This window comes from Camelus ferus, chromosome 8 (genome assembly GCF_009834535.1).
Source record: "Camelus ferus isolate YT-003-E chromosome 8, BCGSAC_Cfer_1.0, whole genome shotgun sequence".
In the NCBI taxonomy this organism is placed as follows: domain Eukaryota; kingdom Metazoa; phylum Chordata; class Mammalia; order Artiodactyla; family Camelidae; genus Camelus; species Camelus ferus.
In genome coordinates, this window is record NC_045703.1 from 25,835,858 (window position 1) to 25,980,036 (window position 144,179).

Genomic DNA, 144,179 nt, shown 5'->3' on the forward strand with positions numbered 1-144,179 from the left:
AGACATCTGCCAGGAGGGGAGTCAGGAGTGAGAGCGACCACGATTCTCTTCTCAAATCACACCTTCCTCATGGGTGTCTCAGAAGACTGTGGTCACCCACAATGAGAACTCTGGACACAGAGGGCACTGGCTTTCTTGCCCTGTGTTATAGGATCTTCTGATTCTCCTGAGAGGACTCCATGATTTGCTGAAGTGAAAAGGATCATCCACTGGATACAAGCAATACTGGGTCATTTACATACATGGTACCATTTAACCCCCCCAAGCAATCCTGAGAGACAGATGTACAACCCCATCGCAGAAGGAAGCTGAAGCTAGGAGAGGTTAAGTCACGCCCTCAAGGCCACATATCTCTTCCAAAGTAGAGTCTGCCTATTTCTAAAGCCCCAGACTAATTGTACAAGTTCAGAACTGTCAACTTTTGATAATAATAGTAATATAAAACAAATTAGCTTTTATGGAGTTCTTAATCTTTATAAAGGCTTAACTGTTGCATCTGGTCCTCACAAAAGCACTGAGTTGATTCTACCTACTCTTTAAAAAGGAAACTGAAGCTTAGTGAGGTTTAGTAATTTGTCCAGAATTACTAGTTCTAGAAAGCTGTGGAAATGTGATGTCTGACCCAAAGCTGGAAATTGTAACCTTTACCTCCTTCTCCAAGTCAGTCCAGCTGTGCCGACAGGGAAGTGCGGAAGCAGGACCCAAACAGCAGCATTCTGAACTCTGGAGGCTTTCTCCCATGCCTGAAGATGCCTGGACGGGGATGGGTCATGATAAGCAGAATTAGTTTGTCAGGTTAGCCAAAGGCAGGGCAGAGCTAATTCCTGCTCAGAGTCTATGTGAATCTCTAAACTTGTTTTCTTGCTGTGAAATGGAGGGGCTGGATGAAACACACTCCAAGACCTAGGATGGCAAGACTAGCCTTATCTCTAACTTCTATAGTTCTGTCAGATGGAGAGTGGATGTTTTTGTGTGGGGAAGGGACAGGTCTGAGAACAAAGATATTCCCACCCTTTAACACGGATCGACTCTGCCCCTAGCCTGGAGGACACCCCCAACCACACACACACACACACACACACGCACACACAACTGTGTTCTCCAACTTCTAAGCACAGGCCATTTGTTTTTTGAATTGAACTGTTATGTAAAAAAAAAAAAATCAATAAATCAATCCTTCGTTTAATTCCTGAATTTCAGGGAAGTATTCTTTGTTTCTGGAGATGCCTTGATTTCAGAACATGGGGTTGTTCCCTTGAATCAGCTACCTTACGAGTATCAAGCAGTGCTCACCTGGCCTTGTCCTCTGTGGGCATTCTCTCCTTGACTTGGCAACAATTCAACCGGAGTTTTACCCCACAATGTGCCGGGTCCCTGAGAGACAAAATTTGGGAGGTGTGTTTAACTGATAGGCTCAGAATCCTTCCTAAGTAAGTTACTAGTCTGTAAACATACTTCTAGCTAATACAGTAAACTTATCAAGTGTATTGTGTTCGTAGGGAATGTTAATAGATAGGTAACAATCTAAGCCTGTTTATACATCCCCATGATGGTTTGCTGCCTCTAAACTGCAGCACAGGGCAGCGAATTCTCACCGGTCCCCTAGACTGTACCTGCCTGAGGGTCTGGGGCCACATCTCATATGTCTTATTTTCCTACCTCCCTGGTTCAGTGCTCTCCTTGTTTGTTGAACTGAATGGATTTTTGGTAAAGAGGAGTTCACAGATTTGCTTAGCCTGTCACTGGACAGTTCTAATAGAATGTTATTCCCCAGCGGAGCTGAGGCATATTTCTGTGTAATGTGTTCCTCACAGGTGGGCAGAAGTGAGAGGAGCTCACCAAACCCTCACTGACGGGCAGCAGGGGAAAAGAGCAAGACTACTGAGCGCCTCTGCAGGCAAAGTGTTCTGGAAACTAGTCCTGCTCACTTGCTGGCGTTTTAGCAGATGCTCACGCCACACCAGCAACATGCGGTAGGAACTGGCTCTGCATGAACATTTAACTCGGCTTCCTTGGCCTGAACTCCATTCGCATCCTCCACCTTAAAAGCAAAGATTTATCTGTCCCTAATCTCTCGGAGCCTGTGTCTTCCATGTGGCTGGATATAGAGGGTCATTACTAGGTCCCACATACTCCCTGTCTTTCCCACTCCATTTACTATCATATGAATTAGAGGTTCCACCTTTAGATTTTATTTTATATAAAGCTCTAGTAATGAAAGAGGCTTAAGACATCATCTACCTTCTTTGTCCAACACTGCAGCCACTAGCCACATGTGATGATCTAAATTAAAATTAAAATTAAATAAGAAATTAATTAAAATTCAATAAGAAAAAAAATTTTAATGGAGGTACTGGGGATTGAACCCAGGGCCTCGTGCATGCTAAGCACCTGCTCTACCCCTGAAATTAAATAGGGAATTTTAAAAAATGGTTTCTCACTTGCACTAGCCATATTTCAAGGCCTTAATGGCCACATGCGGCTAGTGGCTACCACATTTAAAGTGCAGAAGTAGAATGTTTCTATTATCCCATAAATTTCTGTTGGACAGTCCTGGTGACAAAAACACTGATTTTAAAAACAAAGAAGAGATTAAATGCTGCACTCAAAGTCCATGGCGGAAGAGAAATGAAACCCAGTTTTCCACACTTGAAAGCTCCCCTTTACTACACTGGAGGAGGTGTCATTTAAAATTCCCAGGGGAGAGGTTTCTCAATGGCATGCTAATATATGTCACCACGAGTTAACAGGACCATCTAATCCTTCCTGGAAGAAGGGGGTCAGGCAGTGTGGGGAGCCGCGAAGGATGAGTCACGGGACACGAGGGTCCAAGACTCAGGGCACGGGTCAGGCAAGCCCAGAGGCAGGGCAGACAGGGCGTGTGTCATCTGTCTGTATTTCCAGGCCTGGACTGGAGCTGGGACTCCGTTGTGCCAAAGGAGACAAGAGGAGCCAGGGGTTGCACGGATGGCCGGGCGTCCAGCAACAGGACATCTGAGGAAGACTGGGGAACTCTAACCAAGATCTTCAACAAGTGGTGTCCCTGTGCCAGCTTTCCACTCTGTCTTGTCTTGGCCCTCCACATTTATGCTCTGCTTACTGGGAGGTGCAGCACCATTCTGGAGCTGTTGAACTGTGTCTTAGTTCATATCATATGAACTTTGGTAATGAATTTCAACCTACTGTGAAAACACACAAGGCATAGGTTAAAGGTTTAGTTTAGGTTTGTTTTCGTAGCTCTACAGCTGAGCCATAGAAGGAGTGTAGGACGGGAACACACAAGACCCGGGTCTAACACTCTGATCCTGGGCGCCTCATTTAACATCAGTTCCCTCATCTGTGAAATGGGACAACAGGAAGGATTCCTTCTCCGGATTGTTGAGGAGATTAGGTGAGGTAATATTTAACACAATTACGTGCAAAGCAGAGAGCACTGCATGGGTGTTGATTAGTTGTTATCTGTATTGTTGTCCCCTCACGTGGCTTCTCTTTCGCAGCTGTTATGGTACTGAGTTCTGGGTGGCCCCGTTACCTTAGGTTTACCAGGTGTACGTGTTTCCCCACACCAGGATTATGATGTTTAAACAATTGATGGATCTATCTAATATCCTTATTTGAAGATGATGGAGTCACAGCCTATGTGGTTTTGTAAGCCCAGCAAAGAATAGTTTAATGGTTCAGTTAGCTCCTTGAGGAGATACACGGTGCTTGAGACATGCCAAATAAGCAGCATGCAACCTCTGTGGGGAGAGAAGTCAGCCGGCTTCTTGTGAAGACACAGCTTCCTGCAGAGCCAGATGTAGCTCGCATCTTCCTCTTGCTTTTCCCTAACAGCAGTGCTCAGGGGGGATAAACTTTACTTAACCTAATTAATTTTAATCACAGCTTTCAAATCTCATACTGTGAAAAGAATTACAAATTGGAATACATTAATAGAAGCCATAGTTTATGCTGTAAGCTAATCATGAAATGTGCATTTACATTTTCTGCATGAGTTTGCAATTACCATTAAAATAAAATTCCGTGATGTCCTTTTAAATGACTAAAATGTGAAGAGCAGATTGAGTCAGGCCCATTTTTGTGCTAAATTACTAGAAGAATGTCTAAATTTCTAAGAATTAGACGGCTGCCTCCATTTGAATTGCAGCAAGGAATTATTTCCCGTCATCTGCTCTAAGCTATTTCCATTTTTAAATAATAATCTTTTAAACTAATTGTGCAAACGTCTCACCTGCTTTAACAAGTAGTCTTTAGAGTTTAGTACAGAGGAGAAACCATACATATGTCTGTGTGTATCTGTATATGTATACACACTGATACATATAACTGTATACATACATATATATGTCTACATACTTATTAGGTGTATTTAGATCTATACATGCAATTTTGATTTTAGGTTTCATGAAGACTTTTATTTTATAGATGTATGTAAATAAATGCTACCTGGTTCCTCAAAGGATCTAAGGCATTTTAGAGGAACCAAAGAGGATATAATAACAATATTTTAATTAAGAGGGAGGAGGGTAATAGCTAAGTGGTTGAGCACATGCTTAACCATGTTTAGCATGCACAAGGTTCTGGGTTCAATTCCCCAGTACCTCCATTAAAATTTTCTTTTTTTTAAATAGAGAATTCATTCTCAAATTGGAATAGAATGGCAAGACATCCCAGGGTAATATCACGGCTTTTCTGTGTGTAGGACTCGGCACTTTTTACCTCCTTGCACTCACTCCATCTCTCTCGGTCCTGCAGTGAGCAGCACAGGTGTGATGGTGTCCATGTCACCGGCGAGGAGGCTGAGAGATTACCAGTAAGCAGCAGAGTGGATCTTTCAATTCCAGTCTGAGGCTCTTTTTATTGGAAGGCTCCTGGCATCTAGAAACACAATTTTTGAACTATGATAGACCAATGAGGAAGAAGCAGGGGGCATAAGCAGTGACAGCCTGCAAACAGCATCCTGATATCTGAACATTAGTGACTGCAGAATGCTGTGGGGTGAATGCTCCTCTGGAACACAGTTTGAAGCTTCAGCTGGTTTGTTTAGTGACCTGGCTGGACTCATTCAGACTTTGGTTTCCTGGGAAGATTTCATATCTAATTACACCTGAGAATGGTCCTAGTATATTGCTGGCTGGTTCTATAGCAATGCACACAAACAATGTCCCACAACAATAACAGTAGGAGCAGCTACCAATTATTGATTGCTCGCTATGTTCAGGACACTGTCAGATGAGTCCTTTCCATTTAGTGCTCTGTCTTCTTTTTTCTCGGGTCCATATTCCATTTCTGCCAACATTTCTATCCAAATTGGCTTTAAGATGCCCACTAACCAGTTTGTCTCCCTCTGCATATACCAAGACCACAAGGGCCGTGCTGAACCCCTGGCTGGTCTACATGGAGGCATCACCCAAGGACTAGGAAGAAGAGGCCACTTCACCCAAGTGTGGTCCAGTTCCAGATACCAGGTCTTCTTCAGATGCCAACTTCTCTTGACATGCCTCCTCCCAGCCTGGCACCATGGCTGACATCTCTTGCTATTGGATTCAGATATCGAAAGGCTCTACCCAAGAGCACCTGAGGGCCAGGCATAGAGCCTGGCTCTCATCCATCATTAACGGGATAGCAGATGGTGTGTGGTCCTCGAAAGACCAGGGCTTTCAGAGCCTGAAGACCTGGGTGTGAACAGTGGTTCCAAGTATGTCCACTGGGAGGTTGGGTGATTTACTGAACTGCTCTGCACGTCAAGTTCCTCATCTGTTAGCAGAGATTTACAGTCTGCTTTACAAGGGCGTTGGGTGAAGATGACTGTGGCATCTGGGTAAAGCATGAAGACAGTCCCTGACATCCAGTCAGTGTTCGGTGCTGAGGCTCTGCCGGGCCCTTCCCTGAGCTCCTGCTTCCTTTCCCTGTGTCCCTTAGTGTCCAACTTAACTCGTGCCACAGGAGCTATCTGGGGCTATTTTCTGAGGACGTGCCAGCCCCATCCCACCGTTTCTGCCTTCTTCCTCCCCGCTTCCACTTTGGACGGGGCCCTGTGCCCGGGTGCAGGAAGGATCTGAACGTGGTCCTCTGGAGGCCTCTGCACTGAGTGGAGGGCAGTGAGTCCCCAGTGGTCGGCCTCGGTTGGCAGGCCATCCAGACTGGGCAACAGGCGCATTCATTCTTGCTACGTAAAGTGTGCTCCGCGGCCCAGCAGTGTTGGCAGCATCTGGCAGCTGGTTGTAAATGCAGAGTCCTGGGCCACTGAGTCAGAATCTGCATCTTGACAAGATCTCCAGGGATTCACATAAACATCAGGACTTGAGAAGCCCTGGACTGGGCCCTCAGATCACCTCTACAGGAGAATTTGGGTTTTTCTTCCCAGGGGTCAGTGCTGGTGTCAGCAGAGCCTCCAACAGGTGTGTGTTCAAAACATCTGCTAAAGTCAGATTTACCCATGTAAGAGGTTTTTTTTTTTTTTTTTTTTTTTTATTCTCTCTAGGTTGTCTAAAGCAAACTTAATGAATCTCTGTCCCCAAGACCCACAGATGTAATAGGATGCTGCCAGCTTGCTTCAGGTTAACTTGCCTGGGACTCCCCAGGCCATTCAGTAAAGTCTCCCAGACCATACCTGTACCTACGCTAGCCCTTCCCTATTATGGAAACAAAGTTACAAACACATACTCAGATGCATACATATACATATACATGGACATACCTCACACATGCACCTGCACACACACCAGAGGCCATGCCATTTCCCACCCCTAGACCTGGGCTTCTGTTGTTTCTTCTGCCTGGAATGTCCTTCTTGCCCTCATTTGGCTAAACTTTAGCCATCCTTTAAGTTTCGTTTACAGTGCCAGCTCAGCCAGGGCTGCCATTTTGTTCACACGTGGGCCTCAGGAAGATGATTGGGTGATGGCGTTTCTATGGTCACCACGTTGCATTACAGTATTTTGTTTGTGGCTTGATCATGTCCTGGGAACACTGAACCCAGCGAGGGCAAGGGCCGAGTTGTATGTATTCTTTTTTGTATCTCCAACACTCAGCACAAAGTCAGGCATGTTGTAGATGCCCCGAAAATGCGAACTGAATAAATAAAGTGGAAAAAAGCTTAGCTTGTTTCTGGTGGCTTGGTGTTTTATCCTTTGAAGTTTAATCAGAATGAAATAAAATTACTGCAGACTCAAAGCGTTTGGGGAAAATTCTGTAAAACCTTGCAGCCCAAGTGGAAAAAAACGGATCAAAGGGAAATTAGATGGCAATTTGTTATAAAAAAAAGTTTCTGTGGCGGCATTTTAATTAGAGAATATTCTTCTCACTGAAATTAGGGACTCCCAGGGAAATATTTGGGGCGTTAGAGTATCCGTCCTCATGTTTTTTCACCAGCTATTAAAGTACCCGCTGAGCAGCCTTTGTGAGGGAAGCTCCCAGGACCAGCGCAGTGAGACACTCGGCACTTACACAGCAATCTGCACTTCCAACAATTAAGCCTTTCACCCCCTCCTCACTCTGCAGGGGAGCAGGCTAGCGTTATTAACTGGATTCGATGGCTGAAGAGGCTCTGAGCATAAATGACATGCTTAATGCCACCAAACTGGACCATCACATGCAGAATCCAGACTTTTGCATCCTCTTCTCGTGTCAAGCAGTTATTTTTTTTTCCACCTCAGAAGGTAATCTCTTTTGACAAATACGATACATCAAACCCAAAGGCTCTTCATAAGGAGACTGGACTGGTGGATTGGACCAGAGTTTCCCAGACTTTGGGATGTCACAGATCAGTCAAATGATTGAAACTCATTTTCAAATAGCCAGCTTTTTACTCTGCTAATTAGGAATGCTAAGCAAATCTCTGATCAGACTTATGTTAGAAAATGAATATTGACATTTAAGAAAAAGGAATGATCTCAGAATAAAGCCCAGCTTAAAAAAATGGAATCCATTTAGCTTTATGAAAAACTCACCCACTTGTCGTTATCTTTCTCATTTCATAGCAGGCCAGTGAAAACTAGTGACAGTTTGAAGTAGTGTTTGGGAGATGTGGGTTTTGCTGAACTTTGTGAGATCCATGTACTCTGTTGGAATTCCAAAACGAAGCTTTTGTAGCAAAAAACTGAGTGAACAGTCACAAGCTGGGTCTTCCACATCAGGGTGGGTTGCCTGCTTGTCCCTGATGCAAGTGTGGCAGAAGGGTTGGCTCACTCATGACTTTCCTCTTCCAGAATCCGTGTTAATGTAACATCTCTGCTGTATGCCCCTCAGAGAAAGAAGAGGGACGGCTTGAAAGCCTTGATGTGATTTTTCCTAGCGGTTGTCAGTAGGACCGGGCTGAGCAAAATCCTACCTGAGGACTTTATCCCATGGTGTACACCACTCTTATTTTTGCTTTGTCCACATAAGAAAAATAAAGAAGGTAACTTGGTGCTGAGACGTGAATTTGAGGGGCTTATATATTAAGGGGAAATTAAAAAAAAAACTTAATAAAACTCTGTATATTATGAAGAAATTATGGAATAAAACGTCTAAAAAGAATTACTGTGATTGGTTGAAGGAGGGGCGTTTTGGATAGATTTTTCTTTCATGTTTTCCAAATTTTATTACTGTACTTCTATTACTTTTGGAATTGAAAGTAATTATAAAGAAATGAGAAAGATGGAAGAATTGCATCTTTACTGACTTTTAGGGATGTCAATGAAATACTGCAAAAGCAAGCAGCAAACTCGTCAGTGTGTTATGGCAGGTGGTACTTTCCACAGAGAGCTACAGCGACACGGCACCTCCCTCCCCAACTGAGAACAGCAAAGGACGCCATGTAACTTCTGAGGCTGCACTGTAAACATGCCACACACTCTGCTCTGCTCTCTTGGAATGCAGCCCTTTGAATGCAGCTGCCATGCTACGAGGAAGTGCAAAGGCGCAGCCCAAGTGGAGAGCCCACGGGTAGGCAGATATTCTAGTCAGCAGCCCAAGCGAGGATCTAAACAGTTAAGTGAAGAAGCATCCAGATGATTCCAGCTCCAGCCTTGGAGTCTTCCCAGAGGAGGCTCAGACCCTATGGAGAAGAGACAGCTGTCCTTTCTCTGCTGAGGTCAAATTCCTGATCCACAGATTCCCTGATTCTAAGCATAATTAAATGGTCTCTTTACTCCATTAAGGTTTAGAATTTGCTACATAAGGAATATGTGTGCAGTATAATTCTTTTAGTAAAAGCAAGCAATCAAGAGCAAAAATAAAATCCCATACAAATGGTCCTGTACATATACATAAATATATATTTAACTAAAATCCTTTGTTGTTAAGATATACATAGATTTACCACTTTAATGCGTACAGCTTTGTGGTATTAAGTGTGTTCACGTGGTTGTACAGTCGTCACCACCATCCATTTCTGGAACTTTCTCCTCTTCCCAAACTGAAACTCTGTACCCATTTACCACTAACTTCTCACTTCCACCTCCCCTCAGCCCCTGGCAACCACCCTTCTACTCTCTCTCTATGAATCTGACCCCTCTAGGTACCTCATGTAAGTGGAATCATAATAGTTTCATGGCTGGCTTGATCACTTGGCATAATGTCTTATATGCTCAACAATAGTGTAGCATGTGTTAGAATTTCCTTCCTTTTTAAGGCTGGATAATATTCCATTGTATGTATAGACCACATTTTGTTCATCCATTCACCCATTAATGGACATTTGGTTTACTTCCACCTTCTACTGATTGTAAGTACTGTTGCTATGAACATGGGTGTGCAAACATCTGTTCACTTTTCAATTCTTTTGGGTATATAATCAGATGTGGGATTGCTGGATCATGTGGTAATTCTGTTTCATTTTTTAAGGAAGTACCATACCATTTTCCATAGTGGCTGCTCCATCACTGTGTGAAGATTCCAATTACTCCACATCTTCAACTTCTTTTCCTTTTTCTCTTTTTCTTTCTTTTTTTTTTTTTTTAATAATAGCTATTCTAGTGGGTGTGAAGTGGCATCTCATTGTGATATCTCACTTTTGATTTGCATTTCCCTAATGATGAGTGATGCTGAGCATTGTTTCATGTGCTTTTGGTTATTTGTGTATTTTCTGTGGAGAAATAGCTATTTAAATCCTTTGCCCATTTTTTAAATTAGGTTTCTTGTTTGTATATATTCTTTTAAATGTACATATTCTTTTAAATTATATATATAAACAGGCAGAGACAGAGAAAAGCAGCCAACGGAATGTTACCTCAGAGGCTACGTATTGGTGATGGATGACCAGGAAAAGCGAGTCCTCTTTGCCTTTTATGTCAGGTACTGGAGGCTTTCACACATCACCAGCATGTGTCACTAATTAAATAAAGAAAAGAAATTTAAAGAAACTATCAGTAAGGTGTCATTTTGCTTACATGTCTCAAAGTATCTGACTTGAGGGCTTTTTCCACAGTACAGCCAAGAAAATAAAATTGTCTTGAACTGACCCTTCAAGCTTATTTCACGGGGAAGATTTTAATGAGAAGAAAACTTGCCTTCATTGTTCTGGATGCAGACACCCGGCCTGCTTTTTTCCACCTCCCCCCTCCTCCCTTCTGGAACAAGCTCAGACTAGGAGGGGAGCCTGTCTCTCTTTAAGGAGACTATTTGTTTCCATGGTAACTTGCCTTCTTCATCTTCAGAGTTGTAAACTGGGAAATTCTATCAGAGGCTTATCCAAGGCAGTTGCTTTTGAAATGGTGTCTGATATTAGCTGTTTGCTTCATTCACCTTTGCTGCCCAGTAATGTTTTGAATCTGGTGATTCTGTTTCTAGCAAATGGAGGAAGTAAAGTGAAACAATCTGAAGCTGATTATAATCGGTCTGACGGGGCCTGCTGTGCACCCTCATCAGGTGCTGTGCTGGGCTGTGAGAGTGGCGCCCGTAGGTGTCTGCGATCTGTGTGGCCCAGGCCACCTCTACACTGGTCTCTGGCAGTAGAGCCCCGCATGCATGCAGAGCTGCTAGGAGAGGCCCCATGAGGTCAGCTGGAGAAGAAATAGAAACTAGTTCTGTTGTCAAAAATGACTTTGATTGTTAATGGATTTCAAGTCTTATCTATGAGATCCTCATATGGGCACCGGGAGTTGATTATAGCCCTGCTTCGAAAACAACTGTAGTTCAAATAGGTGCAAATAAAGCAAGTAACTAAATTACCTGAGGCTGATGATTTAAATTTTTTTCCAGTAGCATCTATGCTTGTAAAGCTTCATTTATTGACTCTGGGAATAGAAGTTTTGGGGGGGTTTTGTTGACCGGTCTGATTGATATGCATTAAATCGATATGTTTTTTAATCGCTCTGGATACTCAACTAAATGATATTTAAATCAGTTTATAAACAGAAAATACCTGGAAAGCATTTTTCCTATTCAGGAAATTCAGCGATTTTATCCCTTTTGAAACAACTTCATTTGATTATATTGAAAAATAAAATAACATTCTATTGGTTTTCCAGTTTTTTTTTTTTTAAAGCTAGTTGCTGATTAACAGCTTACCTCCAACTTTTGAACAAATTTGTTAGGTAAAATATTAATATTTAAAAATAATATTTAGATTGGGATAATGAAAGAGTTCTAGAGCTGGATAATGGTGAGACTGTATAACAACATGAAGGTACTTATTGCCACTGGACTTAAAAACGGTTAAAATGGTAAACTTGGTGTTATATGTATTTTACCACAATAAAAATAATATTTAAACATTTCCAGCTGGAAAACATGGACGTTTCTGCAATTGCTGAAGAAAAACACATTAAGCAAAACATTATACGAGAGTCCCAGGCTCCTAGATTTTTTCCCCTCCAGCTGCTTTAAGGTATAATTAAAAAATTAAAATTATATATATTTCAGGTATACAACTTTATGTTTTACTATATGTATAGATTGTGAAACGATCATTACAATAGAGCTCATTAACATATCCATCACCTCACATAGTTACCATTTTCTTTCCCTCTTCTTTTTTTTTTTTGTAGTAAGAACTCTTCAGATCTACCCTCTTAGTGAATTTCAAGTACATAATACAATACTACTTAGTCACCATGCTGTACGTTAGGTCTCCAGAACTTACTCATCTCTTACTTGTAAGTTTGCACCCTTTGACCAACATCTTCCCAACCCCCTCCCGCAGCCCACCCCAAAGCCCTGGCAACCACCATCCTGCTTTCTGCTTCTGAGTTTGAGTATTTTGAATTTCACATATAAGAATATCTGCATTGCAGTATTTGTCTGTGTCTGGCTTATTTCACTCAGCATAATGTCCTTCAAGTTCATCCATGTTTTTGCAAGTGGCAGGAGTTCCTTCTCTTTCAAGGCTGAATAATATTCCAACACACACACTTCTATCTATCCATTCATCTGTGGACAGACACTTAGATCATTTCCATGTTTTTGGTACTGTGAATAATGCTGCAATAAACATGGGAATGCAATTACCTCTTTGAGATTCAGACTTCTAGCGTTCTACGGTTTCCTTCATCTTTAAACTTATACTCCTGAGAAAACCCCAAATTTCACTTTCATCTTCTCTAGTTTTGAGGCATTTTGAATGCTTCCCTTTTCCCATGGGAAACAACAAAAGTACAATGTTTGGTAGCTTTTATCTCTAGAGATTTTAAAAAATTTCTTCATTCCTAATTTTTGCCCTGAAGGAATCTGCTGTCTCACAAAGGTGATCAAAGAACACAAAGCACCCCAGAATTGTGAGGGATCCCTGCAGTCAACATGTCTACTGTCCAGGGCAGACTTTCCTCTCCAGCATCTCTGGCAGGTGGACATTCAGTGTTTGCCAGATCATATCTAGTGATGAGTAGCCTTTGACCTCACCGGCTGGCTGCTCCACCTCTGTCAGCTTCGCTCACTACAACAGTGGGTCCTGGCCCTGTGTCGGACACTGGTGATACCAAAGGGAACAACATGGACATGGTCTTGCTCTCTCACAAAGCTTACGTTAGAACATTCTTCTGTCTTTTAGGCTGAATCTTTTCTCCTTATCTTGGGCACATTTGTTCTAATTGTGTCTGCAGAGTCGTAAAGAGTGCATGGCACCATTTAGTGAGTGATTGCCACTGGCAGCCCAGTGCCAAATGAAGCCCTGGCAGCTTCATTTCTTTTACCCACAACACAAATCCTGTGAGACAGGGGCCACTGCTGTCTCCATTTTACCACTGAAGGAATGAAGACTTACAAGGTTAAGTATCTTGCCCAAGATCATATAGCTACTACCTGTTTCTGCATTCATAGCCACTCATTCATATTCATTTGTTCATTCATTCATTCATCAAACATTGGTTGAGTATCTACTGTGCAACCGGCAATATGAAAAAAACCTGGTAGCTGTACTCACAGAACACATAGCCAAGTGGGGGGATGAAGATAAGCAAATAGGTACAAGGCAGCCACTGAGCTGTGTGGGAGACTTGGCTCCTGGGGTGGTGCCAGCATGCAGGAAATTCTCTCACCTGGTCCAGGGGTCCAGTCAGGGTCTCGAGCAACACAGTAGCCCCTGCTAGTCTCTGCCACACATCGGGCCTCTCTCATCCATCCATTACCTGCATCTAGAGTGGTCTGTTAAACTATGAATCAGTTTTGTCACACTCAGTCATTTCTTTGTTCAGCTAACTGCCTACTTTGTTAGTCTTTGGGGACACAGCAGTGAATAAATCAGACGTGGCCAGGACAATTACAGAGCTTGCAAGGTAGATAAGAAATAGAAACAGGGAGATGCACAGTATAAACTGAAAAAAAAAAAAAAAAAAAAGCATACGGCCACTGTAGAAAACAGCTCATGGTTCCTGAAAAAGTTAAGCATAGAATTACCATATGACCCAGAAATTCCACTTCTAGGTATATACCCCAAAAAGCTGAAAAGAGGGACTCAAATAGTTGTACATGAATGTTCATAGCTGCATTGTTTACAACAGCCAAAAGATAGAAACAACTCAAATGCCTATCAATGGATGAATGGAGAAAAAAAAAAACATGGTGTATCTATACCACAGAATATTAGTCATGTAAAGGAATGAAGTACTGATACACCCTACAATGTGGGTGACCCTCAGAAACATTATGCTAAGTGAAAGAAGGTAGATGAAAAAGATCACATACTGTATGATTCTTGCCTGGCCAACTACTCTGCAATGTTCAGCATTCAGCTAAGGCATCATTTCTTTCCAGATATTGTGCAGTCCCCAGGCTACCCACAGGGGCCTCCCCTTTGGAGCTCCCTCTAGCATCCTGACCTAAAACCATTATGGCACACATCACAATGGGTGGTCTTTGTCTGTTTTATTACCTTGGTTTTTTCCATTAACCTATGAATGCCTTGAGGCCAGCACTCATTTGTCCTCAAGTCCCTAGTGCCATGCCCAGGGTAGATGAAGAAATTCTTTCAAGAACAGTGAGTCAGAGTTTAAGGTGGCTCTCCTTGATCTATCCCTAGAATTCTCAGCTAACATTTCCTTTTTGGCTGAAGATGTTCATTCCCACCTGCCCACAGATATGGTCCCTTGTCAAAATGCTTGCCTCTTCCCTCTTTTCAAAATACCTCCATCCTTATAAAATACTAATCACATTTCAGTGCTCCAGACTCCTCAGTGGTGCAAAAGCCTCTCACCATTGCTTTTGCTCATAAAGAGCACAAGCTGGAAAATGTTAACACATTTTTTAAGGATATTTTTCTTCCTTTTTAAATGACATTTCTAGTCCCCTAACCTGAAACTATCAGTTCAGAACTGATTTTTTAGCAACGACATTACAGTTCTCACAGATATCTAATGCTCACGTTGCAAGTGCTTGTCCGTTTATTCTCTTGAGGATCTGAGTTTTAAAATATTTCATTCCAGTGTTCCTTGGGACCTTACGTTTTTCAAAACATTCACCTCTATCTCCCTGAGTGGTAGTTAGACATCAGTCTCTAGGGGATGCAGAGAGTACACAATGAGGTGCACCTGGGGGAGAAACACAGGCGCCACTGGGCACTTTAAGGCATATAGTGAATCAAAAAGCTTACCTCGCTGGTGCCCTTTCTGAAGAAGCTATTGAATAATATACTTCAGCAAAATGAGGGAGTAAACCATGAGACATATGAAGTCCAGGAAACAGGGGTCCAGCCCAGGAAGCAGCAAAGGGAGACTACAGGATGACAGCTCCACCCTGGCCTGGTGAACACCAAGTCTGCACGGGAGCTGGAGGAGCTGTAGTGGGCAGTGGAGAATGATGCGTCCAAGGGGAAATGGATCTGTAACTGTGTTTGAGAACATGAAAAACTATTGATTGGTGTGGGTGATACATCTGTGAAGCATTTATTTAAAAAGGTGATAAATCTATAGGGGAAAGAAAAAAGTACTAGGAGAAAGATGGTTTTCAGAGGAAGGCAATATAATTATAGTCATACATTACTTGGCTCAGCAGTGATCACAATTATATAGTCACATAATGTAATATTGGCTGATTTAATCTAAAATTGTGATCTACTATTTTGGGACGAAAGAGTAGGGGAAATGAGAGACGAGATGCGTGTAAACTAGCTTAAATTCTGTGCTACCATAATATGAAGTCAGAATTCTGGTATGCAAATTTGATAAGTCAAGAAATAGCAGTATAACATATTATTTATAAATATGGGGCAAAGAGAATGGGTTGAGACCAGGGGGTGGGGCAGCAACCACTCGGTTTGTAGAAGATAAATTTGAGTTAAAACTATGTGCACGCATTACCTTAAAAAATTAAAAGTCATCTTTAGAATGCATTTTAAAATTCAGGCAGATTGTTGACTTACTGAGGTGCAGTCCGCTTCTTGGCTCTCAGGAGTCCTGCCTTCTCTGACCCATGGCCGGACCACTGTGGATGGGCTCTACAATCAGGACTCTTAATGAGCTGACCCAGCAGGCAGCTGCGGAGCAGGTGTCAGCCTTTCAGGGCTCGTTTTGCCTTCTTGTCAAACAGACCAAGTTCTGAGGAGTTTTAATGAAGCTCAAATTGGGAATGAAGTGGGAAGGATTGGGAGGAGAGATGAAAACCTTGTTACAGCATGCCTGGTCATACATTACTGCCCTGCTCAGCTACCGCGGGGGTGGGGGAAATTACCATATGTAAATATGACACTCGGATTACAAAAGGTCCTTGAAGCCTCCAAGTGATTAGTGTTCAACTTAGTCTTTGGGGATTAGTATTTATGCCAAGTTAATAACTGAAAAGATGTTCTGCAAATGACTCATTTAGTCATAGTGTACATTTATGGTTTTACACAAATAATCACTACAATTTATGGTGATTAGAGTATTAAGTTCAATTTCCACTTACATTTGGAGGCAGTTGTTTCTCTCAGCATCCCTCAGGTTTAACACAGCAACACTTACAATGAGTCATACATTGTACCTGGGAACACTCCCCTGCCATTTTATCTGAGACTCTTTCAATGGTGCTGATCTTACAGACGCATCCCTTGAGCTGAGCAGCAGTAATTTGGCCCCAACCCAGGACTCTTCTTACAGTCTGAGAGATCTTCCATGGGGAGTTTGAGTATTACCTTTGTTCCTAGGATGTTTACTGATTTCTAAACCAAGGTAACAGTTTTTAAGGAACTGTGAAGAATTTATGTTAACATTGGTGTTACTGTAAATGAGAGGATTTAGAATCTTTTCTGAAAGGAGGAATCAACAAATACATTCAATTCTGTGCTCCCCCCCCAACATTCTGAATCATTCTTCTCCTATCATCAACACCTGAGGTTTATGTGACAGAAGAAATGAATTAGCCCTTGCAGAGAATGGGTCAGGTAACATTAACATTACCGAGATTATAGGCATTTAGAATTGGATTTAGACCCTTCTTGTGTTTACCAATGAGAAAACTGACATCGATCTTCCAAAGACAGTCTACCAACAGCAAGGTGGTATCCAGCCAGGAGAGCCGGTCTGCCTCCCACGTCTTTGCTGCTCCCTCACAGTCAGCTATAAGCCTCCCATTTTTAGGCTCCAGAGGAAAGCTCATTAAATGCTTGTGGTGCCTTCTCTGCATCCAGGAGCAACCTGATGAGTGCTGATGTAAGAGAAAGCAGAAATGTGCTTGTTACTAGTACATCTATAGTTGGCATGCTTACCTTGGAATTACAAATAATACAAACTGGAGACTGTCCTGTCAGTGAACATTACTATGACTCTTCTTTACATTAAAAAAAAAAATCACTTAAAAAAATAGATGGCTATTCACCAAGGAAAAGTTAAGGGAGCATATCCATGTGTTCTTGAAGTCAGTTTGTAGAGGACAGTCCTGTGGGATGAAATGTCATATTTTAATGGATAATAAAATGTCCCATTCCTAACAACTAGCAGAATAAGAGAATTTGGGACAAAAGTGATAAAGGAAACCTTTTAAGTAACAAATATTTAATGCTTTTAAGTCCCATTTGGCTAAAATAAGGCACCCTCCCCCCCGAAGAGCCAAGGCACTGTCTGTGGGCACATCTGACTGTTCCATTTGAGTGACCACGCCTCCTGATCATGCATGGAACAGTCTGCTGAAACACAGCCTGCTTTCAAGTCACAGGCTACCCGCCTCCACATCTCTCACAGTGACAGGTTGTTATTTAAGGGGAATGGCAGATTGTCTGGATCCTAAATGAAGTTCTAAGGAACAATCAGAGCAATGCTTAAACATTTCAGGCAGCAAAACTGGCCCAGGTACTCAATTGTTTAGGCTAGGAAGGAAAACAAATGCAGATTCCCTGTACATTTGATTTACCGACCTGCCCAAAGTCTACAGCTTTCCGTCCTTATCTGAAGTCTTGCTTTCCATGGTTTCAGCTCCCGGAAGGCAAACACAGCCCCAAAATATTAAACAGAAATTTCAGAAATAAACAATTCATGTTTTAAACTTCGAGCCACTTTGAGTAGTGTGATAAAATTTTGTGCTGTCCTACCAGGGACTTGAATCATCTCTTCGTTCAGTGTCCCCACTGTGATGTTAATCATCACTTAGTAGACATTTCTGTTGCTGGATCGACGGTTGTTGTACTGGAGTGCTTGTGTTCAAGTAACCCTTATTTTACTGAAAAATGGCCCCAAAGTGCAAGAGCAGTGATGCTGGCAATTCGGATAGGCCAAACAGAAGCCATAAAGTGCTTTCTTTAAGAGAAAGGGTGAAAATTCTTGACAATCAGGGAAGAGAAACTTGTATGCTGAGGTTGGAAAGATGTATAGTAGGAACAAATCTACCTGTGAAATTGTAAACAAGGAAAAAGAAATTCGTGCTCATTTTGCTGTCACACCTCAAACTGCAGAAGTTATGATCTCGGTGCAGGGTAAGTGCATAGTTAAGATGGAAAAGGCATTAAATTTGTAAAATAAGATATTATGAGAAAGAGACCACATTTGCAAACTTTTATTACAGTACATTGTTATTACTGCTTTATTTTATTATTAATTATTGCTAATCTCTTACTGTACATAATTTATACATTAAACTTTATCAGAGGTATATATGTATAAGAAAAAAGTGTATAGGGTTCGGTACTATCTGCAGTTTCAGGCATCCCCTGTGGATAAGGGGGGACTGCTGTATGTGATTTCTGTTGATTTTAAGATAGCCATATAAGTCAATATCACATAGTTTTAACTGTGATAGTTGGCATGGCTAATATTAGAAAAAGTAGACTCATCTGACACCTCATAAATGTGAGATTAAGCTAACGTAGTTTTAAAACTAAGGTATCTCTCTAGTATTTTCTCTGGTCTTTCGTCATGTCTCCAAGTGGTTGACAACTATCTTCTGTTGGCAAGGTCTGAATAGAAGCACAGCAGGAAACGCTCCTTTTTCTACTTGAAGGACTGAGTAAGCAAAACAAAGGCCATTTCATTGCTTGTAAAGATGTGTCAGCCTGGGAAGGACCCGGCAACCTTGGTCCTTTGGTTTCAGCGTCTGATCACTTAGGCACAAGAGAGCTTGTGCCTGCACAGCTCTTCTGTCCACGAGTGTCTTCTACTGATGAGTCTACTCATAGGTTTATTATAAACTGAGTGTTGAGGCAGGTAGAGACTGGGATTTGTTCCCCATTTATAATTTTGCCTCCATTTCTCTCCCTCAAGGGGGACAATACGACTCCCGGAAGTTTTCCTTGTGTGATTCAGGTCAAAAACCTTACTGGGGTACAGAGAGATTGCTAACTCACATACACGTGGCTGTAGAAGTGTTCGGAAAAACTGCAGTTATATCATGTCCTCTTCTAGATGGATGGAGGATGATTTGTGACACTGTGCTATTGTGTTTTCCCTCCCTCCCCACATCCCTCCTCAAATATTAGTCAATCTTTGACACACTATTTATAGACTATGGTAATCACAGGAGATCAATTAAAAAGAAAAGAATATTCTTGATTAAAAACAATTATCTTTGCAAGCCTACACCAGGTTGGTTACATTATGCTATATAAATGCCTATACACATATTTTATAAAACCCTATTCACCTAACTACTTTTTAAAGTATTATTTTTAAATCAAGAAATTCACACATTCTTGTTGCAGAATCTTCTAGAAAATAAAGTACAAATCACCTGTAGTCCCCACCCTCCAACAGTCACTTGTGCCCCCATAGACCAATGTGCCTCTTAATGCATGATGTCCCAGCGCCCCTTCTCCACCTCTGCCTACTCCTTCTTTAAGCTTAGATTCTAAATTACAAAGCTATCCATTCTCATTAAAACATACCAAACAATTCAGAAATACATAAAAAAGAAAATAACCTCCCCATCACAATTTACCCTTTCTGGGATAACCACTGTTAAAGAGTATCCTTCCCCACTGTTAAGAGTATCCTTCCCCACTGTTTTCCATATTCCTATACATGTCATATTATATATATAGTTTTTTTTGTTTTGTTTTGTTTTGCTTAAGAACTTTTTTGGACCAAAATTACACCATATATTTGCCCTTCAGTGTCCTATTTTCATGGAGCAATTGCTTACATACATTGATACAGATTATTTTATAGACCTAATCCGTTCCCTTGAAAATGACATAATTTACCATGATTAATTCAATCTTTTCCTATTTATAGGCATTTTGTTGCTTAGGGTATTTTTTGAAAGTGAAAAAAAAAAATGTTTTTGGCCACTACTGCGTCAAAGAAATGCATTTGGCCACACTAGTGTTTCAAGTAACTTCCTGGATTTATGCCTTTATATACAGGTGCTCTTTATCCTACAGATTCCTAAGTAGGAATGCTGTGTCCAAGGGTATGATTTAAAAAAATTTTTTTTGTTTTATTTTGGGGGGGGAGGTAATTAAGTTTATTTATTTTTAAACGGAGGTGCTGGGGATTGAACCTAGGACCTTGTGTATGCTAAGCATGTGCTCTACCACTGAGCTATACCCACCCCCACTGATTTTACTTTTAATAGAAGCTGCTAGATAACTTGGGAATAACTATTAACAAAACATCCCTAAGATCTCTACACTAAAAACTATAAACCATTGCCAAGAGGAATCAGAAAAGACCTGGATGGAGAGAATCAAATTGTTCTTGAATTGGAAAATTCAATCCTGAATTTAAGATGTCAATTCTTTCCAATTTGGTCTATGGATTAGAGGCAATCCCAATCAAAATCTGCATCAGGAAGAAACTCAGTCTCCCCTCTGAGTGTTTCCTTTATGATTCACACAAGATACCATTCACTTCTGATACTTCTGGTCACCAAATGTGTGGGGTTTTTTCCCAACACCAAGCTATTCCACAAGCTAGGTGTCCTATCATTCAACTCAGTTCTGACACTATCTACCTGGAGACAGCAGCAGATTCCTTAAGTTAAAGGCTCAGTACTACATGACTGCACTCCCCTAAGTCAATTTCAGCCACCAATCACAAGTCCAGGCTGTCACCTGTGCTGCTTACTCACCAGCTATAGATCGGAGGTGTACCAACAACCCCTCCTTGGGTTTAATTTGCTAGAGCAGCTCACAGAACTCAGAGAAACATTTCATTTACTAGATTGCTGGTTTATTATAAAAGGACATCACTCAAAACAACCAGGTGGAAGAGGTGCACAGGGCAAGGTACAGGGAAAAGGCACTGAGCTTCCATGCCCTCTCCAGGTGTGCGGCTCTCCCCAGATCTCCACATGTTCACCAACCCACAAACTCTCCAAACCCCTCCTTCTGAATTTTTATGGAGGCCTCATTATGTAGGTACAATTGATTAAATCCTTGGCCTTTGATGATTGAGCTCAGTCTCAAGTCCCTCTGCCTTCCCCAGGGGATCAGGAATGGGATTGAAAGTTCCAACCTTCCATTCACGGTTGCTTCGCTAGAAACCAGCTTTAGGTCACTGGGAGGTGCTTTCCAAAAGTCATCTCATTAATATAACAAGAGATACCTTTATCTTCTAATTCCATGAGTTTTAGGAGCTCTGTGCCAAGAATACAACAGTTGATGAAGACCAAATATGTTTTTCTCATAAATTACAGTATCACGCTCATCCTCTTTCACAATACTAGATGCTCTAGGATCTGGAAAATTTACAACTGCAATACCCCTTCTATCTGCTCTGTAACATAGGTAATGCTCAAATCTGTCTGTGCAACAGAATTACTTGGGGAGCTGGAAACAAAGGATTTATAACCCTGGATCATATTCTGTTCTTCTGAAGCAGAATCTCAAAGGCTGGGGCCCGCAGAATGTGCATTCAAAACAAAATAAACCTTTTAAAGCCATTTAAGTTCTGATTTATCTTTTCACTCCTCTTGTTGGGACTATACTTCATCCTCAACAAATCCATGGGAGAACCTTGGGAATCCCTTCCTCTCAGGTCAACCCCTACCTTTAGGGATCCAAGTTGGGGCCAGGAGAAGGAGGAGAAGTTCTTACTACCCTTGTACCATTCATGCAAGGGCTCCATTTGTTGTGCCCATGGCAAAGGGCCCTGGGTTCCTGCCAGAGAAACATAGTTAGACTGACACGTAAGGAGGTTTCTCCCCCACTGCACAAAAAACAGCAAAAAGGGAAAGAATTTGTAAAAGGGACAAATCGCCACAATGTCAACACCTGAAGACATCAACCATTTCATTTCTCTGTTTTCTCTTATGGTCCTTATTGGAATTGTTCCATTTGTTAATAAAACTCAACTGAGTAAATCTGAAGATCCAACTGGCTTTATTCAACGATTCATGAATTGGGCAGCATCCCATCTAGCAGATAGAAACGCACTCCAAAGAGCTGCAGAAAATGATAGGTTTTAAAGGCAGAAAGAGGGCAGGAAAAGGAAGCTTACTAGCAGAGTGGATTGTTTCAGGCAAGGTCACCTTCCCATGGGGATGAAAGGGGAAAGGGTCAGGGGAATTTCATCACTTAGTGCTGACCAGGTAATTACAGATTGACTGGTTAAAGTTTACATTTCTGGGAAAGGCTGAAACTGCATTTTAGTTAGGTTATTAAGTCTTGGTTTGCTGAGCTGGGGCCTAGCACAAGTGACTCCATTTTGGGCCTGTTGCTTTTTTAACACATTCAATGGCATTATTATTTCTTTTCCTTTAAAGATCAATAGACTTTTGTGAGTGGACTTCTAAACTAGCTCTCCTTCTCTTTATTAAGTCTACAAGAAAATGCATTGCAAGTTCTAAATTAATTTAAAGTGAGATTTTTGTAGGTCTTGAAACTTAGAAGATCTAGGTTTGAACCGGAGACTGTCATTTATTAGCTGGGCAAGTTTTCAAACATTTCTGGGCTTCTGTTTATCTCTAACCAAGGGTATCATTTAAGAAATGCCTGAGACATAGTGTACACTTTGCAAATGTTAGTTCTTTTGTTTCTTTCAACTATATTTTTTAAAATGCCATTGCTAAGTTTGTTAAACAATTTTTCCTCTCATGGCTAATTTTTCTTTGTTTTCTCATCATAATGGATTGTTCTACCAAGACTTATATCCCCTCATTCATTTGAGTTATAATTGAAAGCTTCTTTTCTAAGGTGGATTGTCTGTTATTGAATATCTAAATTACTTTCAGTCTAGTTCCCAGTCAGTGTTCCAACTAAAGCATCCCAACTTCACATTTTTAAGTTTTATTTTTCTAAGCTGCATCAAATTATAAATACAGGAAAATCTAAAAAGTATTCTACAACATATTGGTCAGATTTTGACATTAATGAAAATGCAAATTACCTGTGCATTCTTGTGAGAGACCAGCTCTTCTTATTCCCACTTTTACAATGGAGAGTGGAGACAGAAGATCTGAAGGAGCCAGTGGCCTAGTTTCTTTCCCAGTGAGTAGCAATGGCTATTTATTGTCTTCTAAATCTTTTTGATCATCACTTGTAACTGAATTCCCATCTCTTAGTTAGGCATATGGCTGCCCATTTTATAGACATTTCCTAGCATCCCTGCTGGATTAGGGTGGCCACGTGACTAAGTTCTGGTAAATGGATGTGAGTGTAAGTGACATGCACCTTCGCTGCTCTTGCCCTTCCCCTCTACTCTTTGGCTGGGATGCAGATGAGCAAACTATACCATTTTGGACTTTTTCTAAGACAAAGAAAGAACTGCTGTCTTGTTTAAGCCCATTCTTTTTGGCAGCAGCCCCACTTATGTCCTAATGAATATGGGGAGAGAGTGTATATGATCTGGAGTGTAGAGACTAAGGAATTTTCTGATATGGATGAAAAAGTGAAAGAGGAAGAACTGCTCAGCTTAGGCCAAGGCAATTTATACTACTTCCTCAAAACTATACATAAATTATGGACTATACATGTATATACATTTACATGTAATCATGAATAGGTAGACAGAATTATGTAGTCAGACATGAGTTTTACAATGAACTTTTAAGTAAGACTATTGTACAGTAATGTTCTAATAGTATAACGGCCCTATTGTACAGAAATAGATGTTTTGCACATGCAGCTTAGAGAATAAAGACATATTTCCAATTCTCAAAGAAATAACATGTTAAAGGACTCTCATGGTATGTGCAAAAGGAGTAAGAGTGGTATCAATTTTTGTAAGTAACTTGCTTATCACATTTTAGATGGATATTTAGTTAAGTATCTTTATAGGAAACTGATTAAAAGTCAGAGTGTGTGATGAGGAAATATCACCATTTTTCCTTCAACCATAAAAAAAGTTACATCAATTTTCAGGTTTCTTCAGTTTCTAATTTGAATTTAGTAAATGTATCAATCAATGATTAATGTAGTCATTCTTGTAATAACTAAGTAAGAGGTATCCATAAAGAGAAACAAGCAGTAAGTTTGCTAAAAGCAGTGAAAGGAAACTGTATTTTGTGAATTATTTCTGCTTTTCTGAAAATAAATATTCAGCATCCTGGTGCTTTCAGAGCAATTATCCTGCTGCCATATGGCATCTGTAAGATATCACTGTCCATTACATTACAGGATAAAGAATGCATTTCACTACTTGTAAATGTAAAAACACCATGAAACTCAGATGAAGATAAATAACCATTTGTTTCTCAGAAAAGCTTCACTGAAAACACTGACATGAAGAGCAGGTCATTTAAACAGAAACCCAGTTTTAGTGGGACCTCATGGCACGGGCATAAGAAACTCTGAGAGCAGTGATTAGTCACTGATGGAAAAGGAGTACACATCCTGCCAATGCAATCTTACTTACTCCTGTGGGCATCACTGTACCAGGCAGGACCGCTGAAAGCGTCTATATGAGATACCACATCAAATATTTTTTTAAAAAAGATTGTTTTCATTGTTATTTAAAATACCGCTTTGCATATTGTTCTGTGGTGTAATCAACCCAATCTTTCCCTTTTTGAGCAAGCTATAACCTTAAAAAAAAAAGGCAGAAAACTTAAAAAAAAAGTACACTTATCAATCATATTTGCTGAAAACTACCAAGGACTTACCAATTTGTTACTTGCCATCTCCACTCACATTTCTAACACCTAAAGCAATACAGATATAAGATTACTTACTTTAACAAACAGATGCAAGGAATTTTGTGAGCAAAGTATTAAGGTTCTGTAAAAACATAAAAATAAAGTGATCTTAAGTGTTTCAGAAGATGATAACATTGCACAATAAAGCTGGCCACACTGGACATATCCATAGCCTCCTAAAACCTACATTTTCCCTCAAAGACTGAGACTGAAAGGTTTTCAGGGATCACTAAACATGATTTAATTAAAATTCCTCTCAATGGAATTAAAACTCTTCAACAGGAGAAAAAAGCTTAAAAACTAAAGAGTACATATGTATGGTTTCATTTATGTGAAATTCTAGAAAATGCAAACTATATTATATTGTTAGAAAGCAGATCATGTCTGGGGCTTGGAGTGCAGGGAGGGATAGACTGCAAGAATCATGAGAGAACTGTGGGGGGGTGATGGAAATGTTTAGGATCTTGGTTGTTGGGTGGTTTTACAAGTGTATACATATGTCAAAACTCAATAAATTACACACTTTAAATAAATGCAGTTTATTGTATAAAAATTATACCTCAATTAAAAAACAAAGAATAGGACCAAAAAGAAAAATAAATAAAAGGGCAAAAAAAAAAAAAAAAACAAAAAAAACCACCACAAACAAAAAATGAAAAAAATCTCATTTTCCTGTAGAGGGAAGAACAAGTCTAAAAACCAAGCCACATTAACAGCATTTCCACCATTTCTGTTTTTAGCACATCTTTCAGGTGTGGGGGTGGGGAGTGGGGGCAGAAGAGTGAAGATACCCCACCCATCAAAGAAGTGAATGAAAAAGCTGAAGCACCTCAGAACTCAGTGAGCATTTTAAATTACAGCACAGCAATTTAAAGCACAAACTTCAGTTTAAAAGACACATGTTTGGGTCTCAGTGCTGGCTTTGTTGCTATTTATAGAGTGGTACATAGTCCCTGTGCCTGCAAGTTCAAAGTTACCTTACGTTCCGCTTCCTTTGCCATTCAATTTTCCTTCACATAAACTGACAGTGGCCACAGAGTCTCCAGGCATGTGATTCTGCTTAAAACAGATGATGATGCAAAAGCAGACTTAGGAATAAGTCTTAAACTTTAGGAGTCTATTTTCCCATCTGTGAAATGGGAACACTATCGAATTATCATGTGACTGTAATGGACATGTAACTTGGCATTAGCCACAGCAGCTTGGCTTATCATAGGTGCCCAATAAGTATTTGTTACAAACTGAGTGAACAAATGGATATATTTACTGAAATGAAGGCAGAGTTTATAAGAATGTGTGTATGCACATATATGTAGGTTAGATGGCTCATAGGTTGACAGAAAAATGAAATACTTAATGTAACTTAGAAATACTACTAGAAACCAGGCTTCTAATGAGAAGTGTAGTGATGTATGCCAAGTTATATTTCATACAAATCAAGATTCATTGAAATTGTGAAGAGAATCTATTCAATGAAAAATCTGAATTGGAGGAAATGATGTGTTAACTGGCCAATCACTCAGCCTCTCAAAGTTCATGATTATGTTACAACCGCACTGAGTATTATAAGAATATTGACTTTTCAGTTTTTATTTGATTTTGTATAAGGTAAACATGCTGCTGGAGCAGAACATCTCACAGCTCATTTGCTGATAAATCATTCACCATTTTTAATACCAAGTTTAGAATAACAATCTGAATTTTATTACAAACAAAAATAAATCTAAAAAGCGTCCTTCAATTATACAGTATGCACAAGGATTTCTGCATTACATCATTTTACATAAAATGTTCTGAATGACAGAAGTAGAACTTCCTACCATTTGAAGAGAGGAGCTGACTGCTGAAAACCACACACACTTACAGAAAGAAACAGAAGTTTCACAGGGAAGGCCTGTGATCTCTGGCTACAGGCAGGAGCTGAAACTAGAAACATAAAAGAAACTTGGCGAAAAAAAGACATTCAATACTCTAAAATACTTCAGCAAAAATAGTCAAACATTTGTAAACAACTTTTAAACAGATCTCTTCAATATGCTATGTTGCTATAAGGTAAATACTTTTAACTGATTTGACTCAAAAAAGCTATTTTTACTGCTGAGGAATATTTTCCTCTAGGTTAGATAAAAGCTTTGTTTTCTTTCCCTGGAGGCAAAAGTAAAACATAATTAGGGCTTTTTCAACGACTGTGAATTTGTTAGACACTTGCTTGTCTGTTTTCTATTTCCACCCCCCAAAACGAGAGTTAGAATAAATGGTAAAACCAGAATTAATAACAAATTTGGCTCCTTGTTAACATCTCTGTTAGAAGGGTTGATGGGTGAGGACACTGATGAAACGGGCTGAGGATTTTAATTATCCCTGCAATCCTTTTCTCCCATCAGCAAGGATAATCAGGATTTAAAAAATATAAGCTGGGCAACACAAGTACTTAAAACAAAGTAAGGCTGAACTGCACTCGGTGTCCAGGACAACTACAGGACTTAAGACCCCTAGGAACATACTGTAAACAAACAAGCAAGTGTTCAACAGCCTTTTTTTTTTTGGCACCATGATTTAAAACCACTATTTTCTTCCATTTACCTATTTGGGATATTTTTATGAAGTGATTGCATGTAATAATAATAATAATAATAAAAAAAAATTTTTCCTTTATGTATGTAATATATAGCAAAAACACATTAATGACTAGAAATAAAAATTGAGATCTATAATGCTAAATTCTAATGGAAAAGTTAAGGCTTAGCATCCACGCTTGGCTATCTCATGCTCAGAGATAATCAGAACAATCTCTAAACACTGGCTAGGTCCCTTTTGGTGGAGTGACAGATGTCAATACAAGCAGCCGTACTATGGAAGAGTGAAGCTTTTCCTAAGAGTTATTTTATGTGCCAATTTTATTTTACTATTAATACGCTGAGCCTAATATCACTTTCAGCCAGGTAATTATCTGGAAATGAAAACCCTCCTTGTATTTAAGTGAAGTGATGGTAGATATTTATTTACCAGAAACTTTCTAATAATAGATTCTGAAGAAGCTAAAGTGACACAGTTTAGTACAAACTGTCCTTTACCTTTATTGCTTGTATACACAAGAAATACATTATAAAACTCAGTGGGAAGAGGGAAAAATAATGGAAGAAAAAGTTATCTGCTTTAGCATTTTAAGAATAGTTTTGATAACTTCTTAGATCAACTTGCTTATCTGAAACAGAGCAAAACTACGGTACAATCACGATATATTTCTAATAATCACAACAATTATGCTTTCATTTTTAATTTTCTCTCCATAAAATATTAATGCTATAAAAATGAGGTTGATGACATCCCTATTTAAAAGACATCTTGTACTGGTATCAAAATGTAATTTATTTTAATACCAACTGAAAAAATAGAGCTTATATAGTCTATTATTTCACTGAAGTTTTATTATTACTTTTATTTTCAAAGTTGATAGCAAAGCTATTGTTAACAATATAAATTTTCTCTTTATAAGTGAAATTCTTTCAAAAATGTTGAAAGGCAGCAGGCATTCTAGGATGGGCTTGCAAGGAAAATCAATTACTCCAATTCTAATAAATAATTTGGATGCTGGAATAATTTAGATATACTCCTTTAACTCCCTCACTAACCTGTCCTCATTTGCCAGGTTTTTCACTCATTTGGTATTGTAAAAGAAATCTAAGCCCAAGCTTGTTAGCTGGAGCAATTATTTCTATTTTCCATTATTTCTCTTTAGCTTTTCAAATATACAGTAAAACAAGCCAATAATCATTGCAGGATGGAATGATCATTTAAACTGGATCATGTTCATTTACCTTTAAATTTCATTTAAGGGATATTAATATTAGAATCTTAAAAGCTTTACAGTTTCAACACACATACACGCAATCACAGAATTAAAAATCTTTTATACTTAAAAAAAAAAAGAGTTCCATTTTGTTCAATGTATTACAGTCAAATTTTAGTCTACTGAAATATGTTTTTCTTAAATATGGCAGCCGCCACTTACCTTTAAATATTTTATGGATGGAACTAAGTTCAGTACTGATCCAAGGATGCTGGCATCAAAACCCTCACTCTCAACTATCCCTAAGGATTCTGCATTTCTATAAGGTACCACCAATTATTCTAGATTTATAATACCCTGTCTTTAACTTGGTATATACCATCTTTTGGAAAAAAAAATTCTTGGTTTTTTTGAGATGAGATACAAGAACAAAATCATTCTTGAGGTTCCACCTCGAAAAAAAAGATGATGTTTGCACACAGCAGCTAGTTTGATACCTCTGTTTTTGTTAGGCTAGCCTTCACACAACAAGCATGCATACACAGCCACGGTTCACTGCATCTGTTCTGAAGTTGAGAACTGCTGCTTATTCAAGTAGAGATGCCCCCATGTTATGGAAGGAGACAGTTGAATTGCATGTCCACCATGAGAAAAGGAAAATAAACGATGAAACAAATGCAGCAAATTAGGCAGCTGGCATTCAGAACACGCCAAAAAGCTAACACTCATCAATTGTCATTATAAGGGTTTTTCTTTCCTTAAAAAAGAAGTCTTTCTTTGCATATTTTAAAATTTAACAGTCCCAAAGAATCATGAAGTGCCTTGTCGTTTTTGCTGCTGACTTCTGATGACATCTAGTTGTTTTTTGCATTGCTGATAGTAAGTAGAAAGGCTTTTGTTTTCATCTAAAAGCTTTTTATGTTCCTGTACCAGACGAGATGTATTTTGCTGGTCCTTTTCATCCTGGTCCAGTTCTGCAACTAGTTCTTGCCTAAAAACAAATACCACATATTACATATGATGGAAAAATTCATACCGTAATAGCTGATGATGGAAGCTCAATTAATTAGTAGAACTTTAATTCTGTGTTTATCATTATGCATCTTAGATACAAAACTCAAATACAACTATGGGCTGGAATGGAAACTATTATCCACTCCTCTGGTGTAATCAAATATCATAATCCTTTTAATAAGCAACTCTACTTAGAACAGATAAAATGGTATAATAAAAGTTGGAGAAAGTTTCATTTGGTATCCCTTTTGTGTAGAAAGGAATAAAAAAGGCTGGGAAGGGCTTTATCTGGCTACAGGACAATAAAGGACAATAGCACTTGAAGTTTTTATCATTCACATGTATTCATATTCATATTCTGAAGTCACAATCCTATTTAACTATAGTGAAAAGTGGTAGCTAATTGAACATTTGCAGGCTAATTAAAATATGTGCTATTCAACTTAAAAATCTCTATCCTATTTTAAAATAGTGTAAAGAATACAAAGTACCACTTTTTAACCACTCACTTTGCAACCATTTCCAGGAAAGAACCTCAGAGTCTTTAACATCCTGATAAACTTCCAGTGCCTTTTATTTGGGGAATATTATGTGTTGGCTCCTAAAGTGAGGCCACTGGGTATAACTGAATAATTAATGAAAAGTTCTCCAACAAAAACTTACTAGTAATACTTCTTATTTAAAGTAAGAATTTAAAATCAATTAAAACTGTCCGTTTTCACAGTGCCTCCCAATTTACCACCTGTTTCTTCCCAGCATGGAACTCCTCTTTCAAATGATTAAAGTATGAAAAAAGTACAGGTTAAATATATGACATAAGAAATACAGATTTTTTTTTTCTTAACATAAAATGTCAGCAGTTCCATATTAGTTCTACAGTTTGCAGACTCTAGTATTTAATCTCGTATCTAGCTTTACTTTTAAAATATTACATTGAATTCATCTAAATCATTGTATTAGTAAATTGTGAAAAAACTATTGCCTACTCCCACCTTTGGGAAGTACCAGCATAAACCAGCTTCACAGGTATACAACTTCATGAAGGTCATGCTCAAGAAAACTGAAATATTGTTTTTAAGATCTCAAATAGAGAAGAATGGAAACGGGACTATATTTCTTTAAAAGGGGAAGAAGGCAGATCTCTACATCTCCTAGAAAAACCGGTGTGAGCATAAAACTCCCCAGAAAAACACTCACAGGTATAAAAGAAAGCCCTCTAATAAGTAATTTTACTCTCTTAAACATACACCTGGAAAGAATACATCTATAAAAATGTTTCTAAGATAAAGCACAACTGAACATTAGTAAATAAGATTATTTTATCTCTGTCCAAGGAAACAATAAATTTTTTAACAATAAATCTAAACAGCTTCTAACTTTAAAATTCTGAGAACATAAAACACATGGTTATGAGCATCAGTTTATTTTCCTTAGTTATAGTTTCCTAATATAATAAGATGTCGCCAAGAGTTGAATTTTACATGAAAAATTAGCCAAAGGGTGCTTAAAACAAACATAAACACACAGAAAATTTACAAGTTAGAAAAATGCTTAATGATTAATTCTAAAAATTACAGTTTTCAGGTCTTTAAATAATATTGTACCCTAACATATTTTAAACTCAAAATATTTATGTTTTATTTTTATTCATAAATGATAACTTACTTTCTCTGTAGTAACAATGCAATTTCTGTTTGGACTTTCATATATTCTTGTGCCATTTTACAATGCTGTTCAAATACTGCCATGGATTCTTTGGAGTTTGGGCATGGTGCTAGAGGCTGAAAATAAATCAGGAATGTTAAAACATAATTAAATCAAATCTCAGTATCTATCTGAGAGTTAAGACAGAGACTGTGATATATTTTTATAGCACTTAAAGCAATAATCTTTTAAAAATAAGTGTTAAACCACGCCTAGAAAATCTGTGTCCTTTTGTCAGCGTTAACTCAGATCTTAAATTTACACTTGCTGTTTTAACACTTTTGTTGTTACAAAGAATTGTAACTAGAGTACTCTCCACCTCTGGTTTTACATTTCAGGTTGCCAAACTTTATTTTACTGAAAGATGTTTACAACTCTCATACTCATGAGGAGACACTGAAGTATATTACTTACATTTTCAGTCACCATAAACACGTAGAAATGAGTTTATATGAGTTGTATATTTTAATGCACTAAAAATTAAGAAAAATGCTATTCTTGGCAGTCTTGAACAAAGATATGAGTATTTTAAGATGATTATTAGAATGGGATCACATGATTTTAAATTTGATTAACTTAACTGAGAATCAGTTATTTTAGCTTGATTTTAAAAAGTTTAAGGAGGTCAACAAAAAGCATAAATAAATGAATATACAATGAGAGATAGGAAAACAGCTGTCCCCTTTCAAGATAAACTTCTCTGAAAAGGAAAAAGTAAACTTCACTGAGAACAGTACTGCTTTACCTGTAGTTGGTGATCCAGTGTAAGATAAGCCATTGGGATGGAATTATCTGATCCATTGGTATCTGGAATTAAACCATGTATTTTATTTATTTTCTGTCATAAATAATTACAAACAAAAAGCAAGAGAGCATGCATGAGATACTGGTATTGTTTTTCCTAAAGGAAAATAAAAGTTATTGATACTGGTAATTTTTGAATTCTAAAGGTTGACAGAGTACATCCAATTACAGATAATTAGAATGCCACCATACTCATACCTACAATTTAAGTTGGCTATAAGTTGAATAGAACACAATATATTAAAGCATGTAAGCCCTTGTTTAATTAAAAACAAAAATAGTGATATGACACCTTTATATTTTAAATTCAGTCTTAACTGACTCTACTTAATCAAACCTCATATTTCTTTCTTTCCTTGATTATGCTAAGTTTACTAAAAGGCTGTGTCAATTCCAGCAACATCAGTTGTCCTTAACAGGGAAAGGGAGAAAACAAGAGACACACTTTCAGTGGATCATTTTCAATTAGTATAGATTCTAATGTGAGCCGCCCATCCCACCCCACCCCTCTCAACGAGACTCACTACAGAAAACGAGAGGTGTTATTACTGGGCATATATCACACACATGGACAGTATGGAACCCGTGACCCAGTGTCATGCCCAAAACAGTTAAATTCAAACAACCAATTCTATCAAACTATTTGAAGAGACAGGTTTCGCTTCTATTTTCAAAGAGGTAAAACTGCCATAACAACTTGCAAGAGAAGCATGGCATGGTCTCTTTCCAACATTAACATTTATGTACAACAGTTCCAGAAGTGGACAGGATAACTGTGAAGTAATATGGGCTTTCTCTTTCTGAAGTAGCTGCTTTCCCATTGTTAACAGAGATAAATGAGCTAAACGAGTGAGCTGTTCAGCCCTTTCTCTGACAAGTGACTCCTTGAAAGAGTGGTGCGGATAAAGGCAAGGTCAGGATGACAAGGCACTGCCTCAAATGCAGTAAGAAACTACGACAGTCTGATGTTCAGTAACCTTGTAATTTACTGCTGACAGATATTTCAGTTTTAGTTGTTTTTTTTTTTTTAAAAAAAGCCATTGAGAATGTGCTTGCAAGTAACTCCAAAAGCTAAGCTAAATCAGACCAAACGAGATAATGCACGTAAGGAAAACCACGCAATGCTAGCTAGCATATGGTAAGCACTCAACACATCACTGCTGGTGGTGGTTATTATTATTATTTGTATTATTGATACTAAATGAAGAATTGGGAAAGGATGGCAATTTTAAATACTCAAGTTTACATTTCAGATTAAAAAAGTAATGTTAATTAAATACTGGAGTGTAATAATGAAAGAAGAACAGAAGAACTCTACTGCCCAGGAGAGTCTTTAGCCTAAAATCATACCAATATAAAGGTTTTTCTGAAATGGCTAAACAAGAAATACATTTATTTTTCTGATTAACCCTCTCTCCACTCCCTACAATAGTTTCAAATAATGATCCCACTGAACACCACTTTCCACAAAATTAAACTTATTAAAAATGATTCCCCCTGACCTACTGGAAAAATTTAGGGTCTTGAAAGAGTTTCTTCTGTTTAATACCTCCACTCCTATCACTTTGTTAAATTTTTGATATTGATATATCTTATCAAATCAGTTCCCTATACCTGATATGTGTTTCAGACTTAAACGTATCAGTGTTTCACAGTATTCTGGGGGTGAAAAAAAAAGTCCAAGGATTGTGCTATTCCAACAGTTCTGAAGCCCTTTCTTTGATAGTGGGGAACATATGGTTCTTTATTGAATTTCACCTGTTCTTTAAAACCCAAAAGTGAAATTTTACTTTCTCACTTAAACTGAAATTTAGCTTTAAGTCTCTGGTCACAAGTTAGCAAAGTTATTCCACAAAAGTTTGTCTTTTAATGTTTTAATTCTGGTCAAATCTAATAACCTCCCTTCCTAAATGTCGAGACTCACATTGACTTGGTTAAGTTAGGTGAAATCTCTTTTCTAGCCCCTTAAACACAATACCTATTTACTATCTCATGTTCTTTTAAGTATGTGTTCCCTTCATGTGGAATGCTGTCTTCTCCTTTCTGACTAAAGACAAATCTCACTATTTTACAAAAAATTCAGAGAGCACGCCAGGTCTCACCTATGACTATTAAAACACTCAGCTTGTACTGTAAATGTAGTTTACTATATAGCATGATGAATTTATTTTTAATATGTCAGTATTATGACTCTAGTCAGATGGCAAGCAGTGGGGTATGTCTTAAATGTCTATCTTTGCAAAGTGTTAAGCATGGGAGAAAAACCTCCAGTGAATACTCCCTCCCACTGTGGTGTCCTCTTCTATGTCTAGGCATCTCTCTCACAGCTGTATGTATGCATGCCTTTCTTTATCTCAAATATTAGTAGAAACCCAAGAGCACTTATGTGTTACGATTATTAAGTCACTGTGCTCTTTATTTTTCTCTGAAATAACACAAAAATCTCTCCCCTTTTTAATTAAAAAAATCTAATTAATTAGGTTCTTTTTTTAAACTGAAGCACAGTTGATTTACAATGTTGTAGTAGTTTCAGTTACACACATATATGTGTGTGTGTGTGTGTATGTATGTATTATGTGTATATTTTTCACACTTTTCCATTATAGATTATTGTAAGATATTGAATACAGTTCCCTGTGCTATACAGTAGGTCCTTGTTGTTTATCTATTTTATATATAGTAGTGTGTATGTTAATCCCAAACTCCTAATTTATCCTCCCCTACTTCCCCTTTAGTAACCATAAGTTTGTTTTCTATGTCTGAGTTGATTTCTGTTTTGTAAATAAATTCATTTGTATCATTCTTTTAGATTCTACATATAAGTGATATCATTTGTCTTTGTCTAACTTACTTCTCTTAATATGATAATCTCTAGGTCCATCCATGTTGCTGCAAATGGCACTATTTCGTTCTTTTTCATGGCTGAATAATATTACACACACACACACACACACACATCTTTATCCAGTCATCTGTTGATAGCCATTTAGGTTACTACTGTATCTAGGCTACTGTAAACAGTGCTACTATGAACACTGGTGTGCATGTATCTTTTCAAATTAGTTTTCTCCAGATTTACGCCCAGGAGTGGGATTGCTGGATCATAGGGTATCTCTATTTTAGCTTTTTAAGGAACCTCCACACTGCTCACCATAGCAGCTGCACCAATTTACATTCCCACCAACAGTGTAGGAGGGTTCCTTTTTCTCCACACCCTCTCTAGCATCTATTACTTGTAGACTTTTAAATGATGGCCATTCTGACTGGTGTGAGGTGATACACACCAGTTTTAGTTTGCATTTCTCTAATAATTAGCAATATTTTGACTGGCATTTCTCTAATAATTAGCAATATTTTGAGCATCTTTTCATGTGTCTGTTGGCCATCTGTATGTCTTCCTGGGTTGTTTAAACTTACGAACGCATTTCTAATTTTTATTTTTTACCTGTATCTTACTTACAATTTATTATTTTAGCTTAAGTAGTTATCAATACTTTTATTAGAAAGAGTGCAATGCTGAAATTCATTAATTATAAATTTAAACCAGATTCTCAATTTCTAAAACTGTATTCAAAATTATTTAAAAACAATAACCACACACTTGCAGCACATTTCAGGGCAAACACAAAATTCAGCTGATACTCCAACCTGGACCTATGTACAGGGCAAACACAAAATTCAGCTGATACTCCAACCTGGACCTATGTACAATGTCTAGCTATTAGTATTTTAGGTCCCAGAAAAGAAACAAAATGAGATGGGAGTCGGAAGGGTGGAAGAACATGTGAAAAAGAAACACAGGAGTTAGATGAGAGGGACTTAAGAGGATTTTGATTTTACCCTCATGAATTCACAGTCTGCCACATGCTGACTGGCATGGCTAGATTAGTCCAGGATGAAGTGAGAAATCCCAGCAAATGCTATAATGTCAGGGCGAGTACTCCCTCACCAAAAGGTGTTGGAATCAAAAAGAGCTGACACTACCTGAATGTTAATGATAAAATCTGTCGAGCATTTATTTCTCTGTCCATCTCTGAGGAGAAGCACATCATGAGAAATTCGGCACATGTGCTGAGTAGGGGTGAATGTTCTGGACAATCCTAGGCTGGGCTGTGCTGGGGGTGAAACAGGAGTTTTTGCCACCACTAAATTTAAACTTACTAAAACTAGAGAGTACACCCAAGGCTAAACATAGTTCTATCTTACATGACACAGAGAAAAGCCACTCAGTTAATTTTTTAAATTAAATTATAAACTTGACTAAATCACGCCACATATCTATAAATACTTGTAAGCAGTATTTTAGTTCATAAGGACAGAAAGCTGACTTCTGAATTTCAATTTAATTGCCACTATTAATAACATAGTTGATCTCGTATAAAATCCCAAACGGTTTAATTTTCCAAGGTCTAAGAGATCATCTTCCCTCTCTGACATGACAACATATAAATAATCTTTACAGAAACACATTGCTGCTGCATTTATCAAGGTATTCCCTTAATACTAAGGAAAAGTTAATTCCATTATGGTACATAACTTCCTGCTTGTCCATAATGAAACTATTCCATTACTCTCTTCAGACAGGCAGATTTTAATACTAATATTTTAATTTTGACCAGTTAGTTATTCATGTTGAGGAATTTTAACAACTCTTAGATTTTTAAAAGTCTATTTAACAGAGTATTTATATAACTGAAATGAGGTCTCTTTATCAGATAAAAATGATTCAAAAGCCCAATGGACAGAAATTTTTTTCTCACCAGGGTACATGATAGCCTGTTTTTAAAACAAAAGACTGAGATGAAGATGATTATTTTACCATTCTGCTGATTTTAGTTACTTAAAAAATGAGAGTTTACTACTATCATCTAGTAGGATGGATCATAATAGAAAACTCAGAGTGAAGCATCAAAAATAGAATATCTTTCTATTTGGAAAAAAGCCTAAAACAAACCATCTTCAAAATACATGTTTAGTATCTTGTGGGAAAAAACACAGAGGGCAAGGTAGTGTCTGTCAAAAAGACATTTTAAAATTTATTGGTAAATATTTGATCTTATTAATGGGAAAATCTAAACTACTGTATAATGCCTGCCTTTGTAAACACTAGAGCAATGATACGACTAAACGAATATAAACATGATGAACGCAACTTTATAATTATAATGAGGAAATAAAACTGGTCACCTGTGGAATCATCAGGGGTCCATGGATGACTTCGAGCTGGCTTTTCTGAGGTTGGTCCTGAGGTAGTGATCATTCTGATGCTAGGACTGGATGACCTACTGCTCACCTGCAGGGAAAAGTGACAGGAGGAACAAAATGTGATTTTGATATAAAAACAAAAATAACAAGAGAAAATTCCATTACAAGGCAAAGGACAGACTTCCATTTCTACCAGAAGAGGTCCCAAAACACTTACAAGAGACAAATGAATCCTCTAACACTATTTAATTAATAGACATATGTTAAAAAATTTATGTGCACTCATACATAATATGTCTTAAAAACTGACAAGCTTACAAGAAAGTAAGGGAAATTCTCTGAGACTAGAAATAAAGTCTAGCAAGTGCTTACGCAGGTAGACCTGGGAATTTCAATTAAACACCAATGGCCTAGAGGAATGCACTCAGAGGAATAGGGCATAAAGTGCTGGACTTTTGTGGGATCAAAGTAAGACCTGAGAACTTTCTGTTTAAAGCTAAAACCCAAGAAAGGCTTCACTAGCAGGGAAAAAGTAAACTGGTGAAAAAGACTACCCTACAAAAGCAATAGCAAGTAAATCTGACTGTCTTGAATACCGGCTCTGGGTGGAGCAGAGAAAATGTATCCACTGTGAATCAATTAAAAATTCCAAGATTGATGGAAGATGCAACAAATCCTAAGCAGAAAAAATAAGAGAAAATCTACATTACTGAGTTAAACATAGGGCATATGATAGTCAGATTCTACAAAACAAAGAGAAGATAATAAAAAGGCAGCCAGAGAAAAAAGATTATCCACTAAAGAATATCAGTTAGATTTCCAAAAGCAACAAGGGAAGCCAGAAGAAAGAAGAGTATCTTCAAATTGCGGAAGAAAATAACTGTCAACCTAGAATTGCTTAGTCAACAAAAATGTGGAGAATGAGGTCGAAATAACATTCTCAGATGAACAAAAACTGAGTTTATCATCCAAGACTCTTACCATAAGACTTTTTAAAGCACGTATGTTAGGGAGAAAAAAATTTTACCCTGATGAAAGAGCCAAGTTGCAATTAGGAATACTTGTAAATACAAGGATGAATCTATATACTGAAAATATTAAACAATGGAACAATGACTAATTTATAAAATTACTAAACAAATGAGTAAGATGGCACTAAAATCTGAATAGCAATAGCATACATAAGAAGAGTATAGATTTAAAAATCCTTGTACTGTTCAGAATGAGGGCAAAGACACTAATTTTAGGTTGGGCATGAGGATTAAAATTTCAAAGGCAATTACCAAAAGTAGTAATATGTAATCTCCAAACCAGAGAGACAAATAATGGAATGAGAAATATATTTCTTCAATTCAAAAAAAGGCAAGAAAGGAGAAAAAAGGGAAATAAAAGATTAGAGGGAGTAATTTATCAGTAATCATAATAAATGTAAATGGATTATAGTCTCTAGTTAAGATATTCAGAAAATCAGATTGTCAGGCTGGATAAAATGCTGTTTACGACACATATCTAACTCACAGAGACAGAGAAAACAGAAAATTAAAGACTGAAAAAAGATAACCAGGGAAAACCTACCCAAAATAAAGTTATGTAGCTGTATTAATATCAGTGAGAATTTATTTTAGGGCAAAAAAAAAATACTAGAGAAAGAGATATAATGATAAGTGGTTCAACTGAGAGTGCAACAATTCAAAACGTACATGCTGTACCTATACGTAACTTCAACATAAATAAAGCGACAAAACTGCACGGAGAAAGGGACATAGTCACCATCATAGTGAGATATTTTGATACTCCCCTCTGTGATATGTAAAAGCGACAAAAACCAAAACATGCACACAATAAAACCTGACCTCCATAAAAAGCAAGCTTGATCTAAACATGTTTATCAACCCTATGCCTCACAAATGGAGACTATGCATTCTTTTCAAGCACCCATGGAACACTTACGAAAACTGATCATGGACTATGCCATAAGCAAATCTCAAAAAACTTAAAAAAGAATTTAGTACCATGTAAACCATATCTTTCCACACTGATTCAAAATTAACATTAAAAATTCCATCTGTCTAGAAATTTTAAAACACTTCTAAATAGCTTACTGATCAAAGAAAAAATGGAAATTAGAAAACATTTAAACTGAATTTTAACATGAATCATGCTAAAACCTATGGGTTGCATCTAAAGAGGCACTTAGAGAAAAAGATTTAATTCTAAATATTTATATGAAAAAAGTAGGAAGCAGTGGCAACTTACAAGCTAGGGATCTAACTTACAGTGTTAGAAAAAGTATCAGGCTATAAGCTTCCCCAAAAGAAACAAAATAAGAATGAGAGAATACTATACACTTTTTGTGGTAAGTAAATTTAAAACAACAACAAAAAACTTAAACGTGAAATAGACAAATTCCAAAATATATAAATTACCAAAATTTCTATAAATTATAGAAAACATCAAGCCAAGAGGGTTTTTCAGGTGAGTTCTATCAAACATTCAAGAAAAAGACATTTTCAATCTTAAAAATATTGTTTTAGAAAACAGAAAAAACACTTCCTAATTCATTCTGTGAAGGCAGTAAAATCTGATTAACAAGGACAGTATGAGAAAAACTAATAGCCAATCTCTTTTATGAAAATAGATGCAGTCCTAGAAATTATATTAGCAAATGGAATTTGGCAGTGTAAAAGCAATAAAAATCATTAAAAAACTGAGGTTATCCGACAAATGCAAAGGTCACTGGCATTAGGAATTCTATTAACCCAATTCACCACATTGACAGATCAAAGGAGAAAAACCTCAATGGATACACAAAATATACTGGACAAAACTTAACATCCATTTATGAAAAATATATTTAACAAACAAATTACCAGTTAAGAGAATTTCTTCACTAGATAAGGGGTATTTATAAAAAGTCCAGAAATGTGACATATGACAGAAAATGGCATTATAGGATGGTTGGAAGATGAGAGAGAAGCCACAGGCAAGGAATGTACAGGGAGACCCAAGGGAATGGACAATGTTCCATTTCTTAAGTTGGGTGGTGGGTCCATTAGTATTTATTTTATTATCAGGATTCATAACTTACATACGTATAAATACATATATTATTGTCTATGTAGTGCTGTCTGGTATATTAAAAACCCTCAAAGGACCTACATACTAAAATGGTTTTCATTAGAATTTTTTTAAAAACAATTTTATTGACATGCTACTGAATAACCAATAGGATACTCAAAGAATATGGGGCTATATAAAGTAAAGCATAAGTAAATAAATTCATAAAGAATCTATTATCCAGCTTCAATGTGTAAATATAGAAACACTCAAATTTAAGACTGCATCAGGTAAAATGAGAGGCAATACAGTGGTGGAAAGTACTCCTGAGTAGAAATCAGTAGTGAGAGTTCTAATTATGGTGTAATGTATAACTGAGTTTACTTCAAGAAGTTTTGCTTTCTTTCTCTGCAGAGGGATTGGGGTTGGGTTGAAGTTGTGATAACTTTTAGTGCTCCATCAAGCGCTAAAATTTTTTCATTTTAAGCCTTAAAAACTCCCAATGAATTGAGAATATTATAGTGAAAGGTACTTTTACAACATTTCAGAGATAAAATTGTTAAACAATTTTGAAGAGAAGAAAAACTGTTACTTTCATCTTGGGTACCTAATGAAATTGTTTCAGAAATTCCAGAAAGCTTTTTCTCTACCATAAGCAATTTTAAACTCCGTAACAGACTGGTCTTTCCAAAATCTTGGTTCATTCAGGCCATACCCAATAGGTGCTCTGTGTTATCACGATGCTCATCCTGCTCTCTCCTTCTTGCTATTCCTCTCCAACCTGTAGCGCTCTGCTCAGGTTTCCTTCAACATTATGTGGCCATCCTTTGAGCCAAACAAAGCCAGACCCTGCATCTGAGGATGGGGAATGCCTAACAGTATGATTTACTGGTTGTTATTGTATCAGTCATCAAATTCTCACCCTGGTGATGACCCTCCACTGGCAGGTTTACCTTACCTTCCCAGATTGTCTCCCCTCAAACAATTCCTTATGCCTGTTTCCCACGCTGCTTTTAATCCTGACTTCAATATTCATCCAAAGACAATACGGTATAGGGCAAAGAGCATGTATGAAATTGAACTATCTAAAAGTGCCATTTTTATAGGTCAAAAACAGTCAAATATCAGCAAATTCACATGGTTTAGTCTTAATACTTTGGAGACTCCAGTTTAAATCCAGTCAGCCATTTATAGCTGTGTGAACTTGAACAAGCAACTCGCCTCTCTGAGCTACAAGTTCCTCATTTATCAAGAGTGGACGAGAAGTAGTAGTAATAGCTGAGAAGTCAGGCTTTGTAGACAATACAACCTAGAGTTTGAGTCTCTGGTCAGTCATTTATTAGGAGTATGGCTTTAGATAATTTAGATTATTTAATCTCTAAGACTCAATAGTAAAACAAGAACAGTATTACCTACCTACCTCATTAGATTGTAAAAATTGAATGAAATAATGTATATGAAGAGTCTTGACACAATAAAAATGCTCATTAAATGGCAATTAGGTTGTTGCAAACATAAGATGGGAATATATAAGTAGACTTGTAGCATCTAACAGTTCCTTTCCTAGTTAAAAATTATAGCTCTTTTAAAAAACATATTCAGTGACTAAACTCTGCCACAAAGATATTTTTCTTTTGGTGTGTATTTAGTCTGTTTATAAGCTTCAGTGTGAGCCTGAAATGCTTTATATCACTCTCAAAGTCTGTAATTCCTCAAAAGCATTAAAATCTAAGGGCAGAGATCATGCATACTTTTATATTGGACTCAACAGAATTTAGGAAATTTCCAAATACACCATATAATAAATAAAAACCATATAATATAGTAAACAACCATATAATAAATACTCATTAAATAAAATGACAATAACCATATCCTAAATACTCATTAAATAAAATGACAATACAACTTTTTGTCACTCAGATTAAGGCTTAGGCTTACTTGCCTTTGATATATAGTAAGAATAAGAATATACACCACAGAGAACTGGTGATGAAATACTTAACCCTTACCTTTAGAATGCTGTTAACCTTGGTAAAGCAAATACAGATATGACATTGTTCCTGGGTCCTTTAACCTTCTTTGACTGAGAGCTATGTCTTGATGGTTTAACAAGCGTGCACTGACTTGACTATAGTTCTAATTCCCATTGTAAATCAAGAGCAATTTATCTTCAAAGTGCTGGTAGGGGAGGGTTTCAGTCAGCCTAATGTTATGCTAATAGTCTTACTTTAACACTTTAAAGGGAGAAATAAATATAAGAATTTGTGACATGTGAGAATCAATATCCGTTATGAGAAATTAAACAAGATACAGTACAAGTAAGAATTAGGTTTACAAAATATAAGAATGAATTTTGTATATTAAAAAAAGTCACTGAATATTTGTGATATTAAAACAAATAATCCTACTTGGACCTAGTATGAACTATCATGTTCCTTAAACTTAAATCTTTCTTAAGAGAATTCTTTGCTACTTATTTCTTTCTTTCTAAGAAACTCTTAGCACCTCACGTACACACTCAATTGTTCTACTTCAGATTTCCTATAAGCTATAAAACTAAGAAATAAGGCTAATAGTTTTAGGTTAAGTCTCAAGACTGGTCTTTAAAGCTACAAGAAAAGCTATGAGTTAAATTTAAATCCATAAATTAACTAATAAATGTTTAATATTTCAAGGAATGAGTATCTCAAGGAATAACAGAATATGTTAACATGTTTGTATTAAAAAAAAAAAAACTAAAGAAATATTTAAAAACAAGCCATAACTGTATTTTCTGAATACCTGAAAAATACAAGACATAAATAAGAAGAGGTAATATTTATTTAAAAAAAAATCAAACTAGTTTGTGGGTTAAATTTATGTATTACTGCTGGCAAGCTACTATAAAGAAGTCTTATTTTTATTTAAGAAAAATCACTGGTAAAATTCTGACAGTCATAAGTGCTCTGAAACTATGAAAATTCATTTAGGTTGCTCCTTCCACCAAGACATTTACAATTACTTTACTCTATTCTCAAAGAAACTGTAAAGTTTAAGAGATACAGAGAAACCTGACTTACGACAAGGGTTGGATATGAAAGTGGTTATGAGAGTAGAGAAAGGCTAAATAGCAATTTAAGGCAGCAAAAGAACACTAAGCCAAATTTAAACTGCAGGGTAAATTACCATCAGTAGACATGAACCAGAATTGGACTTTGACTAAAACTTTATCTCTGTATTTATAAAAAGAAGTTGAGAGCTATTTACAAACAAAAATAAAGCTTTGCTTTTTATGTCTCACCTGAAAGACTGGGAAAATATTTTCATAAAATCTATGGCCAGGGCTACTATTTCAACTGACATTTGAAAGCTATTTAAAACCTTCAGAAATCATCTTAGTTGCTAAAATTATACAAGCATGAAACACAGAGATTAAACGTTGATTTACATGATATTTTTGTGACTTTACATTTGAGTAACACAAATATTAAAAACAAATGGGTATCAGAATGGCCATCATTTGGAAGTCCACAAATGACAAATGCTGGAGAGGCTGTGGAGAAAAGGGAACCCTCCTATACTGCTGGTGGGAATGCAGTTTGGTGCAGCCACTGTGGAAAACAGTATGGAGATTCCTCAAAAGACTAGGAATAGACTTACCGTGTGACCCAGGAATCCCACACCTGGGCTTATATCCAGAAGGAACCCTACTTCAGGATGACACCTGCACCGCAATGTTCATAGCAGCAATATTTACAATAACTGAGACACAGAAACAGCCTAAATGTCCATCAACAGATGACTGGATAAAGAAGATGTAGTATATTTATACAATGGAATACTATTCAGCCATAAAACCCGACAACATAGCGCCATTTGCAGCAACACGGATGTTCCTGGAGAATGTCATTCTAAGTGAAGTAAGCCAGAAAGAGAAAGAAAAATACCATATGAGATCGCTCATATGTGGAATCTAAAAAAAAAAAAACCAAAACCAAAAAAACATAAATACAAAACAGAAACAGACTCATATAGACATAGAATACCAACTTGTGGTTGCCAGGGGGACGGGGGTGGGAAGGGACTGGGATTTCAAAATGTAGAATAGATAAACAAGATTGTACTGTGTAGCAAAGGGAAATATATACAGGATCTTGTGGTGGCTCACAGCAAAAGAGAATGTGACAATGAATGTATGTATGTTCATGTGTAACTGAAAAATTGTGCTCTACACTGGAATTTGACACAACATTGTAAAATGACTATAAATCAATAAAAAATGTTTAAAAAAATGGGTATCAGCAGGTAATGTGGATTTTCAAGGGTACTTCTTCCATTGATTAAATCTATACATGACAGGGTGTATTAAAAACATTCTAATGTGAAATTGTGGGCTCAAATCGAATTCTGGCTTCACTATGGTTGATTGCAAGAAAATTTCAGAATTTTATTTTTCTTATGTGGTCATTAAATTCTCCAATAGGAAGGTATACTATGAACCTGAAATTATTTAAGACTACTATGTAAACTTCTGATTTAGAGCTTTAATAGGAAATTATTTACACTAAAGGAGTACAGAATGAGAATGAACAACTGTAGCAGTATGATACATTATATCCCTTAAATAAATAATAACAATGTACATCTCTTGATATGTGATACAAGGCCTTAAAGCGAGTACTTTCCATGATCCCTGATAGAGGCTTCCCTTACGATACAGAAAGAATACGATGCCAATGGACTTTACTTTTTTCCAAGTGCTATTTTTGTTTTATTTCTGGACAATACTACAGTGGACTGTATTGTTTTATTTCTGGGTAGTTATATAGTGAACTGAGAATAAGGAAGTGGTAAGAGCCCTGGGAGGTGCACTCTGGGGAGGCAGGCATACAAGCACGTATTAAGCATCTAATGTGTGTCTGGTACTTCCACATGTTATAAGAATGTCGGGGTTGATGTTATGGTCCCCACTGGCAGATAAAGTTGCTGAAGCTCAGGGAAATTAAGGACTTGTCCAAAGCCACATATCTGACTAGTAAAAGTAGATTCTAAAGTCCACATAGAAATCTAGCATGTTTGGTTCTTTAAATAATCATAATTGCATCATCTTCCAGTCATCACTGACTGCAGCACTCTCCAAGAGAAATCTTGAAAACAAATCTATATTGGACACAATTCCAGAAGGGGTATGCAGGCTTACACGAGAAAGTACACTTTTAGTGAAACATAGAAAGGTTCACCCAAATATATAAAAAAACAAATCTGTGCAGTCATCTGTAGAAATTTATTATCAAGGTGAGAGCCTGGCTCAACAATATGATACAGCCAAAACTCATCATCAGTAAACAGTGTTTAAAAACTTAACAACGATGCAGACCATCAGAAGCCAAAACACTTGAAACTAAAGAGGTCTAGGATTACTTTACGATGTACTGCATTCCGTTTTATACACAAGATGGAACGACAGGTGTAGAGTTTGTGTGCTTTGCAATCAGATCTAGATTCAGAATTTGGTTACAGCAATTACTGGCAGAGTAAGGGAAGTAAAGACTTAGGTTAAGGTTAAGTTTCTCTAACCCTCAGTTTATCCAACTGCATAATAGGGAAAATAAAAAGTATCCAGTTTATAGGGTTAAGACTTAAAAAACATCCATTAAAGGCCTGACTGGCACAAAACTGGTGCACAAAAAATAAAAGGCAGTTATTTTTACTGTAATTCTCTAACTGATCTGGGCATAAATCTGATCTGCCCAAAAAAGCTCCCAGGAGACTGGGCCTTCTTGGTACTGTCAGTGTACCCTGGCTAAAGGCTACCAGGAACACACCTGTGGTGGGATGAGTTGGGTTGAGTATTTGTTGCAGTGAGGCAAAATGCTCACCATGGGGTACTTTGGAGTGTCTCAGTAAGTTGGTTTTAGAAAGAGCTTACTAGAAGATCTGGGCTTTCGTTAAGTGATTTTGAGGAGGCTCTAAGGAAAGAGGGGGTCACTCTAGATTGGCTACTGTCAGAAAGCAGCAGCAATACTACAGGGAGGCCAGACCCGAGTGAGGATAGAGCTGCAGTCGGTAAAGCAGCAGCAGTCACTCATCTCTGCCAGGAGAGGAAAATGTTTGCTATTTCGTGGGCAGCACAGTGACCTTGTTTTTGTCTGTTCTTAGACAACATTATAAAATGGTCTTGTTTGGTCTCATTTTATTATGATCTCAGAGTAACTTTGTCTACTGAGAGATTGTTTATATCCAGCGTCTAACAACACTGAGGCCGTAGTATCAGACCGGTTCCTGGATATTAGGGGTAGCTTTTTTCTTTCTCAGTATCTTCTCAAGTGGAGGCCAGGTCCACCACATGTGCTCAGTGAGCTTCCTGAATTAATACAAACCTGAATTCATTAATTTAAAAGTGAGTTGTATATTGCATGGATGCAATCTTTTATATGAATATTTACATATTTACTTTTAATTAAGGTGCTTGCTTTGTTCCCTATTCCTCCTCTGGCCATATAAAAACAATCAATTTAATTTTAGTTGACATATGAAAAGTTTAAGTGATTTTATTAAATCAGTCCTGAATCAAGAGCCAAAGTAGAAACTCCTATCATATCACTGTCTTCTATGAGATGTAATATTAAACTTTATTAGTAAGCTTTCTCTTTTCCTGATGACTATAGTGGCCGGGCAAATTCTTTCATGTTTCTTTATGAAACTCCATGGCCAAAACAAACAAAAAACCCCTATGCATCTGTTTAATCACTGCTTAGCTAGACTTTAAAAAGAACTATACCTTCAACGTTGAAAATCTGGATTATACATACTTTTCTTCTTCAAATAATGTTATTTTCATGAGTAATTAAAAGGATTTAATGGTCATTTATCATAATATTTTCAGGGGAAAATGTCTGCATAGTATATTAGGATTACTATTTGTCATTCTCATCCCAAACTGGATATCAGGCATTTTCAGTTTGTAATATTTAAGTAATTTACAAAGACTGAATCAATTTTAAAAACTGGCTACACAATGGTTACACATCATTCGTTTTAGAACAGGTTTTAGCACCACATCAAACTCCCATTCACTCTAAGTCATAGAGTAGAGTAGTCCATGACAATTCATGCAAGTGACTGTCTCATAATCAAAGTTCGAGTGTTTTACTACCTGAAGGTATTGTAAATGAAAAGGGTTATGATCACAGTCTTAAGTAACACAGAACTTGTGAGGAAATAAGTAAGGCTTGGTATGGTGAGGTCAGTCCTGAAATATATCAATGTCTTTCTTACAGAGTACAGAGAAAAGCACTCCCACTAGCCGATGTGTGCTGAACTGTCTTACAGCAAGCCTCTCATTCCTAGTCAAAGGGAGAACACTTGGCTAGAATTCCTCATAACTGGAATATCAATAGCAATAAAAAACAGCATTAAAAAGGCCGAGCTCATCAAGCCTCTAAGGAATCAAAGCAAATACCAGATGTCAAGCTATCTGCTACTAAATGCCCTGATTAATACTTTAAGTATTTGAGGGGGAGAAAGTGGGAAACTTCATTCAAAAGTTCTAGGGTCTCACAAAAGCAGATATGCTGATAAAGCTGCTATTAAGTAAATGCAATCAAGATTTAGGATCACTTAATATCATAAAATAGACAATGAATTAATATGTATGCATATACATTCTATGTATGTATCTGTGTATATATGTATTTGAGTATGTGTATTGTGAGGCACTGTGAGAAATACAAATATTTTCAGATATAAATGAAGGTCAAGGGTAATTTACCATTTAAATATCTCAAGTGGTTTTTGTTAGTTAAATTAGCTGATGGCTAGAAAAGGATTTTAAATTTTTATTAACGACTACAAAAGAATCTCTAAAATTTCAAGTGTTATCAAAGTGAAATAATAATAAAATATCTTTTCAGGATGAAAAACACTAATACATTTTACCTTAAATCATACTGTTTATAATATACAATCCTATGATGCTACATGAATAGGAACCATAATGTGGTATCATTACTTCAGATGCATGCTATACTCATAAAATTTACTTATTTCAGCACAAGTGAAAGCAAATCAACAACGAAACCTAATTAGTTCTCATATTAAGAATATGATATAAATTATATAGGTTAAGGTTGTTGTTCTGAATAACAGAAAAAACAATGACTGCTACTTTTATATACTCGATTGGTTAAAATTCTGTACTTGTCAGTAATGGTTTAAATTATAGCACTGTCTGGATCATCTACAAAGAGAGAAGGGGAGTTTAGAAGAACCATCAGAAATATAAACATGAAGAATGAAAATCAGACAGAAGTCTTTCTAGAGATTATCCATCTGTTCAGTAAATATTCTCTTAAGGATGTTTCACAAAAATACAAATCTAGTGGATATGACAAATTAAAAGATTCTCCAAGTACGTCAGTCCCTTATTTGATCCCAGAGGAGTAACATCTTATTGCGGAAATACTTATTCCCCTCATTAGTACAAAGGAGACAACACTAATAATTCATTTTAGAGGACAATGTTAATGATAAAACATTAAATTACAAAACTGAATACTTCCTTATTAAAGCATATATAAAAACCACATAACATACAGAGAACTATTGAATTAATCAATCTACTTTCATAAATTTTCCTTCAAGTTAAATCAATAATGACATCTATATTTTTCTTTTTCCCCTTAATTATTTAAGCTCAAGTGCTAATGAACATCTCTATCATAATTTTAGGTCAACTCACAAAACTAATTTTGCAGGGTACATATATTATAGTTAATTCTTGGTTTCTGCCCATTACTGTTCTTCAAATCAAAGACAGAGAATTCGAACGTTAAGTCTTACCTGACCAGGTTCTGTTCCAGTAACAGTCAAGTCTTGGATGGATCTACGTCTTGGCTGCCCGTTGCCTTTTAAAAAATAAAAAAAGTGAAATACTGAACTCTATTCAAACAGACAATAAGGGTTGAACTGCTACAGTAGGAAGCTGGAATTTGTTGCTCCTTGGATCTACACAAAATCTTTGTGGAAAAAAGAAGTGAGTTTATGTTAAAAATAAAAAATAGAAGAGAAAAAGATGTAATGAAAGGAAGAGAAATAGCTATAGTATTTTAACTCAAAAGTTGCTGGCCTACAACAAAGTACGTCCTAATACAATAAACCATGCCTACCACACGAATAGCTGCTAAACTCTCTTCTGCCATCTTCTGTCATGTGTTTAAATAGATGAATGCTTGGGGGCTGGGGCTGATGATGGCATCTATTTCAAGGGCCTTACGTTACAGTTTCTACAGCAAGACAGCTAGCAGGTTGTAAGCCATGACTGACTTTAAACAACAGCAGTACTTTGTTCATTTCAGGGCCTAAAAGGATGCTTAGGCTTGAATTTATTATACTGAGTCACACTTACCTAATCCCATTAGTCTCTGTCAGAATCTAGTAATTATTTGTGAACAACGACTCTTAATTTCCTACTAAAGATGAATGACTCTCATCCCTTTCTCAAATATACAGCTTGTTGAAATGGGCTAGTGTGTTAATCCTGCTTTAGGAACTCCTATGCTAAAAATAATTTTTAAAAAAATCAGTTTATGAGAGAATTCTACAAATGTTAGGTCTTTCAACAAAATGGAATGAATTAAACAATAGCTTCACTCAGCACTTCTATTTGGGAATAGAGCTGTTTATACAGTGTCTTCTAAGATAAGAGATCAGCTGTCTAAAAGGAAACACCAAAATATTATGAGTAACAGCTGACATAATACTCAAAATTCTTTTGACTATGAAAGCTGTATTATGTAATATCTCACCTAGTGGGCAGCATTCGGAATATGCACTCTAATAGTTGTGGCTTGCTTAGCAGACAGAATTCATTCTTAAAATTTTATATTTCCGTAACCTTCAGTTTAATTTAGCATCTTTATCAATGTGACCCTAGTAATTTGCACACAAACTAAAAGGCCCTTACACAAAAATATAATAATGTTTAATGCAATATGTGTAGTGATTATAAAAACTCAAATTTATAGCCATCCTTGAAAGTATAACTCTTTTCTATTTAAAGCTATGTTTTAGAATTCTTTGCATAATCTTAAATTTACATCAAATTTCATTTTATTCCAAGTTCTAACTTTCAATTACAAATTGACATAACAAATTGCACATTTATCAAACTGGGTACACTAAAGATATTTATGTGAAAACTTTTATTACTATCCCTGTTTCCTGAGGACAAAAAGGATCCCCACCACCATGACTAATAAGCAATTTTAGGCACATTTCATTCAACACAATCATTCTAAAATTAGCTTAGATGAGACAGGCTTGTAAAAGTGTCTGGAATTCTTTTTTCAGATTAGCAACATTTGTGAATGTGGGGAACCACCCAGCACATGTGTCTAAAAATCATTACATCACCATTGCAATAACAACAAAAATAAACTCAAATCTAGATGGGAGTAGGAGGAAAGGGGAATAAAAACTTCTAAGTAGGGTAAAGGAGAGCCGACAGTTAACAAATGCCATAAAATATAGAAATCTTCAAGCTACAGCATGAGTCAAAGCAAGCAATAGTAGGCATTTTAAGTAGCATAACCATGGCAGAAACCATCTGGCAAACAGTTCAGACAAAGCAAAAAAGGATTGCAATCAACAAATACTTGTTGCTCCAATATTGTTTTAAGTCAAAACTTAGAAATATGAATGGGAAAAAAACATCAAGCTCTTATTTTTGCAAGTTAAAATTACTGGGTGTGTGCTCAGCAAATTTAGACTGATTCCGAATTTTCTGGTAACTATATACTAATTGAGAAGCTCAATTTATACTTTTTCATGGTTCTTTGATATGTGCATACCTATATTACACATGGTAGTAAAAAGGAACAAAAAGTAGAAACGAGGGACAATATAACTGTCAACAGATGCCTAATCAAGGAATATGAAACCTGTAAATGACGTCCTGAGTATTTTGTTCTGCAATGAATTCTGGAACGTTCATGACTTTGGATAGGCAACACAAGATATTTTTAAGAATAACTTTCCTAAGGAAGAACAAAAGGGATATACTACATCCCTTAGCCCATCTTACCTCTTTTCCTCCCTCCCCACAAAAGGGTGGTTGGTATAGCAACTTATAGGTTGATTGTTTTTACAACACTAAAACTAAATTCATCTCTTCAACAAACTGCCCTTTTAAAGTACAACTGATTTCCTGAGCAGGTTATTTGAAAGTCATCACAGAGTTCCTCCAGAGACTGCTGGCTTAGGTCCCAGACAGTCATTCCTGTGGTTTTTCTTACCGGTGTCCTTAGTTTAACTACTTATATTTTTCTGTTCCAAACTTCCTGAAGACTCTCTTCGTGTAAAAATCAACACTACATTTTCCTGGAGACGTCTCTTAACCAAAATGTTGGAAATTTTGATATTCGTAAGTTTTGAATATTAAAAATAATGGCGCACTATTCTTGTGCTTAGAATATACAAGATTTAAAAAATCCACACAGCGCTATACACTGTATTTTACTACTGCTTCATGGTAAACTGAATATGTAACGTTAAAACGTATGTTCTCATTTAGGCTGCCACAAGTTTCATATTCCTTTACTAATTTCAACAATTCTGGCTTACTTCTTAAGGGCCCCTTCAGGGTAGGTTTTCTTTTCCCCCTACCAAAGGAAAGCCATTATTATTCATGAGTTTTCCTTTCTAATAAACAAGCTTTGTTAGGTTACAGTTCAATTATTTTGATTAAAAAAAGTGATCTCGATAGACTACAATACAGTGGAAAAAATGACCTAATATTCACTGCAAGGTCAGAAGCACTTTCTTGTTTAATTATCCACGAATACAGAATTGTATTGAAGGTGAGGCGGCAGAAGCACTTGGCAGAAGCACTTGGCAGAAGCAGGTATAATATTACCTCAGTGGAGTCTTCCTTGGGACTCAGCATCCCTACACAAGATTTTACAGCTGTTAATGACACTACCTGTGAAGGGCAGGAACTTGCAGATCTAGACAAGCTCAATTCTTTCTAACTCATGGTCTCTTCATAGTGGCACTGCACTTCAGGGCGAAAAATTATGCTAATAATTTACGTACATACAGTTCAGTTAAAGAAATGTTCACAAGTAGTATCTACTGGTTCTTGAACCAAATATAGTATTAGAAGGTTATATTCCAGTCCTGATGAGAAAAGCAAATTAGGGCACAGGGGTCTCTGAACAGCATCTCAGCCTCCAGAGAACACAAGTTCTCACCCCTCCCCACCACTCCCCATCTGTCTGCCAATTACCCAAGGTATCTGAAGATTCTGACACAGGACAACAGCACATAGAAACCTAGCTATCCATTTACTGTTTGTTAAATACTATGTTTGGACCTTCCCATATTCTACTTAACTACTTATTATACTTTTGGTAAATAACCAATATATAATAGAGCTAAATGTACCTGACTGAAATTAAAAGAGAATGAATATTCTTTAAATTTTTCTCAAAGAGATCTAAATTTAACTGAAATCATAAGGACTCCTAAAGTTTCTTTTCACCTTTAAGAATGATATTACAAACAATATGTATTAATTAAATTCAAGGACTTGGGCAAGAATATTTTATATATTTTAATAAGGTTGACTCAAAACACTTGCATATTCAATCTTCTTTATCATATCCTTAAGAATAGTACGTAAGACAGAAAACCCTCTTTGCTCAAAGCATTCTATCACTCTTAAATGTTATGCCATGTTAATTTAGGCTTAGAAATAACAACAAAAGGTGTACCAAAGTACCACTGCTCAAGGTTCTCAAACAGAAGCACATTAAGGCAATGCTTATCTCTCAAATAAACGAGAAAATTTTCAAGGGTTTAAAATGAAACCAACTATTATAATTTAGTCTGAACTAAAAAAGAAATTCAGAACATACCAATCATATTATAGTAGTATTAATAAAAACTATCTAAATATAAATATGCTACAAAACTACAATTTAGCTAATTTTAAAAAGACATTATTTATAATATAATTACAATAGTCACACAACATCAGTATTTGCAAAAATTTACTTTTGCAAATTATGTTGGAAATTTATTTCATTTCATAATAGCAATCAATCTGATATAAACTATGTACAAGGATCTTCACAATAAAGAGGGAAAAAGTATGGAAGACTGATGTTTTAATTAAATGTTTTGCAGGTGGTATATATATATATGCATTTGACAGTACGTTTTTCCAGTGGATTTCAAAATGTATTATAATCACACTTGACTTCCTTAAGTGCTGTAACTCTTTACACAAGGACTTCAGAGCAGGACTGCTGATCTCCCTTTGATTACTAGAGCCATGGACAAAATTTGTTTTCTTTGACTACTATGCTTTGAACTAGAAAAGGTTGTTCCCCCTGTTTTGGAAACTTTACCTCTGATATGTGAAATTTTAAAAGAAATGTAAAATTTAGGTATTCTTCTAACATCATATCAAATGTTATTATCAGAATGTATTACATAGTTTCACAATTCATAATCCCTATTTCATTTAAGAATTTGAGATAAAGATGGGGGAAAAATTTATCATTGGAAGCTTGGATAGTAACAAAAACAAAATGTAGAAAAGTCAAGAAAAATCCAAGTAAAAGAATCAAATAGATAAAAATCCATATTCTTAAAGGGAAAAAAAATTAGAAAAATTTAAAGCAATCCAATAATCTGCCACCCATCCTCTTGTCTTCAAATAAAAGTAACACAAATTAAAATGTACTGGCTGAAAAGGAGAAAAGGATTATACTTTTAAAACTCTAAGTTTTAATGGAAAACATTTAAGAAAGCCTATTTCCTTTCCTCAAAGTCCATTCCAATTTATCTGCTTACAATGTTCAATAAACAAACGAATTAGAAAATTGTAGATCAAATGGTTTAAATTCTGGGCAAGAAACTTCCACATTTACATTTACTTTGCTTAGGTAGCACAGTGCTATTTAGCAGGATCTTCTCCAAAAATGAAGTTAGCAAAATGTCATACTCCATTGGTAATTTGCTCTTAATTATGTATCTTGCTTGGCGGGGAAGGAAGCCAGATTGATCCAAAGCCACCCTTTGTGGGCAGGAGGGAGTAGAAAGGAGGGTTATCCATACTGCAGTTTGCCAGTACCTCTTCAGAGCCAGTTAAGCAGGAGGGGTATAAAAAACTGTGTAGTTTGATCCATAGGAAGCCCTGAAGTATTAAATGTCCACTTCTGCATGACCTGAGAGACTACTAAACTGATGAAATTGTTGTCAGCCATAGTTGCTTGTTCTTTCTCATTTGAATGATGAAACAGTATACAACAGTGTTGAAGAACAAGGAAAAAACAAGATCTGAATTTGTTGATGTATGACCAAGTTAGGCATTTAAGTCATTATAAAAATGTATTTTGAAAAGTTCATTAGAGTAATAGTGTGTATTTAAAAATTTTTTAAACTTGGTAAGGTTTTTAAAAATGCTAGAAGCAACAAACATTTCAGAAAAGATACATCTGTACATTCCCAGTAAGTACACATAAAAATTTAGGTGATGCTTAAAGAAGCACTCTTACTAATAAGTGGCAGCTCATTCCAAGAGGTACATTAGACTTAGTATGTTGGCCAAAGGAAAGTATTATTGAAACTACTTATCTGTAGCAGATAAGATAAAAAAAATATAGCTGTATTTAAAAAATGCTGACAACTGGGATCCAGTGCTAATTAATACCAGTTTGGATATATCAAGAAGTATCTGGTAATAACACAGAACTTGTACAAAATTGACTTAAAGGAAAAAAATTCTAGACAGTATTAAGAAATTTGGGGAATTAAATTTCACATCCTTTATAACTAAAATGGCCATGTAACACATTTGAGATATTCCCAAAGCATAGGTTATATTTTTGTGTTTAATTTAAAAATACAACCTAAGAACAAACTAATGTTTGGCTTTTATATCCAATTGTTTCAATTGCAGCACTTGCATTCTTTTATTAAAGTAAAACTGATTAGCTTAGCATTTGGCTATCTGGGGGAAAAAACCAACAAAAATATTTAATAAAATGTATTTCTGAACACTATTTCCATTTGAACAGCATCATTACTCTGGCAATTAGGAGCAGAATTAAGTGTTCCTGACTCCAAAAGGATCCAATTCATAAAAGAGGGTTGGTCTCCTAGCTGGAGAGCTCTCTTTAATTTAGTGTGAACCCGAAGGAGAAGCGAGGCAGAATTACTCTAACTTTTCTGATTTAAACAAAACAAGAGAAAATGGATGTAATTCGGCATCAGAAGATCTAGGATGGGATCCTGGCTGTGTGACTCTTGGAAAACCATTCAGCATCATCAGATCTAAGTTTTTAATCTGTAAAATGGCTATAATTTTATCTGATAAACTAGTTATAAGATTGTTATAAAGGTCAATTAAGATGATGTGCTTTAAACTATTTTACAGAGCATCTAACCAGCATTTTTCAGCCTTGGCAATGCTGATGTTTCAGGCTGGATGATTCTTGGCTGTGGGAGGCTGCCCAGTACATTGCAGGATGTTGAGCAGCATCCTTGGCTACTGTCCTCCATATGCCAGTAGCACCTACTAGTTTTGACAATTAAAAATGTCTCCAGATGTTGCCAAGTGTCCCCTGGGGGACAAATTCACCCTTGTTGAGAACCATTGAGACTATTATTCTTCCTCCTCTTTCTCTTCCTCATTATCTTCTACAGTACTGGCTACTTCACCCACTACGTGTGTGTGTGTGTCTGTTCTTAATACTTACCCTTAAGACCTGGATTAAGATTATAGTGTGATTTGCCTAAACTTTCCTGATTCCTTCAAACATTTAAGATAATCACAGCTCAGGAGTATGAATGTTTAAATGTTGCCATTTCTTTAGTCACAATACTATTTCCTTAAACTTAGTAACTTTCAGCATGCAGATAAAATGATCTCAAGAACTTTGCTAATTTTGAAAGTAGTCTATGACTCAATAAATAAAATTAGTATGTGAGGAATGGGTTAAAGCTATTCTCTAAACAGCAGAGGTAAAAATGTTATAAAATAAACCATTCTGATAACCAGAATAACAATTACTCTAAAAATAAAATGGTTTTGTATAGATCAAATGGCCCCTAAGAACTGTATAACTTGTATTTTATACATACCTATAATATACAGATTTTATATATATCCTAGGTCCTAGCTGCAGGAGCTCAATAATAGTCCATTCATTTATATAATCAGCACACATTCATTAAACACTATGTGTGAGGCATTGAGCCAGATACTGCTGATTCCATCAATGATAAATAACAAAGACATGGTCTCTATCCCCAGGTTTCACTTTACTAGAGTAGAAAAGAACCACTAGTTATTCAGATATGACACTATGCTAAAAGCACAATCACAGGCAAAGTACAAAGTGCTGGAGCATTCACCTAATCACGCTCATGATTGTGTGCAGGGGAAAACTATACTTCCTTATCAAAATTTTAGAGGAAGAGGTAGAGGAAAACCTAAAGCAAAAGGGTAAACGATAATTTTGACAACATATACTAATCAATACTGAAGGTCACATAGGCTATTTATGTTTCTATCAAAGTAGTGACTTAGATTCATCTATGAAATGATCACCTTAAGAAATAATAGCAATTCACCAATATGAGACACTGAAGTACCATGTGTGAGTTAGGTATAAAAACATGTCATCCGCAAGAAGATTCTCCTGATAATACTCAGGAATCAGAATTGACCATAATTCTTTGGCAAGATACCATGCAAAACAGCAAATCTCATTTAGTTTTACTTTGTTTCTGTTTCCTAGGTTAAGGCAAAATAGCATTAAGAAACTCTCTTTTCTCAATTTCAAATTTCACTTGCTACCAACAGAAAGAGGCTGGGATAGAAAGCCTAGAGGGAGCCCCAAAAGTAGTATCTAAGGAAGGAAAGGAGCCAAGGACAACAAATATTTTTTAAAAGTTGTTTCCTCTTTCTGCTGGGTGCAAAGAAGGTCTGGGATCAGCTCTTCTGCTCACTTAAAAGATGAGAGGAAGTTGGTGGACTTCTGGGCTGGTATGCTCCCTTCCATGAAAAGGTTTACTTTACCTTCTACTTTATCCTCAGTTTGGAGATCTGAGGTTTCCGGCCAAGGCCACTTCAGTGTAGTTAAACGTATATAGTTTTCAATCTGTCTTCCTAATGTCTGCATGCAAGGTATCTACTTTCATGTTCTATCAAATTGGAGCAAGAAGCATTTTTTAAGTACCAGGGATCATTATTCCGGTTCCACAGCTATTAGACCAACTCAAGTGGTCTATGATACCTGATATGACGATCTCAGGGACATCCAGAATGTTGCCAAATGAAGCAGTTTTACGGTGGCCCGGTTTAGGCTTGGAATAGGCTGCAAAAACACATACATACAGTATACATGCAAACAACAACAAACAGTAACACAGAAAACGTTGAACAAAAACAGCATACTTTTCAAATAATTATGTTAATAACACTTCATGCAGAACGACATGCAGAACTATCTAACTTCATCCATGCTCAGAAAAGGCGTGATTAACGAGCAAACAACTGCCGATACAAGAGGTTTCATATACTGGCTTTAATTAGCAGGAAAAAAAAAGACAGAGACAAACAAAGCTGCAGAGTAATGAGAAAGCTAAATTTCAAACATGTTCACTGAAATAATCTACCCAAGTGAAACCACTGATACGCAATGAAGGGCTAGGATGAAAGCGGGAAGTAAGTAAGTTAAAAAGAAAGAAGCTGCCATATTTGTTTTAATTAAACTAACAGGAATATATAGTCAAGTTAAGTACTTCTTGAAGTGTACTATAAAGTAAAATTCAGTGATTAAATGATAATTGTTGAATCAAAGTATGAAATGTATATGATATTATAAATATCTAAACATACTTCTGGTAAAATGAATATTTACTGTAGTTTCCAAAGTTTAGGGAACATTCCTGCTAAACCTGAATAGTACTGAAGGGCTGGAAAATCACAAACCTCTCAAAGTAAGACAATTCACCAACAGATGTTCAACCATCTGTTTTACGTTTAGGCAGAGAAAGGACAGGGTAATTTAAATGTGTGTGGTTATCTTTAATCTAGTGAAATATCACTTCTGTAAAGAATAATTATAAACCAGTACCTGACTAAATATTGATGCTAGCGGATATGAAATTATTACTATAACCTTACAGAGTACTTCCTGTTTGAGGGTGGCAATCACTATTTGGCAGGTCTAACATGAATGATATCCCAGAAATGAAAAAGGCTCCTGAAGTGTGAGAGTGTGTTCCTGTTACACTGTTCATCTGACACTACACTGTGACTCCCTCATTCCACAGAAACACTTGACTCATCGAGGCCGGGAAGGCTTGACAGTGGCTGGTGACCTCCATTCAACTTGACTGTTTCTGAAGACTCATCCATGTGGCAGAGACTGCTAGTTACCAGCCAATCGCTACTCTTCCCTTCTTTCTTACCAACAGAACCCAACTTTACTCAGGACAGCAATGTTCCCAGATAAAAGAATGCAGATCTCTCCTTCCTTTGGAGCTACATGTAGCCACCTGACCATATTACTATGGCCAATGACATCTATGTGGAAGTTGTTAAGATGGACTTCTGGGAAAGCTCCTTGAGAGAGCTTGGGCATGTGCCCTTCCCCTAATTCTTCTTCCTGATGCTTCGATTATGGATGTGATGATTGGAACTGTAATAGTCACTATGCAGCACAAAGTAACCTTGAGGATAAAAGCCACACAGTAGGGACTGTGACACAGAGAGACAGAAGAAACCCAGTTAGTAATGATCATGGAGCCTACCTCCAGATTCATATGTGTGTGAAAAATAAAGCTCATGTGTTAAGGACACTGTTATTTTGGATATTCTGTAATATCTGATTCTAATGCTAACTGGTAAAATAAGCGATCATGATTAGTTGAAGACAACTAGAGTTATGATGGTCCTCTGGACAACTTTCCAAAAAGAGCTTCACACAAAATGAGAACATTCTACTTAGAAAAAACCAAAAAGACCTAAAAAAAAAACAAAACACAAACCTGGTTAGCTAAGTTAAAAAAATACATATATACTAATACACTTGGAAATATACTTATATAACATATATAGTTAAAAGACTAGAGGTAAATACACAAAAATGTGTGTTTATCTCTGAGTGGGACAATTATGAGAGATTGGTTTTTTTGTTTGTTTCCATTCCAACATTTTCCACAATAGAAATGTTTTTATAATCAGTTCCCCTTCACCCCTGGGGCAGTCAGAAAGAAAGCAAATTAAACCAGCATTACCAAATGAACCTGGTTAGAAAAGAAGGTTAGAAGTTCACTCAGGTAACAAAACATTTATAATTATTTTTGTGCTGACTAATCTTTCCATAATTAATCATTTTAAGTACTGACAAAATGGAATATAAATGCTAGCTTTTTCAAGATCAAATAAAATTACTGTGATCTTTAATTTTACAATTAAAAAATTAATCACAAACTTAGCTATTTTTGCCACTGAAAGGAGGGACAGCAGACAGTAAGGCCATATCATATTTGGAGCTGGAGTACATTTTTCTGCTAATTTCAAAACAAAGTATTTCCTATTACTTGAGTTCTGTAAATTCTAGTAGAATCACTCAAAATCCTCCAAAATGTCCTGGTTTTGGCAAAATTTCCATTTCTCACTTAGATTTTTCAGCTCATGTTTGAGTTGAATTACATTTGATAAAATCTGTAGTTAGGAAGGTATATTTTATAATCCAAATAATTTCAAAAGTCATACTTTCCTTATTTGGAATTTGAGATAAATGTATAAATTATCACTAGAAGCTTAAGAAGTATGTTGTAAACCAACTTCCTGTTTAAAAAAAATTTAGGACACACAGACACACACAAAAACTCCTTCTACGGAAACAACTGAAATGACCATTTTCACTCCCCTGCAGGCTTTGATTTCCATTTTACCTGTGGTTGCAGCAATCCTGGCTTCTATTTCAGACATGTCAGCACTCATCCTCTTGCCTTCGGAGGTTGGGGGCAAGCTCTCTATGCTGCTCCCACGGGAAGCTCCCAAGCTTAAACGTCCAGATTCACTCTGTTAAAGATACAGGTCAATTTGAATTACTAAAGCTCTTTATACTGAAAAATCCTGGATAGCCTAGGAGGAAGATATACCAACTAGGATTCTTAGGCTTTCTGTTCTGGAAGAAAAGGAAAGTTTTCAGGGAGAGGGAGCTCCAGGGGTAAGGGAGAAGCAGCTGCAGGTACTGGCCTTTAGGAGTTGGTCACTAGAGCTGAGGGTTAAATGCCCCCCTTATTAGTAAACTAAGTATCTCAGGCAAGATGAATAAAATCACTCCTTAAAATATGTTAAAATCAATAATAGCAAAAATATAATAAATTTGGACAATATGAAAGATGCAGAACAGCTCCTTTAACCAGGTAGTACAGCTGAGAAATATTCATTTTACATTGGCAACCATCAGCCATTCAAGTTAGGGCTCATCAGAAGGCGGGAGCTGCACAGGTGGCAAAGGCAGCAATTATCAGAAGGGAAAACAATGTGACTGCTGGTAATAAAGGAGGATCTCTCTACTCTTAAGCTTATATGTCTGCTTTAGGAACAAGATTCAGGATTTGTAAACTAGAAGATGGCAAATAATTCACTTATCAGTGTAACGTTAGTATACTAGTTCATGACTACTGGTAAGGTTACCACATGATTTTACTTTTTTTTTTTTCCTTTCCGACTTTACTTTTAATAACAAAACAAACCTGTTGTTTTGCCTGGTTTTTCAACAATTTTGATTCTAAGCGTTTAATAGTATCATTTGTGGCAGGAACTTGCTCCATGTTAGTGTCACTTTTATTACTGGTATTTGTAGAAGCGATGTCCATAAACGAGCCTAGGAAAGCAGAAACATTTATGACTATAGGTTGGGAGTGATACAAATGCTTCATTCAATAAAATGTAACTTAAATTCTTTTCTAAACTAGTAAGACATGAACAGAAATAAAATAACTTTTCAAGCTAAAGAAGGTACCCAAACAAACCCATTTTAAATGAAAATTAAGGATAACACAAAAAGGGAACCAAAATACCTATACAGTCTTCTAACAGTCAAGGATGACTTTAAGATTCTTAGCCTGAGCTAGTAGAATGGAATAGCTATTAATCAAGATGGGGAAGAACATGGAAGGAATGAATTTGGAGGGAGCTTAATTTGGAAAATGGTACTTTTGAGTTCCTACTAGATATCAAGCAAGTAGTTGGATATATGAGTGTGGAGTTCAGGTCTGGGATAGAGCAAAACACTGGAAATATATGGTATACAAAGTCACGACACTGGATGAGATTATCAAGGAAATGAGTTTAGACAGATAAGCAAAGAGGCCACATGACTGAGCCCCCAGCACTCTGACATTTATAGGTTGGGAAGATGAGGAATAACCAGCATAGGAATCCAAGAGAACAAGTGACCAGAGATATACGATGAAACACAGGCTAGTATTGTATCCTGGAGACCAACTCAAAGCGCTGAAAGAAGTAGAGAGTAATGAACTGTGTCAAATGTCACTGAGAATCAAAAAAGATGAGAACTGAAAATCATTCATTTAGACTTAGTAATATGAAGAAAACTGGTGACCCTGACAGGAGCAATTCTGGAGTAGCGGTATAATAAAAGCCTAAGTGGAGAGGGCACAAGAGAGAATGGAAAGAGAGAAGCTAGAGAATGCAAATATGACTACAGCAGTGCCACCAATGGGGGGTATGTTCCAAGATCCCCAGTGGGTGCCTAAAATCTTGGATAGTACCCAACCCTTACATACTGTGTTTTTTCTTATACTTACATACCTATGATAAAGTTAAATTTAAAAATAAGGCACATGAAGAGACTGACAACAACAACTAACAATAAAATAGAATAATTATAACAATAAACAGTAATAAGAGTTACAAGAATATGGTCTCTCTCTCTCAAAATACCTTATGGTACAAACTTACTACCTTATCCATGTAACTAAGCACTTATCCTGCACTGTGGCTATAACTTTTGCAGTCTGAGGTGTGACAGCAAAACTAGCACAAATTTCTTTTTTCTTCTTCACAATTTCATGGATAGAAGATTCACTTTTACTGGAGATCTTAGCAACCTCAGCATACGACTTTTTTTCTTTCCTTATTAAAGAACTTTCACCTTTTCACTTAGAGGAAGCACCTTACGGCTTCTCTTTGGCATATTCAAACTGCCAGCATCACTACTCTTCCACGTCAGGGACATTATTAAGTAAAATAAGGGTCACTTGAACACAAGCATTGCAATACCGAGATAGTCGATCTAACAATCAAGAGGGCTACGTTAACTGACAAACAGGCAAGATATACTGGACAAAGGGATGACCCATGTCCCAGGCAGGATGGAATGACATTTCAGCAGTCTATTCAAGATGGTGGCAATTTAAAAATTATTTATTTCTGGAATTTTCCATTCAATATTTTTGGACTGCAGCTGACTGGGGTAACTGAAACTGCAAGAAGTAAAACTGTGGACAAGGGGGAACCACTGTATATATGCTCTGGGAATGACACCAGTAGAACGGCTAAAATTGCTGGGAAGAGCAGATGGGATATGATACACAAGTAGACAAGCTTGCCTTTGGCTAGGAGCACGGATGCTTCAGCCATAGTAACAGAAGGGAGCGCAGAGCAGAGGGGCAGATACAGGCAGGAGGGCGGGTGGGGTGGGGGAGCTTGCGGCAGCTATCTTCTGATCACAGAGAAAACAGTAAAGCAGGTCGGCTGAGAGTGAGGAGTGGAGAGCAAGGTTTTTAGAAAAGTTCACTTTAAAATTAAGAGCAACTCAAAAAGATTTTTAGTAAAATTGGAATTTGGGAATAACTAGCCAAATTGTAAAAAAAACCCTTAAAATAAATATAATTACATTTGACGTAGGGGAAATAGACCAGTAAAAACAAAATTTTAAGTATAAGTATATGTGTACATGTACACATATGCCTTTTAGTTTTAGTTAAATTAATTATAAAATGCTTATTTTGAGAAGTAAAATTTTTGTAAGTTACAGTATTATTTCTATTATGTTTTTGATGACTGCAAACTATGGAACTGAGAAACTCAAACTAAAACAAAGCTTCTTAAATAAGAGTCTCTGTAGATTCCTCTACAAAGACCAAAAAGTAGGGTGTACATGATAGAGAAATACATTGTTTTACATTTATATACATATATTTTTTACAATAATTTAAAGTAAGGTGTTCATGATAAGGAAATATGTTGTGCTCTACATATATTTACAATAATTTCTAATACTATTTGATCTAGCAGTATCTGTACAAGAACTGTTTTTCAAATTAGCAATGACATTCACAGCAATATAATATCCAGTGTTTTTATATATAACTGTAAAAATTTCAAGACCTGGAAGCAGATCTTCAGTACCTCTTTAATCTGTGTAACTGCATGAAGAATGATGCCTCTGGAAATTCAAACTGCACTCAGTCATACTAAATGAAGAAATTAGAATGCAAATGGGGATATCTTTCATTGCCTCTTGATTATAATTTCATGGGAATAGAGACACAAAAAATTCAGGTTATTACTGTTTCAATATATCCATTTACCTGTACTGGTGGCAGAATTGCTCTGTCCTTCATCTGAATATTGACAAGGGTATTGTAATGGCTCATCAGCTCCTGGAAAGTACTATATATAAAAAAGTAAATAATAATTTAAAATTTCTTTAATACAGATTGAATCCTGTGAAAATTAATATGAAGAGTACATTTGAACTATTTCCCTGTTGGGATTTGAATGGAGCAAAGATGCTGCTTTATTTTCAGTAAGGCATACACTGAAATTGTAGGTATCTAAGGTTGTGACAATGGGCTACTCTTCTGAATTTCAACTGTGATCAATGCCATGCAATTAAGTATCTATTTTACACAGAGCCTAGATGGTCTTGAAGAAAACTGCAAATACTTCTTTCGAGGAACATATGAAATACAATAGATTTCCTCATAACTATATGAAACATATGAAATACAATAGATTTCCTCATAACTATATGAAACAGATTCATGTTTTCATAGCAGTGATATAAACCTATAAATTGCTGAAATGACTTAGTCTGAAAATGGAGACAGTACGCCATTCTATAATTGTTAGAACTAAGACTTTAAATATAAAGGACAGATTATGAATGTCCCTCTATGAACTGGAGATAAAATATTTGAAATATTTGCTGGACAAAAATTAGAATTAAAAATATTTTTTCCCTCAAATTAGACAAAGCACATATAAACATAATTAAAATTTGAACAATTTATATAATCCAAAGTTTTAAGGTATCTGACTATGGAGACTAAGTTGTTTTCTTACAAACATATCTTTAGGTCCTATGATTCTAAATGCAGCTAGTACCCACATATAATGTTAAGCTTTGATCAAATTAGTTCAAGCTGGTTTGCCTAAATTATTTTCAATAGAATGAATAAACTAAATCTTTGGCTATTAAGGAAATCACTTAACCTATATTTAAGAAGATTGAAAGATTCTTCTACTTAGCAACTTATTCTGAAATTCAGGCACTTACATAAGTACGTAAACTTTTTAAAGTCAAGGTACCACTAGATAGACTTTGTTAGTGTACTAAAAACCAGAGGGCTGAAATTATTCAAATAATTTTTAAAGTGTTTTGATTTACAGACTAGGAAATTGTGAAAATCATTTAAAATGGTTCTTCTAAATTCCAAAATTCTACAGATCCTAGAAGGAAGTTTAACTTTTTAATGGCAAATGAAAAGCTGAAAGTATGTCATGGAAAAGCTGAAAGTATGTCATGAAATGCGAAAGGTAAAAATCACTTAAATAAATGTATCTGGGAAAGCAACCTCTCTGTTGCATTACATGAATGACTGGTTGATGAAAATCTGTACTAGAGAAAATTTAAAATTTAGGTTAGCAAATGTTTGAGTCATAAAATACCTAAGTCCTGTAAAGGTTTAAAGATTATCTAATTCAATTTTTCTTACTTTACAGATAAAGCAACAGGTCGAGAAACAAACACATTTTTCTACTAAGCTAAGCAGGAGGAAGAAACCTTGTCTAGCCATCTTTTCATTATAAAGAATTAGGCCATCTTTTCATTATAAAGAATTAGATTTTTTTTTTCAAAATAATGTTTCCTCCTCTGATTATGTGAGTAATGAACAGTCATTCTAATGTGGAAAATACAGAAAGGTATAAAGCAAAAAATAATAATAATACTCTTTTACTTTAAAATCCCATTAAAACTCAGTATATATAAAATCCCCTTAAGCCCAAAGCTCCTCAAAAGAAGGATTATACCCGCATCAAGTGAGTCATTATTTTCACAATTTCCTCCATTGAAGGGCGCTGAGAAGGATCTTTAGACCAACAACGCGTCATCAGGCTCTCAATGGGCTTGGGTAAATTTTTGATCAGTGGTGGTCGAGTACCTACAATTGAAAGGAGGGGGGAAAACAATATATTTACCCAAAGAATGGTGCAAGCTTTAATTTTTTTAATATTTATTTCCAAAGCAGTATTTACTTCATCTATCTTGTAAGATTTCTTTAGGAAGAATAACAGTACTTTTTTTGTTCTTTAGGTTAACACTGTATTATCATAAAGGGGGAACTACACCTTCTGAAAAGCCAAATTGAAAATTTTATGTTCATTATGAACTTATGGGTTACCAGGGGGGAAGAGGGTAGGAAGGGATAAATAAGGAATTGTATATTTTAGTATAAGGGATTAGTATATTTAGCATTTAGTAAATGGTCATCTTTGAGGGAGAAACAATTTCTAAGTAGGAAATATACAAAATATATTGAAGAAAAAATTTTCACAAACCGTTATGAACAGCCCACATGATGCGAAAAGCTGGGCCACCGATTTCATCAAAGGGTTTCCGACGTGTTATCACTTCCCAAAGGATAATACCCCAGCTGAAGACATCACATTTTTCACTGTAATTGCTACCTAGAAAAAAAGTAGTAAAATTTCAAGGCTTTTTCCCACATGACTTGCAGAAACAACTGCTTTCATAAATTTTAAGAATGAGCATTATGTACAAAACCAAGAGAATGCTGCATGTAGAGCCGAGAAATTACTTTCTCTGAAGAACTTAAAAGTCTTTGCAATAAACGTATTTTTTAAATTAATTAAGTATTAACACCACACTAAAAAATCCACTTTAGAAAGCTGGTCATTTTCTGCATTTTCATCAAGAGGCATAGGCCTTATCTTTTATTTATTTAGACTTCTATTTTCTCTGGGGCAGAGTATAAAGCATTTGTACATTCCTTTCTTTAATTTTTAAATCTTAAATTTCTTCTCCCATTCTCTTGATAGATAGCACTACTATTAAAGCAGAAGAAAATTTTAATCTAGTGTTAAGATTTTCTTTTCAAAATACCTGGAGAGATAAAAGTTGTTAATTTACAAACTTAAAAATAAGTTCTAAGTGGAAAAATTATCAATAGCAAATTTACAGTAGGCAGATTATGCAGCAAAATTTATGAGTACTAAGCTGGCTGGTGAATAAGCTCAATAAATAGACAAACAAACAAACCTCCCAAACCCATGAACAACTCACTGGAAGAATGACCAATTACTACAGCAACAGCTACACATGTACTTTACACAGGCACTAAGCAGCACGCTGTAAGCGTTACAGTGATGTTAGAATCTGCTTTGGGCTACAGGTGTGACATCTTTCAGAAAGGAAGAGCTCTACATAGCCTCACAGTCTGAGCTTTGTTGCTCTAAACCATCAACAGTAACTTTTATTTCTGGGTTCTTTTGCTCTCCATACTATAGTAACAACTGTGTTATTTTAACTGACAGAAAGGCACATTAAATAATTTTAAACCAATGCCAATCATACGGATTTTATATATGAACTTGGAAACAGATGGCATTATTTAATTTTATATAATTTAACACTTGCTTGTCCACTAACTTTTTAATTGAATTTTGTGGCAAAATAGCTCCACTCAAGTGACCAGCTGCATAGCAAATTTCTTTCTCTTGGTGGCTAAAAACAAAGAATAAAAAACTTCAAATTCATCAAAAATAAAAGAAGTCAAAATCAGAAGCTGATTATTGGAAGTATCTGAATTTTATGGGCCTTCGTATTTCCTAACATATGAATCACACATCTTCAGTTCAACTTTTCTCATTTAAAAGATAACATGATGTTTTTATACAGAAACCTCATACGCAATCTGTGAATCACTATTTTACAACATGAGCAAGGTATGGAGATGTGTAACAAAGTAAACGTAAGCTTATCCTTCACTTGTCCTTAGTATCATACTTTTGCCCAAGTAGTTGCATTTTTTTCTAAGGCATGCTGATTTCAACTTTAGACCGAATTTTTAATTGCTAGGAAACCAACACAAAGCCCAGATGATTCTTGTTACTCCCTGTGTCTATGTTCTATAAAGTTGCTGTGAACACTGAGTTACTCAAAACTGAATTATCTGCTGCTAGGGGAAATACAGGGTTAGGTTCCTGAAAGCCTCGTCACAACATTTTTGTTAAATAATCAATATACAACTTTGTTTTATGTGCATTTTTGTTTAAAACACCTTATTTTAATATAAACTGTTGACTCATTAATATATACCTCATGGCCAGTGGCACTGTAACTCATGCCTCGATGAAGATTAGCTAGCATATATATTTTCTTCATAAGACACATCACAGCTTTCTTATATTTTGGAACACTAGGAAGCACTTTAATAATACTCGTAGAGGCCATATTAAACAGTGAAATCACCAAGAAAAAGCACAAAAAAGGGAAAAATGTGGCACCAAAAAGATCACAAAAATGAGACCACAAGAGAGCTGACAGGAGAGCAGAACGTTGCCTTGTTAGGCCTCAGCTGGGAATGTTGAGTTGTTGGGCAACTCAAAATTTTTCTCCACCATGTGCATGCCTGTGAGTGGCTATGATAGAATCATGAGTACTGATTTTAGGCTACAAAAAGGTGATTTTGCAATTACGGAATCTGACAATAAGGATCAACTGTACCTACACTTGAACCTGCACAGAGTGTGCTGGACAACTTCACTCTTGCTATGAGAGTCACGACAGAAGGCTATGTTTACTTACTGCCTCCTTAGACTTTAGTATGTTATCTTATAATCACATACTCTGCAGAAATAAAACTAGGAAAACAGGGCAAAGCCATAAACACACTGGATTTACATGAAGCAGATTATCAGTCACATCACTTATACCATTTTACCTTCAAAAACTTCAGGCGCCATCCAAGCAGCACTCCCCTTATTATTGGTCATGTGTGTCTGAATGTCACAGGCTGTACCAAAATCACAGATTTTTAAAACTGTCCCCCCTGCGACCAGCAGCAAGCTGTTTAAAACAGATAGATAAATAAACAAAAGGTTATAAGACTAATATTTGATTCTATAATAAAAAAGAGACATTTGTGGAAATAGGGTTAAGCAAAATGTCACCATTCAACGTCTATGATATGCTACCTGGTGGCTATAATAGTTTAATAATTCAGAGGAATATAAGCAAAAATTAACCTTAACCTAGTTCTCTTAGGGAGACTGCTAAACCTACATTTTGATCTCTCCATCCTATCCCCATAATCCTTCCCGACTATCCTTCTCTCTGGGCCAAAATAAAATGTGGGTTTTAAACCACTTCTAGTGGCTGAACATTATGGTGTCCTGAAATGGGAGTGGATGGAGAGTAATACGTTCATAAATTGCTCAATCTTCTATAATTAATCTACATATGCCAGTGTTTTTTAAGTTGCAGGTAGAAACATAGTTATAAAATTTAAATAATAAGAACCTAGATCACAAAATCAATTCAGTAGACTATGACAGCATTTAAAAAAATAAAACAGAATAGAAAGTATCAAAGTACATCACAAGTAGTAAGATTAAATACTGTTTCAACCAAGTTTGATTCAGTTCTATACACTTTTTTATGTACACACAATAAACTGCGAAGTATTTCTTACTGTGAATCATGGTCCACAAGTTTGCAAACCTGTTTTTTGCTGTTACTAACTTCCTGGTGAACAGAAATGAGAGTCTTTGGTTTAGCCTAATGTAGCAAGAGGATGGGACTAGTCCTAGAGGAAGGGAGCCCAACTAGGTCTTTGAATGACCATATGGAAGGTCAGCTGTCAAAGAGGAGCACCTGAGTGAGAAGTAAATTTCTATTGTGACAAGCGTCATATTGGCTTTAGCAGTTAGTGTTAAAACAACTAATATATCAAACTATTAAGATTCTCTTAAGAAACTGATACTCATTAAGTCTTAGGTTTTTCATATCACACTGCAACTCATTACTCCTATAAGAACTGAAATATATAAAGCTATCTGAAACTGTAAAAAGAATCATAAAGATTTTTATTAGCTTATTATTAAAGTTATTTATACATTTCAAAATGCAAATCACTCTCTACATCATTACCTCCAAAGGCTTACTGGCATGTGGGTTATTCTGTAAACCAGCAGAAACAATTCTTTAATTTGAATCCCCTCCAATCATCTTCTCTTAAATGCAAAAAAAGATGCTATTATTTTATATAGCCAACATTTACTTTAATGTATGTTTACAGATTTTGTTTCACCATTCCTTCTTGAATCTTATGCTCAGCTTATATAACAATTTTCTTTCTTCCCAAAATACCTTTAATTAAGGTCTACCTATAGTGAATTCTCTCAGGTTTTGTTTCAAAATGTTTTTAATTTACACCTTCTCCCCTTAAAAATAATATAGGGCAGGTACACAATTCTGTGAAGATAGATATTTTTTTTTTGCTCTGTGAAGTTGTGATTCCAGTCTTCTAGCTTCCATTGTTGGTGAAGAAAAGTATACTTCAGTCTGTCAGTCTTCTGCAGGAAAATCTCCCCTTTGTTTTTGCTGTTCTGTAGCCTCAATATGGTGTGTTATAGGGGAGATTTCATTTATCCTGCTTAGAATTCATAACTTTTACTTGGAAAATTCCTGGCCAATCCCTCTTGAATTAGTCTCGCCCCATCCTATCTTATTCTACTGAAAATCTACATTGTTAGTCCTCCCTCTCCTCTTCCCTGTGTTGATTAATCTATCATTTTTCTCATCTATTTGTCTGCGCTGCACCCTGGGTAATTGCAGATACATTTTACAGCTCACTAAATCTCACCACCTATTTCATATCTGCTATTTAAAATTTTTAATTATTTCTAAATGTTTTTTATTTAGTTCTTTTGGTCCCTCTGATAGTTTTCATTCCTTGCACATTTTAATTCCTTCTTTTATTTCTGTAAATAATTTAAGCATATGTATTTTACAGTCCATATTTGATAATTACAAACATTTGGAGTATTACCATTTGATGGCTTAATTCTGCTTTGTGTTATCTATGCTGATTTTCACTCATGGTAATTGGGTATCCTTATGGGTATGATAATTTTTACTGTGGCTTCATATTTGAATGATCTTAATCTGGAATAGTCCTAAAGGCCTGGATTAAAAGTATATGGCTTTAAAAATGGAGTTTCACTCACTTTAGATGCTCTGAGACACTATCAATTCCAAATCTCTTTTAACCTGTCTTATTGGGATTTTTTTTGATTGGGCAAGTACAGCAAATTCAAACTCGCAACAGCATATTGTAGTAATACTCAGTAACAGTATATGGGGATTCATTATAATCATAACTTATAAATTATTTGTATATAATTTCGTTCGAAAATTAACTGGAGAGATTATTTAGAAAATTAATTTTTAGTCCAACATAACTAAGATAAGCCAGATAAACTACTATTCACATCTCCATAATGCCACAAATACTTCTATGATAATTCAAGTGAAAAAAATGCTATTTGCAAATTACCTTTATTCGCACTTCAAAAACAAAAATTTTCCGTTTCACTGTTGTTCAAGTTCTTACTACACTTTACCCAAGATAAGAATTCTGTAACTGATGTCCTTGTTTCATCCTGGTACATTCAAAATTCCACAATAATTTTTCTGAGTGACTTCCATATTATTACTATTAAAATTACTATTCCTTTACTCATCAGACAAATGAACTTGTAAAAAATAAATAAAATAGGGGCATAAACACACTGTATAAAACACCTAACCACATCATCAGGTGTCTTCTTTATATACCATTGTGAGGAACTCTTCTTGACTACAGAATTCATAGGTTTTCCAGTGACAATCAGATACAGCATGTGTGTTTGTAGACAATTATATATGAAAGCACAGCCATTCCAAAGAATTTTCTTTTCCTCAGTACATTCTGAAAAATCACTTTTAATTCTAAAGCCCAATTTGTATATTGGGTACCCCACAGGTGATCTGCAATACTAGAGGATAAGTCCAACCATAAGGATGCTCAAGAGGAATGAATGACCTAGACCAGACCTCTTGTAAGTATGTTAATGATATGTATTAGCAAAAGGCGAGTCCCTATCTACAAATGATTTTAGTAGGACATATTTGATCTGTCTAAATAGGTTGGTTAAATAAACCTAAAATTTACAGATTTATGGGGTATGGTTGGATGGAGAATGGAAGTAGCTATTTAAGCTGTGTGATTATCGAAGATAAAAGATGTTAGAAAACTGCAATGACTTCCTTTTGTGAGATATTTTAATGTATATTATTTAATAACTTATCAGTTATTCCAAAGCCAAACACACCTTAATGTGGAAGGGTCACTTTTCGGAGTTGCAACTAATGGTTTCTAGCTTCTCCAGGAAAGGGACACGTTGTGCCAGAATTTTGCCTGTATCCTTTGAATCAGTCAATTTGTTGCTGGATAAAAGCTATGATTTTCATGAGTTTGCTTTGATAATTCAACTCTGTGTTAATACAGGGAGCAGAAAGAAGGACACAATCTCCATAACCGGGAAAAAAAAGTCTAAGTGAGTACTTCTTTACTAGCCAAGATAGGTAGCTATGACAACAGCCTCAGGAGTCAAGTTAAAAAAATAAAAGTGCCATAAATCTGGGACTTCAGCATTATATGACCAGGGACCTGGGGAAAGAAATCAGTTTAAGCCTGGGAGTGGAAATAAGGTACACTAGTGAGAACAAGAGTTTCCAAGAATTGAAACCTAGATAGAGGGTATCAGATTAGATGTGAGGATGAGAGTTATACCCAGAAGGGATGCTTCGGTGCTTTAAACCAGTATCTAGAGAATGGAATATCTGAGACTGACTTCCCAGAGGAAGCCTCAGATCTGAGGACTGATGTGGTGGCCAGGGGTGGGGGGAAGGGAACGTGGGGACTTTCGCTTTGTTACAAGTGGGTACAGAAGGGAAAAACTAGAGAGAAACTGGGACAATAAATACCATGTTTACTTTCTTTACCTGAGTATCCATAAAAATGAAAAAATTCCAAAAGTTTTAGCCTTTTAAGTATTTATTTAGGGAATTTTGAAGTTCTTTCAAAGTCCCCAAATCCACAACATGGAAAAATCCAGAAGGTTTTCAATTTCTACTGAGATGCCAGAAATGCCCTTTGCCTTCCTCTGAAAAGGCAAAAAATAACTGTATATTTTTGAGTAATATGTACTATGTGTGGACATTGTGGTAATTATTAGGGATATAGCAGGGAACAAGACAGATCTTTCATAGAACTAAATGTGTAGGGGAAATATACACTGCAGGCACAAAGTAAGATATATAGGCTAACAGACTCTAGACATATGCTAACCTAAGGTAGAAATTATTAAAAATAAAAATTCAAATAAAATAAAAACCCCACTAAAGAAAACATTCTAAAATACAAGCTTAGATAAACGACTAAATGATGAAGGTGAGTTAAAAATAAACAATCTTCAAAAAATAAAAAATAAACACTCTTGAGCAATCAAAAAGGAAGAGAAAAGAAAAATGATGTGTAACAATCAGCTTAAATTAGGGTGTGGGCGGGAGCTGGTGAGACAGAGAGATGCCACATTATTAGAACTTACTTTGGTGGCTTCAGGTCCCTGTGAATTAGAGCTTTGGGTTGCATGCTGTGAAGATAAGCCACTCCTTGGGAACACTGTAAACACCAACTCATTGCGTGGGCAGCAGTGTAATATGGCAATGGCTCAGCACCATGCAGCACTGCAAAAGAAAGGCACAAACTAAAAAGAACTTTATTGCATATAACAAAAGACACAAGGTGAATGCAAGTACTGTCAGAACATATGACTGGGTAGTTTTCTACACATGCTCCCATTAGTCCCGCTTTTAATTCTTTTCTAAATAAAATGATAGAAAATAGCTAATAATTTCAAATGGATAACTGCCACATAAGTACCTAATATTTAATAGTACTCTTATTAAATGTTATACATATATTCACATAAAATTAATATACATTACCAAACATTTTTAATATTGATGCAGTCTTTCATACAATAATATAAATTATAAGCAACGTGATGGCATACTATGAGATACAGAGAAATAGCACAGAAAGAAACAAAATAATATGCATCAAGCTGTTTATAATTATGCTTCTTATAATAGCTAAAAACTAGAAATAGTTCAACCAAATAAACACTGGAGTATTAGATAGCCATTAACAATAATGAACATGAGCAGTAAATATAAGTAAAGCTTATATAGAATGTTAATTTAAAAAATAAAATGCTACATTTTATATAAATAGTGTGACAAGAGACTTCATTTGTATATATGGTTGGTGTTTCTTAGAGTGAAAGAGTTAGCTCTGTTCTATAAAGGTAACTAAATGATACAGTTCTTTCACTGTTATTAAAATGTTCTGTGAAATAAGTTTTCACAATTTTATTTTTAGAAAAAAAGCAAAATAAAGCAGAATAAGGACATATGGTTAAAGAGTTCTAACATGAGGCTCAAAGCTAAGAGAGAGGAAAAAGAAAAAAATTAGCAGTATAAAATAGATATTTTGAATCTATTTAAAACACAAATTTTACTTTACTTCAATGCTTTTAACATTATGAAGAGTACCATCAAGTTAAGAGATTGATATACTCAGACTTCTAAATTTCACATATTAACATTATAGCATTTTGTCTTTTCATTTTTAATCTTTAGCAGATTTCTTTAACTACCTTCTCTTGGGACTCTGAGGGTAAATTGTGAAGAACTTTAAGTAACTTACAGTTTATATTAAAAGCTTTTCAATTATTTTACTCTTTTAGATAAAGACAGGTCTAATGATACTCACCATTATATAAAGAGCCCCCTTCAGCATATTCCATCACAAGACATACCTAAAGGAAACATATGCCAGAATAATTAACCACAGAGCTACAGCATCTTAAGGGAAATTGAGAGGTAACTCAGTTCAACCTTTGATTTTATAAATGCATTAAAACTCACTGTTTTTGTCCCCTACTATGTGAATAGCACCAAAGGGGAAAAAAAAAGTATCTATGATCTAAGATCTTGTCTTCTAGGGGTCCATTGTCTAAGACTGGAGATGTATACAAAAACATGATCACAAGATCTTTGGGGACTTTCCCCATTGCTAATGAATTGATGCTGTCACAAGATACTGGAAGACTTCTAAGATGAGGTTACTGGATAAGAGCACGTAAGACAACTCCTCCCTTATATTGTGTTGCCAATAGATAAGAAACACATGCAGTAAAGTTTTTTTCCCCCAGAAATAATATAACTGATCAAATAGCTACATGAACTACACAGTTGCACACATCTGCAACATCATTTCTTATAAACAGGTTATAATGAAAAAGTGACAAACTTACTGGATTCAAGCAGGCTCCATACAGCTTTACAATGTTAGGATGGTTCACACGGGATAATTGCCGAAGCTATAACAAATTAAGGTTTCTTTTTAAAAAGTGCTAACTTTTGAGGAAGTGATTTCACAGCATCATTAACATCTGAAGGTTATACAAAACATTAGTTTAATCATTCAACAATCACTATTTACTGTGTTACTACGTAGCAGGCATTGTGGTCCTGCTTGCCTGCCCAGAATGGCACAGAATCCTTGCCTTAGATTTCTCACAGTTTAGGTAGGGGAGAGACATGTAAATAATTAAAGCAATGTGCAAAGTTATAACAAGAGTTATGAACAAGGCATAAATACAAATAATAATAAGAAATTTACTTTGCTGAGAAATGTTAGGATGCCATCCTAGAGACTGCACTGAGCTGAGTTATCCAAACCACAAGATGCCATATCATCATCACCATCATCATCTTCACAGCTGTGGTTGAATTATGCCGGGCACTGGTGGGCACTTTACAGATATTGTATAAGACTCACAACTTTGCAAGGTAGGTATTATTTCCATTATAAAGATGAGGTACCTTTAAGATAAGGCTCAGAGAGAGTTAAGTGAGCTGCTAAAAACCCTAGAGCTAAGAAGTGGTATAGCCAGGGTTTGAGCTTTGGTCTATCTGACTTAAAATCCGCATTACTGTATTCCCTTCCCTCCATCTCCCATCTCTTGAGTTAACCCTCTCTTCTCCATTCCCACTACCATTGCCTTAGCAATTCCAACCTGAACCACTGGTAATTACTACAGCTTTCTCCTACCTGGTCTCCTTACTTTCAGTTTTATCCAATCCAATCCAATGCAATTCACTCCAATCCAATCCAATCCAATGATTCATACTGAGGTCAGTTTGGCTCTACTCATTTTTCTTCTCACATTTTCTATTAATGTAACCCCCAAAGTGCTTCTTGTTCACTTTCTTCTCCCTCTTTTCTGCCCTTTCCCCTTTCTTCTTCTCCTTCTCTGTTACCTACATTATACTGCTGGCTCATATAAAGTCCACTAAGGTGAACCTTTTTACTACATGCTACTAGAAAGCAGTATTTTTCTACAGTCAACATTTGTAGATTTCCAGTCCTAAAAAAAGAATTGATATCACTATATATTATATTTCACCTTGTTAAGATTCAGCACTGAGCTTCAGATAGCAGATAATTCAAGCATTTATTCCTGTTCCTTCCTCAAATGCCACTAAGGCAGTTAAGGTATTTTTTTCAAGGCATAAACTCAGAAAGACGAAGAGAATGTGAAATGAGAAAAGAGCACACATTTCTGGAATTGCAAAGCAAGTGACTAGCAGTAACTGACATAGCAGACCTAAAGAAATGAGAAAAAGTGAGAGGCAACCAGATTTATCTCACAAAACCTCCAAAAGAGTGAGGAGTGGTGGTAGTACCAGGTACGTATTCAAGGCAGTTAATAAAAGAGTAGACACATGGTTTAAATGTTAGAGCAAAGATTGCCCACCCCATTGAATTCAAACAGCTTTAGTGACTGCGTCTTTACTATCCCAACCATTAGAGGCTGACTCTTTAGAGAAGGTATGAGGATACTTCTCTAACCATAGAGATACATATTTAATACAGAAATATATCACAGAGATAAATACAGAGTTGGAAATATAATAATACCTTCTTCAGTGAAGGTATAAGTCTCTGGATTGCGGACACCAAACAAAACTAAGGGCTAAGCTCAAAGTAGTTGCCTCTGAGAAGCAGAAAACTTGATGGGAGTAGGTACATGGGATTAAAGTTTTTTTTAGTAAGAATATGTGGAGAACCATTTGCCAATTAAAATTACATGTTATCTATAACTTTGATGAAAACTTATTTTCTCCAAGCTATTACGATCTTTTTCACTGCTAGTATTTATTTAACACATATGCTTTTTGGAAACTGCCAACACAACAGTAATACAATCAATGACCTCATCTAAACCATAAACAAAACTTGTGAATAAGGCAAGATAAAGCCAGACTTCTGGAGCATACTACTAGAGATTAGCTTTCTTCTTGATGAGGTCAAACCATTCATCAGCCTTTCTCAACTCATTCAACTAATTACGAAAATCCACTTTATCCCATCACAACTAAGCTCTCATTTCTCCATGTTAGACATTTAAAAATATCATAAAGTATATTTTGAAATTATAAATAAATAAAATCACAAATTCAGAAGGTTTATAAGGTAAAGACCATTGATTTATTGGCCAATGAAATTAAAAAGTGATAAAACCACTGATTTAATGAAATACTATGATCTAATATACAAAACCAGCACAAAAGAATGAATCTGATAATACAATTATCTCATGATTATTGAATTCTCTTTCATCATCAAATCTGTAAGAGAATAGAGTTGAACATTTTTGCACTAAATGAGAAAAACCAAATTTGAAATTATTTTCCCTTAAAATAATCTCATTTGAATTTCTAAAAATGTTCAGTCAAAAATGAATGCATAAAATTTCCCTTCTTAATTTTAGATAATGGGAGAGAATACCACTCCTTTTCTATTTTAAAATTTAAATTCTATGCCTTGAAATAGATCTGAATTACATAGAAGAGACTGTATTTTAATTCAGGGATGAATTCATTTATGTAACTAGGTCTCTTTTCCCCTAATTTTTAATCAGAGTTAAGAGTGTGAATGAAAAAATATTCCTATGGCATTCCCTTTGGTTCAATCAAACTGCTGATATTCAAGTATACAGAAAAATAACAACTGAGAAACATTTTTTTTCATAGTATTAAATTCACAGAGTATCTTACATGAAGAAATACACGACAGAAATGACATCGTGACTTACCTCTACAATAAAAGCTTTCCTCTCAGATTCACTTTCTATTTGTTTAATAGCAACATCTTTTGCTCTCCACTTAGCTTTGCATACTACTCCAAAGGCTCCTCTTCCAACAACCTGAGTTAAAATAAAAACCAAGTGAATCAGAAAGAAATAGATCCTGCCCAACACATAACACTGAAGCCAATCTGAAAGACTTCTTTAAGATTTAAAAAATCATCACGATCTGGATTTGCCACTGAGCAAGTATGAATTTTCATTAAAGTGAGGAGATAATGAAATGCACTGTATCTTTTAAAGTTTATGGTCTAGACACCTCTTCATTCTCAAGTAAAACCAAAAACAACAAAAAAGACAGAGACAGAAAACAAATTAAAACAGGCAAGATGAATGAGAGGAGAGGAGATGATTTGGAAAAATAAAAATAAAAAGCAGAAACATATAATCAATGTTGTAAGCAATCATATTTATGAAATTAAAAATAGCTTTTGAATAATTCCATAGCGGTGGGGAGTGGAGAGAAAAGGATAAAAATATAGATGATAAAAGACTGGCCATTGTGAAGGACAGACAAAACATGGTATCATATATACAATGGAATATTATTTGTCAAGAAAAAGGAATGAACAACTATCACATGCTACAACATGGTTTGAACCTTAAAAACACTAGGCTCAAGTGCCAGACACAAGAGACTATGTATCACAATGATTCCATTTAGATGAAATGTCCAGAAAAGGCAAATCTATAGAGATAGAAAGTAGATCAGTGGTTGTTTGGGGCTGAGAGTGAAAATTGAGATTAACTGTAAATGGGTAGGAGGAATTCTACCAAGGTGATGAAAATGTTTGAAAACTGATTTTTGGTGGTATCTGCACAATTCAGTAAATGTGTACAAATCATTGTACATTTCAAATGGATGAATTTTAGAATATGTAAAATATATCCCATTAAAGTTATTTTTTAAGTTATAAAACAACAATTGACCATATATTGCATTATTGTTGAAGCTGATGGGTATCTCATGGGTTCATTCCTCTCTCACACTATTCCACTTTTATAAATGTTTGAAATTTCCCATAATATTAAAATAATACTTGTTAGAACAAAATCATTCTATTTTATCATTGTAAGTGACCTTGGTTAGGTGCCATCTACTCCAAACTTTCAACTTTCAATGGATCTAAGTACTTCCTTAAGTGAAAGAATCTATCTTCCTGTACAGCTCTCAATTACAATGTCTTTTTTATGTAGTAGGCACTGAGTTAAGTGCTTTACATCCATTATATCATTTACACAACTGTAGGTGACAGGTACTTGAGCTATCTTCATTTTACAGATGACGTACTTAGGTTTCAAAAAGTCACCTAACTTGCCCAAGGCTGTATAGCTAGTAAAGTACAGTTTGATGCCAGGAAGTCTAACACGAGAATGTTAAAGATCATAATTTATACACACACATCTGTATTATGTATTAGAAAGGAGCAGTTATACCTTCTCTTGGAGGAGGAGTCTTCACTTTAGGACAAATTATATGAACAAATCTCCGGGCAGAAAATTCTTCTAAACAAAGCTGGCTATAGTTAAGGTGATCAAATGATTTACTATCTACGTTGGGACTCTAAGTAGAGTAAGAAAGGGGTGCACATGGTAACTATCAGGACAGTAGCTGCAAACTGGGATGGATGGCCACTCTAGCCATAGCTCGAATTCCTCTCCAAACATTACACAAAGCAATATGGACATTCCTCACTTTGCTTAATGTATAAAACCACTTAAATGGTTAACATTTATTGCATGTTGACCATGTGCCAGGTACTAGTCTATGTGCTTTTCACTCATTAGCACATTTAATACTTCTCTATTTTAAAGGTAAGTAAACTGAGTCACATGGTTGCAAGCTGCCAAGATCAGAGGGTCAGAGAAGCAAGGATTTGAGGCCTAGAGCGAGTAATGATCAATTCATTCTATATTCAGCCTTGGTGTGTCATCAGCATAAAGGAAACTGGGTGGCCTCTAGGCAAAAGTAGGCCGACATCTCCGATAGCTAGTCTTTCCTTTGGTGACTTGCCCTTTTTTTCCTCCTTCTAGCCCTGGGTTCCCAGGGATCTCCTACTGATTAGACTAGCTCTCCTCCAAACCTCTCATAAGGGAAAGTCATTTGCACTTGTTAGCCAATTACTTTAACGTAAGTGGGTGCTGGCTAAACCTGGCCCCATCAGAATCTGGAACCCTACATCTTGAATTTGAATATAGGTTCTGTCTGCCTATTAGCTATCAATACTGGGCAAGTTAAAGTCTTTGAGCTTCTATTTTCTCAACAGTAAAAAGGAAAAGCTTACATTTTCCTCAGTGGATACCCATAGTGTTCATAAGTCAAAATTAGGCATTTTCTTAAACACTACAAAAGATTAAGAAGTGCTTGGAGTTGGCGATGAATCAGTTTAAGGAGCTACACTCCTCATTTCTCTCACAATAATGAACAGCAAACAGGTCCTAAAATGAATTTCAGCTTTATGGCAATATTAGGCTAAGAGGGTGTGGATGGAGACCAGCCTACCTATTGATATTACTATGAAATAATGATTAAGAATTTAATATATTCTTCAACTATGTATTTACAAATACATCAAAGCAACTGGTACTGGGTAGGTCTCCTCTTGTTTCATTTTCCTTTTCTCAGAAAATATTCCAAACATTGTATTTGTGGATCATGCATCTGCTGCAAAAACTGTAAGGCGTGCATGACTAACTGTGATGCACAAGTGCCACCTAGTGCTGAGATGGTGGCTGACTCTGAGCTTGCAACTTAAAACCATGGAACAAAATGTGGGCAAATGAGGACATGATAAACTTCCTTCCTTTTGCTTAAGAAAGCAATTTTTTTGAATGCTCTGAAATACAAAACAAGCATATTCACGTAACACGGGAGCCCATGAATTTAAGAAACCTCCACTCATGTTAGGACTATAAGATATTTCACATGTACAGTGAAATAACAGATCTACAAAGATAATAAAGTCCAAGATGCCCGTGGTTGTACACATAAACTGAAATACATGACAGAAAAAAATAATTGCTGTGAATTCAAAGGAAGTTAGAGGTAGAGTCAATGCTTAATGAATTACATTTCTGTGTGTCTAATGATTCTGATCACCAATTCCAGTGTGTGGAGGGGGGTTTCCCCACCCACCAAGCAATTCTCAGATATCAGCCGATATCCTACCATTTAGCTCAATTCTGACATTACCCTCCTGGAGAGAATGTTAGATCCTACAGATTAAGGGCTGAGTTCTACAAGACTGCTCCCCACCTACTCCACTTCAGAGGCCAGTTACAAGTCCAGGTTATCACCTGTGCTTCTGATCAACCACCAAAGCCCCCCCGCCCCCCCCCCGCCCCGCTTCCTTGGGTCTGAATAATTTGCTGGAGCAGCTCACAGAACTCAAACATTTTATTTACTAGATTATCAGTTTATTACAAACGGATATAAGTCAAGAATGGAAGAGATGCATAGGGAAAGGTAAGCAGAAAGGGGATGGAGTCCCATGCCCTCTCTGTGCCCTACTCTCTTTCAATCTTCAAGTGTTCACCAACCCAGAAGCTCTCTGAACCAGTCCTTCTGGGTTTATATGGAGCTTCATTACACAGACATGATTGATTAAGTCATTGGCCACAATTGACTGATTCAACCTCCAGCCCCCCTCCCCTCCCCGGAGGTCAGGGGGTGAGACGGAACATTCCAACCCTCTAATTACATTGTTGGCTCTCCTGGCAACTAGACCCACCCTTAGGTGTGATCCAAAATTAGCCTCAAGATATCTTTATCTCTTTCATCATTTAGGAAATTCAGAGAGTTTCAGCAACTGTAGACAAAGACCAAATACGTATGAGAAATATATTTTGGTCATCTGAATGACCAAACATATATTTGTTATAAATCACCATGTCACAGTATCAAAAAGTAACTTCCTATTTTTTTTCAAATGGCATAAATATTAGGGGTGAAAGAAAAAAAATATAAAGAAATGACCCCTGCTTTTATGGGACGAAAGTGAGGTTGAGAAGAAATTTCAGGACAAAACAATGGCACTTAAAACAGTTTTTTTTTAACACTCCCAGCTGAAGAGAGCCAAAGGTGAGAGTCCATGAAGGTGGGTGGCTGAAGAACCACCCTTCCCCTTTCAGAACAGACTCAGAGGACAGAAAAGAGTTACCCCCACGCCCCTTCCCCCCAACTCCTCACTGAGACCCAACTCCTCACTGAGAACCCCAGGAGGAAGCTGCCTTACAGAACACGGAAAGCTACAAATGAGTAAGTGTGGCAAGGGAGATAGACAGAGGGAGGCCCTACTCAGGTTTTCTCAGCCCCGACAGAATATGGAAATGATACAGAAAAACTCTTGCCAAGAAAAAAATAAGGTAACTCAAAACTGAAGTCTTCTGACTGCAGGAAGGAGAATGTTGTAGGGCAGTGTTGGAGCCTGTATCAGAGGCGGTGGGATGGAAGTCAGCTCAGAAACAGGGAGCTCAGTGCAGAGCTCAGCTGAATTTCAGAGGATCAAGGAAAGCCCAAGGGGAAGTCCTAGTCAGCAAGCAGGAGGAAATGGGTAAGGTCTCCTGCTTTCAAGGGGTGAAGTGAGGCTAATGCCAAGAGAACAATGAATTTTATTTGTTTATTCCTTAAAACAAATATGTTTCTTGACTGTCTACTATATCCAGCTACCATCTAGGATACAAGAGATATGGCTGTAAATAAGACAAAGGTCCTGATCGACACAGAATGTACTTTCAGTTATAAGGGGGTGAGGTGGGGGTGAAAGAATAGAAAACTAACTAAATGGCTCTTGAGTTGTTCAGGCCTGTACTTCTAGCTAAACTGATCATATGACTAATACACTCCCCTCCCTGTGCATTTTTTCATAGAATAACTTATCCTTTTACCCTAGAGGTCTTGAAAGGTCACGGACTGAACCTCAAAAAAATGGGCAGACCCTCCTAAATCCCTCCATAACAACAGCAAGTTCTTATCAAGATGAAAAGAATGTAATACCCTATAAAATGCCTGTTTGTTATCACCTTTCCTGTTCCATCCAGCTTTCCTATAAAACCTCAAGACCCCATCCCCAAGAAGGGCTCATAGTCTTTAAGGCATTAGCCTACTGTGACCCCCTTTGCCTGGCAAATCAATAAAGCTGTTCTTTTTTATCCTCCCCAAACTCTGCCTCTGAATCTCAATTCGGCTACAGGATACAGAGGCCGGTTTTTTAGCAATGGGTTGTAAGGGTGGACGAGGAGAGAAAAGACAGTCAACAGACAAAAAGATGAATAAGAAAAATACCAGTTTGTAAAAAAAATGCCATGTAGAAAACAAAAATATTGAATGATATGACAGAGAGACTGGTGGTAGCTTATGGCTGGATAGTATGGGAAGGCCATCCAAGGTTACTAACTTGATATCTGAATGATACAAGGAAACAACCAAAGAAGAAACAACTAATGTAAAGGCCCTAAAGGGGAAGAAAAACACCTCTCACTCCCTACTCAACAGTATTTGAACCCCCATCTTAGACTAGGTGTTATTCTATGCATTCAAGATATGTAAGTGAACAAACCAAAATCCTTGCTCTAACTGCTTATATTCTCATGGAAGGAGACGAATAAAGGGGAAGCAAGATATACAAGAAAAAGATACAATGTTTTAGAAAATGGTAAGTACACTAAGAAGAAAACGAGCATAACTATGTGTGTGTGTGTATACGTGTGCATGTGCTCCCCTCACCCAGACCTCACCTTATTTTAAACAAAATAGTCCTGCAAGGCCTTACTGAGAAAGGTGACACTCAGTGATGACCTAGAGAAATACTTGGAGTGTTTGGTGTGGGCGGTGCACAGTGGGAGAAGGGAAGAGTGATGCAAGATAGAGCTGCAAGAGACAGGCAAGTCTGGACCTTGAATGGCTCTCGGCACCATGGAAAGGAGCCTGGATTTTAGTCTAAGTATGATGGGAAACAATTAGAGGAATTTAAGGAGGAATGTGATATGATTTTACATTAAAAAAAAATCATTCTAGTCCTAAAGTGAAGAACGGATTGTAGGGAAGCTAGAGTATATATAGAGAGAGACTAGGGAGGAGACTGTCAAAGCAGCCCAAGCAAGAGAACAGCTTTGAGGACAAGGGTGATGGTAGTGCAGCACAATGGGCAGGTCTGCAGTATGTTTTAGAGAGCTTGCTGATGATCTATATGCAGGAAGGACAGGTGGAGAGGAAAAGAGAAGAATCAAGGATAATGCTCTGATTCAGCAACAGTTTCATGAAGAAAAAGAATGGAGCAAGCAGATTTCCTTTTCTTTTTTTTTTTTTAAAAGACAGAGTTCTGATTTAGTCTGTCGATGCCTATTAGATATCAGTGGAGATATCAAGAAAGAAAGTGGAAATGTGATTTAGGGAGAAGTCAGGCAAGAGATAAAAACTTGGGAGAGTCATCAGCATTTAGTTGGTATTTCTAGTCCATCAATTGGATACAATGACCAAAAAATAATATGTAAATACTGGGATCCCAGAACTGAGCTTTGAAGCAGTTCAACATTTAGAATTCAGACGACAAAGAATCAGCAAAAAACAGAGAAGGAACAGTTAATAAGGTAGCAGGCAAACCAGGAAAGTGTCACAGAAACCAAAATAAGAGTTTTAGAAAGAAAGAAGATGCATTTCTATAACAGCAAAAAGCATTAAGCCAATGGCTAAGTGTGGTCTCTGGGTTTAGAAGCACCTGCATTGCCTGGAAATTTGTGAAAATGTAATTCTCAGGTTTCCACCCAGGATTACTGAGTCTATGGGTTGGGCCCAGCAATCTGTGTTTTAACAAGCCCTTCACATAATTCTGATGTTTGAGGATGACTGTATTAGGTTATATTAAAACCAGAATTAACAGTGAGACAAGATACTACAGTGGAAGCCATCACATAGACCAGACAGCCCTCCCTTGCTGATGACACTATTTATGGAAATTTTTCAGACCACTGAGACAACTTCTTAGGCAGGAAGAAAGGAAAAGGAGAATTTTTTGTGAGCAATCCAGTGTTTTTCTTGACACATGGTAGATCAGGAGAAAAGAGTGGCACAAATGGCAAACTGAGCCACACTGGCAACTGAGGTAAACAATGAAAAACCTAATACTCAAATTACAAACACTGAAAGGAAGTTACTTTTTACTTACTACCAAATTTCCATTCAAGTTGTTCACAAATCAAATACGCTTTTTGGATTGCACTCATATCTGAATAATGTAAGTTTTTTTGACACATTATCATTAACAATTATTTTGAAGTAACAGCTTTCCCCAAAGATAAATTTTCACCTTTTCGCCAAGAGTGTAAAAAAGGGCACACATCCAAATTACAGGTATCTCCGCCATGACACACATCCATTCAAAATGGTGAACCTAGAAATAAATCTTTCAGGTATTTTTCACAATCCCTTACCTGTAGAAATAGAAGAGCAGAGGAATGCAAAAACGACTTTGGTTTTAAAAGGGAAGTCAATTTAGAAATATTTCCTTCTGAATTTGAGTGTTTTCTAAATTAAAATGTTCTCAGATTAACTGTCTTATTATATGTATCTCTTCTCCTGTGGTTTAGCCCTCTTGGTTTTGGGTCCACAACTTTAGTCTCATATAATAAAATAGATTGAAATTTAATTTTTAATAAAAAGTATAGTAGAAGAATATGAGATGCTGTATAGAATATTTCCATGCAATTAGTATTAAAAATCACAAAAACTAAAATCAGAATTTGGTGTTTTAAGAAAGCAACTCCTTTAAAAATGAATTTCTTTAAAATGGAAGACTACTCCATTCCTTTACTTAAGTCAGATTATTAAAAACAAAACAAAAAAAACACAGTAAACTAAATGGAAAAGGATTCACACTCTTGCGCTCTTAATTTACATGAAATAATTCTTAATTGTCCCCAATTCACGTTATTTTTAGTTCAGTGACTGTAGCTGTCAGTTTGCTTTGGCCTTGTTCTGTGGTCTATGTGAATGGACCTTGGCTGTGCTGTCATTGCTCTGGCTAGAAATCTGGAACATGACAGAACAAGCATAGATCTTAACATTTATTAGTTAGAACTTGGAGCCTCCAACTATTTCAGAACTTCACTATCTATTAATAAACTGTGGCAGAGTGGAACTGCCATCTGCTGACGAGGCAGACTTGATAACATAAAAGGAAAGCTTTGATTATTCAAACTTTCTTTTGAATTTTTCATGTAGTGTTTTAAAACCAGCCATAAGACATCTGATAGGACTTTCTTTCAAATAATATGCTCATGTCATCTTTTAAGCTACACCTGCACAGCATAAAAGTTATGGCTGTGGCTACCTCTTCACTGTGATTAACAATTACAGATTTCTACTGAAACCAATGATCACTAAGTTCACATGGAAGAGTTTATTAGTAATTTTGGATATTCATAATTAAATACTGACTAACCTATAGAATCAGTTTATTCAGACAACTATAAATTAAATTTTTCTCTATTATCAGTTGCCTATATACTTATAACCTAAAATTACAAAATGCACATCACTGCCAAAGTTCTTTCTGTATTTCCCTTTAAAACAAAACCTTTGCATGTCTCTATCACGAAGCTTAAGAACATACAAATGCTGCAGTGATTACATGTGCTTTGCACATATGCTATTCTTGATGTCAAAACCGTGGGGCTCCCTTTTAAAAAGCAACCAAGCTAAACAGGGTCTTTTCAGTATTTTAGTAAAGGCCCACCAATACATGGCTTACCCACAGCACTAGACCCTTTACAACATCTTTTACCCCTGGCTAAACAGAAGTATTTGTTAGGTATAATAGATTGTAATGGAGTCTACATTTGGAAAGAGAATCAGATTTCATTTTTAGTGTAAATGCTGCCTTAGCCAAATCACTAATCTATCAACCTCTGGTTTTATCACATAAAAGAATCAGATTATACAAAAGAACCAGATGGACACTAAATTCTCATGATTATGTTGTGGTAACTTCATTTACTTATTCAGCAAATATTTACAGAAAACCTTCTAGATGCTAGGCATTGGAGTTACAAGTAGGAATAAGGCAGCTTACATTTTGCTGGGGGATCCACAATTTTGGTTACTGGTAAGTGTCATGAAGGATAATAGAAGTGACAAATATCTAGGTTGCTCAGGGAAAGCTTCTCCAAGGAAGTAACATTTGAAGTGGGACTTGAATGGTGAGGAGTCAGACAAGTGAAGTTCTAGTGGAAAGAGCATTCTAGGAGAACAACTGCAAAGACAATTTATCTTAATACCTTTCCCAATCTATGATGCTTACTTTATTCAAAATCTAGTTTCAAAATTTTTTCACTCTATGGAGCCTTCTGTGATAAACCCTACTTACAAATTATGGCTTAAGTGCTCAATTTACATTACATTCCTGGTTTTAAATTTGTGGTTCTGAAAATTTAGTCTCACAATAAGTCAATTTTTAAAGAGAGACTCCTTCTATTCATCTTCCATAGAACCTTCACAGTATTATGCACAGAGAACGTTCATTAAATACTAAAGTCCAACTATTACAAAGGAAATCAGTATTTTGTTTCCTCATTCTTACAATAAGGTCTGGTTATAGAGCACTTCAGAAAGAACCTAAGTGACATTGTAAATCCAGTGGTAAGAGCAAGTGACTCAGGAGTGAGAAATCTTGAATTTAATTCCCCACTCTACCATTTACTTAGACATGAGGTTTCTGGCAAATCAAACTTTATGACCATTTGTCGATATCTGTAAAGCGGGGGTATCATTTGCCCTATCTAACCAGGATTAGTTAGTCACAAACTACATTTCACGAGAGAGCATGATCACTGTCCTTAATGCTTACTGTGGAAACAGAGCATAAATACTGGAAACAATAAGTGTATTTTCACTGTAGAACCAGGAGAGACCTTAAATGATCTTGTTCAATCTCTCATTTTACATGAGAAATCAGAGGCCCACAAAAATGAGATGACTTGCTCAAAGTTACTGAAATATATTATGGCATAATCAGTAGGGCATCTACATTTTCTAAATACCTAGCCTGGTACTTTTTACCATACCACAATGCCTTTACCACTTCTTGCAACCTAGTCCCTAATGTACATATCTCACCATTTATTCTAACATTCTCTACACTCAGATCGAGAATGATAAAAGCTAAACGACTTAGGAAAAAAAAAAAAAAGTACCTACATAGGTTTCTGATGCTGAGACCTTACATAATTTGATATCAGAATTAAATTTAGGAAGTTCCACACTGATATTCTTCAGTTACAATATGCAAAATGTAAGGATTAAAATCAGCTGATACCTTAAAAATACGCATCTACTAAATGAGTTCATACTTGGCCTGTGGTTGGGAGTATTTTTCTTACATAATTTCTAACTGAATCAATTACACTGATTATTTGAGAAACAGAAAATGATTTTCTTTATTTACAGGCAATACACTAGTACCATATAAAATACTGAAAGCAATGTAAAGTAACTTTTTGTGTCTAGTCATCTTTCTCTGTTCCCTTATTCATGATTTTAAGCTAGACGCAGAATATACGTTCAGAAATAGTTACTGACTGCCCTAGGATTATATAATAATACTATTTTAATGTGTGAAAATAAAGAATATGATAAAAAATTATGTAACATCTTTAACATTAGAAAGGTCTAAATACAATCTTTAATGTGAAAATAAATTGGGTAATAAAAAATGAAAAGAACAAAACTAAATGACTGCCTAATATTAGAAAATTTCATCCCAAAACAAAAATTTACTCCTCAAGAATGTTAAATGTAGCAAAGAAAGGTTGAAACATTACCTAAACTGAAGTAAGGGTCTTTGGAAATCGAACTCCAATCAGAAGTTAAATGACTTTGTGAGAAGAGCAGCAAAATGATAAATGATGCCTTAGTAACCAAGAATGTAACATCCTTTATAAAGTAGTGTGTGAAAACGAAGGTTGTAAAAATCAAATGATGTAAGTCTGTGAAAGCATTTGGTAGACCATGAAGTACAAGTTATTATTATATAACAATTTGTAGTCTGCAAGCATAGCAGTTCGCCACAGAGTAGACGTAAATGCTTATTTAAAAACTGTAATTCTTTTATACTGACTCACTGAATTTTTATTCTTAAAAAAGAAAGAATGTTCTTCTAACACTGAATGTTATTCTTAAAAAAGAAAGAAAAAGAAAGCCATCAAAGCTGGATCAACTATCCAATTCTGAAAAAGGAATTTATCATAGCCTCCATAGAAAATACACACACACACACACACACACACACACAAATTCCCTCCCTCTTTCCAAAATATGGGTCCTTCATTTAGACATGTGATCTGAAAGCAGGTCACTGTTCCTCTCTGGAACTCAGTTTCCTCGTTATGTGTATCAGGCACTGTATTGGGTGTTTTGCATGTATTGCCTAGTAAGATCTGCTACACAGATAAAATGAAATAAGAAATTATTATCCCTATTTTATAGGTAAGGAAACCAAAGCTCAAAAAGGTTAGTCAGATAACTTGTTCCAAATCACACAGATAGTAAGTGGCACAGCTGATACACTGAATTTTCATCTAACGCCAAAGGCTTCATTCTTCCCACTACATTACGTTGTTAAATGAGGTTGTTCTCAGTGATTGATCTTTAAGGCTATTTTATCTAAGTAAAAAATATGATTAAGTAATCCATTATTCTTCCAAAACATGCATAGAAAAGAATTTATTTGTTGAAGGATAACTATCTTACTATTTTTTGTCTGCCACTACCTAAAAATAATTTTGGATTTTTAAAGTAGAGATAACTCTGACAGTCTGTAATGCAGGACATAACAGGGTTCTTTATGACACATGTAATGCAAAGTGCTTAATATATTTTTAAAATGATAAACAAATGGTAAAATGATAAATACAATTTTCAACAAAAGTCTTAACAGTTTCTAAAGTGTGTCTTCAAAATATATATACAGCTTTTATTTTTCTAAAATTTCATTCTATGGTTCTTATAATCAATCTACTCCTCTGTGAATGTGAAAAGAAGCAATGTAATAAAGGCAAATTATTACCTTGGTCTAAAGTAATTTAAATCATTGCAGAATAAGGAATGGATTCGGGTTTTCTAACAGCGATTTCTAGTCTAGTCTTACATTCTGGGTGTCACTGAAATCATTAGTTATCTTCTCAGAATATGCTACTTGAAACAACTTTTCATCGTATACCAGTCTACATTATTAATGGTGAAATTAATCTAAATTAGCCTAATTGAAGGCAGAACATTTAATATTACAACTAGTGCTCTACGGAATCGGCGAAACTGAGAAGTACTCGGTACTCGAGGAAAAACTGTATTAGACACGATGATACATTAATTTACTAAGCGTCCATTGAGCACCCATTGCGTGCCAAGCGCTGCGCTAGAAGTCGAACAGAATACATTAAGAACCCTTAAGAACACCATGTCTTAGAGAACTAAAACTCCAAAACGGTCACGGTCTTTGATGAATTTACTACTTACAGATTCGAGAACTGGTGGGACCACACGATCTCACCAGTTCATCCTTCTGTTTGAGATGACCCAAATCCAGGCACCAGAGTATCAAAGCCAAACTCAATAGTGCCGAAGTGAGGAAAAAAGAGAGCTACCCCGGAACAGCTGAATGCGGACAGCCCCCTCTACACCCGGTTTCTGTGGGGCTGTGGGGACGGACTCCCGTGGGGAACCTAGAGAAACAGAGGGGTCAGTGTGCCGCCTTAGGAGTCGAGACCGGGCAGAGGCCATGACCGGCTGGGGCTGGCGCCTCCGTGCTCGGCCTCGCTCACCTCTTCCACCTCGATCTCCTTATAGTCGATCTCTTCAAAGTTGAGGACTTGGGAAGGGGCTTCGATCATCTCACCGGCGGACGACGAGGAGGAGGAGGAAGCAGCGGAGGCTGTAGACATGATCCCTGGCGGAGCCCGGGGGGCCCGGGAAGGCTGCCGCCCGGACGCTCCGGGGGAGACCCGCGCCCACCCGCCTCAGGACCGACCTTCAGTCTGGAGCCACGGCGACCCGTGGCGGGGATAGAAGCAGCGGCCACAGCCGAGTCCCGGCCCGGCTCCGCTGCGTTTTCCGCCGCCGGGCCCCGCCCACTAAACTTCCGGTTCCGGCCTGAAATCGGAAATGGGAGGAGGGCCGAGAACTCACGGGAGGGGAGGGGAGAATTTGGTGACACAGACTGAGAAAGGAAGGGCAGTTTGGGGTGGAGAGGGGGGTTGGGTGAGAGACTGGCTGGCCCTGTAAGACAAATTTCGCGAGATCTTTGTTAAAAGGCCTCAGCGACCGGATGATACCGCGAGAACTGACGCTTTAACGTAATTAAAACGCGCGAACGGAAGTGGCGCGGAGCATGATGGACTATCAGTGCGGTTGGTCCTTTAGGAACCAGCGGGAAAGATAAAAGCTATAGTTTGTACTCTGCTTCGTGAACTATATTATGGCCCCGTTCTCTTTTCTCTCAGAGACCTGCAGACGAACAGGGTAGTGCTGAATTGAATTTTTGTGACGACGCTTACTTTTCAGTATCACTTCTAAACTAAACTGAACTGTTTTTTTAAGAAACCTTGGAAAATGTGTTGCCCTCAATGTATTTGGAAGAAAGCAGTTGCTACTGTTACTTTGAGCCAACCCGTGATGCTATAAGAGATTCGAAAGAAAATAATACAGAGCGAGCCAGCGCATGTAACCTGAGTAACACTATGTAGGCTGAGTGCTCACGAACAGAAGTTAATATTAGGTAAGGTAGATAACTTATATTTGGCCTAATTTGTCGTATTCATCTGAAGTTACAGGTTATATTAATGGTAAATGTCTTGTGCGGAGTACTATGCTAGGTGCTTAACATTTATAATTTAGTCATTAACAGTAGCCTTGCAAATTAAATATTTTTGTTGCCATTTACAGGACCTAAGAAAATAGGCTCAGAAAGAGTAAAATTCAAATTCCTACAAGCTAGTAGACTGAGGTCAATGATATATTACAAAGTGGAAAGTGTTGCTGTGTTGTGCTATCAACACACTTTTTAGTTTTAAACTAGCTGTTAAACTTTAGTCAGTTTGACCTGGAGCCTAACGGGGAAAATTGGAGGTTGAGATGTGAGTTTAAGGACCAAGGATTAAACCCTGCGAATATAAAATTCTGAGTCTCAGTAAGAGAGACGGGAAAGAACTGGTCAGAAAGGGGAAAATGAGGGGAATGGTGATTGGAATAATCACCGGGGTAGAGCCTTCCAATTAAGGAATAGGCAACCAAATAAATGCTGTACAGAGGTGAGTTAAACACATTTGGGTTTGCAAATAAGCCTTTGAATTTGGCAATTGAGATGTTACGAACTTCTAGAAAACATTCTGTCATTTTTTATTTGTAGTTCTAGTAACACTCAATGATAGTTTGGTGAATGGGTAAGAGAATGAAAGAAAGAATAATTTCTTTTCACAATACAATCTCTGGATGATCTTACCCAGGGTCCTGACCACATTTATGACAATAACTCCCCATCTCTCCCAGTGCTCAAATATTTCCTGAATTTCTGGACCTATTTAGATGCTACATAAACACCTAAACTTCAAGATTCCAAAAGCAAATTCAAAAGTTATCACCCACCATATATATATTCTTCTGTGTGCATTTAAAAAAATCTCCGTGAAGGATCCCATCGTCAGTTGTCCAAGTGCATAATCAGCTTTATTTCTACATGTAATATGATGCTTAGTGCACTAGTAACCAAATAGAAGCAGATTAAATCAATGGGATAACCATTTTTACCTGTTATTTCTTTACTCAAATCCCCAAACTAGAATGGTCACCTCTTAATCTAATCCTGTCCCTCTTCAGGTCATATCTAATTTCTTTTTTTTCTTTTTCTTTTTTTTTTTTTTTAATGAGGGGAAGGTAATTTTATTTATTTATTTATATTTGGAGGAGGTACTCAAGATTGAACCCAGGACTTTGTGCATGCTAACCATGTACTCTACTACTTGAGCTATACCCTCCCCCCAAATATTTTACTTATTTATTATTGTATTATTTAATTACTTTATTTTGGCAGAAGGGGGAAGGTAATTAGGTTTGTTTATTTTTAGAGGAGGTACTGGGGATTGAACCCAGGACCTTGTGCATGCTAAGCATGCACTCTACCACTTGAGCTATACCCTCTCCCTCTAATTTCTATTTAACACCTTGATCTTAATACAATGGATACTACTAAGAATCAAGAAATATTTGTTATTTATTCTGGGTGAATTAATAGGTTTTTCCAATCCTGTCTTTCCCTATAGTACAAGATCTGGTTTCCATACCTTCTGTTTAGTACTAGAATCCTACTGACAAGAGACTAATCATTACAGCCATGATGCTGTTCTGCTTTTCCTCCAACATTTTGTTATGAAAAATACCAAACATATAGAAAAGTTGAAAGAATTTTACAGTGAACACCTACGTACTTACCACCAAGATACTATTATTAATATTTTACTATACTTGTTTTATCATTTATCTGTCTATTCATCTGCTCAAACATACATCTATCTTATTTTGTTGGCTACATTTCAAAGTGAATTTCCTACATGATCTTTAATATCAACCTCAATACTTCTGCTTTTGTGTTTTATGCACTGATTTGGACTTCTGTTATTGATAATAATCTAGAATCAGTTCTTGTCCTATTTGCTTGCAGAATTTGTTTGTTTGTTTGTTTGGTCTGCCTGCACCTCTTCAGTAGCTTCTGATAATAAAGTCCCAGCTCCCAGCAGTGCTTATATCTCTGGATCCAATCATCCCAAAGATCCAATCCACCTCTCCCATTCTTTGACTTAATTAGGTCAGCTGGTAAATTCCCATTTTTCACTTGAGCTGATTCAAGTTGTATTTTTGTCACTTGCAATCAAAGAATCCTAAGTAATATAGTTTGAATCCAGAGAAATGAGGGAGGGGTGCTGAATTTGTTTTATTTCATCTCAATTTTGAGTTTGTATTGCTTTTAACTTCTTTAACTTTCTTGAGTTATGGATAGAAGCTTGGACTTTGCAAATTCATGCCAATTTCAGTCACTGATCTATTGTGTCTCCACAAATTTCCAGAGGTACATATCAGACTGTTTAAGTGAACTTCTTGAAGTCCCTCCCAATTTGAGCACTCTCTACCACCCATCCTCACGTCAGTGTCCTAATAACTACTCTCTGACCTTAACTCTGTGTTTAGCTTTAAACCTTTTATACCACCCAGGGGATGACGGCAAAGAGTTTTGAAATCCATTTTCCACCGTCTCTTTGCATGTTCTAAATGGGATTTTCATCTTACTTGGCTTATTTTTGATATGAGGACATCCGGCCTTATTTTCATGGAGGCTTAGCAGAAACAGACTAAAGTAGTTCCACTTTAATGTTCTGTTGCACTGGCATGTATAATACATCAAAGAAAAGTTCCATATTTTATCAGTTAATAGGACTTTTGTTACGAGTAACCGGGAACTCAGCGCAACATTGCTTAAACAGTAAGGGGGATATATTGACTTATTTAAGTGAAAAGCTAAGAGCTAGAACAGACTTCGGTGTCATTTGATTCATAAACTTAATAATAGCATCAATAATTAAGTTTCCATTATTGTCTTCTGCTTTTTGTGGTGTTTGCCATTGCTCTAGAACAGTTACTCAACCTTTTATTTCATTATTGACCCCCTAAGGAGCCTTTTAAGGTTTTTTTGTAATGCTCCCCCCAAATTTTAATACCACATGTATACCATATATCTGTTTATGTACCGTATGCATATTTATGCTTTATACATAAAAGAATAAGATTTTTTTCTCCCCAGTTTTGACCCACTGGGAGATGGTATCACCCCTGCTGAGAATACATGCTCTAGCAGTTTCACTTTTCATATGACGTCACACTGTCTAGTACGATGGCAGAGAACATCTCTTGTGGTAGCTATTTCAGTAGAACAAGGAACCTTAAGCCCTTGGCAACTGTATCTTTGGGTGAAGAATGTGGACTGTAGGTGGGTGGTTGAGGTTGCAGATGTCTGGTTTAGCTTAGATCCAGGACTCACAGAGTCATGAGCTTTGAGGATAAGGAGCTACTAACCAGAAGGAAAATCTGAAGACTTTTAGAGGGGCAGAGCAAGGAGTGGTTGCTGGGAATGCAGCCAACAAATGTCCATTATTCATATGTCTGCTAAGGTTGAGCTCTGTACCTCTAACATGCTGTCTTTACTTCCTGTCCCAAGACCAAACTAGGCCACCCCAATTAGATATTGTCCTTTCAAGGAAGTTCAGAAATAGTTTTTTGCTGTATTCAAAACTGTAGTACACAGAGGATAGCTAACTCCTTAGCAATTCAGTGGAAGTGCTGGAGAGTGGCTCCCCAAATTCATAATTTCTTTGATATTTGGGTTTATTCCGTATTTTCTACTCCCCACATTTTCATTCTAGGTCTTTCACAGTCCATGGAGCTGCTGGAAGGGTTTGCATTCTAGGTGCCCACAATGTGGCTGGTCAGAGTGGGTCTGCGAAGGTGGAGTACGGGTGCAGCTCCAAGGCATTCTCTGACATTACACATAGCTGACATTTCTGTTTGCAGCTAATGTTCTTTTTTGTCCCCCTTGACCATGCTAGCTGCAAGGCAACTGCTTTGATGATGCCCATGGGTCCTACAGATAAAATTTTCATCATTGTTGTTGAAATACTTGATATGCAAAAGTTCAACTAGTTGCAAAATCCATTCATATTATTGCAAGAAATTTGAGCATTGTATTTGCCATTTAAATAATAGGAAGAGCTGTTAGAGTTTTTAAATATGATTTCAACCATTGTAAATTTTAAGATGGTTGTAAAAATATTTAAACACTTTAAATTTCTTTGTCTGAACAAAAGTTCTCTTTAATAATGACTGTCAAGAATTTGAAGAGCTCATCTTTTAAAAGTCTTGGCAGGATTGATAGTAGGCATTATAAATATAAAATCTTATATTAAAAAGATATTTATGAAGGAAATCTCATGAAAAAATATAATATATATTAAAATTATAAATATATTTGATATTTATACACATTCAATGTTTAACATTATAATACTTTGTATTTATTTCTCAAAATTACACAGTATGAGAAAAGCAATTTTTTAATTAAGCCCTAAATAGATACTTTAAAATCTTTTCCAGTTTATCCCGAAGTGTCTTACAATATTATCATTTTTTACATGTGCCATAACATGAAGAAGTTTGAGAAGCACCAAGTTAAGAGGCTGTTGCAGTAGTTAAGGCAAGAAGTAATAGTGGTTTGAACAATACAGATAGTGGCCACAGGGTTGTGGAGAAATGGATTTGAGAGATACTGAAGTAATACTGAGAATTGGTGGGATGTGGGGGAAGGAGGTAAAGGAAAGGGCAGTGTAAAGGATGAGTCCCAGATTTCTCACTTGTGCAACTCAGATGGGAAGGGTGGTATTTACAGAACAGGGAAGACTGCAACCAGGTTGAGGGAGAAGAGAGTAAAGAGATCAGTTATAGACACTGAGCTTGAGGTGCCTGAGAGACCTCCAGGTGTAATTATCAAATAGGCAGCTAGTCTTAGAGAAAAGAGCTGGAGAAACAGATACTGGCCTGCTGTCAATAATTTAAGTCATGGAAATGAATGAGATCACCTAGGGAAGATGTGTAAAGTGAGAATAGGAATTAAAACAGAGCCTTAAGGAATGAAATGTTTAAGGCATGGGCAGAGGTAGGGGAACTGCCAAAGAAATTTGTGGGAAACTGAAAATTATGATGTCGTGGAAATCAAGATAAAAGGATGTTTCAGCATTGAATACTTCCAAGAAGCTAAACCAACAGCGTCCATTGGATTTGGGTCTTGCCTCCTGAAGGTTAGCCAAGGGGTATCTCTTTGTGGGGAGGGTATGTGAATGGGCTCACATGGGTAGGTTGGGGTGTCCACATGTTGGAGTGTAAGGTTCCTTGCAATATAGAATTGAGTCCAGAATAAGAGGAGGTGGGCATAGGTCAGGAGCTGAAGGCTAGCTTTACTCTTACACCACATTTTGGTGATGGTATATTGTCAAAATAGGAGGATGGAATCTGTTTCTTTTACCAGTTATCTTGAGTTAGAACTTATAAATATTTTGACATATGATAGGGGAGTCTCTATTGTATCCTTGCCCTGGGCCCCACAAATGATAGGAGAAAGCCTGTTTATATATGTGTTAGATTTCTATTCCTATGTGCTAGTGATCTACAGGTAGGTTTCCCAGTTTGGATTTGCAATTTCTCAAGTTTCCCACAGATGTCTCTATCTTATCACTTAAGTCTCAGCTCAGTCACTTCCCCTTTAGCTCCCACCGTTTTACTTTTTACCCATTATTCAGTTTTGTTTTATTTCTATCGCTTTACCTATTTGACATTATCTTATTTACTTATTGACTGCTTTGCTTATTTTCTGTCTTCCCAACCCTCTCTCCACTCCTGCCTTTTGGATGTTAGTTCCACTGGGACAGGGATCATGAGCATTGTGTTCACCACTGCCTCCTCAGGGTTTAGAACAGCACCTGAAATGTAATTGACACAGAATAATTTCCTAAAACCTAAATGAGTATCTACATTTCCAAGTAAATGCTGTTTAATTTATTTCAGGTATTAGGAATAGGTTAACCAAATACTTTCTGTAATATCATTGAGAGAAGTTTTAATAAATAACTGAATTGATATGCAAGTAACATACCAACTATTTATCATAGAGATTTCTTATGTATTTGAGAGTTTTGAAGGTGCTTTGTTTTCCTGGTCAGTTTAAATTTCTCTCCAATCTTTAAAATTACTAATTTTTAGGATAATTCTCTCTCTGTATTTTGCAAGAGCAAACTTTAGTTCTTCTTTGCCAGTACTCACTAGTATTTAATACATTTGAATTATTGAATTGCTTATTGAAATTTAATAATAAGTTGTTACTGTGGCATGAATGATTGCTTTCAGAGTAGCTGATATTTTAAGTAAAATAGATGCAAAATCAGACAGCATAGACATGTTTATTTTCTGAACTTCTGAGGCATGTTCAATCATCCTGATGTACCTCAGCATCAATTTTTGAAAGCAGAAACTTACTCAGATACTTTAGAAATAAAAAGAATCTTCATAGAAATAGTGCTTTTCACTACAAAAATGCACTCATTAACTGTTTTATTTTATAAGCTAATATGTCAAATCAGTGTTCCTAGATGGTCTTTTTCAGAAGAAATTCCAGAAGCGATCTGGCTTCATTTACGGGAATAAATAAGGGTGTTTCATTTCACACAGCCTTAGGGAATCACAAATTAAAACTTTCCACTAAAATGGATGTCATCTACTATTCATTATTTCAACAAACAAACCACTCCACTCTGCTGAAGTTGCAATCAGGACAAGGGATATATAGTGCTTGAAACCTGCAATGCTGAGAGGGCCTACTTTGCATTCTATTTGTAAGCAACCCGTTTCGAATCTTCCTCTGAGTTCCCCAGCACCCCACAGAGCTACTCTCAGTGGTGCAAAGCTCCATTAAATAAATAGAGGCTCTGTATTTAGAAGCTATCTCTGGGAATCTGAAGTGTTCTGAGAGGGAAATTGGTACTATCAAGATTAAGGTATTAGCGAAAAGTTCTGTTAAATTTCTGTTGGGATGCTAATTAATCTTCTAAAAATTGTTAATCAATTTAATTATGTAACACACTTAAACTTTAACACATGGTACAGGAAAAGTAACAAGGTCTTTCAAATATGCCCAGAGGGATTCAGAAAATTAGGGGAAATAATCTAAACAGAAAATCATCCCCAAAAGGTATTGATCTTCAATATTCACTTGTTCTATCACATTTGATAGGTTTGGGAAATCAGTGTTTAGTACTCAAATATTTGAAGAAATATTAGAAGTGTTAGAAGACATTAGGGAAGTGGAATTTTGGCAACTATTCCTTAATGGAATATACCTGAAGTGCAAAAGACAATTTTAGCATGGGTTATTAAACCCACGCTGGTAGTTTTAGCTTGAATGTTAAATAAAGAAGTAATCTCATAAGTTTTTTAATATTTGAAGCCTGACTAATCATGCTAACTGTCAGTACTGAGCTAAATGAGTTATGCTATATTTTTATCAATATTAAATTATTTTGTTTCTGTTGTTAGTAGGGATATGAGTCATATTGATGTTGTTAAATATTAAAATATCATTCCATCTCTAACTCTTAATGTATACCAAATGGTATGTGAAAGTATATGGTACAGTGCCTAGAAAATATGTAGTATTCAAAAATGTTAATATGAATGAAATACTGTATAAAGACATAGAAATAGATGACATGATGTGACAATAAATGTTGGCCACAGCCTACACATCAGTCAGTGAGTATTACTCCTGGAGATTCTGATCCAGTAGGTCTAAGATGTGACTGAAGCAGCCTCAGTTTCTATTTCACAGCCCAGTAGGAGTTGAGAACTGTTAAGGTCACATATAGGCAGCAGTATATATTTTAATGAAAAATTTTAGTAATTCATTTTGAAGAGCTGAAAATTATTGATAATATTTTAATCTTAGGTCCATTTCCCTATTGTTTAAAAGAAGAAAGTTGATGTTAGTGATTCTTTTCTGATTTGTAATACATTTCTTTTAACTAAAGTTGAAGACTGTGTCCAGTAGGGTCCGTGGGACGACAATTCACCTTGGTGAGGACACCTTGATCCTGGCTGTAATTTTTGGTTTTGTAAATTCAGTAATTCAACTTTATTGGTTCACTCAAAGGATGATTAGGCTTTTGATTCCTGCCTGTGGCCATATGTGACCACTGGTGACCGTATGAACTAAAAGGCCAATGCTGTATACTAGTCCTTCCAAGGGAGGGGCTGGAGAAAGGGAACCTAGTTAAGTGATGTTCAATTATAATATGGTAGATTAACAAAAGGAGGCTTGAGAGGGGTGGTGTATTTAAAAATGTTGGTATAGTTGGATGGACTCACTAGTGTCTTACTATATTTTGTCAACCTGAGCACTGTTTGAAAAGACAACTAGTTTTGTAATCACAGGAAGACATCTTATTTTAATGGGTCCTAGAGGTTCCTTGTAAAATCATCAAAGCTTATTTGCCTAAAAGCATAGAGTTAGATGACTAGTTCTAGGATTCTGTTGAGCTAGTGAGCTGGATTCTACTACTTGTTGTAGCTGCTAGACAATCCAGTTCTAGGCTTCTATTGAGCTATCAGATAATTAAATTACTTTGGGGCATATTGGGGTCCCTTAAGACAAATGATTAATTGTAATCTTATTTGTTTGAAGAATATGGGCCTTCCCTGGAAAAATATAGGGCTTTTTCTGTTCATTTATTTGATGAGATAATTATCCTTTAAGACTGCATCCCTATGATTTTCCTAATAGTAATCTTTCTTCTCTTATCGGATCATTTATTCCTAATCTAAGGCCAGTCATGCTTAAACTTGGGGGTGGTGTGGTGAGATTCTTTGGTTTCAGAGAGAAGAAATTGAAGTTGTTATTTAAGCAGAATGAAATATTTTAAAGAGTGAAAGGTCAATTAATTCTTAGGAATGAATCTTCAGGGATGTTTAGGAATGTGCTCATACTGTAATGAGTGCATCAAATGTGATATTGTTATACTGCATGCATGCCATTAAGTAGAAATTGGTAATTATGGGGGGAATGAAAAATAGCAAATATTGTCATTCAGTTTATGTTAGGGTTTTAAATCTCTAAATTTCTTTAACTTTTCTAGTAAATACTCCCAGTTTTCTTGATAAATGGCAATTGCTTAAGGTTAGTATGGTCGTTATCCTGATCCACACTGGATGCAATTCACTGCCTGAAGGGAAATTTCATTCTGAGACCAAATTAAACAATTTTTGATCAATCTAAATGAGAGTAAATTTTACACCTCCTCATGTATCTAGACAATTCAAGAGTTTATTAATCAATATAAGTGATTTCATTAAGAGAAAAACAATAGCATCTTTGAATTGACATATGGTGACTATTAAACTAGCAAAAATGGAGTCATCTTTGGTTTCAATTTCATATAATATTGCTTACCTTAACTTTCCTGCTCAGAATTGATTTCTACCTTTTTCTAAAGGACTCATTATCAACTTTAATAAACCTCAGATTGATCCCCTTTGGAAAACAAAGAATATGTTATTTCCTGTGTCTATAGCTTAATTTATTAAAAAGAAGATACCATCAGAATTGATAATTCACCTCCAATTGAAGCATATTGAACTGGCATACAAATGATTTCTGAAAGCAACAAAATTTAGCTGCAGGACCATAATAAGATGTGAAATCTAGATTAAAAATTTAGCCTTTAAATGCCATTAGGTCTTGAGAGACTGTGGGAGATTTAGGATATGTAGAGAACAGGAAGTTAAATGACTGTATTTCTTTCAAGATGCTTTTTTTTAACTTTAGATTTTTAGTTGACTATATAACTGTGATCATATTAGGAGTATTTGTTAGGGTTTAATTTATTATTTTTATTCTTGATATTTTATGGCTAAAACAGAGTATATGACTATCTCTTTTTTTCTTCTGATTATCTCTTACAGAAAAACAATTCTGCATTAAAGTTATCCCCTCTTAGCTAGGTTGTCAAAAGTGAAATTTAAAAAATAAATTGATATTCAGAGCTCAGTGTAAGTGAGCTGCTGTGGCTGTGTGTAGTATTCTGGTATAGCTCAGTCCTGAATTATTTTTTCACTCCCTCATCAACAACAGTGCATTCCTGAGTGTAGACCCTAGTAGCCACTATAGTATAGTGCCTTTAAAGCCACTATAGTATAGTGCCTATTTAGCATAGTGCTGAGAAGTTACAGTTATATTTTACTGTCACATCCTCTCTTTTCATTCTAGGGCCTCTTCTGCTTACATACCAGTTGCCATTACTTGCCTGGTATAGCAGACACTCTGAGTGCTCCACCCATATCCTCTCAGATTCTCTTACTAATTCCACCCATGCCAGCTTGACTTCCTGGGGCCAGCAACTACATCTTTGTTGGAGGGCTAGCTTTGGGTTCCTAAAACCCACATTGTCCACGTGCATGATTGGGCTGAAAGTGAGTGAGAATGAATGTCCATCAGGTGATGGCCCTTAACCTAGTGGACCTGTAGTATAAAAGTGTAAATTGCCAGGCTCTTTACTCCTTTGCTGGAATAATTCTAGAGCTTCCCTATGGTTTCCACTGGGGTAGCTGGCTTAATAATATGCCCTCCATAGGCTGCCTTTCCTTTTTTGTATCATCTTCCCATTTCCCTGTCAGGGGCACTGTTCAAAATAAGCTATGTGTGCTCAATCCTTGTCTCAGGATTTGCTTCTTGGGGAAACCCAACTAAGAACTTGATATTCTCCAAACTTTGGTTGTGGCAGTGCAAGTCTACAAAATACAAATAGTAGGTAGGATTTTTGTGTCTTTTTCAGGCCTGAAAACTTACATACCCCAACATAAGATTGGCAGAATCTTTCTGGTCATTTTTGATCGTATATTCACATTCACATAAATGCTGTATTGGATTAACTGGTTTCACTTTGAGATCCCCAAATGATTCACTGAATTGTTCACTTTAAATAATGGAAATAACTGGATAGAGTGATTATATATGTCATTCTTTAACAGAACAAAATTTACTGAACATCCACTATGTGCCAGGTACTATTCTAGGCTTTAGAAATACAGCGATGAATAAGACTAATGATTACTTAGTCTTAACTCTCTGCCCTCGTAAGAGTTAACCTTATTTTGTTATTTCCAGCTGTATTTACATGCTGTTGTTGTAAATGTATGTCTTCTTGCAAATCGTCTTGCAAATAGTTGTTAACAAATTATTGGTTTTACTCAATGTGTTTAATTTTTTCCCCGAGTACTTGCATTGCAAAACTCTGAGTTTCAATATGTTTCTTCTGTTGTACTTTTCTATATTGTTTGCAGCTTACTGATTTTGCATATCTGGTAGGTCTACTTTATAATTTTTTTTTCTTTTCAGTTTCAGTCATTCTCTTTCAAGAATGACTTTTCATTATTGTAGAATTTTGTTTGTTTCATTGCGTATTTTATTATTCCACTGATGTCTCATCCAGGTTAACATTTTTTTTAATGTTCTCATTTGGTTAAGCCATGTTTATACTTAAGATTTTTAAATATTTTGATTAAGTTTAAAAATGCTCAGAACTGAAAACATTTTTGATTAAGTAGATAAGTGGTCAAAAACACAATTCTTAATACTATACTGAATAAATATAGTATTCAAACATCAGTTTGAAATAAGTGCCACATTTTGATTTCTACACTGTAGCAATTTTCAGCTTAATTAAAAATATATTAGGTTAAAACTTTCTTAGAAATATATAAGATTCTTCTAAATTGTTACTGCCTTCCTATCACATATCAGGGTAAACATATAAATTTAAAACTATGATTTTTTTTCATATACATACATTGATTGGAGTGCTCTGAAACTTGCACTCAGTGGACTCTTGAGGAAACATTACAGGCACTTGTATATAGTTGATCATTTGAAGGTTTGTACTAATATAATGTGTTCCTTGAAAAAAAATCATTAGTCATCCTTTGCATTTAATTTTCTTTTCACTTGGAAATGATTCTTAACACTCTGTAATTGCCTTTTATTTGTCCCCCTAACATCACTTCCTTAACATTCCTCTGGCATTGGCATGTTGGTTTTCCTTTGGAGAATGACAACTCTCTGTACTTGGGTTTCAGGTGAGGTTGACTGCTCCACCATTCAGTGGTAGGAACACCATCTAGGTGTGGCCACAAAGAGTTGTATATCCCTTCGGCCAGAGTGATTGGTTCAGATGTGGATATGTAAACCAAGTCAGGCCAATCAGAGTGAATAGACTTTGGCTAGAACCAAGAAAAAGAGGCATTCTCTGTCTGCTAGGGTTAGGCTACTAGTTTATATACCTGAAGCTACTGGTAGCTATCTTTGTGACTATTTGGGAAGAGCTTGCTTGAGAACAAAGCCTGTGAAGGGAACTGGAGCATGGATGGAGAAAGACAAAATCTTAATGACAATGCCAAAGCATCTGGATTCAGTGGGGCCTGGAGATCTAACCCTGAATTCTTACTTACATGAACCATTAAGTTCCAACTGTTCCACCAGCATTCTCTTGCTGCTCCTTCACAGTTCCCTTTTTTTCTCTCACTTGCAACTGTAGGTTTCCTAAGACTATTACAGACTATACGAAACCATTGCTCTCCTTCTCTCAAAAAGACTTTTATAAGCAAAACATCAATAAATAGACTTGTATTTTAAAAGCCTTTTGGCTCTTGGGGTATGTGCTAGAGAGTTACGCTTTTCTTTGCTGTGAAGCAATAAGAAATGCCTAGGGTGTTGAAACCACAGTTGCATAAAAGAGAGCAAAACCATTGAAACAAAATCTGCAATCATAAGCAAGTCCTGTTGTTCTTAGAGACACACTGTTGATTCAACAAGTGTTTATCAAGTTCCTGCTATTTTAGGGATGGGAATAGAGCAGTGAGCAATACAGATAAAAATCCTTGACCTCTTGGAGCTGACATTCTTATATTATTCCAGCAGTCTTGGTACCCAGAAGTGGAGCCATATGTGGGGCAGGTAGCACTCAGGAAGACTTTATTCCTCTGCCTTAAACCCAGGGTTTCCCATTGGACTTCAATAAAATTCAAAGGCCTTGACAGGCTTATCAGGACTGCACAGATCTGGCCCATACTCACTTGTCTGAAACCTTATCCAAGAGCTTACACCCCCTTACTCATGCTGCTCCAGTTAAACAGGCTTTCTTCCCTTTCCTCTAATATTACTCTGTCTCACAAACTTTCACATCTTCTCTCCATCTTGACGATCTCTGCCCTCTGATACTTCATGTGGTTGCAACTTAAATGACATTTCCTCAGAGAGACACACCTAGTCTAAAGTGGATCTCCTTAATATTCTAACAAAGAGCTCTATTTTTATAGTATTTGTAGTAAATTCTACTAGATAGATGTATAAGGTGCTTGTCTTTTAGTGTTTATTTACTACCTCTCCCGCCACTGTAAGCTCTGTGAGGTCAGAGACTATATTTGTTCTGTTCACCACCGAATTACTCAGTGCCTGGCATGGTGCCTAGCACATTGTAGGACTTAAATATATTTGTTGCATAACTCTGTGGTTGACCTCAGGCTCTTGAGATGTAGCTTCTACTGTCTCAACCCTTTTCTGAGCCTCATGCCTTCCAAGTCAAGGACCCCTTGTAGCCCTCTCCTTTAGCTGTCTATTCTAGGGATCATTCTGGTATAGCAGTCATCATCTATTTATGTGATAGGCTGGGCCTCAGGCACCAAACTGGGAGAATGACCACAGAAACCTGATGAGGTAACAGGAACCAAAACAGAAACTCTGCCCTTATAACTAGAGCCTTCCAGAGCGGAAAATGAAAGGGGCAGGGTAAATCCAGAAGCCCATTGGTCATCACGGGGACACCAAATCCCAAGCCTGATTGTGGGCAGAAGAGGCTCATTCAGCAACATGGAAGCCAAAGATGAAACTGGGAATGTGGGCAAGTGTGCCACCTCCTAAGCTAATTTTATGGAGTATGATGTGTGTATGAGTCAGGGATGGTAATATAATGGACAGATGTATCTGTTTCCATACTGTGTCTAATACATGGAATGTCTGGATAACCAGGAAAAGAGTGGAGAATCAATATAACCTGGGGTTCTGGGGATGCTCTGGGAGTCAGAGGCAGGGAAAATGAAATGAGCTTACATACTGATCTTGCCTATTCCCATTCTGTTCTGGTTCTTTGTTGGTTTTAAATGCAGTGTAGACAGATCCCATCTTAGCCTACTCTGACCCTATTTAGACTTCAAACCTTCCTGGATACAAGGAATTAATTTTTCCCCCGACCATTTTATTGTGAAAGTTTTCAAACATACAACAACAAATTTGAAGTAATTTTACTGTGAACACCTAAATATTTATCACCTGGATTCTATCAATATTTTACTTTTTTTGTTTTATCACATCTCTATGCATCTATTTAGTTCTTTGTTCATGTATTAATAGATCATAATTTTTGATGTATTCCCTGATGAAAGTAAATTGCAGACATTTTCTTGTAAATACTTTAGCACTCCTATCATTAACAAGAGTTCAATATTTTTTACATTTTTTTCTCTTGGGATAAATTTTACATTTGATAAATACACAAGTCTTTAGTGTACATTTGTTAAGTTTTTACAAATGAATACATCTATATAATCTAAACCCTGTTAAGATATAAAACATTACCATCATCCCAGTCAATTCCTGCCCTAATGCCTAAGGGTCAGGGCTATTCTGGTTTGTTTTTTTTTAAATCATAGTTTCAAGATGTTGATTTATACCAGTTAGTATCATTAATGAACTCTCAAATAATCTTTCTTCAGTTGTTACCTGTTCTTCTCTTGGTTTAAATAGAAAAAAAACTGCTTCCAAAATTCAAAATCAACCAAAACTAGGAAAAAAGAACTTCACACAGTGTCAGCTTTGTAATGATTTTCTTCAGTTAGCCTAGTGTTATGTGATTTAATGCACCTTTCCTCAGGGTGCACCAGACTCAGAATGAAAATAGGGTCAACGTTCACCAAATCATACTAACAGAAACAAAACAGTATTTCTCTGGTTATCACCTCCCCTCTATTCTCCCTGGCCCATTCTGAGATCATTCTGGCCTCTTAAATTCTTACCACTGCTTTTAGGTAGTCTCCATACACGTCTCACATAAGTAACATGGCCCAAATCAACCCTCTGTGTTGACACTAGCTTGTTACACTTACTTAGGTCAAACTGGTACTCCTATAGTCTCTGCTAACCTAAAGATGAATCATTTTCCAGGAGCATCCTTGGTCTCTTCTAGGAAGAGAACTTTGGTGGCCAAATCTCACTTGTTCTCTAGATACACTCAGACATGTCTGAATTTTCTGTGGATTTGTGGCTCAGCTTCCTCTTGGTATTTGTGGCTCTTATTACAAATGACATCATTCAAAATTAAACCATTGGTAAGGGCCACACCTTTTTTCTAGCTTTCACTCCTCCAATACAATGGAAAATACTTTATTTTTTATGTTGGCCTTTAGCTTTCATATATTCTTTTTCATGTATTAAAGTGCAGACTTTCATGCCTTAAACATTGACCCACCCAAACTACTCTCTGTACACTGGGTTTGGACTCTTCTAAGTCATCTTATCAGCAATGATTTTGGAATAGTGAAGGGTTGGCACTGACTGTCAGGCAAAAAGTTAGCTTTATCTATGCAGCAGTATTTATTTAATATTTGAATATCCTATTTTATCCTTATTTGAAAAATGAACTTACAATAGAAAAATGAAAGGGCTGGTAAGAAACAATGGACTAAGTGTCTTAATCATAAATTTGGGACAAAGACTAAAGTTGTTAAATAAGCTAAAAGTGGTGATTTAGCAATCTCAGAGGTTCATTAGACTTAAGTAGCTTGTCTGTAGGTTGAGACATAATTTTTAAAAAAGAACATATTGGGATGCTTTAGAAATACACTATCAATGATTGGGTCAAAAAGGTAAATGTATGGAAGATTTTATAACATTTTGTAGCTCTTTGAAAACCCAATGTTAAAATAGTTTGTTATAATGTATCTTTACTGCTACTATTTATCATAATTTATAAGTGACGAACATATGATGTGATTATTTATCCAGTATAGATTTATCCCAGTATACTATAATCCTCCTGAGTTTTTTTTTTTTTTTTTTTTACTTTTAACTGTACTTCCATGAAAACCTAGCAAAATGACTAGCACTTAGATGGGTTCAATAATTGTGTTGAATGAATTAGTGAATTTGTGTGAATATGCTTATAGAAAAGCTATTCTGGTATTGGATTGAAAGTTACACACATTTTAAATATTAATAGAGATGATTAAACTGCTCTCCAAAAAGCATGAATTCCATTCTTGAGGTACAGGGAAAATCTAAAAAGGATATAGGTTTGTTTTCTTGTAAAAAAGCTAGTAGGCTAAAAAAAGCTCCATTTTATTGTGTTTAAAAATGTTAGAGTAGAAAATTATAATGTATTGAGAAATGATGTTTTAAAATTTTGTAATTATTGCTTCTTATAGTTTGGTAGTCTTGTTACTCTGAGGTACAGATGTTGGCCAGATGGAGTGTAGGAAATGAAGTTTAGACAGAAGGAAGAGCAAGTGCAGATACCTTCTATAAAAGCAAAAATCCAAATTCAACAATAGAGATGAGATTAGTTAAATTGTATACATCTATATACTTTGGATGGTGATTGAGGTGGTTCTGTAGGTACTGACAGAAAAATATATTATTGAGGGCCAAAACACAGGTGATATGATCCTATTTTCTTGAAACAAGCAAATAAACATTCAGTGTGGGAGTGAGTTTGCCCACACACACTTTTATCTGCGCTGAAAGAGAAAAAGTGTCTGGGAGGGTACAAACCAAAATGTTAACTGTGTTATTCCTGGGAAGTAAGTGGTTTGGGGTTGAGATATAGAGATTTTTAATATACTTCTGTTTTAATTGAGTTTTTTTTTTTTTAACAGCCAACCTGTATGCATTTTGTAATGAACTATATTTTGAAGAAAAAAAAAGAATGCAGTATGTGGAAGCATGGTGGGCTCTTAAAGTGCATTTGTTAACAAACATGCTGGAAGCATCAGAACATTTCTTATAGCAGTTCTTTACTAGACATACAAAATAGGTTAGATTAGATTAGTGGTTTTCTAAAATTTCTAAAGACATAGAGCCTGTTGTTTAAACTCAATCCTGGGCAGAATTCCTGTGTGTGAAAATGATGAAAGCAGTCAGTTGGTGGAAGCTGGGAGTGAGGGGCTTCTCTCGTGTGTTCCCCTCCCCTTATAATCTTTTGACAGCCCCCAGGGCTCTGCTGAACACAGTTTGAAATACACTGGTCTCTTCCCGGGATGCTTTTGATTTAGTCCTTCCTGAAGGTCAGAGGGATATATCAGCTCTGTGATTCTAAAGCACAGAGAATAAAGAATGCCTACAGGTAACCCCGGAATTCTCTCTTGCTTTACAAAAAAACACGTTTAGAGCAGGAAACATTCATGTCATGTAAGATATTTCCAGATGTACAATAGAAGAGAAACAGTTTTTATTTTGCATTTCTTGGCTTTGGAGTCTTATAATCTTAGTTCTTAAATTCCAAGCTTTATGATCTATGCCCTTTTTATATTCTCAAAGTGACTAAAACAGTTTTGTTAAACCAACAAATATAAGTTCTATAAATGTCTGGCTGCTCTGCCAATCTTAGATGTAATGAGACAAACAACTTTAAAAAGTAAAACATCACTTTGTATTTATCTAAGAATATGCTTTTTCCAGGTCCAAGCAACGAAACAAAGAACTACATTTTTTAAACCCACGAATAGTATTTAATAGTGAAATTGAAACCAATTTTTAAAAGAATTATTCTTTTCGGATGTGCACATAATTTTACATCTACTGTTTCATGCCTAACATTTGATTTCTGGAATTATTTGTAGTACTAGAAGTGCAATTTCTTAACATCTTATACTGTTAGGTTTAACTTAGTAATAAAACTTAAGTTATTTTGGTATAAACATGCCAATATGTTTAAAATAATAGAGAAAGCATATTATCACATTTTATTCAGGTAGACCCAAGTTTTTGTCCTTTATTTGTTTTTATTTAAAATGTGTATGTGTGTGTGTGTGTGTGTGTGACTATACAGTAGAGGGAAGTAAAAAGGACCATAATAGAGAAGATGAAAAAAAAACTCTCTTCCCCACAAGGTGGTACTGTGGTTCTTTTACTCTTTCAGAAATCTAAGCATAGAATTGATATTTCTCCACTTTGTCTTCCTTCCTCCAATATTTTACAGGTGATCTTCAATTAGATTCTAATAAAATGAGAAAAAAATTTCAAAGGGAACTTGATACTTTTAGGTTTGAGGTAACTTGGCAAGTAATTAAAAATTCTCTATTTTGCCTTAGCTTTTGGCTTCTTTTTAAAAGTCCTGATACAAACTTTGGTTATACTTTATGGTATTTTATTTATACTCTCTATATACTGTGATAGTGTAGATAGTAGTTTTTTGTTATACAGAAATAACATATGTTCAGGCATCTTTAGAACGTTTCAATAAATGCAGCTCATTTTTAGGCAATTCAAGTTTTAGACAGTTCAGTTTCCTCTCTCTCCTAACCACTCTCGATAATTAAGAACTTAATCTAAACCTCAGTTCTATAGGTAAAAATTACAGAACATGCTTTTAAAAAAAAGCCCTTGGGTGAATTTTCTGTTCTTTCTTTTTACACTGTATCTTTCAGCTTATTTGAAGATTAAAATATATATATATATATATATATATATATATATATATATATATATATATATATATATATATATATATATGTATGGAACATTATATATAAATTTGCTTTTCTCTATAGTTGGAAACCAAGACGAGTAAAGACTGGGTTCCAGTTTCAGCTTCCCGATTCCGCCGACTGGTCGCTGGTCGCTTGCAAACGGTTGCTGAGCCCTTGCATACATTTCTGGGGCCGGCGTCAGGGACACAATGACAAAGAAGCCACGGCGGCCCCTGCCCTCAGGGCAGCGGTGGTCTCAGGGGTCCTGCAGAGCAGAAATTTAATGGTTGGAAGTAAGGCGAGGGGACTTGTGTTTTGAGACCGTGTTTACACAGTATTCAGAATTCTTCCTTGACTGCCCTATTATTTGGGATGGCCCAGGGTACAGTGAGGATTATGGAGATTTGTCTTGGGGACCCTAAAGTCTAGGATGTGAAAACAAATCTTTGATGAATTTGTTGGCTACAATAATGAACATGGGAGGAAAGGAAGAAATGAAAGAAGAAAAAGGATTCTGCAAGAGATTTGGGGAGACGAAACCAAGGGAAAACACACGATCAAAAATGATAGCAAAAGCTACAGAAGAGAGGCAGAACATAGAAAAGAAGAAGCGGAATCAAACGAAGACGGGCCAGGGCACTAGGAGCTCGAGGCTGGGCATCTATCCTCTCTTTTCATATCACAGGGAGCCCGCGGAGACAGCATCTTCGGTCCCGCATGGGAAAACACCGACCTTAAAAAATTAAAAGGTTGGGTAACTGCTCAAGGCCACCAACCTAAGTGCCAGAGCCAGGATTCTCGCCGCTCCTCGACTCAAATCTGAGGTTTGGCCGGATCGCGCTGGCCGCCCGGGAAAAAGCACTAGCCGGGGGTGGGGAGCGCGGCCCCGGGCCGGCCTGGAGCCGCCGCGCCAGAAGCGCGCAGCGGAGGCGGCCGGGCTGGGTTCAGACATTACCTCCCCAAGTAAGAGTACTTTTCGGAGCCGCTGCCCGGGGCCTCTCCCGGCCGGAGTCTGGGCAGTGGAACTAGAGGCGAGCGGCCCTGGGCTCTGGGGAGGGGAGAGGTGCCCCGTCCGTCTGCTCCCTGCTGCAGCCAGGCTCTTCCTGCCGGTACTCAAGATGCCCTAGCCACGCAGCACCGAGGGCTGTGGGAGGGGGCTGCACCCGGTAGGTGCAGTTAACCACGCGCCTCAGGGCTCAGGTACGTTTCGCAGCGCCGGGGCGCAATCTCCGCGGATGGAGCGTCCTTGTCCATGGGGCCTGACCCAGACCCGAGGAGGTCGCGGGGTATTTACCAAGCTAACGGTAACTTACATGAATATACACAAATACGTAAGACTAAGGACGTGTGTACCTCACAGGAGGTAAAAAAAAAAAAAAATCACAAGGAAGAATAATACCCAAACAGTCGTATTGTAAATCGATGCAGTTTCATGTTCTGAGCACCCCTTTCTATGAAAAGCTCCTGCCAATCCTTAGTGATTATTCAATGATTATTAATTGACGAGACACCTTTCACCTGAACATGGCTTGTCTGCATTGTCTTTCTTCGCAGAGAACTGCGAATTAAAGTTTCTTTGTTAGGGAGAACAAAGAAGAATCCAAATTATTTTAAGGAGGCTTTAGCATTTGACTTGGCAAACCGTTTTGCTGAAGATCAACCTTCGCTCTTTGACTCGCCCCCTCTCTGTCAAAGACTCACTGCAATAAGGCTACTGCTCCGGCAAGTTTGAGGACCCCCTTTTAGAGAATAACAATTTAAATTTAAGAGACTAATTTAGAAGCCTCGTAATACAACCTTTTACTATCACACGGAAGGTAGATAAGGCCTGGAGAAGTTAAGGCCATATTGTTAAGTTTGTGCCAAAACTTGGCACCGGACACCAGGTCCCGCCCTGGCGCTCCACGTGTTGGTTGGAGTGGTGGCCTGACGGCTCGCTTGTCTCCCTTCTCATGGCCCCGCACCCCACGCTCATCCTCCCTCCTGCGAGCCCAGTAAAAACTCCCTTCTTGAAAGTTTGTCAAGAAGGCAATGTCTTCTTCCTTTTCATTTTAAAAATTATTTTCTTTTGCTGTCAGATTCATTCTGACATAGATCAGGGGTGGAAAAGTGTGTGGTATAGAATAGAGTCATTAGTAAATCCATCTCGTTTTTTGTTTCATTTGACAGCAACACATTAAATTAATCCCTGTCCAAAAGAATCACATTAAGGGAGCTGTCAATGCTAATCCCCAGCTCATTGTTGCTACCTAGCTCAGGGTTGACTTTAATAGGTCGCGCTGACATTTGTTTCTTCAGAGGCACATCGGTGACTTCATCCAGACCCAAATCTATTCTCATCAAAAAGTAGAGGCACCCACGAGTTTTCACAGACCGTAAATTCTCTGGGCATCTAGCTTACGGTTTGAGCTCTTGTTGAAAGTGTTGATTCACATTTTTACCTTAAATCGAGTAAAGATGGTTATAACAATAAAAAGAAAGTAAGGTAGAATCCTCCCTGAATTAAAAAAAAAAAGCTGATTAAAAGAAATAAAGGTAGGATGATGTAGCTATTGTTCTTATACTTGTTTAGCATACTGTATGAGTTTCTACTGCTGTCTATAGACCTGAGTGTACACAAATCCGATTTTAAATGGTTGAAAGAAGAATAGATTACATAGACTAATAAAAGGGGAGAAGAGGCAAGGATGAGAAAACCTTATAGAGTAAAAGCCCTATGTAAAAGATGGAGGTTAAAAAAAGGGAATTTACTAGGAAGGAAAAATAACATCTAAGCAGTAATTTGGATGGAAAGAATTTAGGCAGTACAAAAACTAGGAACAATAAATACAATAAGATTAAAACATTCCTTTAACAAACATTCAGAAACTACGGTTATAAAGTGTTTTCTTTAAATGTAATCTCTCTGTCTCTCTCCCGTCTTTCATACCTGATCCCCTCCTGCACACTGATATGGATTATCCAGCTTTGTGCTTATGACATTTATAGATTCCAGATTTGACAATCATATATTAGCCTTTGTCTGGGCAGCTAAGAGAAAGCAGAGGACTGATCCAATCTTAAATCATTTAACCTGTTCTTAAAATATGGTTCCCACCTGGTTATTTTTATTTTCATAGAAATTTGGCAAGGTTTTAAAGATGAAATGGGAGCTAAAAATTTAAAAATGGGCATCCATTATTAAACTTACATTGAGTGATTAGTGTACAAATACTACAGATTTGCTATATCCATATATACCAGAAAAGAATTATATATATCCTGTTTTTACTAATTGAATCATATTTTATTCATATTACAGAGTGATACTGTAAATCTTTTTGTCAGGTGAAAACTCACCTCTCCCTCAATTTTCTCCCTGAAAACCTATATTTTAAAGTAAATGTGGCACAGTTATATCTCTTACTCTCAGGATTTTAGTTATTTTTCTTTTATTTTACTTTTATTACTATTTTCATTTCCTTTTGCTCTCTTCATATTCTCAGAGTTATCTCTGGACATAAATGTTTTAAAATTACTTTCCTACAATCCCATAAAACACAATTTACTGAGTTTTTTAGTGAAGGTGATTTCATTCATTTGAATGACTGAACAACTGAGGTTCATTCAGAGAAAATAGGCTAGGGTTTTGGTGGTCCAAAGAATAAGACTGCAAAGGATCAGTAAGAAAAGAACTATGCATGCATTCGAGATTCTCCAGACAAATGCCAGGAGTATGAGGAATAAGAACTTAGATTCATACTGCATCAGTGAACTAAGACCTAGTTGACATTTTAGAAATTGGTGGGTTAGAGCAGACATGAATGGAATGCTAAAACTCCAGGGACTCCAAAATTAATAATGCCTTGTACTCAGCACAATGTCTTGTACATAGTAGGCACTCAGTAAATAATCTTTACATCAATAATTAATGTATGTGTAACACCTGCATGGGGGAGGGAATGCAGGATTGGATGAATACAGATAGGAAACAGAAGGCCAGAGGAGGTGGCAGAGTTGGACTTTGTTAGCTGTAGAAGTGGGCATAGTTGGTGGTGCTTTGCTGGGTTACAATGACTGAGCTGTCTCTGTGGGAATGAAGGCAGAGGGTAAAGCCAGTGGATGATAATGAAATAGCTATATGAGTACTTTTCCCTTGGAAATGTATTCATATACACTGTTCACTGTATTCACACTCAGGTAAGGAGCTTTGCCTTCAGGGAATATGTATTTCGAAGGAGAAATATATGTGCTCGAAGTTAGACAGTTCATTGTGTGTAATGTGTCGAGCAATGAGTTTTAGTGATTGGACTTCTGGGTGTACCTCCTGGTTCGCCCCTGTTGGACTTCTGGGTGTACCTCCTAGTTCCCCGCTGCGCGGTCTAGAAGAGCTCCTCCCATTCTTCTCTGCTGGGCAGAGGAAGCAGGGAAATGCCCTAATGACAAACGGTTGGTGGTGGATCCCAAGGCCACTGGTAGAGGCTAGGCTGGGGTCTGGGGGGTGTTGGTTGTTTGGTTGTGGCTGCAACGGCAGTGGGTTACAGAGTGGGGAACTTTCTGGTAGAGTAAGCCCCAGTCAGTCTCTGGAGTCTCAGGCTATTTCCTAATATCCTCTTCCCTCCACCAGTCCAATCCCCCTACTGTTATTTTCTTCACTGGCCCAAGGGTGGGCTGTCTGCTTTCCTCTTCCACATCTGTCTCAAGTCATTTTTGTCTGGGTTTTCTCCATCCCCTGGTGGAATAGAGCCCTTATTCACTACTTTCGCCCTATCTCCCATTTGACCTTGAGGCAAACAAAGCATTTTTGATTTTTTAAAATGATTGTTTTTATTATAATAATGGGAGTGGAGGGGACAAAGAGAGGTGAAGAGGGACCCCAATTTTTCCTTTCTTTTATACACTTAGATTTTTTTGAAACACAAATATGTATATAGAAGGACCTAAGTCAGAAGCTAAGTTTCAGACTCCACTCCTCTAGACATTTGTCATGGGAGGTGGAGTAGACGTCTGGGACCAACAGGCTTCTGAGAGGATGATGAGGATTTGGGCAGGGGTTTGGGCACTGCCGGCAATGTCACGGCTACGGCTGGATGGGGTGGGATTGAGAAAGAGGAAGCCAGCTCTGAGGCTTTTCCTTCCAGGCAGCTCTCCTCACTTGCTATTGTTGCTGAATACAGGCTCCCCTCCTGGGACAGCAGGGAGCAGGGTGAGAAGTCAGATGCGCAGGGTTGTTGCTAAGCGTTGATAATTTTCTCTGAGCTCTTGATGGCCTCTCATTACTGACCTTTGGCATATTTCTATGATATCGTTTTCTGGGTTAGGAGACTAGGCTGTGGAATGTAAAGATGGTAGAGAAAGGAGGTGTTTGAACTTACATACTTTTAGTTTTGTTCTATTGCTTCTAAGATTTTAGAAAAGACTGTACCTGACAACTACAACCCATTTTCAAACTTAATTTAAATCTGTGCAATTTAGGTACAAAACCCCCGGGTAGGTATGATACCTTTTTTTCTGTGCCTGCCAGGATACCAAGCACATTGAAAGCATTTAACAAATAATGATAATAATTTAAAGCAATGGGAGCATTGGGTGTATAGGGAGATAAGAAACTGGAAAACTGGGGCCCACTAATAATTAATAATGTCTCAGGAGGTGGTCCCACTGTTTTTGGATTTTAAATTCCCTTGTTCAATTTCTTGCTGGAGTGAATTTCACACAAAAAAGAATAATCTTTAATTTGATACTTAGTCACTTCAGTGTCCTGTGCTGAGCTGGCTAAGATTGCATATTCTTATGAAAATATATGCATTCATAATCAGTCTGATAATGTTGCTCCCCAGGGCTTCCAAATGCAAAAGCAAGAGATCATATATTCAGATATGTGGCTTCAAAGTCATGGGATCATCTGAGAAGTTTGCAGTTCTCATTTTTTACTTTTTATTCTTGGAATTGAAAGGAAAACAGCACCATGAAAACTTCTAATTAAATATATAACGAAACAAGGCCCGGCACCCACAAGTTAAGTCTTCACCAGGAATGAATGCTTGTCGTTTTATGTGATAGGCTGAACTGACAGATGTTTTAATAAAAGGACAGGATAACTGTATGCCTTTGATTAACATTTGGTTACCAATTATTTTGATGCCCCTCATACTTACATCCTGAAGCTTTGGAGTCTGCCTTTATTTATTTGGGTTAAAATATTTAGAGACCATAGGAAAGGCTCCTCTAAGGAAAGATTGGAAAGAATGCAAACTGTGCCCACCATGCCTTCTTCCAGTGTGTTCTTCGTATGTCTGGTGCATCCCTTAGCACCAGCCTTGGGCTTGGTTTAGACTTTCCTTCTCCCCATATCAAAGCTTGTGATTCTTCACTTCTGACTCCATTCCATTTTATATTCTGCTTTCGTAGTATTCTTGATTCCTCAATATCCTCTTTGCCATGGTCCTATTTTGAGACTGCACCATCTCTTGTCTGAATTACAGAAATAGTTTTTTGAGTGGTACATTCAGCCTGGTCTCCTTGTAGTCCACCTTTCACACTGCTGTTTAGAGGTTTTGTTGTTGTTTGTTTGTTTGTTTTTTGCCTAAAACATAGATCTACTTTAGTCTCTCCTCTAGTTAAAAATTTGGACACCTCACCTCCATCAGCTGTTGGATAAAAATCATATTCCTTGGCAGAGCATAAAAAATACTTCGTCATTTGTCATTGGCTATTTTAGCAGTGTTGTCGATAGCTTCCTGGCCATGAATCCTTGTACATGGTCTTTATATGGGCTGCTTTGCCCCATCCATACCTTTGAACATGACATTCTATTTGCTTGGTTACATTTTCCTCTTTGTTTCTTTGGGAGATGCCTACCTTTCCTTCAAGACTTACCTTGAAATTACCTTATTGTGTTGGAGATTGAGATTATTTCCTGCTCATCCCCACATTAAAAAAAGAGAGAGAGAGAGAGAGAGAGAGAGAGAGAGAGAGAGAGAGAGAGAGACTCTGTCCTTGGACTAGGGTAGGATCAAGTCAGATTCTCTTTCCAAGGAATTGATATGAGAATGGAGAGAGAGAGAGTGAATTAGTTGGCTGTGAGTATTACATGAGTAGGTCTTATGGTCTCAAGGGTTGATATGGTCATATGTTCAAGCCAAGAGTGCTGATCTATAGGAAAAGGTAGGAAAATGGGGCAGATTGCAGGGAAAAAAAACATATTTGAGAGAAGTGCTTAGAAAAACAATGAGCTGTCTTGGTTCTTACTGCCTTATCAATTCCTATTGGAGTCCCTCTTGAGGCTGCAATAGCTTTTTAGACACTCAACTCTTTATGCTAATATCTTCTTTATTTAACTTGACCAGTTGTGCTTCTGTTTCTTGTTATCAAATGATTCCTTATTAAGACCCATCATGTACTAGATAAAATGATTGTGTTATGTGTCCATCTTCTCTACCAGACAGTAAACTTCCTCAAAGTAGGGGCATTGTTTTGTTTATTTTGAGATTTCCAGCAATTAGTCCTACAGTGATAGACTGACAATGTATGTTTGAGTGAATGAAAATTAACCTCATTTTTCAATACCTTTTCTAACAAAGAATGTATGAAATTACAAAGTTGGTGTTGCTATCATAGTGGATGATAAAGTGTTAGTTCTACCAGTAACATATTTGTATTTTAATAAGGGTTTTCTGGAATCAATCCTTTTGAGGTACAGGAAAAGCCATAAAACTGGGAATTTTTCAGTATTGGATTTCATGGGAGGTATTTTGGGACCCTTTCAATGGCTCTAAAATTGTAACATACCTTTGTTCAGGGCCAGTGGGGTATAGGGCCAGCAGCAGGAGGAACTGTCTGAGGGACAGAGGGACTCATTCCCTGCTGGAACTGATGAAGTGGGAAACAGGGCTGGGAACTTTCTTGCCCAGAACTACATTTACTTCCTTCCAAATGGTTTTATATAAGCACAGATCATCCAGGAAGAACAGAAACAGTCTTAGTGAAACCAGCCAGAACACCAAGTTACTTGAGGTAATATCATAATGGGGAAGTTAACTTTGTGAATCAGTATATTGCTCTTTAAATAATACACTCTCTTACACTTTCTACTTTGGTATTACTGATCAAATGACAACAGACATCAGATAAACACTTCTTTTCTATGGCATGAATTAAAGAGGATGTTGTCATATTACAGCTGAGACTTCTTTATAGGAAAATAAAATGGATGGATCATTGAAATTATCCTGAGATGAATGTTTTCTCCCCTAAATTTAACCTTCCAAGATTTTTAGGTCATATAATTTTTGAGATCCCCTTTTAATTGTGAGGTGTACATTTTTATCCTGTTTTCTTCCCTCTTTATGGTATTATATTAGTAAGCTCACTCCCTTTTTGGTTGGTTAAACCAGGGTTGTGAAACTGTCATTTCTCAAACTGCCTCATTAACTGGCATTTCTGTTGGGGCACATATCTTTGAGAACCAAGACCAAAGCCTGTTTAACAGAAGGCTTCTTTTAGACAAACCTTCAAACAGGGAATGCATCCTTCTTTGTACTATTTCTGGTAAATGGGACAGGCATGAGAGGCTAGCTTTATTTGAGAACTTAATAAATTCTACTTGTGGTTCAAGGTGATGTTCCTTTCAACGTTAAATGTAATTATAATAAGGTAGAGGGGCAGGGTGGGCATGCTGTTGAGTAAGTATTTTAAAATGTTAATAATGCAGTAAATGAAGATGTTATCACTTCTCAGGATATTGTCATTCTGTAGATATTATGCAGTGACTGAGGACTCTTACAACTCTATTTTTTTCTTCCATATATTTAAGAGGTTCAGTTAATATTTGTTTAGGAGTGATTGCTCACCAGGCTAGGATTGGAGACTGGTCAGCTTTTTGGGGAAACTTAATTTAATATTTGAGTTTAAGGAGAGGGGAGAAGCTCTTTCTTCTTGCCTATTGCCCACCCTACCTCACATCTAGTGGTGAGAAGAAGGAGTGAAAGCAGGTAGGGGAGAAGAGAGGAAGAACTGAAGGAGAGTGAGGGACCAGTTCCAGGGAGATTCTCATGCATTTGGAACGTGAAGTAAAAGTTGCTCTCCACGTGTAAATTCAAACTCTTTATTTAAAAATAAAAAAGTCATCAAGTTATGTCATCTTAACCGAAGCTAATAGCACTTGATAATATTTTAGACTTTATTTACAAAATATTCAAATACTTCTTTTTGTTTATAACCTATATATTTTAACAAAACCCAAGTTTTGCATGACCTCAGAGGCCATCTAATTTATTTTCCTAGTTGAACAGGAGAACAACTGAGTACTCTATATTACACTCAGGATGACTACATACTTTACTGTCCAAATCTGGACACTGAGAATAAAAGGTTGCTATCAATAATTACCCTAGGACAACAGGTATAAACTGGGAAACTAGGATTTATGAGTACCTTGATTATAAAAAAATAGAAACTAAGATTGCCAGATGGTTGAGTTATTAAAATTAATTTAATTGCTTTTTTAGTGTTCTGCCATTATGACTGAGGGAAAAAGTTAAACTGGCCATTCTAAAAATAGCTAACTTTTAAAAAAATCACTTATTATGTACCTGGCATTATTCTGAGCATTTTATTTATAAAAATGTGATGAATCCTCACAATAAATCTATGAGGTTGCTATTGTCTTCCTTATTTTATAGATGAGGAAACTAAGGTCTGGAGAGGTTACGTTACCTGTGTAAAGTCACAAAGCTAGTAACCGAGAGAGCTGGGATTCAAACCAGGTACTTTAGCTCCTGGATTCATGTCTTAATCATCCCTTATTCTAACTCTCGTATATCTAGCTTCCATGGTTGAGGATGTGAGTCTTGAATAGGCATTTTGTAAATCTAATCTAAAATTACAAGATGTTATTTTGTTTTTTAAAGATAATGTATTTTTTTCTTTTAGCTTTTATCACTGTACTTGACCATTTTGCAAAAATACAATTTTCCATATTACTATTTTAAAGAAAACCTCCAGTTTTAAATTAGAAGGGAGATTAGAGGTTAGCTAATTCAATCTCCTTCTTTATAGGGTGAACAGTTGAGGATCAGAATCTTTCATGTCTTGTTTAAGTCTGCTTGAGAGCACAAACAGAACCGGAATCTAGGTTCCTGTCTCTCAGCCTGCAGTCCCTTTAATAGTTTTGTATTCACTTAAAATAAGAAACATTAATATCATATATGTAGAATACAGAATGTTCTCTATAAAACTAGGGCTGAAAATTAAAGCAGAAATGTAATTCAGGAAGATGTAATTTTTTTCTCTTACTAAATAACACTTTCCTGTGATGTACACAAAGCACCAGCCAAAATCAGCAAACTGCATAAATAATTCTAAATTCTAATTTTGCTTCTGTCACTGTCTTTGTGCAGTATTTGGTAGGTCAGTTCACCTCAGTGAGAGTTACCGCATGTTTATAATATGAAAAATAATGTTTTTACTTTCTGAGGCAGGGAAAAGCCTGCTTTTTTTTTTTTTTAATGCATTAACAGTTGGAAGGGACTTGAAAATTCCATGTTATGAGCATACTACTATGTTTTGAAAAGAAGCAAATTATCTAAAGTACTGGCAATAATGGTTAAACAAGGCAGAACATCTTTAAACATGGTAGTCTCTGTTTATGCCTTTGATTTCAATTCTCTTCTTCTAGATAGACAGAAGTAAATAAATTTTCTGTATATATATTTTTCTGTCTTGAAGAAATTCTTGTTAGAAATAAACTGTGTTGTAAAACTAAAATAACTTTCCTGAAATTAGTAAGCCAAGCTAAATCATTAAGCAATTCCTCCCTGACTCTCTTTAGCTCAGTGGACTATTGCCATTGGTCACATTAATTGGGTAATTACTAATTTATTTTGCTTTCTAATATTGCAGCTGAACCAGAAGTAAGAGAGCATGAACAGTGAGGGTAAATGTGAGCAAATAGCATTGCTATTTAACTTTTTTTGTGTACATATGTTTATATTCTTTAGAGGTTGGGTCAGACTTTCATTTCAGGTTAGAGAAATAAAGATGAAGGAAGAACCAAAATAATCTGTGCTGGAGTAATATCTTTCTTTAATTAAATGCTTGAATTATAATATTGGAGTAGGCATAACCCCAATCTATATTTCAACTTTAGCACATGCAAGACAATTATAGATATCATTAAAAATGATAGAAACTAACATTTAAATCTACTTGACAAGGTCTGTTTGCTGTTCCTTATTTGCACTGTCTATTGTATAGAATAAATAAAATTCATATTCTTATTATTTATTAAAGACATATCCATTTTAATTTAGAAGTCATACATTCAAGTAAAAGAAGTATTTTTAAAAAAGAAATATTATTCTTAATATGTTGGCACCTCTTTTATGGTTCTGATAATATTTTTATTTTAACCATTAGAGGGCACATTAGTTCAAGAAAAATTAAACAAAAAGCACAGTTACAAGAAGTCTTAGAAGTGGTAAGCAGAAAAAATTTATGTATTTAACTACACTTATTTTCACTCATTTCATTGTCATTTGCAACATAATTTATTAGTTTTTAAAAAATCTGTAAAAAATTCAAGTGTATATAGTTTCATGTAAGAAATAACTCTTCACTTTTTATTGCTAGCTACTACTCCTAAGAGAATGAGTTTCGCCCAGTTGAATTTGACGAAGTTGACTATTATGTGACCAAGAAGGACATCATAAATTGTGGCATTTGAAGAACATCCTGAGTTCAAAGGTATGTACCATTAGGACATTATGAAGTAAGTAAATACTAGTCCCTGGTCTTGTAGTTCTTAAAAAAAAAAAAGGCACCTAAGTGTGAATGAATGCAGCTCAGCAACTATGCTTCACTGCAAGTATTTATAGCCTTTACAATTTGGTACAAATTACAGAGAGAACAATAGATGGCCCCAGAGTGAACACAAGGCTTTATTTCACTGGAAAGGCTTGACTGGGGTCATAAACTGTGAGAGGGCAGGCCCCTCAAGTGGCTTATGAATGACTGCCGGAGTCTCAGAATGAGTTCATTTGTTTTCAATCTACAGCAAACTGTTATTATTTCTAATGTTCAGTCTTTTGCTTTAACGCTGAAGGTTTTTAATCTGTTAAGGCTGAAATAGATACTGGCTAGTATTTAACAATAATGCTTTTATGATGTTAAGTGAAAGGAATGCTTTAAATGATTAATTCATTAATTTAGCTAACAAAATTAATTGAGCACCTACTAAGTTCCAAATTCTAGCCTGGGTGCTTAGGGAATAAAGACAGCTTAATACATTGTCCCTGGCTTGAAAATATATATTTTTTATTGCCCTGTGATTTATGAAAAATAAATCAAAAAATAGCTGTAGCATATGTTAACTTTATATATTAGAAAATACATGAGAAAATAGAAAAGAGATTTATCAAACCTATTACAAAAATATTTTACACTATATTTTTAAGGAAACAGAGGAGTTAGGGAAAATCATTAGTATATACTATCTTCAGTTGAAGACTACGAACTGCTCTGGTAATATTTTTTTCCGAGAGTCAATTATACAATAAATTGTGGTAATTAGTAGCATAAAACAAGGTAATAATGTAATTAAAACCAAAATATTTACTTGCTATAGAAGATTCTTTTATGCATCTTAATTCTGCTTTTTGAAAGCTAATAATACTCTATAGGAATTTCTGTGTGGCTTTTACATCTGGTGGTTGTGGAATTAGCATGTACAAAGAGAGCTCAGAATTATGCTTTAATTATGATTTGAATGATGATTTGAGTCTGAGCATGAGTTGTCAACAGAATTGTGAGCTGGGGGAAAAAGAGATAAGGACTGTTAGTGGAATAAAAAGTATATTTGCAGTCACTTTAAAGTGCCTTTTGTTTTAAAAGAAGTAATTAATGTTAGGAATTAATTGGTTCATATTCTTGATTTTAAAGCTATCACTTGGTTGCTAAGATGAAGCCTTTTCGAAATTACTACACGATATGCAATGACAGGAACATTTCAGTTGAAAAGTACAAAACATAATTGAAAAGCTAGCTTTTGAGTGCCTGCTTATCACCCTAATTGATAGCAGATGAGCCCGAGGAACTAAATGTTGTAGCTCAATAAAAAATATATATATTTAGCCGGATTTCACATCATGATGCCTTGTATTCTCTAAAAGCTAAACATTATTGCTAATGTTTTGATACAATGGTAGGCTTTAAGGGGAGCCTGGTCAGTATGCATTAACTGTTATAAAGCAATCATCAAGTCAAAATTATATGCAAGAAATAGATCCAGGTATAGCATCTAAAAATCTTTTAAGGTTTGGGTAGCCAAATTAGAGCATTCATAAAATTCATAAAATCCATCCGTAAAGAATGATGTTTTAGATGTATATTTACTGATGCGGAAAACGTATTACAGAACAGGCTCTCTAGTATGAGACCCACTATTGTAAGGAAAAACAATGTATAGAAGAGTGGAAAAAACTGGAAAAAATATGCACCAAATGTTAATAGTGGTCATCTCAGGCAATGGAATTATGGGAGATTTTCATTTTTGTTAGGCAAATCTGTATTTTCCTAATTTTCTACAGTAACTATATTTAATTATGTAAAAAATAGGATATTTTAGTATTCCAGTCTGCCTAATGTTTAACAGGAAAATCTTCATATGACTTAAGAATACAACTGTGTACTCTTACAGATGTTTAGTCGGTCCTAACATATATTTACAATTCCTATTTATTCATTTGTCCTCTGTTTTTATATTTACAAATTTTATTATAACAAATTTTAAAAAGTCAGCAAAATATAACATAGATAATACCTAATCTGTCTCATACAAATGAGAAGATATAGTGAATTCAGAAATAGAATAAAAGGACAATGTAATAGTGGATCTGAATTTTAGTTTGCAAATACAGGAGACATAAGTATTTAAGATAATAGGAAGAAATTATGTATAGGATGTGGCCTGGAAATATGGGAGGAATGAAATGAAAATAAGTAGATCCAAATCATACCATATTTGGAGTCTGCACATGAGGAAGGTGTCAAACCAATTACTCAGGACAGAGAGAGTAACTTTCCTTTAAAGAATGGTAATGGGTCAGCTAACACCCTGGCTGCCTTTTTCTATAAGGCTGTATCTCTTTCAGTGAGTAGAAAACATGGTCCAACTGTTCTGCTCAAGGAGAGTTTATTTTCTTATTTCTAGTTAAAAGAAGAGTAGCTTTTGGCAGATGTGTTTTTGGAGCACTGTTCATATCTGTGTGAACAGCTGAACCACATATTCGAAAATCAAATGAGATGGGTGGATTTGAGTGGAAGTTAAGTAAGAATTTCCATTGATAGGAAGAGTAAAATTGGCCTCTAAACTGTTTACTTGAGAAGAAGCACACACACACACACACACACACACACACAAACACACACACACAAGATATGCATATGTATTATAGTTCTTTGTGGCATCTCTAGTTCAAACAAGATCAAGCTGAAGAAGAAAAAAGATTGCTTTGCTAGTTAGAATTAATAGCTAATCATGAGGTGAGCATTTATTAAGTTGTTGGAAGTAAATGTTATAAAATGAAAGTTAAGGGAGGAAGTTATGTTTCTAGGGACACGGTATTAAGCTTCTTTCTTCCTTTCCTGATTAAACGAGATACTCTAGTGGGGTTTTATTTTTTCTGCTTCATAGACTGTCTTCATTCTGACATGTGGAAACAGCGTTTAACTACTAGTGAATAATCAATTTTCTGTTACAATTTTATTAACGGTAAATGATTAATCAGTCTCACAATTTTATTTAGAATGTTGGTTCAAAAACCCAGCTATAATTTTTTTCACCCCAAATGAAAAATTTTAAACCATGTTTCAAATTGGTCCTTTAACTGATGAACTGATTTTCTTGTGAGAAAAAGCTTAGAAAATTTTCTAATTAGTGCTAAGACCTGATTTTCTGTGGCTCACTGCTTCATGCTGCAGGAAATGTCTTTAGAGGTTGGTGTTTTCTATTGATCTCTACAATTGTTCTCAGAAATTTAGAAGTTAACTGTGCAGTGATTTTTCAAGAATGCGCTGGAGCCTTGAGTCAGCACACACTCTTCTCCACCGAGCCAGGGGGCAAAGATCCTTGTAGCCCCTCAACGGTTCCAAGCATAAGAGTGGGACTCAGGACTCCAGCTGTCAGCTCATTTCCTCTGTGTAACTTTCCTGTTCTTTCAGACTGCAGTTCACACTTTCAACGCCTCTTCCCTTATAAGCTGAGAAGGGATTTGTGCAGCGTGAGCTTACCTGAGAAACTAAAGATCATTAATTAGAAAGGTGCTTCTGGGCAACAGGAAAATTTTCATTGGAAAGGTTTCAAATCTAAGAAAGTAATTAATTTCTCTGTGGAAGAGGATCACATTTTCCTCTTCTGATGTCCTTCCTTACTGCAATTGAATGGTTTAAGGCACAACAGAGGGAATACGACTCCTCTCTCATTAACCCTCACAGTTTGGCTCCCTCTTTCTGTCTCTTTCCTTTCCTCTTCCATTTCAACATTAGTGGTGCCTTCTAGGGATTTTGGAGGACATTTTATTTTATTTTTGTGAGGAAAAGTTAAGGAATATGTTTGAAGAATATAACACAATAAGTATTTTTCTTTTTTTATTGAAGTATAGTTTGTTTGCAATGTTGTGTTAGTTTCTGGTGTACAGCGTAGTGATTTAGTTATAATCTTTTTATAAGCCTTTTTATAATAGGCTATTACAAAGTATTGAATATAGTTTCCTGTGCTATGTAGTAGGAACTTGCAGTTTATCTATTTTATATATAGTAGTTAGTATCTGCAAATCCCAAACTCCCAATTTATTCTTCCCTAACCCCTTTCCTTTCTAGTAACCACAATTTTGTTTTCTATGTCTGTGAGTCATTTCTGTTCTGTAAATAAGTCTATTTGTGTCATATTTTTAGATCCCACATATAAGTGATATCATATGGTATCTTTCTTTCTCTTTTTGGCTTACTTCACTTAATATGACAATCTCCAGGTCCATCCATGTTGCTACATATGACATTATTTTATTCTTTTTTATGGCTGAGTAGTGTAAGTATTTTTCTTAATGTGCATATACTGTCAGAAGGAGTTTTTTAAAATAAAAAATGACAAATTAGGAAAAAATAGTTGCAGTAAACATGATAAAGTTTAGTATAAAGGAAAACGACAAATTAGGAAAATGACAAGTTGCAAATTTAGCTGCAATAAATATGGTAAAGTTTTGCCATCATAAATGTATGTATATGAGAGAGAGCTTCTAATTTTACAAAAATACCCCTAAAACTCCAATCAAAATGAGGGGAAAGGACATGGGTTATTTCAAAGAAGAAACAGGGATCTAAAACGCATTGTTATTAATAATCAAATAAATTAATAGTGAAACAAGGCACATTACAAAAGTTTCTGTATGTATATAGGTATGTATGTATCATCTATCATCATTATCATGGTCATCTAGTATTAGTAGACTCATGGATTCCTACTTTACTCAATAGATTATAATTCTTAATATAATTATTTTCATGCTTAAATTGACCCAGATTTGGTTAGTGGGAGGCCCTTCAAGCTAGCTCTTGTGGTTTGTTTGGTTTTTTTTCTTGACATGCTTCCGTCATTTTTTTAGTGCTTTCTTAATTTCTGGCATGAAAAAGATGTTTAAGGCTGATCTTAAATCAGTACTTCTGCAAGGAGCTTTCTTTTCCTATTAGTAGAGAATGGCACTAAGAAACCAAGAGGAGATGTTAAATGTGCTCATTGTTCTGAGGCTCCCTTAGTAGGCAGAACTTGTGAATGTGTGTATTAGAAATAACAAGCTCATGCTGATACCTCTACTTTTAATCCAAATTCACAAAGTTCTTTACTTATCTTTCTCCATTCCATATTTGCTTGTCTCTTCTTCTGCAGTAAGAACTCTGGCTTCTGGCAACATCAACACATTTACTCATTTGCTTATCCCTTCAATACCCATAAAATAGTTTAAGAATTCATAAACCTTTACCACCCCACAAAAGCAAACCTAGTAAGATGATGTCCAGATTTGTTTGCAATTCTTTTAGGTGGTATTCAAAATTAACTTTGGTTAGTTCTTTATTTCTCCCACAGTACATTTTTATTATTCATTTAAAATACAGTTTGGATCACTTCTTCCTGTTTGCATTTAATTTTATGGTTTCCCCACCTTTGTTGATTTACTTTTATTTTTTGAATATATGGTACATTAACATGCTTCCAAAAATATCCAAAAAGGTATCATCAGGTATACTCAATCCCTCATCTATCCCTCTTATTTTATTCCCCTATCCTCTTTGTAGGTAACTAATTTCATTGTTTTGTGTTTTATCTTTTTCATAGTTTTTCCAAATAAAGGAATATTGTATGTTTTCTACTTCTTTCTACAACAAAGGTAGTGTACTGTATGTGCATTTTTGCACTGATATGAAAATCACTGCATATGACTTCATAGATAATCTCCTTATTCTTTTTCACTACTGTGTGATAATTCAATGCATGTTTGTATCATAGTTAATTCACTGAAACTCTCATGTTTGGTCTCCTGGATTTTTCAATTGCAAATAATGTGGCAATGAGAAACGTCATATTGTTGAGGTGGTGTAATTTCTGGGTAAAAAAAATGAGATCATTAGATTGAAAGGTAGATGTGTTTGCAGTTTTGTTAGATATTGTTAAATTCCTCTCACTGTATCATTTTGTGCTCCTACAGGTGTTGTACGAGAGTGTTTTTCTCCCATAATTTCATGAACAGAGTATATTTTCAAGCTTTGGAGATTTTGCAAATTTGTTTCATTTTGTTTTAATGTATGTGTCTGGAATGAATTTAATTTTATCTTTTTATCACTCCAGAGATACGACCTTTATCACAGACTAAATTTCCAGATATAGTTGAGCCTGTTGCTGAAGTTTTTTTGTAGTTAATTGGTCTGTCTATTCATACATTCTTCTATGGTATGTTTTAACATCTGGTAGGGCTAGTACCCTCTCACAGCTTTGCTTTTTCAGTGTTTTGCAAGCATTCTTGCATGTTTATTTTTCTATATGATCCTTAATAGCCTCCTGTTTAGCTCTACAAAAGAATTTGTAGGTATTTTTATTGGGGTTGCATTAAATTTATAAATTAACTTTGGGGGAGAATTTTGAAATGTCCTAACCAGAACCAAGAATGTCTTTGCATTTAGGAGTGTTTTATAGTTTCATTCATATAGTTTTTGAACGTTTCTTATTAAGTTTTTTCCTAAGTATTTTATCTTTTTTGTTGCTGTTGTAAATGGGATTTTCTCTTCCATTATATGTTTTGTTTATTATTGTGAATAGGGAGGTTGCTGATTTTTGCATGTTAATTCTGAAATTCCTACCTGAATTAATTCTTTAATTTTTTGAGATTGTTTTATCATTGATTAATATATAATTAATTAATTAGTAATAAATAAATAATTATTATAAATGATTGTGATCCTCCTCTGAGACCTGGGAGGCTCTTAAGTGCTGCCTCCACATTCTCCCTCTGCCTTGCTCCAGGTCATCAGTGTCTCCCTGGAAGGAGCTTGTGCACATGTCTGGTGTCCTGACTTTTCTGGCTACTGATCAAAGGATAAATCCCTCGATAGTCTGGGTCTGGTGGCCAGGGGGCTTGTAGTCATGGGCCTCACATGACTATAGCAAACAAAGAAACAGTTCTTAGCTGGCTTAGGACTCAGTGCAGAGGGAGCAGACATAAATGCCCAGCTCGGCATCTTTCCTTCCCTGAGAGAAGTCTGCCTGCATACTTTATAAGCTGCTGCCTAAGGGTCTGGCTTCCCATCAGCCTGCATCTAGGTGGTGACTGAGATCCTCCGCTTTGAGACACTGACAGGTCTTGACATAGCCTCAACTTCTGGGAATCACTAAGAACAAAGAAGGCAACTTGGACAATCACAAAGGTTTGAGAGACAAACAAAACCTAGGGCAGGGCTATGAGATAGGTTTCATCTTCTACGCAGACCACTGTGTCAAGATGGAGAGGTGGCTATTTTATCTCATGTACAGAAAGCAACACAAAGAGTCAAGGAAAATGAAGAAACAGAGGAATATGTTCCAAATGAAAGATCAAGATAAAACCCCAGAAACAAACTTTAATGAAATGGAGATAAGTAATTTTTCTGACAGGGGATTCAAAATAATTGTCATAAAAATGCTCACTGAGAGCAGGAGAACAATGCATAAACAAAGTAAGAATTTCAACAGAGATATAAAAATGTAAGAAAATAACAAACAGAAATCACAGAGCTGAATAATACAATAATTGAATTAAAAAATTCAATAAAATTCAGTTAGGGGTTCAAACTATATTACAAACAATAGTAATTAATTTTTAATTTAAAAAAAATTAATTAATTTTTGCTCTTTTCAATGGAGGTACTGGGAATTGACCCTGGGGTCTCATGCATGCTAAGCATGCACTCTACCACTGAGCTGTACCTTCCCCAAACTGTAGTAATCAAGAAAGTATGGGTTTTAGCAAAGAAACAGATACATAGATCAATGGAACAGAATAGAGAGCCCAGACATAAACCCATGCAAACATGGGAAACTAATTTTGACAAAGATGCCAAGAACACGCAATGGAGAAAGGAGTTTCTTCAATAAATAGTGCTAGAAAAACTGGACAGCCACATGCAAAAGAATGAAATTGGACCCCTATCTTACACCATACACAAAAATCAATTCAAAATGGATTAAAGACTTGAATGTAAGACCTGAAACCATAAAACTCCTGGAAGAAAACCAGAAAACTCCTCTTGACCTCTTTTTTGACAATGATTTTTTCTGAACTTAGCACCAAAAGCAAAGGCAACAAAAGCAGAAATAAATGAGTGGGACTATATCAAACTAAAAAGCTTCTGCATAGCAAAGGGAACCATCAACAAAATGAAAACAGCATCTCCAGAATGGGAGACAGCATTTGCAAATCATATATCTGATAAGGGGTTAATATTCAAAATATGTAAAAAACTCATACAACTCAATAGCAAAAGCCCACAAACAAGCTGATAATAGGCAGAGGAACTGAATACACATTTTCCAAAGAAGACATACAATGGCCAGCAGATACATCTAAAGGTGCTGGACATCACTAGTCATCAGGGAGGGAAATGCAAATCAAAACCATAATGAGATATCACCTCATACCTGTTAGAATGGGTGTCATCAAAAAGACAAGAGATAACAAACGCTGGCAAGGATGTGCAGAAAAGGGAACCATTGTGCACGTCGGTGGGAATATAAATTGGTGTGGCCACTATGAAAAACAGTATGAGGATTTCTCAAAAAAATTAAAAGTAGAACTACCATATGATACAACAATTAATTCAATGAAGGGAAATCCTTTCCCAATGTATATGTATATCAAACCATCATGATGTACGTTTTATATGTCTTAACAGTTTTATACATCAAGTATATGTCAGTAAAGCTGAAATTTTAAAAATGCCCTCTGGAAATGAAAACAGGATCTTGAAGAGATATCTGCACTCTCATGTTTATTGAAGCATTATTCACAATAGCTAATATATGGAAATAACCTGTGTCCATCAATGAATTTATGGATAAAGAAGATGTGATATATATACACAATGGAAATTTATTCAGCCATGAGAATGACGAAATCCTGCCATTTGCCACAACATGGATGAATATTGAGGCATTATGTATGCTAAGCGAAATAAGTCAGACAGAGAAACAGACAGATATTGCATAGTATCACTTATATGTGAAATCTGAAAAAAGAAAAAGTCAGACTCATAGAAACAGAGTAGAAAAGTGGTTGCCAGGGGATGGGGGAATGGAGGAAGTAGGGACAGTTTGCTAAAAGGGTGCAAACTTTTAGCTATAAATGAGTATGTTCGGAGGGTCTACTGTAAAATATTGTAACTATAGTTAATAACACTGTATTGTATAATCAAAACTTGTTGAGAGTAAAACTTGAATGTTCTCACTAAAAAAAAGAAAAGAGGAAGATAACTCTGTGAGGTGATGGATGCATTAACTTGATGGCAGGGGGAATCCTTTCCCAATGTTTATGTATATTAAACCACCATGATGTACATTTAGAATATCTTACAATTTTATGTGTCAATTATATCTCAATAAACTTGAAATTTAAAAAATATACTCTGCGAGGTTATGCTGTTATTGTTGTAGTTGTTCTTTTCCTCTTCCTCTCCTCCTTTCTCTTCCTCCTTCTCCCAATTCTTATCCCTCTAATTGTTTTTCTCTTGTCACATATTACCGATACTCCAGCACAATGTTAAATAGCTGTGGAGAGTGGGAATCTTCACCTTGTTCTTGACCTTAGTGGTAATACATTTAACCATTACCCATTCAGATGCAGATTTTAAAATGATATACATTTTATCATATTAAGGAAGCATTCATCTGTTCCTGTTTTCTCCAGAGTTTCTATTAGGAATTATGTTAAATTTTCTAAGTCGTCTTTAGCAGCTATAGAGAGAAATATATGTTTTTTCTCCTTAGAACTTAGAATGGTGAATTATGCTAATAGATTTTCTAATATCAGAAATCCTTGTATTCTTTGTATAAACCCCACTTATCCATGTCATATTAGTTTCTTTAAGCAGTATTGGAATCTGTTAACTAATATTTTACTTAGGATTTTACATTGATATTTATAGGTGGTATTGGTTTATAATGTTCTATATTAGCTTTTTTTTTTATAAAAGGAATTTCAAAGTTTTTCTTACTTTATATTCTATGAAATAATTTGTGTAACATTGGGACTATCTGCTCTCTAAAAGTTTGGTAGGATTACCTGTAAAACCATCATGGCCTGTTTATTTTAAAACTTTTCTTTTTGGTGTGGAATTCTTAGATAACTTTATTTCTCTTAAGGAAGTAAGCATGTTAACATTTTTATTTCTGCTTGAGTCAATTTTGATAAGCTGTATTTTCCTAAGAAACTTCCCAGTGCTCACATTTATTTATATAGAGATATGCAGAGTCATCTTTTTTATCAATAGTTATTTCTTTCTGTTCATTTCCTAGTTTGTATATTTTGTGCTTCCCTTCTTCCTTGATTAAATTAGGTAATGATTTGTCTAATTTATTAATTTTTACCAACAAACCAGAATTTTGATTTTTAAATTTTGATACTTTCCCCCCACTTCTCTGCATCTTTTTTTTCATTTTGTTTTATTTTATTTATTGACATATAGTTAGTTTACAATGTTGTATCAATTTCTGGTGTATACAGCATAATGTTTTAGTCATACATATACATACATATATTTGTTTTCATATTCTTTTTCATTATAGGTTACTAAAAGATACTGAATATAGTTCCTTGTGCTATACAGTATTGCATCTTTAATTTCTACTTTTATCTTTATCTTCCTTTTCAGTGCTTACTTCTGGTTTATTTGTTACTCCTTTTGTAGCTTTTTGAATTGGAAATTTCATTGTTTTTATTCTTTTATTTTAAGTAATATAGATGTTCAAGGCTATTAATTTTCTTTTGATCACTACCTTAAATATATCCAACAGACTCTCTGATATGTAGTTTTTTCACTTTTAATATTCACAAATTTGGTAATTTCTGTTAATATTTTCTTTCACTTTTTCAAAGAGTTGTTTAATAAAATTAAAAAAAAATTTCCAAGTTGGAAGGAAGGCCTTTTTGATTTTTAATTGCATTTTTAAATTTTGCAGCTGACTTTATTTTTTTCCTATTCATTAGTTTTGTTTTACTGAAGTATAGTAGGTTTACAATGTTGTGTTAGTTTCTGGTGTACAGCATAGTGATTCAGTTATACATATACATATATATATTCCTTTTCATATTCTTTTTCATTATAGGCTATTTTAAGGTATTGAATATATTTCCCTGTGCTATACAGTAGGACATGGTTGCTTATTTATTTTATATATAGTAGTTAGTATCTGCAAATCCCAAACTCCCAATTTATCCATCCGCTTTCTCCTTTCCCCCCTGGTAACCACAATTTTGTTTTCTATGTCTGTGGGTCTGTTTCTGTTTTGTAAATAAGTTCATTTGTGTCAATTTTTTGATTCCACATATAAGTGATATATGGTATTTTTCTTTCTCTTTCTGGTTTACTTCACTTAGTATGATGATATCCAGGTCCATACCATGCTGCCTCAAATGGCATTATTTTATTCTTTTTTATGGTTGAGTAGTATTCCATTGTATAAATATACCACAGCTTCTTTATCCAGTCATGTGTTGATGGACATTTGGGTTGCTTCCATGTCTTGGCTATTGTAAATAGTGCTGCTATGAAGACTGGGGTGCATGTATCTTTTTGAATTAGTTTCCTCCAGATGTATGCCCAAGATGCATACTTTTAATGTAAAACTCCTAACTGCTCATCTCCCATCATCCTGGGGCTTACTAGGAGTGGGATTACTGGACCACATGGTAAGTCTATTTTTAATTTTTAAAGAAATGTCCATACTGTTTTCCATAATGGCTGCACTTTAATTGCATTTTTTAACTTCTAATTTTATTGCATTCTGATCACTGTGTGTTGTTTGTAATGTTTCTATTTTATGCAACTTTATGATGTTTTCTTTATCACTTAATATATTAACAATTCTGGTGAATTTTTCTTGTCTACTCTGGAGGAATATACTTTTTATTTTCAGGGTTAGTGTTGTATTTCATGTATATATTTAAGACATATTCAGTGATTATATTGTTTTTATCTCCTAAATTCTTATTTATAATTTTCTTTGATTTTGTACTGAGAGTGAGTTTCCATTTCTTTCTCCTGTATCACCAATAGTTTTTGATTTGCATATATACTTCATATGTCATTTGAAGCACAGGTGTTCATAGATGTTTTGCTCCTCTGTGAATTCTGGCTTTTAGCCATACACAGTACTTTTATTTTTCTTGTTTATTGCTTTTTGGCCTGAATTCTACATGATATTAGGGTTACAAATCCTGCTTTCTTATTGTTTCCATTTGCCTTCTACATCTATACCCATACCTTTATGTTTAACCTTTTAACATTACTGTTTTAAATATAGCTGTTATATACAGTACAGTTGGTTTTTGTTTCATGAACCAACTTGGAAGTATTTTTTTAATAGGCAAAATAAGCTAAATCACATTTATTGATATGGCATGTTTGGTGCTGTGTTGTATTTTTTTAATTGGTTTTGTCACAACTATTTGTTTATTTTTTTATATATTTTTTTTGTTGAAATGTTGTTATTACTGTGTGTATTATGTCATGTTTACTATATTTTTCTTCTAACTTGTGTTTGTTTTTGCTACTTTTAAAAAAGTATCTTTTGGTATTTAAGAAGATTTAAATTTTTTCTGTTTATCACATTTGTGTTTATACCTTTTATAGTTCCTTTAATCCCCTTCTTTCTTACTTAACTAATTACAGTTTCATTTGTCAAATTTAAATGGTATCCTTTCACTCCCACTTGTTATCTGTATAATGACTTCACTCTATTTTCTGCTTTTCCTATTCTCTATCCTCCCTTATTTATTTGCATTCATTCTACTTCATTCTATAGCTTTAAAGGATAGCTTGGGTGGATATGAAATTCTTCACTCTCTCTCTTTTTTTTTTTTGAATTTCTTTAGAATGTTGTTCCACTGTTGCGTTGTTTTATATTTTGCTCTTGAGAAGTCTCATACCAGTCAAAATTTCTTACTCATAACTAATTTGATCTTTTTTGTCTGTAGGTACCAAGCAATTTTTTTGTTTGTTTGTTTATAAAGTTCAGTAGTTTTACTGAGATCATTTTATCTAGTTTTTTCATGTATACAGTGATACCTTTCAACATGTAAAATTTGTTATTTGGATTTATTCAGTCTTCGGCACCTTATGATTTATTCTTCTTTTCTGAGGTGGTTTGTCCTTAACACCAATTTCTTTATTTAATCAACTCCCATGCATAGTTTCCAGTTTTAAAAAATGTTCTTAGTTTTTGAATTTCTAAATCTAATTTTCTTTTAATTTCCAAAATGTTAATTTGATGCTGTTTAATTCAGTGAGTTGTATATGTTACTGTTTTTCTTCTGCCTCATGGCTTGGCGTTTTGGTTTTGTTTTGTTTTGTTTTTTTTTTTTTTGAGGGAGAGGAAGAATTTTCATCAACTGACATGCATTTTCTCTTTGTACAGTAGTTTGTATGATACTAGTTTTATTTTTTCTATTCCTAGGCATTTTTTGGATGTGGTATCTAATTCAAGAGCACTGTTTCCTGAAATACAGTGAAGTTCAATCTCTTTAATCAATGATGTTTGTAGCACCAGTGCAGATGGAGGGATTGGTGTTCTTTTTCCTCTTTTGTTTCTGTAGGACTTTTAATATTTCCTTCTTCTTTCTTTCACTTCAAGAAATAAGGTGCTATGCTTCCCAGAGGGACCATCCTTTCTCTATTTAATATGCTTCTCCCCAGAAGCAATGCTTCTTGGAGGTTGTCACTTTCTATCCTTTCTTCTTCTTCGCTTCCTTTTAGCTGGTGTGGTGAACTACCAAATCCTATTTTCAATATTTTGGCACTTACTGTTGGACTTTCTTTTTCTGGGGATAATTTCTTTCTGTGCTCAGTCTCTGTCCTCTGTTCCCCTCTCCTTTTTTTCACTGTCTGTAATGCCTTTCCTTCCCCATTCTTCAAATCCACAAGATTGAAGTGATTGTGAGAGTTTTGTTGGAATGTGTTTATTTCTCTATGCATGGTTAGTTAAAATTCATGGATATTTTCTTTCTCTTCATGATGTTGAAGAGTCATATGTGGTTCCTTGTTGATTTTATGTTTTTTTTTTTTTTTAAAGAGTATTGCAGAGAGGCTTGGATTTAGATGACTATCATTATTCTCCAGAGCTGGGAGTCTTTGTCTCAGAAGACGTTTTGAAATGAACTATTTCAAGCAGGTATGTTATGCCCTGACCCTTTGTCAGGGAAAAGATCTTCTGATGGACTAGGAGCAAAATAAAATTCCATCAAGACTCTCCCACTAACAGCTTAAGCTTTATTTAGTAGAAGCAATATAGAGGATGTAGAAAGTGCTGGAATTGGACAATATTTCTTCTTCTCTTGGATCTCTTTGAGAAATTTCTTCTGGAGGTACTCTCTTTCCTTTTTCACATTCAGTTGATGGGGTCTGAGAATGACTTGTACAAATACTGGTATTCTTGGATGGCCAATTAAAAAAGGAAACCCAACTTAGGTGTCAGATCAAATTCTACATTAGGATCAAAAGAAATAAAATTTTTTTCTTTCTTCTGCCATTGGAATGGTGCGATATATGATTCAACCTCAAGGGTGTGATCTCAGAGGAAAGAGAGTGTGAATCTGGATACTGAGGTTTTTGGATAAATGGAAAGAGAAGTCTTTGAGGCTCATATGTGGTGCATCACAACTCTCTAGAGAAGAGATTTATGTTGAGAAAAATTGAGATCCTTTTATTGCTCCCCACTATGTAGACACTTGCCTTCATCTTTACCCAATTCCTATCCTCTTTCCTCTATTTTCATAAGACAAAAATTCCCTCATCCTGCTCAAGGCCAATTCTTTCTAGCTGGATCCTTATGCATCACCTCTTGCACTCCCTGGAACCTTCCTCTTTCAGTCTTCTATTTTGTCCCATGAATCTTAAACATCCACTGTATATCAATCCCTTGCCCTGTAATGGCTATCTACCTTTAGACTGAAAACCTGCTCAAATTTTTATTATCCTTAAAAATCCTTAAAATAGATTCTTCCCTCATGTTATGCTATAGCTACTATACAATCTATTTCTCCTCCTTTTTATTTAAAATTTTCAAAAGAGTGGTCCACATTTGCTGCCTTTAATTCTCTCCTCCTATTCACGTCTCTACTTTATACTCTTGCACCTGTGTCCCTAGCACTTATCAAAATGTCTCTCCCTACTGTTACTGATAACTTCCCGATTTCTAAATCTAATAACATTGATATCACTGGAATTCTGCAGTTCCTTGGCTTCTGTACCATGGCACACACTAGCCCTCCTTTTGGTTTTCTGACTGGGCCTTCTTGGTTTCCGTTGTGAATTATATTCAGGGGTGTGACTAGAGGGACCCAGCCTTAATAACTCCTACTAATCTTTTGACTAGTTTGGAGCAAATGCAAACCTGGAATGGAGCAGAAGTGAAACTTTTTCAGGAACATCTCATAAGTGAAATAAAACCTGTCTCCAAACTATGACCTTCAATCTATGACCTGCTTTAATTAGGCCCAGCTAGGGTGTGGATCCCAATTACTCTCCAGTCTCATTATTCACTCGAGAGACATTTAAAATAGGTAGATTTCATGGAGAAGTCTGGATTTCTTCCTCTTCTTGCTTAATGTGAAGCTGGCAACACTGAGCTGGCATTTCTTTAGAGTAACTTGTCATGGATTTGAGTAGCTACTGCTCTCTTCTGGACAGGCATGTGCTCTCAAGCTTGTTTTGATTCATTAATTTACTTTGCCTGCCTGGGCATTTTAATTTGGTCCTCTTATTTCAACCTGTTATCTACACTCAAATCCTACTTTATCTCATGGTATCCCAAGGAAGTAATGATGGTCCAGGGTAGATGTCTGGTTATGAATAAAGGGACTTGGTTTCTTGAACACATTTACTCCTAATAATTTGATCTTCCATTTATACTTATTGGTTGACTTAGCTTGTAAGTGACTTACAAAGAGCTTTTAGAAACTTTAATCCAGGAAACAAAACTGGTAAAGTTAAATCTCAGTGATCTGTGTTTTAAAGAGAGGACCATCACTTATGTTAGTCAGTGCAGGTATGCTTTGTTTAAAAAAAAACATAAAACATAAAAATTTGAACTTATAAAGCAAAGACACTATGACTTAATAATTTTGTTATGTATTGTTTGGTTCCTTTATAAAAGAAATCAATGATATATACTTTTGAGTGTAACTACCAAGCCCAGGTAAGGCATGGTTTTATTTATAAATAACCATTTGATCTTTTTTAAATTGAATTTAATAGTGATAACATCCATTATCTTAAAAATTAAACATTTAAATGAAACATACAAATCTGTCAGAAGAAATAGATTTAATCCCTTTGTTTTAGGGCAGTAACTAGGTTTATTCATCTTCAGCTTTTTATTTAAGCTCATATACCTTTGTATGGTTGTAATCAACCATATAAATGAGTTATGCCACATTTTCTTCTACTATACATTTAGCGTTATTTTACATGAGAATTTATTTGTATATATTTCATATTTCACCCTTTATTGGCACTATATATTCTATCAAATCAGTATGTCAGAGTGTGCCCTATTTTGGAGATTTGGATTGTCTTTAGTTTTCTTACTGGTGTATTAATGGTATTATGAACATCTTTTAAATATTTTTTAACTCCCTTTGAATGATATCCTCCCGTTTCTTCTAAGAACTCTTTTCATTCTTGGCATTTTGGAAAGTACTTGTCAATCCTTCTCTGTCTTTTTTTTTTACGGCCTCTTTAGCTGTTTTTGGAGCTTAACTGCCATCTAGTTGCTCTGAAGCAACTAAAAATTTTGAAATAGAAATAGTTGTTTAGTAGCTGGAAGGGGTGGAAAGTATAGGTAGAGGAAATGTGGACAGAAGGGCATTCCAAACAGAGAGATCAACGATCCAATCAGAGATATTGAGATGCAAACCAGGTCAGACAATTTCATATATTTTCATTGTTTGGAGCTCTTAAGAAGGCAAAAAGGATAAGATTCTGAGGGCCTTACACTCTATATAGGCTATGAGAATGATAATTAAAGAAGTGTAAGTAGAGGAGTAACATGATGATCTGATTTGCATTTTAGAGGATCATTCTAATAATTAAATGGAGAAAGGCTAAAATGGGATCCAGGGTAGAGACAATGGAACCAGTTAGGAGACTGTAGCCATAAATCAGGCATGAGATGACAAGGACTAAGCCAAGACAGCTGTAATAAGGATGGACAAATAGGAAGGAGGAGAAATCAATCAGGATTTGTTCATTAATTGGCTGTAGTCAGTGAGGTAAAAGAAAGAAATGAAGATGAGTCCCAGGTTTCTGGCTTCAATGACAATAACTATTTGTCTAATGAATGAACAGCATGGAAACAGTATTAACCAAGATAGAGTTAAGATAATGAATTCAGTTTTGGCTAATCTAAATTAGAGGTGCTAGTGTCAGATGAGTGGTTGGATATATGATGATACTGGAAGTCTGGAGAGAGATCTGGGCAGGAGCTGTAGAACTCTGTTGTCAGCCCTGAGCAGTTCCTTATTTCCAGTTGTAGGACATGTGTACCTAGATATTTTACCATCACCTGAAATTCAACATAATCAAATTCTAACTCATCACCTTTTCCCCCAAACTAGTTTTCTTATCTCCTTTTTGGCTGTTAAACCACTCATCTCTAGATTCTAAGCTTTATGCTTTTCATCTTTATCGTAACTGCCAAACTTGTCTTTTATCAAGTCCTACAATTCCTTTCTTTAAAATTTCTCCAGTAGAATTTTCTAGGTGCTCAGAAACATAGGTTTCAGTCCTGACTTTGCTGCTAACTGGGAAGTTGATCAACTTGTACAAGACATACAACGTCCCTTAGTCTTAGTTTCCACATCTGAAAAAAGGAGGGCTTTGACTTAGTGAATTCTCTTCCAGTAGTCAGTTCTATATCTTTTCTTTCTGAATCTGATACGACTATGTAGGTTTATATAGCTGCTTCTAAACTGGTGTCCCAGCTTTCAGTGTCATTCTTATCCAATCCTGTGCATATAAGTGTCTCTGGAAGCTTCCTTAAATGCTAATCTTTGATGTTACATCCTTGTTCAAGAACTAGCCTAATGGCTCCTTTTAACCTATTGCATCAAGCCTGACTTCTTTGTCAAGTTGTCAAGATTCTATAAAATGTGATGTCTCCTTAGCCAATCTTATACTTCATTACCTTGAACACCATCCTTTATCTCCAGCCAGTCTAGACTTCTGGCTAATTTCTTCAAAGAATTTGATCATGATCTCTTCTCCATTTGAAAATCCAGTATCCTGACCTCTGAAGCCTAAATTATTTTTCAAAGATCAACTCAAGTCCTCTCCTTTAGGGAGATTATACTGAACCATTCCATTACTCAGTGTTCTCCTTTCCTTTGATTTCCAAGAACAGCTCTATTGTGTGGCACAATTTAGCACTTAATCCATAAGCTTAATTTTTTAACAGATTCCTGTGTGGAGACCATCTTTTGTATCTGCTACAACCTCACAGAGTACAAAGCCAAACTCACCATAAATACATGCTGATTTATTAGTTTTCAGGAGCACACACATTTTTCAAAATAAAGAGTAGACTATAACTTACATGTTTGAAATAGCAATACAGAATAACAAAGCGGGGGAGGAGGGTGTAGCTCAAGTGGTAGAGTGCATGTTTAGCATGCAGGAGGTCCTGGGTTCAATCCCCAGCACCTCCTCTAAAAAAAAAATAATAAAGAAATAAATAAACTTAATTACCTCCCCCTCAAAAAAAAATAATGTTAAAAAAAATAACAAAGCCAGCGCTCTGTTGGAGAGATAACCTGTAAGATGATTAAAAAATCATACACCAGAATGAACATGGGTACTTGAAGAGCCTAAACAGTCTATGAAATACAAAGGTAACTCTTGAATTATTTTTGGTTGTATTTACATGCAGTTGCCAATTTTGACATTATGGGTCAAATGTCATTAGAATTGTGTATTTAGGAATTGAATCATCTGTGCTATGATGAAAGCATTTGGTTTTAAGGATGCCACTTTTAACTACTGGAAATATTTAGTACAATTTCAAGTTATATATTGTTTTGACAGGTCAAGATTTCAAATAGATTTCATGAATTTCTTGAAGAAAGCAACCACAAAATATACTATAAAATACTTGGTTATGTCCCTAAGTAATATTTTAGCTGAATATTGAAATTTGAATGCCTCTTTGGAGTTAAGAATTTATTTCTATTACATTAGATTTCAAAAGAGAAGAGAACTTATCTGCCACATCTCATCTTTTCTCTATATTTGTTATCAAACACTTAGCTGGTTTTGCAATTATCATTTAGTACTTTTATATTTTGCAAGGCACCTTGAAGTAACTTTAATTATTATGACAAGCTTGTTGCAGAAATATTGTGTGATTCTGTCTGAATTTCTTATGAATTTCTCTAGTATCTCTGGACTTTTGGCTGTCTCCTATTTATAGGAAAGTTTATTTTGCTATGCCACTGCCTCTAAAAAGTTTTAAGTCTCTCAGATTAACAATGTACCACAGAGCAAAGACAAGCTAACCTACATACAGAATTTAAATGTAAACACTCATGGGTCTAAGACAGGATTCTAAAGAGAATCATGATTCATATTCTGTGTTCTCTAAGGCTGTACAAGAGTCTAGGCTCCCGAGAGCTGGTGTCAGCAGGCTTCACCATAGTGATTCTCAGTGTAGCAGAAGTTGTGGAAAACCATATCAAGGACTGAGAAGCTGAAGGGGACAAAGCTGTCTCCCAAAACACAAGAGACCCAGAGAATATGAAGTATGGCAGAGACCTCATGGTTTCCATCTGTTCAAAAACCACTTGGGTAAACATTTCAGTTGGTTTCAGCTCTCTGCTCCTATCCTGCTGATGTTTGCTTACTGTTCACTGCAGCTGCATTATATATTCTTATTAACTGAGAGAAATCTGCTTTTTCATAATTTGGATGTGATTGTACAGCCACTTGTCATATAATGACAATGACACTACCACATGATTTATGGTTTACAGTTTTACAAAGCACTTTCACAAACATCATTGCATATGATCCTATGACAAGCCTGTGATGTAGATAGGGCATAAGTTATTCTACTCATGAATAATTTGAGGCTAAGAGCAGTTAATTGATTTTTTCCAAGATCACACAGCTAATAAAATGGTGTTGGAACTGGAACCCAGGTCTCTCGACCTGAAGTCCAGAGATCTTTCTATTATTCTTGGATTTCTAGTATCAAGCCTGTTATTTATCACATTCATGGGTGACTGATAAGGGGGAAAATGATGATAAAGATGTGAAAGGATTCACATTTCATGGAAGAATGGGGATAAGGACTGAATCTCCCCATGTTTGCTTTTCTTTTTTTTTTAATTTTAAAAAATTGAATTATAGTCAGTTACAATGTGTCAATTTCTGGTGTACAGCACAATGTCCCAGTCATGCATATACATACATATATTCATTTTCATATTCTTTTTCATTAAAGGTTATAGTAAGATATTGAATATATTTCCCTGTGCTACACAGAAAAGACTTGTTTTTTTATCTATGCTTTTCTAATTTAATTGTAGAATTGTAGGATTTGATAATCAATAGACCAATGAATAGATACAACCTTTTGTTTTTTTTTGTTATTATATATAAAGTCCTACAGTTACCTGAGCTCTTGATTTATGGGATCCTGGAGAAAAATACATCTTGTTTTCAAATAGTTTCAGAGAGAGGGGCTCTAGTCCCTCTCAATATGACCCCTTCCGATATCTTAACTTCCCTCATCACAAAATATTTATTTCTTTCTAACCTAAATCCTGACTGCTGTCATTTAGGCCCACATCCTTTTGTTCAGTAGGTCCTAGCATACAGTTTTTATTTATAGCTCTGGAAGGGTGCAGGAAATATATTTGAATGATTTCTGACTGCTGACAAGCCCTAATAACTGATAGTCCCAGGCACTAGACTGAATGTCCTTTGCAGGGATGGCTATTTTGAGGGGAAAAGACAGAAACTGGGAAAAACTTTTTTCATGCAGGTGTGATTTTTATGATGGAATTTTATTACAGAAACTAACCAAGTGTCCTTTATGTGGTTGACTATGTTATCAGCTCCCAGGCCTAGATTTCGTTCTCATTTTTCTTGTCTATTTGACTTAGAGCAAATTAAAAATCAGACAAGAATATTGTGATATAATTTTGATTTTGCAGCTGTAATCTGACACCTGAGCAACTTCAGAGAAGCTGGCTTCTTTTATTTGTACTATTTAGTTCTGTTCTGAAAAATACTTTAATATTTTCAAAGCAGGTATTGTGTTTGTCTGTATGGGTTGTGCAATTTTGAGCACTCTATCAGCACTTGATATTAATGACAAACAAGAAAAGCTCTGCATATTAGAGTTATTTTTCTAGCCTCAAAGATTTTTAAAGACGGGATTTTAAAAATTAGTCTACCCTGAAGAAAAAATTGTAGCTGGAGTTTTCTGACTGCAGTATATATTGATGCATTTCTTTGATATTGTTTTCCTTCAATCTGTATAGAAAATGGGGTAAAATTCACAGAAGATGTTTTTGTCTTTCCTTTCTGAAGTCCTAATTTGTTATCATGTGTGTTAAGTGTCAGAAACAGGTGTCATACTAAGAGGTGTCCTAGAGTACCTGTCATCTTCACAGCTTTCTTATGAATGGTCACCTCTCCATTGCAACAGATGACCCTGACCCTGACCAAATCTGATTGGCCCAGTTGTGAGCATCAGACCCAAAGGTAGCATTTATAGGCTGACCAGTCTATCCCTTCCAATGTTTACCTCCCAGTTCCCCTGGCCCTTATGCTTTATA

The 144,179-nt window shown here is 36.1% G+C and overlaps 1 protein-coding gene across 5 annotated transcripts; it reads right to left on the minus strand.

Moving 5' to 3' along the window:
- Positions 1–26,575: 26,575 nt before the first annotated feature.
- MAP3K7 (mitogen-activated protein kinase kinase kinase 7) lies at positions 26,576–91,282 on the minus strand. Of its 5 annotated transcripts, none has more exons than XM_014567414.2 (18): positions 85,451–85,616; positions 78,096–78,206; positions 75,617–75,819; positions 75,249–75,314; positions 74,705–74,750; positions 73,476–73,614; positions 68,765–68,889; positions 66,360–66,488; positions 65,832–65,962; positions 64,106–64,187; positions 61,241–61,371; positions 60,431–60,560; positions 57,760–57,840; positions 49,292–49,356; positions 37,394–37,499; positions 32,148–32,209; positions 31,364–31,479; positions 26,576–29,675 (listed from the first exon to the last, which is right to left on the minus strand). In XM_014567414.2, the coding sequence occupies exons 5-18, from the start codon at positions 74,736–74,738 to the stop codon at positions 29,495–29,497; spliced, it is 1,512 nt and encodes a 503-aa protein (XP_014422900.1). In that variant the 5' UTR covers positions 74,739–74,750; positions 75,249–75,314; positions 75,617–75,819; positions 78,096–78,206; positions 85,451–85,616; the 3' UTR covers positions 26,576–29,494. The 5 variants fall into 5 exon arrangements, with proteins under 5 accessions (XP_014422900.1, XP_032340497.1, XP_006194444.1 ...); XM_032484606.1 differs by lacking the exon at positions 75,617–75,819 and adding an exon at positions 76,049–76,364; XM_006194382.3 differs by lacking the exons at positions 75,617–75,819; positions 85,451–85,616 and adding an exon at positions 90,960–91,282.
- Between the last annotated feature and the right edge of the window lie 52,897 nt (positions 91,283–144,179).

What these genes read in the sequence shown, in the direction of transcription:
- MAP3K7 (XM_006194382.3), bottom strand. Translation starts at nt 91,079, where the DNA reads ATGTCTACAGCCTCCGCTGCTTCCTCCTCCTCCTCGTCGTCCGCCGGT. An exon ending in ATGGAGCCTGCTTGAATCCA is followed by an intron (nt 74,751 to 75,248) that starts GTAAGTTTGTCA and finishes TGTTTCCTTTAG; the next exon opens with GTATGTCTTGTGATGGAATA. An exon ending in CAATTCTGCCACCAGTACAG is followed by an intron (nt 61,372 to 64,105) that starts GTAAATGGATAT and finishes CTGCTTTCCTAG; the next exon opens with GCTCGTTTATGGACATCGCT.